The 144,179-nt window shown below is 34.6% G+C and overlaps 1 long non-coding RNA gene across 1 annotated transcript; it reads left to right on the plus strand.

The window, feature by feature from the left end:
* The first annotated feature begins 3,395 nt into the window (after window positions 1–3,395).
* On the plus strand, window positions 3,396–109,934 carry LOC147579036 (uncharacterized). The gene is made up of 3 exons (XR_015253122.1): window positions 3,396–3,712; window positions 53,150–53,223; window positions 109,680–109,934. It is a non-coding gene; the product is annotated as an uncharacterized LOC147579036 (long non-coding RNA).
* Window positions 109,935–144,179: the final 34,245 nt, after the last annotated feature.

Genomic DNA, 144,179 nt, shown 5'->3' on the forward strand with positions numbered 1-144,179 from the left:
CAGATCATTCTGTGGGTCAGGTTAACATGTAAATGAGGTTTCAAGGCTGGATCTGGTGGACAAGACAGAGCAGGGTCACATTTGTTTCTGGACAATTTTTGAACAATTATGTTTTTTATTTATACAAAGAAGTTGACACAAACATGCCATGAAGTACCTACAGAGATATGAAGATTGGGAATGATAGAAACACAGATACTATAATTCTCATAAGTCCAGAAAAAAAGGTCATTTTGAGTCAATAAATGCATGGAATGGGACCCAGAAATGATAAGTCAGTAGTGAGGGTTGAAACAAAAGGACTGGTTTGGTATAAGCAGATAATGGCTGTTCTTTCCTAAATTAGATAGGATTCAGTCAGGGGAAAAAAAAAGTTTTAACTATATCTGTCCTGTATTCCCTAGGGCTTTATGGGTCCTACTGTCTGTTGGGATTACTTAAGGGAGCCATGACCAATTCTAAAGAATTACACAGAATAAAAAGTAAGAACAGTCCATATATTTGAAATAAGAGCTTCCTTCCTTTCTTCCAACCAGAAAAATTAACCATTTCAAAAAATTTAAATGATTAGCATGATTTTCTGAATGATTTTTATTTAGTCTTTATAAAAATAGCACAATCAACTTTTTCTTAAAGATAAATGAGCACAGTATAAACTCATATAATTTTAGAGCATAGAGTAACTTTAGAAAAGGTAAGTTTAACCCTCTCATTTTACAGATATGAAAATGTTTTCTAATTAGGAAAGACGTTTTCCCTGGACAGCTAGTGTCAGAGACGATTCTGGAACCCATGACTTTTGTTCTTTTTCCATAACATAATTTCATCACTATTAATTATTATCTAATGCAGGGGTTGGCAAACCATGGCTTGTAGGCCAAATCTGGCTTGCTGCCTGATTTGGTAAAGTTTATTGGAACACACAGTGTTTACATATTGTCTGTGGGTGTTTCCATGTGACAACAGCAGACTCAAGTAGTTACGCAGAGACCATATGGCTCTGGGAACCTAAAATATTTACCGTCTGGCTAGTTAAAGAGAAAATTTGCCAACCTCTGATCTCAACTATCAGTCCTTTTGTGAGAACCTTGCACCCTTTCCTCATTCCTCTCCCACTTGATTTTCTCTGCAACTCTCCAGCAGCATCCACACTCTCCTATGGGGCATGCACAGGGGAAGGAAACAAGAGCCTTTATATTCCAGCAAGATCGCCCACTGCTATCTGTTAGTATTCACATTTTATACCCAAACTAAATTCTCCTAAAGGAGATGGTTTTCAATGCCTTGTTAAGGAGCCACTAAGAAAAATAATATACATTCTAAGTTGGACAATGGGTAGACATTGTAGACATCATCGCTACTGGCCCGAGTATACATAAGCAGTGGCAAGAATAATTGATACTTTGAGGTCTGCTGCAGCAACTGGCTTCAAAGATTTTGTCTGCAAACAAAGGCATACGTAGTTAAGATTAGATAATTTTGTACTGATGTCTTTTCAAATTATTTTTGTGCTGACAGCTTACAACCACAATTCTCTTTTTGATGAGAATTTAGCCTGAGAGTCCTTTCCTGAAGATCCCTTCATCATCTGAGTTGATAATGGTGAGCACATTGACTAAGAAACCAAAATAATGCTATCACCGACCCCCTCCACAACCCCACACATAGAAAAATAACGCTAGAATGGGTACTCTGAAAGGACAGAGTAATGCTCATAGTGAACGTTCATTTGGAGAAGAAAGGAGACTAAAATGAAATATGATGTTCAGATAGCAAGAGATATGGTAATGAAGAAGGTTAAGTTAGCTTCTCAGATTGTAGCGATTAAAGATAAGGATGTGGATGGCAAGACCAAGAAAAATAATATGGAAAAGACTAACCAGAATTCTATGATAGGAAGAACTGAGAAAGATCATATTCATCTGAACCTCAAACCCTGTTGACAGTAGACAGAAAATGGTGAATTCATCTATAGCCTCACAAGAGTGGGGAAAGAAAAAGCACCCGATTCTCAGTACTATTCTGCATGGCTCACCTGTTATTGAGGATATTGCTGGCAATTCATGCTGCACTCCCTTTGAAGTTACTGAGAATGAAGATAGAAGAATGATATTAACGTGAATGTGTATCTACAAGTAAATTATTCCTGAGAGCCTCAACTTTGAGTACAACAGACTCACAGGTGTTTCCTCTGAATATTTTTTAACAAGTGCTTTTAATAAGTAGAGCAGGACTAAGAAAGCCATTCACAGGAATATGGTCAAGAAATGCCATGAAATGCTTTCAGCTGACAAAGGTCAGTGATAACAATTCATTTTATCACATATATCCAAATCGCTGGGACTAGGGATCTAGGCAAATTCCACCAATAGAGTTACTGCTCAGAGTTAGTAATAGGATTGGTCAGAAAAGCATCATATAAAAGAGGCCCAAATGATTCTGATTGATCAGAGAGGTCTCAGAATCATTGAGCATAGAGTTTAGTTCAATGAAGAATTCCAGGTTTTAGAGCGCTCAATAACCTACAACTTAATTAATATGTCCAAGAAACTGTTTTTTTTAATATTCTATTACGTGTTAAAATTAACACTGAAGTCACTTGTAAGTAACCTCTTATCTAGACCCTATATCCAATGTTCTGAAGCCTGCGTTGGGACCCAGCGTCTCTCTGCATTAAGCTTCCCTTTTCTATTCAGACACTGGGACCCGCACATCTTGATTGCTTCATACTTTTTGAAAGCATTTTTTTTCTTTTACTAAAAGCTACAGATATTTTCCTTGTTCTTCTTTATTTATTTCCTAAAATGATTTAGTAGAAGTTCCTACCCTGTGTTCATGATCCTCACACAAGCTCACAACGAGCATTCTGCAAGGTTACTGTCTCCTGGCTTAATCTTTCTACTTAGTCTTAATATTAGCACAATTACTATATTTTTAAATTTAGATAGGTGAATTTACATCTAGCCACTTTTGAGTAACTTATCAGTCTACATACATATAACTTGAAACAAAGAAAGGAGGGTAAAATGAAAGGAGACACAAGAAGACACAATATAAGAGTTAATCTTTTCTGAATGTTTGAAATAGGACTGCACATATGCTTTAAACACAACCCTATTATACTGCCAATGAAAAGTGAATCTTATATCTGATTAATACGCAATATAAAACCAAGAGCTTTAACTCTTAAAAAAGTATTATAATAGAATTTAGTATTTAATCCCATTCCTTTTAGGTATGCAGTATAATGGTTTTCTATTGACTAAATTTAAGTTGTGAGCACTTCTCCTGGAACTTAGGTCTTAGTGGCTATTGCAACATGCATTGTAGTGAACCTCTTGCTCCATAAGGTGGCATCAACCCACCAGAGTGAGCAGGGAACCACAGATCATATTTCAGGTGACCTTGGACCTTCAGCTTTCATTTTTCCTAAAGTTGTTTTATGCAAAGGAGAAATTCAAAGGGATTTTAAAAGGTTCCTTCAGATCTATTATCTACTGACTTACAAAAAGAAAATCTCAAATGAATCCAAATCTGTGTTCTTCTAAAGAGCCTAAAGTTCAAGTGTGCAGTTGAAGCTTATCTGAATCTCCCGTCTTCCCTGGCCTGCATACTTGGGCTTGAAGTCCTGTTGGGAACTCTGTGCTTCTGGGATTTCTGACATTTCAACTTTTGGATTATAGTCGAACGTACAGTCACACGTACCATGCAGGTAATGATTTTCATAGTTTTCTTATGCAACAAGGAAAGGTGGGAAATGGAGAAACATGTAAGATATTTAATATGTGATTTTTTTTGGCTTTTTACAAACTCAACTAAGTTTTGTTTAAAAATAAATGGTGCTCCTTGAATTGCTTTTGTAGGAATATAAAAAAAACTCAAAAATACATAATTAAAATAATCAAATAAAAATGAAATTGAGCTTCACTATCCTCATGTGATAAAGGAGATGGATTAAACTAATTTATTAATAATAAATTAAAGGGAGAAAGAAAATAAATAAAGGGAGAAAGAAAAAATACAGTCGGTTCAACAATCACTTCTTAGTGAATGTTAATATTGTAATTTATGAATGCATGTTAACTAGTTCACATAACAGAAAAACAAGTGATTTTATTCCATATATCATTAAAATACCACGCACTATGTTCTGCCAATATAAATGCATTTACATCCCCACTTATTTCAAAAGGCCATTTTCGAGAACATTGTTACAATTAAATATGAGGAAACCTGTTTACCTCTCAACTCCTAGTACCAGCTATCTCTGAAGAGGTTCTTGTAATATGAGAAATAATGACCTGATATTGCAATAAAGGCAAGCCTTAAGCAGTTTTCTCAACTCTGCTTTTTACCCATTTGGTGACATTATATAAGTCATTTAATCTCCCTACGTGTAGATTCAGAATTTACTCCCCATTCTTACTTTACAGCAATGTTAGGAGGATTAATTGGATAATGAATCTAAAGGCTCTAGGCTCAGCAAAGAAAGATGCAAGAGCAATGTATTATTTGCCAGTGAAAGAAGACAATGAGAAAGCACTTTCCCTACTAATCAAAATTATTCCTACCGAGAGAGTGAATGTTAGCAAGTAAATTAAGACTATTTTTGATAGAGTTTCTAGTTTCAGATATCCGAGGGCAGAAAGCAAGGAGTGCAAACATAGCTCTCAGACAATTGAAATATATTTCTTCTATTAAGAAAATGGGGCCACTTCAAAGGCATAATGGAAAAGATTTCATAAAGTCATCAAAGCACAAACTGTGAGATAGCTGGATTAGACCTAAAGACATATGTTCATTAAGAAAAAAAAAATAGTAATTGAAATGAAGGTGTTTTCTCGCATTTTTTTTCTCCATTTACTCAGAATAAAGACCACACCATGGTAAATGATTTAAGAAATAAAGTAATAAAAATCTATCTTGTATGATAGTGGCACAAAACAGAATGTCCGGAATTCATGATGAACGTTAAAACCTGTGAGTGTCTATAAGTATGAAGGCAATGAGGAGTTGTTTAAATAGAACTGGATTGGGAATAAGATTACCTGAGGCTGCCCTTTTTGATGCCGTTTCCTTAGGGTATTTTGCCCTTAAATTAAAGTTTTGCACAAGAGGTCTGCATCATATCTAAGTAGTTTTCTAACTGAAAGATGAAACAGTTACAATTTTCATCTGAGTTTAAATCTCAATAAGAGTTATTTCCCTGACCAATAAAAAAATGAAAGCAACCGATTTTGGTCCAGGTGTGGAATCTCCCACTGTGCTACGTTTCCTTAAATTGGGAATGATGAGGATAAATGAGCCCACCACTAACTACATCAGAGTAGTACTCCGTTCAGACTTGGTTTGAATTTAGCCATCTTCAAGTGGAAAACACATTTGAAGCAGGATTTCTGAATTTGTTCTGTGGAATCATAAACTCTCATTTTAGCAATTTTGGTAGTTTGTGAAAATGATTAGTGCATATAAAGCAGAGTTCTTAGTACCCGATACTATCTAACATTGTCTTCAAATAGATCACCTGGTTTATGAATTTGAAGTGTTAGCAATCATTTGTCAACCTTCTTCCACCAGTATGATCGATGGCATTGTGGTTAACCTGTGTTCCTGTTTTGTTATTGGATTGTAGCAATTATCTTGGTCTTTTAATTATACATCCCAGTCAAATGATCTCATTTCTTCTGAGGAAACTCAAAGCCGTTCTAAGACAAGTAATTAATTTAGTTTTAGAACATACTAGATATACTTCCAGAGAACTGATGATCCATGGTCATCAAGACAAAAACAAATATGAACATTCACATTTCAAACACTCTAATAAATCATGCTATTTATCAACTGATAAATTCTATTTGAATAATAATCAAATTAGCTCATAATCCAACCATGTATCATATATGCAGTTCATTATAACTGCATGCTTTAAAAATTGATGGTAAATTGTAAGTTGTCTTAGTGCACATGCAATTTCTTATTACATTAAGATTTGCTCAGGAGCTAAATCTAATTTTAAACTTTTCATAAAGTAACCAATGAAAGAGAAAGGTTTTGAACTAATTTCATGATATCACATACGTTTTGGGGGGATTGTGGTAATATTTTCCTTATTTTTTCCCAAGTTTAATGTGGGGATATTTGCGGAAATAATGAAAAAAATTTTCATCATAAATGCTGCTTTTAAATTACAGATGATATTTTTAGGTCTTTACTGCCCTCATTGCAAATTTACTTATTTTTTCATATGGAAATTATTGTTCTTAACAAGGTTGGAAGCCAATGATTTCTTTCGAGACTGAGTTTTGTTACTTTGAAAAATCCACCACAAGGTGGCAAGCCAAGAGAAGTTTTTAAACTATACTCTGGGACTGTAATTTGTGGGGTGAGAATTCCAAGTCAGTTCATTTGAAGAGTCACCACACACCTGACATGTCAGTTGCCAAACCAGTACGTAAAAGTTGATGTACGCTCCAATCAAAAATCATAATTATCCATAAAGGAAAGGCAGCAGGCTATGAAGCCAAAGGCTCTGGCATTGAGCCAGATATCTTAGATCTACCTTGGATCTAACAGCTTTAAGCTTGGCAATCACGTTAACTCTTTGTGTCAAGGCATTTTATTTCTTTGTGCCAACCTAGCAGTGGTGTTGTATATAGTAATGAAAAATAGCTGGCTGTTGCATTTCAGCTCAGGTTACCTCCACGAGTCTAGGGGAATAAGCAGTGCTAAAAGGAGGTTTCACTTTCAAGCAATTCAATTCAATTTACCTCACCTAAATTCTACTCACGGAGATCAACCAGATGATCATTGTGCTGGACACACCGAGGTGTACACAGGTAAACAAACAAACAAACAAATCTTTGGCCTCAAGGACACAAGGGAAGGAAATTTTCAGAAATTTCATCACTAATAAAATTGAAAATGTACACATATAAATACACATAAATATCCAAATCTGTTGCTAGCTAATAAGTACCTATAACATGTATATATCTTACACTTAATACAGAGACAGTATTTTGTTTGGTAATAATTTATTAGGAACTCCATACAATTTGTCATGCTCTGTACCATATTTATCATGGCTTTATCAGGCACCAAAAACAAGGCAGTACGTGTTTCTTACTTTTACAGAGGTAAGTTTCTTCAATACTAAAACCAACCTGACAGTTTTTGCTTAGAAAGTAAATTAATCCAGAACTAAACTTTAAACTCTGGTCCTCAGGATACTGAAGGACAATGTTTGTTTGTTTGTTTGTTTGTTTTTGAAAACAAAGACCATGTCTTCTCTTCACTTTTTAGGACTTCTTTTAGCTCCCAGTGTCCTGCAAATAGTGGGACCTGCTCAGTGTCGCTTTGTAGATTTATGTACTCTAGAGGCATTCAGTAATGTGGATCTATACCTGGGCAACTAGAACACAGCTTTATGAGTTATGTTGGTAGTATTATAGTGGTTTCCATTACTGATTTAATAAGTGTCATTGCATCTTCTCAAGGAATAATTTAAAAATATAAACTTGAAATTCCAATTTGTAAATGAAATGAAAGGCTGGAAGCAACAAATGTCAAATTTTTACATCAGGTTGCCAGCTAAGAACTTTGCTGAATAATTACTTGTTTTATATATGCTAGAAAAACTGCAGTAAATGTATGTTAGACATTTAATCAAACAGTATTTCTTATATCTGACAAATTTATTTTTTTAAAGTTTATTTATTTATTTTGAGAGGTGAGAGGGGCGGAGAGAGAGAGAGAGAGAGAGAGAGAGAGAATCTCTAGCAGGCTCTGTGCTGCCAGCTCAGAGCCTGATGTGGGGCTCGATCCCACAAACTGCAAGATCATGACCTGAGCTGAGATCAAGAGTCAGGTGCTTAATGAACTGAGCCATCCAGGTGCCCCTCTGATAAATTCATTTTTATGCATAATCAAGTTGTCCTTTTGTCATCTTTTTCTCTTTCATTTATAATTGATCAAAATGGACCCCAATTAGCATTATTTTGAAATTAATACTAATGCAGACCTTCTTAGCTGTGGTCTGGTGAAGTTATCTTCGGAAATTCACGACCCCCAGCAATTTTGCCACAAAAGAGACATTCAGCAATGTCCGGAGACATTTTTATTGTCATTGTAGGGGAACGAATTGCTCCTGGCATTTAGTAAATAGAGGTTGGAATGCTACTTAAAATCGTACAATGCACCAGACAGCCCCTCACAACAAAGATTGTCCATAGTGCTGAAGTTGAGAGAACCTGTTATTTTAAACCTTATATTCAAAGTTGGAGATCAGGAGATTATATATGTATGTATGTACATATGTATATGTATATATATATGTATATATATATATATATATATATATATACACACTTGCATTTTTTAAATGAAAGAAGTCTATGGATTTCATTTATTATGAGTCCCTGATATCAAAAACTACAGTGAGAAGTTACACATGATTTTACTACCCAATTTATATTGTTTGATTTAAAAATTGGCATTTATTGAGTATCTTTGTTTAGCAATGAATAAGTTACAATGCTTCTACTAATGAGTGAATGAGCAATTAAGAAAATATAATAAAAATGGAATAAAGCAATATAATTATGATAGGGGAAACTATGCAAGAAGAGAGGGGGCATAGAGAACTCTATGTTTTCAGCTCATTTTTTCTGTATATTAAAAACTCCTCTAAAAAAAGTCTATTATTATTTTTTAATGCAGTGTGATGTATGCAATGCTAGCAATGGGACAAGCAAGGACAAAACAGGGGTGAAACCTTGGCATGTGAGCAGGCACAATATGGAGAGGCACTTCCAGAAAAGAATTTTCACAGATATGTTCCACAATATGAATTATTCATTTGAAACTGAACATTTTTGGGGGACTTTTCACTGGTATAATTAACAGATACTTTAAGTCTGGGGCTTCCTGGCACTTGCATACCCTGCCTTCCTTTCCAATTTCTGCAGTTAGATTGGTCTTATGTTCCTTTTCCTATGCAATTTGTGGTTCCTATACTGCCTTACCTCCATATATCTTTTTCTTGGATAACTACTATCTCACTCTTTTTTTTTTCTATCTTTGTTATTCTAGCAAGACTTCCTATTCCTTCTTCTCTTGATTCTTCCACTTGCCAACTCCATTTATAATGTTGGTTTCGAATATTGTAATTCCAGGAGTGGATAAAAAAGAATTTCAAAGGACTCAGAAAAATCTACATTCTTCTCTCAGTTCAACAAATTTTAGAAAAGTCTTCTTGGAATCATTCTTTGAATGGTCTTGTTACTCTGGATACCCAAGGCAGGCCCAAGGCAAGAAATTTAAATCTGCTGGCATTACCTTGTAATCATTGCTCTTGTAGACTTGCATATCTTCTTTTTATTATTGTTGACGTATTTAGGATTGGCTTTTTGTATTAATGAAGTACAAACATTTATAATTTGAGGTTTAGGCTTTCAGGAAAAAAAGCAGGCAAAGCAAGCCTTTGACTTGTGTTTATTCTCATCAATTCACCCTTTTATTGCAGAAAAAAAAGCAGTCCTACTTATATTCCTACTTTACTCCATGGATTTTAACACAAGTTTGGGGAGAAGACCCAGATACAGATGCAAGCCATCCTTGCCTCGCATTGCCTCTTTCAGATACTGTTGGAAAAATATAATTAAAAATAAAAACTCCCAACCCAGAAAACCTCTCCACAAAGGTAAAAGAGAAAAAAAAGTCTTATTATTGAATAGGAATTATAGCAGAATGCACTGCACAGCACAGGCATTCACTAAAGAAACAGCAAGTAGAGAAAGAAATATCACCTCTTATTTAGCCAAGCAAATACTTCCCATTACTTACATATTCTTAAAATAATCAATCAATAGACAAACTAGTCTTCAAGTAAGGGACCTGACATTGCCCTTTGTCATCTGTAGTTCCTCATAAATCCATGTGTTAATTAGGGCAGACACCTGTGTTGGCTCATGGCCTGTATTTAAAAAATCTTGTATCTTTATGATCAAAGAGGTAAGCTGGAGACTTGGAGTCAGGTGCCAGCTGAAGGTAGGCCTCCATGCCCTCAGAAAATTGGGAATTGGAGTGCTGCCTTCTTTGATTACATTTCAAAGAGATGTTTCCAGGGTCCTCAGGAAGTATTCCTGGGTTGCAAAACTGGTAAAAGGCTTATTTAGCCTTTAAAAAAATATCTATACATATCAAAAGCGTAGTAAAAGGATTCACAATTACATGTTTTCTATAGTAAATGCATTAGGAAAAAGGTGTGTCCTAATTCTATACCTGAAACCAATTTTACCATGTATATTAACTTGAATTTAAATAAAAACTTGAGGGGTGCCTGGGTGGCTCAGTCGGTTAAGCATCCGACTTCGGCTCAGGTCATGATCTCACGGTCCAGGAGTTCGAGCCCCGCATCAGGCTCTGTGCTGACAGCTCAGAGCCTGGAGCCTGTTTCAGATTCTGTGTCTCCCTCTCTCTCTGCCCCTCTCCTGTTCATGCTCTGTCTCTCTCTGTCGCAAAAATAAATAATAAAAAAATGTTAAAAAAATTTTAAATAAAAACTTGAAATCAAAAAAAGAAAAAAAAGAAAAAGGTATGTGTGTGTTGGTCGGGGGGGGGGGTCTCTTTTCCTTTTGGCACCAGGGAAAATTGAGCTTTTTCTATTTTCATTTGTACAGCCTACAGTTCACCTGTGATTTAAAAGTGTGCAATATTCTTTTGAGGGATTATTAACAGCTGATTCAAATGTTATTCAAATACATAAATTTGCACATGCACATTTATAATTATTTATAATTAACAATCATATCCAAATTTAACAAGTCTTATGCCTATTTATAAAAAATTATATTAGTTTTGTTATGTTTCTTAACTTCATATAGTCTAAGAAATCATTACATAAGTGTTTATAACAAAGTTTTATATTAAACTCTCTGGAAAGAAAAAAATACTATATTGTATTTCTGAAACTGAAAAATTAAAAAAAGGGTCAAAATAGATTTAAGAGAAAACTAGATCTTGCTTCTACACATACATTGCTTTAATTGTATTTTTTCCCTGTATTGGCATTGTCTGAAATACTGACGTTAGAATGAGGATCTCAGTATCAACTCCTAGTCTTCTGGATCTTAATGTAATTTTTAACAGGGTTCCTACTCATACTTAAAAGTCCAAACAAACAAACAAACAAACAAACTACAAAATCGTGCCTGTTTCCTACATAATGTATTTAATCCTATATACAAATGAAAATCTGCCTACTGTCTTCCAATATTGAGAGTCCCAAAGTATCATTAGTTGCTGTTTCAATCTCTGGGTGATGCTCTTTCTTTTTGAGTTCAGCCATCTCACTTTGATATCCCATAAACTATAAATTACATTTTACCATTAACTACCAACTCTTTATATAAAATAGAAGGGGTAAGTTAGGGAAGAGGACAGTTAATATTAAGCACACACTTGTGCACGCGCACACTCACAGGAAAGAGTACAAGAAAAAAATGATAAGTATACAATATCCTCTGTTTTGAATTAGTAAGAAGGCCATGGGTTTTATTTATCATTTCCTTCTACAATACCCCTTCCATGTTCCCTTTATTCTCAGTCAGCATCTCATCTGGATGCTGTTCTTTTCTTGGTGAAATGATTCAAACTTTCATTGCTGGAGATTCTAACCCTTTGGTGATCCTGATCTTGTACACATTCCTTTTCTGTAGTGTTTCATTAAATTTACCACTAGACTAAACAATACTATGAAGTATTCCAGAGGATTTGCTGGGACCCAGGGATACAGGGAACCATCTCTTTGCCTCCGTTGTTAAGCATCAAACCTATTTCCCCTTACCAATTGGGATTATTTGCCACAATCCTTATGCTGCTAGTAGAGTAGCAATAAGAAGTCTTAAGTGAGGGCGCCTGAGTGACTCAGTCAGTTAAGCATCCAACTTCGACTCAGGTCATGATCTCAGGTTATGATTTCCCAGTTTGTGAGTCTGAGCCCCATGTTGGTCTCTGTGCTGACAGCACAAAGCTTGCTTGGAATTCTCTCTCTCTCTCTCTCTCTGCCCCACTCCCTCCCCAACTTCTCAAAAATAAATAAACATTAAAAACAGTCTTAAATGATCAGATGGCAATGCAAATTCTTATTTAGTGGAATAAGGACTAGGAGCATTCTTTTCTAAGAAATAAAGACCTCCAAATCAGTAGAACCCCAAAGCATGGGACTAGGAAGCTAGATTATTTTCAAATAGGTCTCTTGTTTTGTAGATCAGCATATCCTGGTTACCAGAGAAAGAACACTATATGTTGATCACTGTTAAAAAGCTATATCATGTGGGGTGCCTGGACGGCTTGGTCAGTTAAGTGTCTGACTCGGTTTCTGCTCAGGTCACGATCTCACACTTAATGTGTTCTAGCCCTGCGTTGGGCTCTCCACTGCCTGCTTGGGATTCTTTCTCTCCCTCTCTCTCTGCTTCTCCCTGCTTATGTTCTCCCTCTCTCTCTCTCCCTCTCTCTCTCTCTCAACTAAATAAATTAAACTTACCCCCCAAAAAGATATATCATGTACTATAGGGCAACATCCTAATGTCCTAAGGTATCATCTACTATCTAGTACTGTAAGTTTTCAATAAGCCATTCTAAAATTGCTCCTAGGCTAAAGGGTACATGTTAAGAGCAGTAAATCCCATGGGTGTCAGCATATTGCCTCGTTTATTTTTCTATGAAGTTCATTTTTTTGAGAAGATATGTGTAAAAAATAGGATGGTAAATAAAGCTTTTGGTAACTTCAAGAAATTCTCATTCTGACAGAAGCATTATGTTCAGGAAGACAAATTCCAATCACTCTTTCAAATCACTGCCCACTCCTTAGTAGAATGAGATTATTTTAATCAACCAACCATTAGGTAACAGCTAGTCTTCCCACGTTATGATGGCACATGAGTCTCAGGATTAACCTTCAGGATAGGCACTTTGGGTACACAACAGTGACTATATCCAGGTTACCCTTGGAAAAGTAAAGTTTATTGTTTTGAGGCATTTGATAATACCTTTCCCTACAAAACATGGCTTCTTTTTCTATGATTCTTTCCCTCAATCCTAATATGTGCCATGTCCAACCTCCTTTTGACTTCAGATTTTCTCAAGTTGAATTTTACCTCAAACTGATAATGGAACGCGGCTGCACACTGCTCAGCTTGTGATTAGGAAAATCAATAAATACCTGATTCATGATGAGCAGCTAAGGTTTTGTAGTGACTGGTGTCCCACTGAGAAATGTCTCTTACCAGGACCCAGTCACAACCTGAGGGATGTTTTTGAAAAGAGTTCATTTTAATTTTTTTTAAAACTTTTATTTATTTTTGAGGGAGAGACAGAGTGTGAGCGATGGAGGGGCAGAGAGAGAAGGAGACACAGAATTCAAAGCAGGCTCTAGGCTCTGAGCTGTTAGCACAGAGCCAGATGCATGGCTCAAACCCACGAACTGCGATCAACCTGAGTCAAAGTTGGATGCTTAACCTACTGAGTCACCCAGGTGCTCCAAGGAAATTTCATTTTAATGATGGATATGGAGTTATTCAATTTCTAGGGGCCTGCTCTGTGATTCTCTTATTGTGTTATTATAGGCAAAAGAACAGTAAAACTTTGGATTGCAAGTAACTTGGTCTGTGAGTGTTCCGCAAGAGAAGCAAACATTTTTAATACATTTTAACTTGATAAACAAGCGAGGTCTTGCAATACTACTAATATTGCACTGAATGTCACATGATCACAACTGAGCTAATGGTTCTTGAAATTTGCTTGGATAGACGAGTGCTTTGGATTACAAACATGTTTCCGGAACGAACTATGCTCACAAATCAAAATTTTACTGAACCTCGATAGTAAAGGGAGAGTCAGAATTCTTTTCATTATAAAAACTAATGGTGGATGTGCCTGGGTGGCTCAATCGGTTAAGCGTCCAACTCTGGACTTTGGCTCAGGTCATGATCCCAGGGTCATGGAATAGAACCCCGTGTCAGGCTCTATACCTGAGTATGGAGCCTGATTAAGATTGTTTCTTTCTGGCCCTCTCTCCCACTTGAAAGAAAAGAAAGAAAGAAAGAAAGAAAGAAAGAAAGAAAGAAAGAAAGAAAGAAAGAAAGAAAGAAAGAAAGAAAGAAAGAAAGAAAGAAAGAAAGAAAGAAAGAAAGAAAGAAAAAAAGAAAGAAAGAAAGAAAGAAAAGAAAAAGAAATATTAATACTGAAAATACTTATTCAAGGACAAATGCCCATGAGGGCATATACCCTATGGAGACTTCCTCTGTGTTCAATACCCTCCCAACATCCCATTTTCAAACACTACCAAAGTATCTATCATGTCAGAATGTAATAATTTCCTCTTTACTTCCTTGTATGCAACACTATGCTTGGAGGGCAAAAATTATATCTTTTTCTTCTTAAATCATCAGTGTCCAGCTTAGTGGTTGACAGCATGTGATAAATAAATGAATTAATGAGTCACTTCTCACTCTATACCCCTGACGAAACTTTAGAAAAAAAAAAGAAGGTTAAAAAAGAATTGAGGTGGTCTTTGTAATCCTGGACAATTTTCTCCTGGAATTTATATGTGTAATTTAGTCTTGGGTAGACAGTAAAAATTCCTTGATACATTTTACAAAAAAATTGTTAACATACCTCCCATGATTTTCCATTTTCCCATATTTAAATCATCTGAAAAATACCATAATACCCAAACCACCAGATTTGTATCAACTTAGAGAATCCCAGGATGCAGTCACTTGTCAAATTCTCTGGATGTTTGGGGATTTGGGTATCAATTCTGACAACCAACTTTGTAAAGCTTTGAAATTACTTTTTTCTTTCTAAGATCTGAAAAAAATAAATATGAACTCATGAGATTATGAACTATTGTAATTGTCAAGAGAATGAATGCTATTTATTTATTTATTTATTTATTTATTTATTTATTTTTGCTGGTGATAAGAGGTACTTCAGCTAAAACTTTTCATCTCAGATCCAAATATAGCAGTCAAGAAATTAATATAAATCACATGATCCTGGTGTTAGAAAGAAAGGCCCAGTGAATATGATAAATGGGTATTTTGAAAGCTTTATGTTTACATTTCTAGTGAACTCCCTGCATCATAATGTGCGGTCTATTTAAAATACTCCTTTCAACTATAGAAACGAATATTCTCCTTTGCTGCTTTAAAAACAGTTTTCTAAAAATGTCTCAATAAAGTTTCAATGGGTCATAAAACTTCAATCTCAACCAGCATGACATGTGAGGCCATAATATTAGGATTCTATGTGATAAATGTTCAGGTGTTATCATGGTACAATTTCAAGTAGAGGACTGTATTTGAACCATACGGGAGAAACCTATATTTCTGGACATCATTTTCTACAAGCAAATGTGAACTAAAGCATTTTTTTCACATTAAAACATTTTAAATATTTGGGTGATGTGGGGGAGATTACATGAATATATTTTCACAGAAACTTGTAAACATAAATTTAGACATGTGTTTAAGCATGTTACCCTTATTTACTTGCCAAACTATTAGGGTTTCTGAACACTTGATAGCTTCCCTTTACACTGATAAAAAATAAATGTGCCTATTCCTATGAAATTTCAGCACACATATTAATTGTGTATATACAAATTGTGTATAAACTTTTAAAAAGTTTATTATATAAAGTAGAACTGGAACATCTATAATGTGGTTTTAGGTCTACTGTAACTTTTGGTATAAATTTAAATTTTAAAATCCAGTCAAATCTAATGATTCCGATGTTCCATTCCTGCAGTGATGTACAGGAATTTCTCATTACACACAACTTCTCTGTATGTTTGAATAATTGATCCCAACTTTTCACTCTTCTTTCTCATATCCTTTGCCATGGGACTTTGTATTCCTTTCAGGAAATGGGGCAGAGTATATGTTCCTCCTGCTTGTCTTTAGGACCAGACATGCATTTTCTATTGGCCAATATTAGGAAACAGACGTGACAAGTGTCAATTCCCTTAAGAGACCATGTGTATTTGCACTTGCTCCCCTGCATCCCTGTCACCACCATAAGGGGAGTTCTCCCTGATAGCGACTATTTCCTCAAGCTTGACCCTAGAATAATTAGATAGAAGAGACATGACACTATATCTCAGTGAGGAGAGAAGCCATGCTCAGAGAAATACATTGCTTGAAGCAAAGCTGTCCCCAGTTGAATGCAACTGAGATCAGCTTGCATCCACCAGTGAACTAATTAAATGCTTATTGTTGTATGCCACTGAAAGTGTGTGGCAATACTATATGCAATATTACTCCTCTATGTACAAGTGATTATGTTTCATGATCTGAAATTATATGTATCCATCTATTCCACACTGGAACTATAACGTTTGATTTGTATCTCATCAATTGAATCAGAAAATAGAACTTGTGGTAGCCGGTAAAACTGACACTGTTTCCTTTCTTCAAGCTGTACTGATGTTAAGACAATCTGGGTTTTAATAAAAAGGAAGTCTTTTGCCTATGCAACATCAAAGGAGCTTTGCACACAGCTCCTAGATGAGGGATGACTTTATAGTTGAAGGTGTGAAGTAATGGTAAATAAGTCATCTATTACTTGAAAGAGAAATTATGGTACCACCACAAGATAAATGTTTATATTTTAATTCAGGGCAACATTCTCTGTAAAATGTAATGTAAAACAGAATTCAGAATGACTAAAAAGTTCAAGTGATTTGTTTGTGTATGTGTGTGTACTGTTGTGGGGTAGGGAAGAAGATGAAAAATTGGGAAATAGCTTCTTTTGAATCTGAGCTTGCCCTTGAAATTCTATTCCTCTAGTACCACTCCAGTGTCAAAATCTGTATTAGGGTTCTCTGGAGAAATAAAACTAATAAAGTATATAAATAGATATATTGAAAGAGATTATGAGGGATTGGCTCACATGATTATGAAGGCTAAGAAGTACCACTATGTGCCTTCTGTAACCTGGAGGCTCAGGAAAGCCAGTGGTACAATTCTTGTCCAACCCTGAAAGGCCTGAGAACCAGGGAAGCCAATGCCTGAGGACAGGAGAAAACAGATGCCCAATTCAAGCAGAGAAAGCACATTTTCCCTTTCTGTGCTTTTTTGTTCTCTCCCCTGTCCTAGCTTTATCAAGATATAATTGACATATAAAATTGTATAACTTTAAGGCATATAATGTGAGAAAATTCAACATCTACTCTCTTAGCAAGCTTCATTAGTTTCCTTTGGTAGTGTCCTTCATTAATCACGATTCTTGTGGCTCTGTATTGGTGTGTATGCATTTGGGGAAGTAGGCACCTCTTCTAGTCTTTACAGATTGGATTTAGCAGCAAGAGTCATTTAGCCACCAGCAGAAAGCGCTTACATTGCACACGGCCATTGACAACATTCTCTAATCAAATGGAAACATAGGCATAAAATAATGGAAAAAATCATATTTAGCAATCAAGATTTTCAGTAGCAATTCAATTGAAAAAAGTCACATTTTGTACACTGAAAACAAGTATGAAGGTGACTAGGTTAGCAAATAACCCAAAAGATAAGAAGAAAGCTATTGCCAGGATATTCATGGGATTGTCATGTTTATTTTTCTCTTTCTAAGAAAGAATTAAATTTATGCGGTGGGGAATTTTGTCTCTAGAAAAGAACAATACTCTAAAATCATCACACTGATTTCAGAAAAATAGTCTTGGGACATATTTACTTAGACATATGTGCATTCTTCAGTAAATGATTTCAATTGTTTTATAGGAAAAACAATATCTACTTTATATATGCTAAGGCATGTAAATCTAAGACATGTAGTAAGCATTCAGTAAATAGTAATTGAATAAAACTATTAGTATTAATTATGACAAATATAAAGGATATTAGTATGTGCGATGTTGAGTATGTGTTTCCAAACTGTGCTAGACTTGTGAAATGGTAATATAATGTGTGTATAAGGATTAATTGTTTTAAGCTCTAAAATAACATTTTTCATGCAATTAGAAATTACATGGTTTCAACAGTTTTAGCTACAGGAGTGAAGAGACTGTCTTTCAAAGAGCATTTATTAGCAATAAAGGAAAAAGCTTGTAAGATTACATGAACAGCAAATTCTAGTATCAAAAGAATATCAACGTAATGGATGAATTTCTTTATTTTTGTACTTTGTATTTAAAATAGGGCTCCTTTTCACTTTCCTTTCTAACTCGCACATGATTTCTGAAGAAGGGACCAGTAATCTTTTAGTCACAAGATAGAAACTGAGCTGGATACCCAGGGGTCTGGTGAAATAGAGAAAATTAGCTAGCTTCAAACTGACTGTTTTCTGATAGATTTCTGGATGGGAGAGGGTGTTGGGAATTGTGATACCATTTAGATAGGAGAAAATATGTTTACTGACTTGAAAATATTTTTTCAAAAAATGTAAGTATGTTTTCTGCCCAGAGTTGGTCAAAATTTAACCTTAAGTGTACAAAACTATTGTGTTTGGGGGATTGTATTAAAGATAGAATAAAATAGCTATTAGATGCAGTTGTATTCTTAGAAATTATGGGTTAGGATTTATATCATTTTTGTTTTGATACATTTTAAATAAAGATCTAGTTAAGTTAGGAACTTTAATCATTAAACTGGAAGAGAAAATTGAAAACTAAAAATTAAGTCTAATCAGATATATTCCAGAATAAAAGGAGTTATTTACTGGTGATGCTAATTTGAATGAAGAAAATGTTTTTCATAACTAAAATAATTATTGAAATTGAAATTTTCAAAATAATAATATTTGCACTTAAATAGTATAAGGAAATTTAAACAAGATGGTTACAATTAAGAGATTTATTTTTATCTAATCATCTTTTTCTATGAAAAAGTGTGATTTTGCTAAAGGCAATTAAATATTTATTGGAAAGATATTGTTGGGTATCTGATATGCTAAAATTTAAGTTGGATGTGTTTTCTTTATTCAATCAGTAAAGAGGGGAATATAATATCTGTATCTCTGATGTTCTTATCTAATGACTTTTTTTTTTTTTTTTTTAGCTTGACTTTAGCTATCATTTGTGATCTGACTTTCAGTTCTGATGTGTAGTCTGAAGGATATACGGACTTGAAGAAAATAAGTTTTAACTGTTTGGGTAAATAAGATCCAACTTCAATTATCTTAATTGTTTCTTTTAAAATTTTAAATTATCTATCTACAAAATTAAGTTCAGAGATAGGACATTGATTAATGGAAATTTTATTAGAAATTTGCTAAACATGCTAGACCCCTATTACTGGCTTTAACTAGGCTGCTTTATCATCTCACAAAAACAAGAACTCTGTTCTGAGGCTGTCATGACTGAGGGCATGCTTTTTGTACTACAGAACTACTGGGAAAAACCCTTTTTAGTACAGGGGTAGGACCACAGGCTGAAATAGCCACAGCTAAATCCAGATTTGAAAAGGGGATTTTGAATGAGGCATGTTTAGAAGATGCTAGGATAAATGGAAATGAGAAAGAGGATAAATAGTGGGATTTCAATGAAGCAGTGGAACATTTTGGCTTATGTGGAAAGAGAAGTTGCTGGTACAGAATTTTCAATATCCTAAAACAATTATCCCTGGTTTCCTTTTAAAAAATGATCCATACTAAATATATGGGGGCTTCAAGATATGATTATGTTGGGAGCTTTATACGTGTTCCACAACAGCATTCCTTCACATAAAAAAAAAAAAAAAAAAAAAAAAAAGATGTGTTTTCACTTGCTTTGTTAATTTTATTTTTCCTTTCTAGCCATCTATGTTTTTACATCTGTATAATGCTGTAGGCAGGATCACCAACCTTGAATACAATGCAGTCAATTTTTAAAATATATGTGCCAGGGTAAAAAGAAAAAAAAGAATATAAAATCACCATTCTATTCCAGTGCTTTTGAAATATTGTATACTTAATTTTTAGATAATTGTGAATCATTTTAGTCTTCTCTGAAGCCTACACTAGGCTGGTAAAAAACATACAAGTTGGGAATTTTGTAGGTTTCTGATATAAAAAATATCAGACTTATGAGAGAAAAGAAGTATTTTTATATATGAAACCAAAATACTGAATCTCTTTCATGTGGCAGTTACCTCATTAATAAAAGTTACTAACTGAGTGAATGAATAAAGAATGAGGAATTGTTAAAGGAGAAAAACCAGAGGAATTGAAGGTGAATGACTCAAATATAAAACAACACAATGGATGACCATAAAACTCCTAGAAGAAAGCATAGGTGTAAGCTCCTTGACATTGGCCTTGGCAATGATTTTTTGGGATTGATATCAAAAGCAAAGGTAACAGGGGCACCTGGGTGGCTCAGTCCATTGAGCTTCAGACTCTTGATGTCAGCTCAGGTCATGTTCTCACCATTCATGAGATCAAGCCCCTGTCCCCCACTTGGGATTCTCTCTCCCTCTGTCTTTGCCCATCCTCTGCTCTCTCTCTCTCTCTCTCTCTTTCTCTCAATAAATAAACATTTTTAAAAAAGCAAAAATGAAAAAGTGGGAAACATAAAACTAAAAAGCTTCTATATGGAAAAGGAAACCATAAACAAAATGAAAAGGCAACCTATGGAATGGGAGAAAATATTTACACAATGTAGATCTGATAAGGGGTTAATATCCAAAATATATAAGAATTCATAAAACCCAATAACAAACAAAAAAAACCCTACAAAAATCTGATTTAAAAATGGGCAGAAGATATAAATAGATACTTTCCAAATAAGATATTCAGATGGCTAATAGGTACAAGAAAAGCTTCTCAATATCACTAATTATCAGAGAAATGTAAATCAAAACCACAATGAGATATCACCTCCCACCTGTTTTAATGACTTTTATCAAAAAGACGAAAAATAGCAAGTGTTGGAGAGGATGTAGGAAAAAGGGAACCCTCGTGCACGGCTGGTGGGAATATGAATTGGTGCAGCTACTATGGAAAACAATATGAAGGTTTTTCAAAAAATTAAAAATATAACTACCATATGATCCAGCAATTCCACTTCTGGTTATGTATACAAAGAAGTCAAAAATACTACTTTGAAAAAACATATGCACCTCATATTCTTTGCAGCAGTATTTACAATAGTCAAGGCATAGAAACAAGCTAAGCGTCCACTGAATGAATGGACAAGGAAAATGTGGTATACACACAATGGAAAATTATTCTGCCATAAAAACAGAATGAAATCTTGTCACTTGCTATAATCTAGATAGACCTGAGGGCATTATGTTAAATGAAATAAGTCAGACAAAGACACAAACTGTATGATGTCACTTATATAGAGAGTTAAAAAAAAAAGCCAAGGTCGCAGTTACAGAGAACAGATTGGTGGTTGCCAGAAGCAGGGTAGTGAGGGTGCGCATGGGGGGCAAAATGGGTGACAGGAGTCAAAAGGTACAAACTTCAAGTTATAAAATAAATAAGTAATAGGGATGCAAGGTACAGCATGGCGATTATAGTTAATAATACTGTATTGCATATTTGAAAGTTGTTGAGAGTAAATCATAAAAGTTCTTACAACATGAAAAAAATTCTGTAACTATGTATGATGATGGATATTAACTAGGCATGCTGTGGTGATCCTTTCATAATATATACAAGTTTTGAATCATTACATATTATGCCTGAAATTAATATAATGTTGTATGTCAATTATACCTCAATTAAAAAAAAATAGGACAACGATTCAAAACAAACACAGTGAATTTTTTTTATTTTACCCCCCAGTTTTAGAAGAGGTGAATCCAATTTTCAGCTAAGGGCAAAATACTAAGTTATGAAATTGTTAAGCTGTATATTTACTAAAATAATTCTTTTTTAAAAGTTTGCTTATGTTGAGAGAGAGAGAAAGAAAGAGAACCCCAAGCGGGGTACACACTGTCAGTGCAGAGCCTGACAAAGGGCTTGACCCACAAACTGTGAGAGCATGACCTGAGCTGAAATCAAGAGTTGGATGCTTAACTGACTGAGATGCCCAGGCATCCCTTTACTAAAGTAATTCTAAATATATGACTTGGTTCTAACTTTATGTATGGTACAAGATGTTGAATAATGGTATTATTAAATTATAATTTTACCCTCAAAATCTAACTAGATGGTTTAGGTTTTTTACTTTTTTTGGTGAATTTTCTATCATGACTAAAACATCAGGTAAAATACTGTCTGAACATGTTAGATATTGCTGTCTTCATTTTACATTGAGATTGAACCAAGTAACTTGTCTAAAATAAAGCTCAGGTGAGTTTTAGGGCAAAAATTATGGATTACAGGACTCCAAAATTGGTGTTCCTCCTACTCTACAAAGGTTTCAGTTAGGGAGGAGAGCTACACTTCAAATATGCACAGAACATTTATCTTATTAATGAACATGAGAATGGGGGGTATAGAAGTGAAATGGTTGGGTATTGTATTTGAGTGTGATAAGGGAGAGTCCTCTTGGATGATGTGATAATGTAAAGAGATCTAAGGTAAGCAAAGCTTCCCTGAATATGAAGAGAGTAAGAAGTGGAGCATTACAGGCTGAGAGAAGAAATATACGTGTCCTAAGGTGGAAGCTTGCATGGTATGCTTAAATACATCCAAGGAGCTCAATGTGGCTGGAGCTCAATTATCAAGTATCACTGCCTGTTTAAAAACCAAGTGGCAGTAGTTCAGGGCAAGGTTGGGACTGGGAAAATATTGCAAGATATCAACATATAAATAATATTCAAAGACAGTGGACAGGAGTAGATTACTAACAAAGTAAGGTAATTGACAAATGAGAACATCCAAAAACTGCACTTTGGAGTGTTCCAAACTTTAAAAGTACACAATAAGAATAGGATCTGGAAAAAGAGCCTGAATGGGAGTAAATGTAAAAAGTCACAAAGAAAAAAAAATGCAGGAAGTGGGTTGTCCTCGAGGCTAAGAGGGAAAAATTTCAAAAAGGAGTGTGATAAGCTCTGTGAAATGCTGGTGTTCTAAGATGTTGAAAAATTACTGACCATTGAGTTTGGCAATACAGATCTCATGGTGATAGAATGAAATTTGAATAGATTAGTGGAGAGGGAAATCTGTTTAGAGTGGATTTAGAAGAAAAATGAGACAGTAGTAATACAGAGCAAAGGAAAGTCATTTTAGTTGATTTGAAGAAAAGGAGAGCAGGAGAAAATGTCATAGTTGCAGGAGAAATGTATCACCATGTATATTGGTACATAGTTATATATACTTAAATCCATAAGAGAAAAATTCTGATGAAATAAAAGGGGAAGATTCAGAAATATTCTAAGCAAAATCCTTAGGCAGGTTGAGAGGGCTGATAATCAATGCATATGCATAGTTCTTTTAATTTGCTTTCTCCTTAAACCAGAGCATGAGACAAAAACTTGGCTCTGTATAGTTTATTTAGATGTCTCCTGTAAGCAGGAGTAAGTCAATAAACAGAACAGAGTGGGGAAAAAGGAAAAGCATTATGTCTGCATTACTGCAGACATGATCTCCAAAAAGGTATCACAGAATATAGAATCCATGTAGAATTTTCTGTTTACTTTTGTCCACTGATTCCCAAATCCCACTCTCTGAGGGTTGGATCCCCAGGGGCATTCATGATGATGTTGGTAATAATATTTTTATGCACAAGGTTGGACACAACCTAGGGACTCATAACTGACGGATTAATTTAATCACTGATTTAAAATGAATTTTCCTTCCAAATGTCCTATACAATTACCATGAAATTGGCAACTCCATCCAGTTGCTGAAAACATTGATCAGGGTAGAAGAAGAAGCATTTTTGTTTGGATGGAGGAGCCCACAGGGACTCTATATGTTTACTAAGAGAAACTTTTACCTCGAGAACCTCTGTTGAAAATGACTTGGCAATGAGCTAGCCTGTCTCTAGGTATACTTTACAGGAAAGATAAAATGTATATATTTCTATATCTAATAGGAATCATTTCAAACTGTTAGTATAAGAAGGGTATTTATGGACCTCTGTGGGACTCTTTAATTATGCCTATTATCTTTGGTAGATGCACACAGATATTGACTCATTCTGAATTAGTTAGCACCATTAGTCATAGAATCTCACAATATGTCTGTGGATTTGCTTTTGTCCTCACTTTTACTGAAGTACGAGAAGGTTAAGTGACTTGCCAATGAACATCAAACATGTTGGTAAAGAAGACAAGAATAGATCCTTAAGATCCTGACTCCAAGTTATTTATGTCACTGTATTTATTGACTTTACCTTCTGCTTAGTCATTTGTTGGGCACATTTACGATAAATATAATGAAAAGTGACACTCCAATGCTTTAAATAGAGGCTGTACTTTATACCCATGACAGGATGGAAACAGAGTAAGTCTGTGAGGCATATGCAGTGGATTTTTGATTGAAGTCTCATAATAACCAATTAAGTCGTTCATGTAATTTTGTAGTGTCTCAGTTTCCACAGCTCTATATTGATGCAGTAGCTTGTTAAGTCCCTTTTAGTCTCACATTTTATTTTTCCAGGAAATGATAATTGAAGATTTGGTCATTTTAACTTCCTCTGTATGGTGAGTGACTTTACCACGTAGGGTTTCTTAGTTCCCCTGATCCATTATCAGGAATCCTTAAGTACAATTCTTAGAGATTTTGTTATCAGAAGGCTCCACTGAGAAATCCATAGTTAGCCATGTCTCTTTTCTTTAGAATGTTAGCCAATTTTGCTTCCTTAATGTAGAATAAAAATAGTAATTTCCCATTACTCCTGAAAAAAAAAAAAGAAAAGAAAAAAACATGCCTACTAGTTGACATATGCCTACCTAAACATCACATGCTCTCTGAGAATTAAATCACATGAAAGATCCTGTTTTGTTCCCTAACATATTTATCTCTAGTGACTGGAATAGTGTCTAGCACAGAGTAACTCAATAAAGACTTGTTTTATAAGTGAATGTATTAGATTTAAAAAGCTAGAAATCTGCTTCATACAGTCGTAGAAGTACTATTGGCATAATGCCCATGATAAAAGTACAAAAAAATAAAGTTATTAGATAACAACATTTCTTTTTTTTTTTTTTAATTTTTTTTTCAACGTTTATTTATTTATTTATTTATTTTTGGGACAGAGAGAGACAGAGCATGAACGGGGGAGGGGCAGAGAGAGAGACACAGAATCGGAAACAGGCTCCAGGCTCTGAGCCATCAGCCCAGAGCCCGACGCGGGGCTCGAACTCACGGACCGCGAGATCGCGACCTGGCTGAAGTCGGACGCTCAACCGACTGCGCCACCCAGGCGCCCCGAGATAACAACATTTCATATCATCCCTCTTTCATGTCAATTCTCAATCCTCAGAAGTTATCTCCTTCGATTTTTTCTTCTTTAGTTCCTATGGATGTTACAACAATTCTTTTTTCTTTTTTTTAATTTTTGTAATCTTTATTTATTTTTGAGAGAGAGACTGGGTATGAGCAGGAGAGGGGCAGAGAGAGAGGGAGACACAGAATCCGAAGCAGGCTCCAGGCCCTGAGCTGTCAGCACAGAGCCCGACGCGGGGCGCGAAACCACCAACCATGAGATCATGACCTGAGCCAAAGTTGGACACTCAACCCACCGAGTCACCCAGGCTCCCCTGTTACAACAATTCTAATTAAAATGTATTCACTTCTATTTTTGACGTCAGTTTCTATGCTTTGAAAGATTGGAAAATTGGTTCACCTACACTAGTTTGTACACCTGTATACTTTTCAAAGTTTTGTTTTTTATGATACCAAAATTTTAATTTTTTTTCTGATGCTTATTTCCATTTATTCTTAAATCTTCATTTCTTGTTACTCCAAATTTAAAGTTTTTTTCCTTATCTTTGTTTCATAACATGAGGAAATTACTGCCCTTTGCCACTTCCTGTTCTGTACACTCAGAATTTTCTTTGCTATGTCACTCATTATACAATATAAGGGTATGCTGGTTTTTGGTTGTGACTCAGCTCCACTTCCACCTTCTGAATGTTTCTTTTTATTGCAATGAGATTCTCATTATTTTCTGCAAATGGAGGCAATTAATGGGAGGGGGAAGGGATAAGATCTACTTTTCTGCTTTTGTTGGTCTACAAGGTACATCACGTTTCAAACTTTTCCTTTTAATCCACCTGTGTTCTTATAGTTAAAGCATATTTTCTAGTAGACAGCATGTGTTTGACTCTTGTTTTTTATGAAGTCTATTTTTGTCCTGTATTATATCATCTATTTTTATTTAATATAGTTGACATAATTGATATGTAATCTACCTACCACTTTCCTATTTATTTAATTTTTGTCCCACATATACTTGTTCCTCTTTTATTTGGATTAATTAATACTTTTTGGAATTTCATTCAGAATGTGTCACTTAATTTTTATATATTTGGGGACTTCCCCATATCTTTTAGGTTCATTTTTTTCAAATTTATTCTTACAAAGAACATATTTTGAACAATTTGAGTTTTTCTTTTTAACTGTTTGAAAACAGCAAATTCAATTGTTAATGGATGAGATGTCCTGTAAATATCAATCAGATCTATTTTCTTTTTATTATGCTTTAAGTCTTGTATAGCTTTATCAATTTTCTGTTTACTTGATCAATCAAAAATCAAGAGGAGTGTTGAAAACTCAAACTATGACTGCCCCGTCTATTTTCCTTCTAATATACCAAGTAACATATGCATTAGACCACTGATACTGGTAGTGGTCACAGGGGCCCTGTTCATTTTTATCCAGTCTTTTTTTCACTGTGCTTCATTGTGGATATTTTCTATTTCTACATCTTCATGTCTAGTGAGCTTCCATTTTTTGTTATGTAATCTTCTGCCAAGTCCATTCAGTGAATTTTCACATGAAATGTTGTAATTTCCATGTTTAGAAAGTCCATTTAGGTCTCTTTATACCTTTTGATTTTTACTCTGCTTGTTCATATTTTCTTCAAATACTTGTACGTAGCAATAGATATTTTAATGTCTTTGGGTGTCAGTTCTATTATCCTTCTCCTTTCTAGGTCTGTTTTTATTGACAGTTTTTTCCTTGTCACATTTTTCTGCTTCTCGTTATAGCTAGCATTCTTTTAAATTATATGCTGAAGATTGTGACTCTGAGTCTGGACTTTTCTTTCTTTAAAGAATTTTGGGCTTTAAATTTGTAAGCAATTAAATTACTAGTGACTCCACTTGCTACTTTTGAGACTTGCTTTTAATATTTATTTGGTGGCTCTTGGGTACCCTTTAATATGTAAACAATTTAGTCCTACTACTAAGGTGTGGTCTTTCTGTTTTCTCTAACTGAATATATCTAGTGGTCAATAAGGACTCTCATGTTGATTAGAATTTGAGTACTTACTTGTGTGGACTCTGGTTCAGTTCCACAGCTCTCTGGTTGATCAACCTTATGGAGTTTCACCCCATGCATGTACATGTAAATAGTTGTGATAACTAGTTTTATATGTCAACAGGTTAAGCTATTGTTATCTAAGCAGGCACCAATTTAAATTTTTCTCTGAAAGAATTTTGTAGATGTAGGTAATATCTACAAGCAGTTGACTTTAAGTAAAAGAAAGTGTAACTGATAATGTGGGTGGGCCTCATCCATTTAATTACAGGCCTTAACAGCAAAAACTAAAGTCTTCTGGAAAAGAAGAAACTCTGCCTGAAGACTATAGCATAAATTTCTGCCATAGTTTCCAGCCCACAGCTTACACTATGGTTTTCAGACTTGCCAACCCCAAGAATCACATGAGCTAATTTCTTAAAATATCTATCATCTATCTATCTATCTATCTATCTATCTATCTATCATCTATCTATCTATCTATCTATCTATCTATCTATCTATCTAATCTATCTTCATTATCTATCATCATCATCTATCTATCCATCCATCCATCTATCATCATCTATTTCCTATTGGTTCTCCTTCTTTGGATACTCATGACTGATAGAGTAATAAAGACTCAAAGGAATGAGGCATGGGAATTTCTGGAACTTTTTTCCTATACATCTCTCTCTTTTCTGGAGTTCAGCACTGAAATTTATGGCTGCCTCAGCATCCATGAAATCCAACTTCTGGCTTTTCAATTAAACAACATAGCATGGTGTGCTGAGACACTCTCTGTTCCTCAGTGCATTCAGACAGAATTCTGGGGCAATCATAAAGTTCACTTCATTTATTTCTCTTCTTTCAGTGATCATGGTCCTGCTCCACCAATTTTCCAGTGACTGAAAGAAGATTTTTCACACATTTTGTCCATTTTTCAGGTTGTTTACAATAAGGAGGTTAAATCCAGTCCATGGTGGCCAGAGCTTCTCTCTTGATCTTCAATATTAGTAAGGCAAGAACTCAATTAATTAGGAATCTCCATTTAAAAATTATATTGGAAGAAATTTATATTCATAAGGAAATATATATTCATTGTTCTGTTTTCAGTAAACTAGAAATATAAAAGTTTCAGATATAGGCACTCTTCTTAGACCTTTGCAATTGCAATTTGTTATCACACGAAGTGGTCTTCCATTTTGATCTTAGCAAGTGTATAATCAATCTTTTCCTTGTTTGAATACTGTCTTCATAGGGAGTCTGAATAAATCATGGGTCCACTGAAAGGTCACAATTGGTTATTTGTTTAATATGTTACTTTATATTTGTCCAGAACCATGATCTTTGGGCATTCTTGACACATGAAATAGACCTCTTTGCACTATGACTATGACTGGTCAGCTACCTCTTTTACAGATTTCTTTTATTGCTTGAGGGAATCAGATTGCCATACAAATGAAAAAAAAATCCCTCTCTGAGCCTAACAGTGTAATTCCCATTCCTTCCTCTTCTTACCACTTTTCTGGGTTAATGAGTTTATTCATAACTTTTCCTCCTGTGTTCACATACTGCTGCTCCGTTTCTTCCTTTATTGATTCATTTCAGGTCTAGTATAACTGGAAAATTACTCCTTTCACAGCATTAAATTTTTGAATTATTTTTTCCATTTCAGCAAGAATATGATGGATATAAGACTTAGTTTCCTTTCTTATGTAATAATGATTGAGTTGCATATAATGGACAAATAGAAAATGTTTTATATAAAATGGCCTAATGGAAGCACTTTTCCTTGTTTAAAAAACATAGTATCTTCCATTTTTATGTCTATTTGAAGCTATTTCTCAACTCTCAATTTAGCTTTCCCTGGTGGGAGTCATCATTACTTGCCCTTGGCAAGCAGAAAGATTGCAACAAAGTCATTTAGTTTTTCCCATTTCCTTTATCCTATATTTTTAAGTCGCCCCTATAATGAGATGGTTGTAAAGCTATTTCGTTTGCATTCTCCAGTGCTATTTTTTCCCCATTTTCTGAAGTGTTATCCTATGTACCTTGTACTCCTTTTGAATCTGAGGTTAAAACTTTGTGTGTGTGTGTGTGTGTGTGTGTGTGTGTGTGTGTGTTAGCCATATGTACTCTCTGTCAGTCATGACTAGAATAGTTATATTTTGACTAATATTTATGAATCTTGAATAATGTGTATATGACCCTAATCTCTATGACATTAACAACTTTGATTATGTTAATTATGTTAATATTCCTAAAATGTAAATAAATTAATCCATGGGATTGGATGTCATTACTGTCTAATATACTGTTTACTTTTAGTTTTGTGGTTATCTTATTTGAGAAAATAAATTAGCTGAGAAAACTCAAAGAACATTACTCAGAAAATGTTTACTTCATTTTGTTCCCTCAGCACCAAGGTCAGTGAAAGATAGTGACTATTCAGTAGGTAGTATTTTCAATCAATGAGATCATTTAAAGCATTTTAATAGTATGCTGGAAATTGTTGTAATTTTAGCATATCATCATATTAAGTAATAAATATTTTATAGTTAGAATTGTGCCATCCCCATATTTTTTGTCCTTTATAACAAAATATTTCACTTGGCTGACATTCTTTTTAACACAAAATCTGGGACTATTTCTCTCTGAAACGCATCAACATTAAATCTAGGACTTTTATATATATTGCCTAAAATAAATACCTCACTCTTACAGGTGAGTTCATTTTAAATAAGTGAGTTTCATTTTGGATGTTTTTGGTTTAAATCTTGCAGTCACTGTATCATTTCAATAATATTTCAAATTATTTGGTGAATAAATAATTTATTTTGATATTATTTACATGTCATTATCTGAAGATACTGTTTAAACAGGCAAAATTCCATTTTTCTTCTTATTGCTGCATTTATAAGCATTTTTATTCTGTGTTAAAAGAAAAACTTTCCTATAACCAGTTCTTTGCTTGTCTCCCAAAGATAAAGAAAGCAAAGGTAGATAACGAAATAAAATCTGAAGATAAAATATCTAAAAGAATGTTACATTAGTCAAAGTTTAAGTTAAATTTGCATATCATATTCCCCAACTTTTAAATATACAGATATAAGGAAACTCCATTAGCTGTTGACATGCTATGATTTTTCCATACCTGTTGTCTCATTTCTTACTTCCCTAGTTTCCTATAAATCATACGTACTAAATATCAAGAGCAAATGCAGGTACTTATGGGCCTTTGGTATTGATTGTTTCATGACTGCTTTACAGTTAGATACCTAAGGTCATTACCTCCTTTTGCACACTCTTTTTTCCACACTTTCTGATCTACTTCTCTCTGATGTTATTTCCATAGTTACATATATTGATCTTATTCCTAAGAGCTTGACAACGAAGTGCCACAGTGTCTACATTTTCTAATGATGCTACTTATAGGGAAAAGTGTGCCTTCTTATAAATATCACATGTCTTTATTTAGAGGCAGGGTACTGTTGTTACTAAATTTGTTTTTCACTTGTTAAGTCATTTGGGATGGAAACATGACAAGCACAATAAAAGAACTGGTTTACCCTGATTCTGCTACTATTTCTGTGAATATAAACAAGCCTTTAAACATTCCTGGTCTCTTTCATTGATAAAATAAATTGGTAGACTAGATTTCTTCTAAGATTTTCAGTTTTCAATTTCTAAGAATCTTGTTTTCTGTTTCATAAATCTAACTAAGTAGAAACTGTATGTAAGCAATTTTGGTCAGATGGAAAAGGATTCAATTAAGTTAGACAGATGATCACTAACAGAGGGATAAAATGGAGCTCAATGTTGTAAACTAACTATAGAGCACGACTCTTCCATAATGGGTGGTTGTTATTATTCAATCCACCTGTGATTACACTTCATTTATATCCCAAGTTTGTTCATCATTTATGCTACATGATAGACATTGTCCAGCATGCTGGTCTTCTAGTTCTTTGGGACACTTTATTCAGATAGATTAGTCTTCCATTTCATCAACTTCTCCTATTGCTGTAGTCACACCACAGTTCTTAGAACTCTGAATCATGACAAACATTACTCTTCCCCCAACACCATCTCCAATATTTTGATTTTCCCTCTCAGTTATTACTACGCCAACTGTTCTCTTTATATTTTCTTTTCTACCATATTATCTCATCAGGACTTTTCCCCTCCCATCTATATGGCTTTCTCTAGTGAAATCCAAACCCAGGAAGAATGTAATGTTGGCCTTCTGAATGCCTGTACTCAAATTGCTGAGCCTCAATGGATAAGCATCAGAATATCAGACAGAAAGATGAAATTAATCATTTAAAATCAGCAGCATCAATGACCCTTTTCACCACTTGTACAATCAATTAAGTTACTTAAGGCATTTTTTCAGCTTGTGAAACTTCCCATTTCTCTCATCACTTGCTGTCCTCAGCAACTCAAACTTTCTCTTCAGAGAGAAAAGAGGAACTATCAGTAATGAACTATTTCAAATTCCTACTACAAATCTACAAACCAGTAGAAATACCACCCCTGCCTTTTCTATTCTTTCCTCCTTATCACAATATTGGAGAATTGTCACTTTTCCACTGTAAAACCCATTTGTAAAGTGTCCTTTAGGTGATTTCATTCTTCTTCCTTTTACACCTAGAATCCTCAACTTTTCAACCGCACTATCTATACCCATGGACATTTATGCATATTAAAAAATTTCCACTCCTATGGAAGTGCTGAGTACCCTGGGGAAGCCATCCCTGGCTGCCCAGGTATCCTCGAGGTTGACCTTGGTCACTGATGGGAGAGCTTCTTTATCAGAAAATCTACTTTCCCATTCAGGGACATAGTTTTGGAGGCTTCAGAATACTTGGAATCTCCCCCGGCCTTCAGAAGAATGTTCATTTGTGATCTGGCTCATGAAACCATGAGGAAGCAGCTTGGGGGCCATCCCAGCAAAGTCAATGCTGGCTCCCTGTCTTGAATGGCTATCACCCCAGCCAAGCTTTTGAATGCCCTGAATTCCTCAGAGTCCCTCCGTGCCTCACCCCATCATAGACTAGGCAAGCTGAAGCAAGCAGAAGCAGTTAGGTTCTTTTAAATCAAAACAGCAAAATTCCAGGGCACCTGGATGGCACAATCGATTAAGCCTCTGACTTTAGCTCAGGTCATGATCTCACAGTTTATGAGTTTGAGACCCGCATCAGGATCTCTGCTGTCAGCACAGAGCCTGCTTCAGATCCTCTGTCCTCCTAACTCTCTGCCCCTCCCCCCCTCATTTTCTCTCTCTCTCTCTCTCTCTCTCTCTCTTTCTATTTCTCTCTGTCTCTCTGTCTCTCTCTCTCTCAAAATAAATAGTGGCACCTGAGTGGCTCAGTTGGTTGAGTATCTGACTTTGGCTCAGGTCATGATCTCACAGCTTGTGAATTCAAGCCCCGCGTCAGGCTCTGTGCTGACAGCTCAGAGCCTGGAGCCTGCTTTGGATTCTGTGTCCCTCTCTCACTCTGCCCCTCCCTCGTTCATGTTCTCTCTCAGGAATAAATAAAAAAAACATTAAAAAAATTAAAAAAAATATATTTGTTTCCATTTCAGCATCTCTCATTTGCACACTTACAGTAAGGCTGAAACAACCCTGGCAGATGGTACCAATGACATCTAGATCACTCAAATCAGTGACCACTTTCTGCACAAGTGAAACTCATTAAAACAGTATCTTCTCTTCAATTTTCATCCTATTTTCTCTAAGTATTTTTCCTCCTTTTTCAATTCCTTCCAATGATCTCTACAATTTTTAAATATTGGATTTCCTCATGCCTTCTTCCTCAACTCTACTTTCAACTTCTTTTCTCCATAAGTATTGCCATGGCTTGCCAGAAACTGAAAATAGATATTTCTAATACTCTTTTTTGAGCTTCAAATGTGTCTGTCTATGTATGTATGTATGTATGTATGTATGTATGTATGTATGTGTTTATCTATCTATCTATCTATCTATCTATCTATCTATCTATCTATCATCTATCACACAATTTAAACTCAAAAAGGAAAATGTCTATTAAGCTGGGACAACTTTCCTTTCCCTCAAGCTCCCAGATGCGTGAAGTTCTTCAAAAATTGTAATCTTAATCTCCCTTTAACCTATCAATCACTCTTTGCCATAAAGAGAAGAAATTATCTGATGGATTTTTGGAAAAAGAGCAGAACATGGTTAGCTCAGTTTTTTCTTTCTTACATTGAGCCTATTCCTCCAGTATGCTGTCTTTGTATTTATTGTTTCGATACACTCAATCGTTTCAACAAGAAAGACAGAATTTGATGTTGTCTTCTTTTTCTTCACACCTTTCATCCCCAGCTAACTCTACTTCTCCAAACCATTTCTATTTCTGCCTTCCCATCTCTCTCTTTTGTCTACTATAATGGCATTCTGATTCACATTCTTCCATCACTTCTTGCATCCCATATAGCTCCAATTAATATTCTTAAAGGTGTAGTAATTTATGTCACCACATCACTTTAAAAATCTTTCAATATGTATAGCTTTCTATAGAAAAAAAGTCCAAACTTCTTAATCTGGCTCAAAATTGATGTATGATTGGGTCCCCTGTACTTATTGCCTACCCACAAGCTTGTTCTTGGAGAATTAGTAATAGGATCCTTCTATGAATTCTTCAACGTTATGCATTTTTACCAACTGTGGATTTTTATGTATCCTGTTCCTTCTCTTTGGAACAGTATCCATCTTGTCTATTTGTACCTATTCACCTAGATAATGTCCACTATTCTTTCAGATTTCATTGCTCAGGTTAACAGCCAATTCCTATGAAAGTTCTTTATTGATCACCAAAACAGGTTAGGTAAAACTGCTATATGCTCTACTGCATTCTGTGTTTTTGATAGTACATAATGGAAATTATAACTCTAAATTACTTATTTGTTATAACTTGTGCAATGGTTGTCTTTCTAAATAGACCATAAGTCCATTAGGGTAGGGATTATCTTTTTCTGTTTTTCAGGGCCATATTCCAAGTCATACTCTCCAAGTCATTAGGTATTTGCCTCACAAATAAGTTGCCAACAAAGAAGTACAAATTTCTCAAAAAGCCATGGCATAAGAAAGATGAGGGAGGAGAGTATGGCAATAAGATGGCTACTCTGCATTTGGTAGACAGTAAAACAGTAATTATGAATATCAAGGAGCCTTGATATCATCATGTTATTTTCTTTTTAGACTACTGAAATTATGAAATTGAATGTAACAAATAATATACTGTCCTACTACATAATAAAACCACAATCTGAAGTCCCATCTTTGACTCAACAGGATAACTATTACGTATGTAATATAAAGGTAAGTATTTGTAGTTGGGTCTGAAAATTATCTGAAATCTAAAGACGAACAAAATACAAATTAATATACTCATTTTGTGTTTATTTTTGAAGCATTTATAATCTCAGTGTAAATATCAATTTCTGCCTTAGTTTGTATTGTTAATATATAAAAACATTGGTATATACCATTGTTGTGAAATGCAAGAGTGGAAATGCCTTTTACTTTGTTAATTCACTCAGGCAAAATATCTCAAAACAGATTAAAGTGGAACATTATGGCTATTTTCTCCACCTCATTTTAGATTTATTTATCTTTCCTTATATGTTCCTAATGTTTTCTTACCTTATGAATAACCATTTCTACTACTACTATTGCTACTGTTACTAATATTACATACCATTATTGAGCACTTATATCTCAGTGCATTTTTAAAGAAACTTTAGGAAGTAAGTCGTGGGGTACTATTATCAATACCTTTTATATATGAGGGAAGTGAAAAAGAGGAGAGAGTATGTGATTTGACCAAAATCCTGCAGCCAGGAGAGGCAGTACTTGTTTACAAACAATAATATGGTTTACAAACAGTAATATGCTCTTTAGCACCGTTTTGTAATTCTCATACCACTATAATTCTAACTATACTATCATCTGTTCCAGTCCCACTACCAGAGTCAGTCCTCATAAAGCTATCACAATGACTGTACTTTGTGCAAAAGCAAAAACACTTGACTTGGATTCTAACAGGTCTAAGGGCAAAGTATATATCCGTCCTCCCCTCTATGTCTTCGGGAGACCAGTGGTGTTCTCTGATGCTTACTTTGCCCATCTGAGAAAATGAAACAATATCAGATCTACCTAGCTCATATCTTTACATTAAAGGAAGAATGAGATAATGAATATATAATATAAAATTAATATAAAATCCCCATACAAATTTAAGTAATATTAAGGTATCTCATTTCCACTAGCATTTGCTGTTAAAAGTGCAGAGTAAGATCTGAGCTATCTGCTAGAGGCATAATTTGTAACCTTATGACTGCTAATTACCCCCTCAACCTCAATTTCATCACGTGTAAAATGGAAATAAAAATTACTAACTTTATAATTTAAAGTATTTTAGGTTTTTGTAAGATGGCATATGAATGGTGGGAGGCATGTGTTAATTCCTTAATAAATGTGAGTTCTCTAATGACTTTTCTCATTGCCTTAGGTAGAATTCAGTGACCCAAGACATGAATTTTGGCTTCCTTTTTCTGTTTGTTTAGTTTTTCCAATTATTTTCTATCCCTTAGTCCCTGAATCCTGGATACTTTTGGCCAAATTACAGTGTTCTCTTTTCCAATTTTGCCATAACTAAACTGGAGTGATCTTTTTAAATGGCCTTACTACTTTGGTCTTTCTGATTACATAGCCCTGCTTCATCAGTTGTCTTTTGGGTTATGATTCAACCCTGAATCTTTTTGCCCACTTGCTAGGGGCTGTGCATTGCTCTTTTGTTTGAGTACATATGCCAATTTTAAACACATGTGTTTTTTTGTTTTTTTTTTTTTTTTTTTTTTTTTTTTTAGGACAAGAAGTTTATCTTATTTTTAACTTGTGCATAGTGCTGATGGAGAGCAATTATGCCATTACTCCCCCCTTACATGGTTTAAATATTTAAAGTACTCCCAAATCTCATTTGCCAAAACTACTACTGATCTGGCTTATTTACTAATTTAGGTCTTTCAAATATGGCAAGAATTGGGATTCTTCTTTTTCCATTTATTCTTAAATCATTGCAACATTAGTTCCAGGAGAAGCAAACTTGGATGAAGATGTAACACTTCCTGGGAAAGAACAGCATGTTCCTCTTTGCACGCCCTTTTCACTCTGGGATAGCTTTATGATATTGATGTTGCAGAGCTTTCCAGTACTTTACTGATGAAAACATTTTCTTTTTAGAGGAATACAATTTGTCATGTACCCAATTAATTATTTTGTTGTACTTGCCATAACATTTTTTTGTCCTCTTTGTTGACCAAGACTTGAAGTTTCTCATATTCCTTTGTACACTTTGTTAGGATGGCATAGGGTTTTAGGCAAGGGCAATTTGTGACTCTTTGCATGTTCCTGTTTGTCTCTCCAATGGGGGCGGGGGCAGCAATTTGCCCTGTGATTTGAATCCTCTGATGGAACTAATAAGGCTTGTTGATTTTCACCTTGTTAAGCATTTTTTCTTGTTGTGAGGATGGGCATAATGACTTCCAAGCTCCAAGCATTCCAGAAAGACTTTGTTCCATTTTCTTGGTAACTATAATTCTATGGCCTGGATATACCACATTTTGTTTAGCCATTCACCTGTTGAAGGACATCTGGGCTGTTTCTACTTTGGGGTTATTACAAAGGAACATGCTGTAAACATTTGTGCACAGGTTTTTGTATGATTATAAATTTTCATTTCTCTTGGGTAAATGTCCAAGGAATGGGATTAAGGTATTCACATATTTAATATAAACAAAGACAACAACAACAAAAAAGCTGTAAATGTTTTTAAGAACAGCTGTGCCATTATACATCTTCATCAGCCGTGTATGAATGATCCAGTTTCTCCCCATCCTCACTAGTATTTGGTGTTTTCACTAATTTTCTTTTTAGCCATTGTGCAAGATGCTTCATGGTAGCATAGTGTGGTTCTGATTTGCATTTTTCCTAATGGCTAATGATATAACATCTTTTAATCTGTTTATTTTCCATCTGCATAACTTCATCAATGAAATGTTTCTTCATGTTTTTAGCCCATTTTGTCATTGTATTGTTTGTTTTTATATATATTTTTTATAAAGTATAAGAGAGTTCTTTATATGTTGTGGATATTTGTTCTTTGTTGAATATGTGTTTGCAAGTGTCCCAGTTTGAACCTGGTCTTTTCATCCTCTTGACAGAGTCTTTGCAGAGCAAAAACTTTTAATTTTAAGGAAGTCTAATTCATCAATTTTCCTCCAATGGAATGTGTTTTTGGTGTCAGGTCTCCAAACTCTTTGCCTAGGCATACATCCCCCAAATTTTCTATTTTTAAGTTCTCAATTTTTATATACTGATATGTATCTATTCCTCTGCTTCACTACAGTGACTTGATTACTTAAGCTATATAGTAAGACTTGGTATCAGGTAGAGTCATTCCTTCTACTTTATTCTTCTTTTGTAAAGATTGCTTATAATCTTTTTTTAAGTTATAAAAGTAATATATGAAGGCACACTTGTAAAATGTTTCAAATGACAGCAGATTTTAGTGTTTCTCAAGAGTATATTTTGGTAATTTTGGGGAAAACTCTTCCTTTTCAATCACAGAGGAGGGTATTGGTTTCTCAAATGTACATCCTTCCAGATGGGCTTAAGACTAATGCTTTTAGCTATACATATGGCTCAAAGGTCTAATGCTTTACATCTTTTAGCAAAATATGGCCTTGGGTGGAATTCTTCTCATAGTGTAGTGGTAGCTATAGATAGCATCATGTTGCTTTGCTTTCATCACAGCAATTCAAGATGTCTGGAAGCCTAATCTTTTGTGTGGTATGATAGGGAGAAGCTTAGAGCAATTCTGAAAGAGCAGCCTTGTGTGCAGTGTTATTCCCAGATAGTTAGAGAGAGGATTAGCCTTATCCCCACATGTTTAGTTTCCCTGGTGTCAGAAAGGCTCATCTTAAGCTGATGTTGTCCACACAAATTTGGAGATAAAGTGATTAAGCAGAAATGTCCATGAGCTATTACGTCCACAACGACATCAAATTATTCTACTCAGGAAATTCCTGGTGCTAGGAAATACGGTGTCTGTCTTGAGCTGATTTCAAGCTGGAAGTGTGCCTTACTGCCTAAGGGGGATTAAAATGACCCTCTACTTATCCATATTAGGAACTCTTTGGCAAGAAGATTGTTTCATCAAGGGGTATTGCATCCTAGAGTAGGCAGCATTTTATATAGTGGACGTTGGAGGAAAGCGGCACCTTCTATGACAGTAATTTGGGAAGATTTTATGGACAAATATGGTTTCAATAAAAATCCAAATATATATTCTCTGCTGCATCATTTGGCTTTACCAACAGCATATGCAAAGACAGGATGATATTTATTAGAGCAGAAAGTGATATAAAGGTAACATCAAGAGACTTAAATCTTAATTATTTCTGCTAAGTAGCTTGTAGACAGGAAGATGCTTGAGGAAGTATGTTTGATCCACATTACTCAAAATGGATTAGTGGAAAAGATACCACTAGAATATAATTCACTTTATCATTTTGTCACCCCAAATCCTGCTTTCTGTGCCTCTTGGACTTGAATGCCTGTTTCCTTCCTCCAGATTTGGGAAGTTCTCCATGATAATTTTTTCAAATGAGCCTACTGCCCCTTGTCCCTGCTCTTGTTCTTCTGGAACTCCTATGATACGGATATTATTGTACTTTATGGAATCACTGAGATCCCTATGTCTATACTCATCATATAGTTTTATTTCCCTCTTCTTTTTCACCTTCATTATTTTCCATAATTTTATCTTCTATATCACCTATACATTCCCCTGCTTCTTCCATCCTCATTGTGATTATATTCAGTAGCTTTTGCATCTCAGTTATAGCATTTTTTTTTTTTATTTCAGCCTGACTAATTTTCAGGTATTTTATCTCTGCAGTAAGGGTGTTTTCTATGCTTTTTTTTCAAGCCAAGCTAGAATTCTTATGACTGTTCTAAATTCTTGTTCAGATATATTGCTTTTATCTGTTCTAAGCAAATCCCTGGATGTGGTTTCTTGATCTTTCTTTTGGGGAGAATTCCTTCATCTTGTAATTTTTACTAGGTTTCTGTCTTTTGTGTATAATGAAAGCTTGTAATGTTTCCTGCTCCTGAGAGTAATGTTATATTAAGAAGGGATCATAGATTGTCCAAGGTCTGGCATTCAGGAAGTGCTTCTGGTGTGTGCTGTACACATTGTGCTGTTGTGGTTTGGCTACTCTTTTCCACAGGTCAGTCCTCTGCAGTTCTTCCTTGCTTTCAGGAGGACCTTTCAGGACCTTTAACTAAGTGTGCTTTGATTTGTTAGAATAAGCTTGATTAAAAAAAATAAAAATAAAAGCTTGATCCAAAAAAAGAGAAAAGGAACAAAAAAAAAAAAACTAAAAAGCTATAAACCTTACTCTAAAAGGAGAGAGAGAGGAGAGAGAGAGAGAGGGAGAAAGAGAGAGAGAGAGAGAGAGAGAGAGAGAGAGAGAGAGAATTAAACAAAGCCTGGTCCTATTTCCACTAGAACTGAAGCTAACACTTCAGAGCACTCAATGATCAACAGACTTGGTGCATTCCAGGTAACTGTGTTGGTCCTTTGGCGGAGAGGCCCACTGTTTGCTATTCAGCTAGGCTCACAGTCAGACCTGCTCTAGTAAAGATGCCCCTAGAGGGTGCAGGGCAGGGGCAGGCGGGGTTTGGTGTATGTGGCTCCAGCCTCTGAGAGGGGTGGGGAGGGGGGGGAGGATTCTTTGTTGCTCACTGAAGTACCACTGTGTTGGGCAGGAGGCTGGGGTGGGAATGGCTCATCCAGCTCTCTTATCTCTGGACAGGGAAGCTTGCCACAGTTCCTCTTCAGGAAAGCCTCAAAGCCAAGCAAACAGATTTCTCTCCTATGTCTCAGACTTTGTTCAGATCCTGCCTTCAACCTGTCTGTGCCCAGACTATCCACACACTAAGTGCCACAGCTCTCCTGTGTTTGATCTCTGGCATGCAGCTGGGATTCAAACCTCCAAATCTTAAAGGACCAGGCAAGGCACAGAGCTGCTCCCTCCTCCAGAGGAGAGCCTCACAGCCCTGTGCCTGGCACCTTTCTATCACATAAAAGCAGTTCAAAAGGCTGCAGGTGCATGGAGTTTATGGGGAAGCACAGAGAAAAGCTGCAACCAGGTTATCTGCCCTCTCTGTGAACCACTCTGCCCTGCTGTTGAACAGCTGCTCAAAGGTGACTGCTGGGTCTTGTATCCTTAGAGAGGCCATATACCTTCTTCCAAATGCACTTCAGGAAGGGGAACAGTTACTCTCAGTGAGACCCAAGGAATCCCCACACCACTCCCCTGTCCACTCCCGGGCTCCCCCTCCTCCCCAGGAGCATTGCCACCTGCCTGTATTGACTCCAGAAAATGGTGTGGACTTCCAAAAACTCAGAATTTCAGCTCACTGTTTGCAAAAACTTGCAGTAGTCAGTTCCTCCTGATTCCCCAGCCAATGGTTTTGGGGGAGAGTTTTCTTGCAGAATCCAAGGTGCTGCTCTCTCTTCCCCTCTCTCCTTCTATGAAAGGGCTCCCTACCCTCAGGGGCACCTTGGCTTTCCTCTCCCCCAGTTCATGTCTCTGCACTTCATACCTTCCATGTTCCCTACCTTAAATTATATAGATTGTCCTCTTAATCCTCAGTTCAATTTCCTAGGTGTTCAAAATGATTTGATATTTATCTAGGTGTATTCGAGGAAGGGGCCAACCCAGGGTCCCCCTACTACTCTGCCATCTTAGCTCCTCTGAATTCCAGTTTATCAATTATTTCTTTCATGCATCATGTCTTTAGTGCTGTATCTAATAAGGTATCACCATATCCAAGGTCTTCCAAGTTTTCTCCTATCTTATCTTCTAGTTTCATAGTTTTGCATTTTATATTTAGATCTATTATTTATTTTGAGTTAATTTCTGTGAAGAGTATAAAGTCTATGTCCATATCTTGGTAAAAAAAAAAAAAAAGTTGGGGCACCTGGGTAGCTCAGTCGGTTAAGCATCTGACTTCGGCTCAGGTCATAATCTCCCAGTTTGAGAGTTTGAGCCCAGTGTCGGGCTCTGTGCTGACAGCTCAGAGCCTGGAGCCTGCTTCAGATTCTGTGTCTCCCTCTCTCTCTGCCCCTCCCCCACCCATGCGCTCATTCTCTCTCTCTCTCTCTCTCAATAATAAATAAACGTTAAAATTTTTTTTAAAAAAGTCTGTGTCCAGGGGTGCCTGGGTGGCGCAGTCGGTTAAGCGTCCGACTTCAGCCAGGTCACGATCTCGCGGTCCGTGAGTTCGAGCCCTGCTTCGGGCTCTGGGCTGATGGCTCAGAGCCTGGAACCTGTTTCCGATTCTGTGTCTCCCTCTCTCTCTGCCCCTCCCCCATTCATGCTCTGTCTCTCTCTGTCCCAAAAATAAATAAACGTTGAAAAAAAATTTAAAAAAAAGTCTGCGTCCAGATTAATTTTTTGCATGTGGATATTCAGTTGTTCCAGCACCATTTTTTAAAGAAACTGTTTTTCCTCCATTACATTGCCTTTGCTTCTTTGTCAAAGATCAGTGAATTGATTATATTTATGGGCGTCAATATTTCTTGGATCTTTATTCTGTTCCACTACTCTGTTTTTCCATTCTTTCACCAATACTACTGTGTCTTGATTACTGTAGCTTTATAGTCTTACACATTTTTTGGAATTGATTTGCTAATATTTTGTTGAGGATTTTAGCATCTATGTTCGTAAGAGATATTGGTCTATAGTTTTCTTATAATGTCTGTTTAGTTTTGGTATTAGGGTACTGCTGACCTCATAGAATGAGATAGGAAGTGCCCTCTGCTTATATCCTGTGAAAGAGACTGTAGAGAATTGGTATAATTTCCTCCTTAAATGTTTGGTAGAATTCACCATCGAACACATCTGAGCCTGATGCTTTCTGTTAGAAATAATTGATTCAATTTCTTTAGTAGATATAAGTTTATCTCAGACTATTTCTTCTCCTGTGAGTTCTGGAAGGTTATGTCTTTCAAGAAATTGGTCCATTTCATTTAGGTTATCAAATATGTAGGCATAGAGTTATTTATAGTATTTCTTTTTACACTGTTAATTTCTATGGCATCTGTAGTGATGCCCTCTCTTTCATTTTTTATATTGGTAATTTATGTCCATTCTCTTTTTTTCTTACTTAGCTTGACTAGAGGTTTATAAATTGTATTGATCTTTCAAAGATCAAGCTTTTGGTTTTATTGATTTTCTGTATTGATTTTCTGTTTTTAATTCCATTGGTTTCTGTTAATTCCTATTATATCTTTTTTAAATGTTTCATTGAATTTAATTTGCTGTTCCATTTCTAGTTTCCTAAAGTAGCTAAATTTTCTTTAATGTTTTTATTTATTTTTGAGACAGAGAGAGACAGAGCATGAGCAGGGGAGAGGCAGAGAGAGAGGGAGACACAGAATCTGGAGCAGGCTCCAGGCTCTGAGCCGTCAGCACAGAGCCCAATGCGGCGCTCGAACTCACAGAGTGTGAGATCATGACCTGAGCTGAAGTCGGACACTTAACTGACTGAGCCACCCAGGTGCCCCTTCCTAAAGTAATCAGAGCAAACCAATTCATTGTGCCTGACATATTTTTTGGACTAAGATGAGGTAAGCATTAAAAGGGCAAGAAATTATTACAAAAGTAAAGGACAAGAGAGATGGCATACATATATGTCCATGTGTGTGTGTGTGTGTGTGTGTGTGTGTGTGTGTGTGTGTGTATACACACACACACACATATTTAGTGAATATTGAAAAAACAAATTTCCATTTTGAAAACCTAACTATTATCACTTCTTGGCCTTTTGGCTAAGATCCAGTGAAAACCAAACTATTTTCTGTTCTCCTTTGAAATGAGAATACTGGAAATTCATGGAAACATTTTCAAAAAAGAAAAGAGCAGTGGGGATTTCTGGTTGCTTTCTTCAGTCCAGTCATCCTTGCTTGAAATTCCATCAAACCATACACTCTATTCTCTACTTCTGGTTCTCTTCTAATAGATACATGTGGGAATTTTCAAATCTGTTCACCAAGTGCCACTTTCATCATTTTATACTTTAGTATTTAGCACTATGCTTAAAAATAATGCCTACATTGGATCTCACAGCCATTTAATTCACTACTCAGAAGAGTAGTGTATGAAATTCACTTGATCTAGCAGGATGATGATGATGATGATGAATAGTTTTGTTTTACTTTTCAAATTATATAGGGTTAGCTTGATTATTTATATACTCTACATATCTTTAAAAATATCAATCATGCTTGCTCATTATACTGACTTTCCCCACATATTTGGTCATTTCTGTGAGTATACTTGCATTATTTACTCCAGTTCTGGTGTTTGAAAGAACCAATCTCCACAAAGTACACTCTCATAGGCTTTAATTTAAAAACAAAAGATGTAGTAAAGTGAGTTAAAGAGAATAGCAGGTAGGTATAAGAGATCAAAGAGAAATTCCACAATGAGTCCCTTTCTTATACATGCTGCATGGACAATGCTGAGTCTCTGGCTTGAACTGCAAAGTCTTAGTTCAGGGAGTGTTTCTCAAAAAGCTCTCAAAATCCCTTTAAATAATCAAACCACACTTGTCAAACAGGTTGGGCTTGTTGCAAACCAGCTGTCAAGAAACTGATCTTGTGGGCCACCAGGAAAGTTTCAGGCTTAAACATCACATCATAAATATCACTGCTCTCATCTTTCCACAAGTCAAAATCTAGACATCCAGGAGTCCCAATATATGAAGACTGAATTTTTTTCAGTCCAGCTGTTAATCAGCTGTAGTTACACATCACTAATATTTTATTTTGAAAGGCTTTATCCAGTGTATGCCTGCCATATAATTTTATGATAGACTGTCTCTAGATCGTGTGGAGGAAATGTGGAATGGACTACTGGACAGTGGGTTTCAGAGCTAGTGTTCTGGATATAAGACTTCCAATTTGTTTTCTATTCCTTGACATTCAGAGCACTGTTCAGCATCTTGTATCTACTAATCCACCTATATTATCTTGTTTGGAAGTAGACACCTCTGTGGTCAATATTTGTCTCAAGACGCAGGGATGCAGGCTAGAGATGAGAGTAGTAGAGGTTGAGATGAAGTTTATCTACCTGGCAGATACTACTATGGTAACTTTATTGCTATGTTGTTCCTTTTGCTCCTGATGTACAGCACATCAAGGTTCATCAACTTTATAACTTGAAGTTTTCCAACTTTGCATGAGCTCTTTGATGAAGAGATTTTACAATATATTTTTGTTCTCCAGATTTGTATGTGTCCACATCAAGAATTCCTTAGAATTTCGGTCCACCTAGAGTAACATTTTTGTTTGCCATTCTTTTTCTTACTTTTTTTTTTTTTTTACACAAATGTATATTTGGATTTCAAGAAGAAAAAAATGAAGGGAGTAAAAACAATAATTCAGGAATTTGCAATTGAAATTTTTCTGGAATTGTCTTTTTTTATTGGAGTATATTTGACATACAATGTTATATTAGGTTTAGGTGTGCAACAACATTTCTCTATACTCACCGTAAGTGCAGTTACCATCTGTCACCATATAGCATGATTACAATATTATTCATTATGTTCCATACGCTGCACTTTTCATTCCTATGACTTACTTATTTTATAATTGTAAATTTGTACCTCTTAATCCCCTTCACCTATTTTGTCTTTCCCTCTGATAATAACCAGTTTATTCTCTGTATTTAGTTTTGTTTCTGTTTGCTGTTTGTTTCTTTTTAGATTCCACATATAAGTGAAATCATACAGTATTGTCTTTCTGTGTTTTCCTTATTTCACTTAGCATAATACTGTCTAGGTCCATCATGTTTTGTGACTGGCAAGATCTCATTATTTTTTTTTTACGGCTGAGTAATATTCCATTGTATATATACTACATCTTCTTTATCCATTCATGGATACTTAAGTTGCTTCTGTATCTTGGCTATTGTAAATAATGCTGCAGTAAGCAAGGGTGCATATATCTTTTTGAATTCATGTTCTAATTTTCTTTGGATAAATACCCAGTAGTGGAATTATGGATTCATATGGTATTTCTATTTTTAAAATTTTTCTCTACCTCTTTTCCATCACTTGTTATTTCTTGTCTTTTTGATACTGACCATTCTGACAGGTGTGAGGTGTAATATATCCTTGTCGTTTTGATTTGCATTTCCCTCATGATTAGTGATGTTGAACAATTTTTTCATGTGTCTGTTGGCCATCTGTATGTGTTCTTTGAAATACATATTTTGGAAAAAAAGTCTATTCAGGGTTTTCTGCCCCTGTTAAAATCGAATTATTTATTCTTTTCATGTTGAATTGTGTATTGTAGAAGTTCTTCATATATTTTGGATATTATCCCCTTACAGATATACCATTTGCACATATCTTCTCCCATTCAGTAGTTGCCTTTTCATTTTGTTGATCATTTCCTTTGCTGTGCAAAGACTTTTTATTTTAGTGTAGTTCTTGCTTTGGAATTTTATATTTCTTATTATCTTTACTGTGAATACTTTTTCTACTTATCTTTTTAACCTAGCTATAGCCTTGTAATTATTTGCATCCAAGGAAACATTCCCTCACTCATCACTCTATGTTAGCTTATCCTTGTATATTATTATACAGAACTTGAATTTGGCATTCAGGGAGTTAGTTTTATTATTATTATTCCTCTATGGGATTTGTAGACGAATCTGTAATTCAATGTATTTTATCTGTTTTGGTAAATTCTCAAGTTATTACCTCAAATATAGCTTCTGTACCTCTTTCATTTTGGAGAGATTCCAGTGGCACATATCATTTCACAGTTTTTCCAGTTGCCTCTTTCATTCTTTTTCTCTATTTTTCATCCCTTTTCCAATCTTCACTTCAATCTTAATATTTCATACTTGCTTAAATTCCTGATTATCAATCTGTTTTTTCACTCTGTCCAGTATGCCACTGAGCTCACCTGTTACATTCTTATTTTCAGCTATTGTATTAAATTAATACATTTTATTTTATAATAGTTTCAGATTTACAAAGAAACTGCAAAAAAAGCAGCTCTGAGAATTTGCATATATTCCATACTTAGTTTCTCCTTTTATTACCATCTAACTTAGTACACAGTACTTTTGCTAAAATTAATAAACCAGTATTGATAAATTAAAGTCTATAATTTAATCAAATTTATTTAGTTTTTATCTAATATCCTTTTTCTCTTCCAAGATCCCAATCATGACAGAACTTCACATTTAGTTGTCATATCTCCTTAGGCTATTCTTAACTGACAGCTTCTCAGACTTCCCTTGTTACTGATGATCTTGACAGTTTTGGGAAGTACTCATCAGATGTTTTCCAAATATCTTTTAATTGAGATATATCTGAGGATTTTCTTATGATTAGACTAAAGTTATGTGTTCTTAGGAATAAGACACAGAGTTAAAATGCCATTCTTATCACATTGTACCAAAGATACATACTCTCAATATGACTTAGCATTGTTGATGTTAACATTGATCATCTGGCTACAGTAGAGTTTGTCAGGTTCCTCTACTGTAAACTTACTCTTTTTTCCTCCTTTTCCACACTATATTCTTTGAAAGTAAATGGAGAGTTATGCATTACATCAGTGAGGGTATTTACATGAGTTATTTGGAATTCTTCTACATGACATATTTTTTCTGTTCTTCCCATTGATTTGTATATTCATTTGTTTATGCATTCTAGTATTAACTCATGGATATTTATTTCATACATAGAGTCAAAACTCGGTAGTACATTATTTTGTTACTCAAAATGTCCTAGCAGTGGTTATCGTGAGCTCTTTCATTTGGTTCATGTATCTTAATGATTTACCCCATCACTGTATGTGTTTTTTTAAATGTTTCCTTACATTCTAGTATTCCATAATGCTCTGGACTCATCTTGTGTATATCCCGTATGAGTCCTACAAATGGCCATTTCTTTGAGTGTCCTTGTTCCTTTTACCGGATAATTGTTGTGTTAATCTTCAGTTCAATTTCCTATGTGTTCAAAATGACTTGGTGCCAATCATGCTGCATTTCAGGGACAACACAAGCTCATGGAGTCTATGCTGCTCCGCCATCTTAACTCCAAACTCCTCCCATTGCTTATTTAAACCTTTAAAGTCAACAGTAAGAATTCTAGCTACCAACATATGCAACAATTTACTTAATTGTTCAATTCCAGTGTTCACGCATCCTGATTTCAGAATTGTTAACCACACCACTGTGAAAAGTACTTTATCAACAATAGTATGGTGTTTATGCACCGTTTCTTTTGCTGTTATTCTTAAAATTCCACTCAAATTCAGATTTAGTCAGGACCTTATTTCCCCATCCCTTGAGAAAGTTTCTTTCATGAATATATAGTGCACTTACATTCTTTATCACTTCCTGGATTTCATCTCCTGAGTCTTAAACATTGTTGGATAAATTTTCATACCTTAAGTTAACTGTTTTTGTTGTAAGCTTCTATGAGTTTTGACAAATGCTTAATTTGTAATTAACATTACATTATCATATACAATAGTTTGACCTTCCTAAAAAGGTCTCCTGTGTTTCGGCTACTCAACATCACCCTCCCTGAACCCTTGCTTTGTTTTCTGTCTTTTATTTTTATTTTTTTTTTAAATTTTTTTTTTCAACGTTTATTTATTTTTGGGACAGAGAGAGACAGAGCATGAACGGGGGAGGGGCAGAGAGAGAGGGAGACACAGAATCGGAAACAGGCTCCAGGCTCTGAGCCATCAGCCCAGAGCCTGACGCGGGGCTCGAACTCACGGACCGCAAGATCGTGACCTGGCTGAAGTCGGACGCTTAACCGACTGCGCCACCCAGGCGCCCCCTGTTTTCTGTCTTTATATAACTTTGTCTTTTCCAGAATGTCATATAATTGCAATCATATAGTATGCAGTTATTTCTGACTGGCTTATTTCAATTAGCAATAGGCATTTAAGATTCATCTGTGTCTTTTTGTGGTTTGACATAGCTCATCTTTTTTTGTCCCCAAGTACTCTCCATCATATGGATATATCGCAGCTTATTTATCCACTCACCTATTGGAATATTTTGGTTGCTTCTAGTTTTGGGCAACTATGAATGAAGCTACTATAAACATTCACATAAGGATAATTTGTGTGGACATTTATTCTCAAATCCATTTCATTAGTACATGATTGCAGGATCTTATGGTAAAATCATGTTTAGTTTTGTAATAAGCTGACAAAGCGTCTTACAAAGTGGCTTTACCATTTTGAATTACCACCAGCAATGAATGAAAGCTTCTGTTTGTCTGTACCCTTGCCAGCACGTTGGTACTGTCAGGGAATTCTGATTGTTTTGTTTTTGTTTTTTTTGTTTTTGCTTTGCCATTCTAATAGGTATGTAGTGCTGTCTTGTGTGAACTTAAAATATTTTAATAATAAATGATGCTGAGCATCTTTTCACCTACTTAAGCCACCTGTATATCTTCTCTGGTGAAATATCTGTTCAGATATTGTGCCTTTCCTTAATTGAGCACTTTGTTTTCTTATTGTTGTTTAAAAAGTTCTTTGTATATTTCAAACACAAGAATGTCTTCATTAGATATGTGTTCTGCAAAGATTTTTTCCCAAGTCTGTGGCTTATCTTTTCATTCTCTTAACAGTCTTTTCTGCAGAGCAGATGTTTTGAATCTCAGTAAAGTTCAATTTACCTGTTTTTTCTTTCATGAACTGTGCTATCAGTGTTGTATTCAAAACCTCATCATAAACCCACATCATGCACATTTTCTGTTTTCTACAAAAGTTTTATGGTTTCTATTTCCCATTTAGTCCTATTATCAATTTTGAGTTAATTCTGTGAAAGGTATAAAGGTGATGTTTAAGTTCATTTTTTGTATAGGGGCATCTAATTGCTCTGGCACCATTTGTTGTAAACATTGCAATTTCTCCATTGAGTTGTCTTTGCTCCTTTTTCAAAGATAAGTTGACTATACTTGTTTATATGTATTTCTGGACTCTTTCTGTTCTTTTGATCTAGGTATGCATTCTCACCCCAATAACACACTCTTTTCATTATTGTAATCTAACAGTAAGTCTCGATGTTAGGTAGTATCAGTGTTCTAACTTTCCTCTTCTTTACTGTTGCATTGTATATTCTAGGTTTTTTGTCTTTTTATATGAGTTTTAAAGTCAGTTTGTTAATGTTCACAAAATAACCTGTTGGAATTTTGATTGGGATTTGCACTGAATCTATAGATCAAGGTGGGAAGAATTCATACATGAACAATATTGAGTTTTCTAATCTGTAAACACAGAGTTTCTATTTATTTGGATCTTTGATTTCTTTCATCAATGTAATACAGTTTTGCACACCTAATCCTTCACATTTTGTCAGATTATATACCTTAGTCTTTCTTCCTCCCTTCCTTCTATTCTTCCTTCCCTTCCTTCTTTCTGTTTCTGTTGTACATGGTATCCCTTTTTTACATTTCAAATTCCAATTGTTAATTGTTGGTATATAAGGAAATGATTGACTTTTATATGTTAACTTTGTGTTCTACAACCTTGCTATAATTGCTCATTAGTTATAGGACTTTGTCATTGTTATTAGGATTCTCTACATATACAATCATGTTATCTATGAATAGGGACAGTTTTATTCCTTCTCTTTCAACTTATATATCTGTACCTACTGTTCTTGCATTGTTGTGACTTTCAGTATAATGATGAATAAGATTGGTGAGAGAGAGCATCCTTGCCTTGTTCCTGACTTAAGGGGGAAGACATCTACTTTCTCACTATTAAGTATGATGTTTACTAAAGTTTTTTCATAGATGTTTTCATTCAAGTTGACAAAGTTTCTCTCTGTGCTTAGTTTTCTGAAAGTTTTTATCATCAATAAAGGTTTGATTTTGTCAAATACTTTTCCCCATCCATTGATATCATCATATAATTTTTCCTTAGACTTTTGATATAGTTGATGGCATTTATTGGTTTTCAAATGTTGAACCAGATTTGAATAACTGGAATAAACCCACTTGAACATGGAATCAGGGAATATAATTCTTTTTCTACATTGTTGAATTCAATTTGTTAATATTTTTGTTTTAAGATTGTTGCTACATCTTTATGAAAGATATTGGTCTGTAATTTTATTTTCCTATAAGATCTTTATGTGGTTTTGATGTTAAGGTAATTCTGGACTCATAATAATTTAGGAAGTGCTCTGTCTGCTTCTATTTTTTGGATGAAATTGTGGAGCACTGTGGCCATTTCTTTCTTACATGTCTGTCACAATTTACTAGTTGACTCATCTGGGCCTAGTAAGTTTTACTTGAAGTTTATTACTCAAATTCTTAAATATATGAACATTCTTTCCTATGATCTCATTATCCTTATATGAGATTTGAAAGTTTGTTTCTTTTAAGGAATCAATTTCATCTAAATTATCATATGGTGGGCATATGGTGGACATGTGGCTAGTGATAATGTTCTCTTATTATTATTTAATACCCATGGTTTCGTAAGTAATGAACCCTTCTTCAATTCTGACATTTGCAATTTGTATTTTCTTTCCTGTTAGAAAGTTAGACTGGTAGAGTTTTATTAATTTGTTGATCTTTTCAAAGAACCAGGATTTGTTTCATTGATTTTTCTCTATTGTTTTTCTTCAACTGATTAACTTGTGCTATATATATTTTTGAAGTTTTATTTATTTAAGTAATCTCTACACTTAATGTGGGGCTGAAACTCACAACCTTGAGATCAACAGTCACATGCTTTTCTGACTGAGCCAACCAGGCAGCTCTCGTACTGTAGTTTTATTTCTTTTCTTTTGTTTCTTTTAGGCTAAAATTGTTCCTCTTTATATAGTTTCCTTAAGATATTGATTTCAGGATTTTTTTTTCCTCTAATAGATGCATTTCAAGTTTACATTTCCCTCAAGTACTGTTTTTGCTGCATCCCCAAATTTTTGATAATTTGTATTTTCTTCCATCGAATTCACTACACACACACACACACACACACACACACACACACACACACGCACACACAGACACACACACACTTTACCATGGGATTTCTTTGATTCTAATGTTATTTAATGTTTGTTATTTTATTTCCACAATTTATGACTTTCCAGCTATCTTTTGTTGTCTGGTTTAATTGCATGCTGATCTAAGAACATATTTTGTATGATTTCTATTCTAAATTTAGTGAGATATGTTTCCTGGTTATAATGCAGTTTGTCTGGGAGAATATTCCATGTGAACTTGAGAAGAATGTTAATTCTGCTGTTGTGCGATAGAGTAGTCTAAAAATGTCAATAACTCAGTTGATGGATAGTGCTGTTAAGGTCATGCATATTCTTACTGAGTTTTATTCTTGCTTGATCAATCAATTACTAAAGAAGGGAGTTAAATGTTCAACTGTATTATAGACTTGCTTACTTCTCAGTTATATCAGTTTTTACCTCATATATTTTGATGCTCAGTTGTGAAGTACATACATGTTTAGTATTATTATGTCTTACTGGAGAATTTTCATTTTACTAGTATGTAATGCCCTTCTATATCCCTGATAATTTTCCTGGCTTAGAAGTCTGTTTTGTTTGAAATTATTATAACTACTCACCTTTCTTGTGACTGTTAGAATGGGTGTCTTTCTACACCCTTTTACTTTTAATCTATTTGTCTTTATACATAAAATAAGCTTCTTAAAGACAACATATGTTGGGGTCTTTTTTTTAATCAACTCTGACAGTCTCACTTTGATTTGGTGCATTTAGACCATTCATATTTAATCATTATTGATACAGCTGGATTGAGATCTACAATGTTTGTAATTGTCAATTCTTTGCATTCATTCTTTGAATATTTTCGTCTCTCTTTTTCTGCAGTCTATAGTTTTAACTGAGCATTTTATGATTCCATTTCCTTTCCTCTCTTAGTATCACAATTGTACTTCTGTTTTAAACATTTAAAAACATTTTTATGTTTATTTATTTTTGAGAAATAGAGAGACAGAGTGCGAGTGAGGGAGGGACCGAGAGAGAGGGAGACACAGAATCTGAAGCAGGCTCCAGGCTCTGAGCTATCAGCACAGAGCAGACATGGGGCTCGAACTTGTGAACTGCGAGATCATAATCAGAGCCATAGTCTGATGCTTATCCAACTGAGCAACCCAGGCACCCCTCTCTTAAAATTTATAATGGTTGCCCTAGAGTTTGCAATATACATTTACAACTAGTCCAAATACACCTTCAAATAACACTGCACTGCTTCATGCATAGTATAGTTACCTTTATAGCAGAGTATTCCCAATCTTATAAAATGTCTTTCTTTTTACTTACCTCTGTGCTGTAACAACTCAACACATCCTTTCTACTATTACTTTGAACAGTTATCTTTTATATTAAATAAGAGTAATAGCAATAAAATATTTTATTTAACCTTCATTTATTCCTAAAGGTGCTCCTTCTTTCCTTAAGTGGATCCACATTCTGGCCTATATCATTTTTCTTCTTCCTTTAAAATGTTTAAGATTTCTTGCATGGCAGGTGTTGATGACAATGAATTCATCAGTTATTGCTCATCTGAAAAGGTCTTTGTTCACTTTGGAAGTAAAGTTTGGTGGGTATTTAATTCTAGTTTGATGTTTATTTTTTCCTTTCAACATTTTAGGTATCCACTATCTTCTTACGTGAATGATTTCTCACAAGAAGTCTACTGTAATTCTTATTCTACTTCCCCTATAGGTAAGATGAATACTTCCTTTGACTTCTTTCAAGATTTTGTCTTAATCTGTGTTTGTACATGACATGACTAGATATATATATATTTTTTTGTTTTATGTTGTTTGAATATTTTCTTAACATTTGCTATTAACTTGGAAAGCTTTCAGTCATTATTGTTTCAAATATTTCTTCTGCTCTATTTTCTCATTGTTCTTCTTCAGGTATTCCAGTTACATTGAATTGTATCTTTTGTAATTATTCCACAGTTCTTGAAGGCCCTGTAGCTGTTGTTTGTTGCTGTTTCTTCTTTGTCATTGTATTTCATTTGGGAAGTTTCTACTGATCAATATTCAAGCTCAATCATTTCTTCCCCCCAGCATGTCCAGTCCATTAATGGGTCCATTTACTGCATTCTTTAATTAAAATGTTTTTGATTTCTAGCATTTCCATAGTTCCACTTACATCACCTATCTCTTTTTTGCCTGTTGCCTACTTTCCCACTAGAGCCCTTAACATCTTAATCACAATTCCCTGCCTAAATTCCCAAATCTGTGGCATCATCTCAGTCTGGTTCTGAGGTTTGCTTTGTGTCTTCAATCTTTTTTTTTTTTTTTTTTTTTTTTTTCATTTTTTAAGTCTTGTCATTTTTTTGTTGAAAGCTGGACATGTTTTTCAGGTGATAAAATTGAAGTAAATAGGCCTTGTTGTGAGATTTTGCTAATGTGGCTAGGAGTTGGTCTGTGTTTAATATTTTCATAGCTGTTATTAATCAGCGGCTTCAGATTACTTTTGTGTCTTTGTTTCTGTATCCCCTTTGACTTTTGGTTTCTTTAGGTACTCCCCCTAGGAGAAAGTCTAAATTTTGTGAGTCTTTCAGCAGTAATCTGCTAATCTGCAGTTACTATAATGAAGCCCTACTGGTGTGGTAGAAAGTTGTGGAAAGGGGGAAGTATTCTATAATCTTTTGATTAAATCTCTGTATTTTCCTGAGCTTGTGACTCTGGGTTGTGACCTTAATAAGTGTTTCTCTAGTGGTATAGCTTTTTTATCTCCCTTAGATGAGATAGGAAAGTTAGAGGAGACTAGAGCCCGAGTAAATCACTTCCCCTGGCTAGAACAAGAGTCTGGTAAAAAAAAATTTTTTTCCTTTGGAGAATACGCAGTACTTATAAAGAAAATTCTTGGTGTGTTTGACAATAATTACCCTTCCCCTTAAGAGGCACAACAGGATCTTTCGAAAATATTCACCTTGAAAACATAGTGGACTTGAAAAACATGGGACTCTTTCTAAGACTACAGTCACCAGGGCTTTCTTTTTGTCATGCTAGTCTACACTGAGTTTCCAGGGATTCATCCAAACCACCACATAAGTATTCCTACACATTTATGGTTCCTGTGGCTCCTGCTGTAAGCAAGCAGCTCTTGACTGTGACTTTCTTGATTTGCCTGTCTCTCTGAATTTCAGGGTAGCAATTTGCCCTGTAATCTCAGTTATCTGATGGATTCAATAAAAGCCATTGATTTTCTTTTTGTTCTGCTTTTTCTCGTTTTAAGGATGAGAATGGCAACTTTAAAGCTCTTCTATACATGTGACAGTTGAAACCAGAGGGTTGAGCCATTAGGTTTTTAACATCAAGAATGTTAAGTTGACTGCTTTTAAGAATTTGAGGTTTATACTAATATTCTCCATTTTTTTCTATTCTTTATTTTTAATTTTTGTAATGTTTATTTTTGAGAGAGAGAGAAAGAGAGAGTGAGAGCAGGGAAAGGGCAGAGAAAGAGGGAGACACAGAATCTGAAACAGGGTCCAGTCTCCGAGCTGTCAGCACACAGCTCATCACTGGGCTTGAACCCACAAACCACAAAATCATGACCTGAGCTGAAGTCGGACACTTAACTGACTGAGCCACCCAGGCACCCTCATTTTTTTTTCTATTCTTAACAACATATTAATCATATTCAGTGTAAAGTTACTATCTGATAATTGTGGTATCTAAATAATTTATTTTTGTCTTGGTTTTTGGTCATTGTTTTTGTGAAAGCATACCACTTAATTTTTAATTCTATGCTAGATACTGTATATGAAAAATCAGAGAAGCTCTGAATGATGTTTTCTTCCTCGAAGGGGGTTAAACATTCTTCTGGAGGGCAAATAGAAGATAAGGTGATTTGCTTGCTCCCCTGGCAAATTCATTTTAGGCTGTTGTTTTCTTTCTTTTTCTTTTTTCTTTTTTTCTTTCAGGCAGAACATGTTCAACTTTGGCTTTACTTCTAGATCATAGCCCTTACCCCTAGGCTGTGCTCCTGTGAGGTCTTAACTATAACGTAGCAATGTTTGCCAGTATCCTTCATCTTGGCAGGTCTTGAACTCCCACCTCTGTTTCCAGTATTGCACTGCTGATGAAATCTCTGAGCAGTTCTTTACCTTCTCAGCTGTTAATTTCTGTACAAATTGTTGCGGTATTTCTCTGAGCATGTCCATCTCAGAGGCTTACAAATATCTGAAGGGAATCTGCACACAGATACTTGGGTTCACTTTTTGTGGTTCTCCCTTCTCTGAGATTTTGTCCTACAAGCCCAAATACTGAAATTTACAGAATCTTATCTCTGAGTTATCATAAATGTCAAGTATATTAACTGGAGTCTTAAATACTCCCATTAGTTTTCATTATCCTAAACTATATATATCAGTATACATTTCTATTTGAAAATATATTCAATCAAACTGAATAATATTTGGGGGTCTTAAAAAAGCCTCATATGCAAGATACTGAAAGTATAAATCAGTCTACACAATAGTAATCAAGAGAAATGCTTGCTAATTTTAGTTTTTAACATTTTTAAAACATTTAAAAATGAAATAATGGGTATGTTATCACTTAAAAATAAATCTAATATAAATAAATCCAATTATCTTGTATACTAATATTATATATTAATCTAATTAATATATAATTATATTAATTATGACATACTTACATCCCTTATTTTAGGAATTCGGCTTGTAAACTGAGAAACTTATTATAAAAATGTTACATAGTAGCTATGAAATATAGATTATAAATAGAAAAATTTTAAAAGCTATTTTTGCTTTACCATTTTTCATGGAGATTATATCATTAAGTGTAGTGAAATGGCACACTTTATGAAGGAATACTTATAGTGCAACATTACTGATAATTGTGTAGTTACATATTAAATGCATTTTCTTCCATTTAATTCCCTCAAGGAAAAAAAAAGCAGATCACATGAATCTATCTGTTTTATATTTGGTTAATATTACATATTAAGCTTTATTTAGAACCCAAATTAGATTGTTATAGTAGTAAGACAGATTTATTTTAAAATGAATACACTTATTATAAGGGTTATGTAATTTATTGTAAAGATATGTGTAGAGAGGGACAGAGAGAAGGAGAGAGAGAGAGGGAAGGAGAAAGAATGAATTGAGAAAACGTGACTTAGCCACAATGACATGGTTAAAAAAATTCTGTTTTGCTTAAAATAAATTCTTAGATTATATTTTCTCATGGAAAAAGTAAATTAAATCTCTTAGAATTCAGTGCTTGGCCCTTATTTAACCTTTTCCTTAATTTCAAGATTTTATCTGCAAAGGGTGTAATATTGTTTATATACCTTATGTCAGCATGAAAGTTTAACCAAATGACTCATTTAAAGCAAAGGAGTCTAGTAATCACACAGAAAAATGGTCTTATCTTATTATCTTATCTTATCTCACAATCCTGAGATCAAGACCTGAGCTGAGATTAAGAGTTGGATGCTTAAATGACTGAGCCACCCAGGCGCCCCCAGATACTTTAAATAAATGTCAGTCTAAATTTCTCATTTTACAGTTCTAAAATGATTAGCTATTCCAAAAACTGCTATAATTTATTATTGCATATTTTCACACACACACACACACACACGTACACACACATGCACAGACTTGAATTATTGCTTTTGTTTGGGGTAACTGGGACATTTTCTGAAACAAAGACTAGTATTTTTGCCATAATTAGACTTTGTGCACAGAAGTATTAGATTTTTTTTTTTTTTTTGCAATTTTTCAGGCATTTTTTTTTCTTCCCAAATGGTTAACTGGAGGTAACTGAAGAAAAAAAGAAGTGTCCTTTGTCAGTGTTAGGTGGATTACTACTTTATGGGAATGAAGTTATAATTAGGGCAACATGAAACCTGCAAAAGAACAATGGTAAAAAAACTAAAGAACATTCTTTAGGAGTTCAAAGTGTAGACTAAAATGGCTAGATATTAACATTCTCTGCTGTGTTGTCAGAAAATATTCCTTATTCACTTTGACAATAACAAACTTAAAAAGAAGCTGAATTAAGGGTTTATCAGAGGTATTACCTCTCTTTTTTCATATAATTATTATTTTCCAAGTCTATTTTAATTACTAGATTTCAAACAATGAAATTTAGGAATAGAAAACTGACCTGAGGATGAGGGATTTTCACATAGACCTAAACTCACACACACATACACACAAAAAAACCCATTTTTAGTCACTGACCAGAATCAATCATATTATAATTATCATATTTGGTTTTTGTGATTTTTGCCTTGTTTTGTTTAAAAATATAAAATGTTCTATATGGTTAACTCTATTTAATATTTCCATTGAATATAATCTTAGGTACTATTATGACTCCTTACAGGCAATAGATATTACGAATTTAGCATATATGTTTTCAATCTAATTTTGTTACTTTTTTAATATGATAGATTAGGTTTGCATGTTACATTTGTGTAAATGTTATCAGAGTATATCATTCTTCAATTTATTATGTTATTAAACAATATGTGTTTGGGGTCTACATGTATTGAGAGAGAGAATGAGAGAAGGAAAGAAAGAGATAGACAGATGGATAGATAGAGGTATATCTAATCTATTCTTTTCTATGATCATATAGTTTCTACTCTTAGATGTATAACCTATATATATTATACTGTGTCCTATGGATACTGCTTTAACAGAATACAGATGGAATTTATTTAATTTTTTTTAATTTTCGTTGGTGAGTGTATTCAGTTCATATGATTACTTATACCTTTTTTTGAAATTTCCTTGTTCTCTGAGTTTTGTTTACAACATATTTCCTTCTGTTCATTTTCTTATTCTAAGTATTTTTTAGTTTCTCTCTGTAAGTTAAGAGCTTATTTATTCTATGCTTTCTCATTAGAGTCCTAGGATGAAATATTTGATGTATATTTTAAACTTGTGTATATGCATCTGTTTAAAATTAAATTAATTTATATTTTAGCCTCTTTCTGGACACTTCAGGGGTTTTACTGTTGCCTGAATTTCCTAAAAACTGCCTTCTACATTTTTATTAATCTCTTTTAGCCCTGTCAATTTCTAAATGCATTAAAAATGTTATTATTATGTGTAATCCTCTGGCTAAAATTATTTACCTACCTTTTTGCTCACTATTACACTCTGAATCCCAATTCTTTCCCTTAGTTACTTTTGTTTTTCCTGCCAAGGTCTTTATTTTTCCTGCATACTTAGAGTTTAGCTTGGTGGTGAATACTTGATTGGCAGTATTTTTAATATGTACTTTGAAGATATTGGTTTTTTTTTTCCCTGTATTTTATGCTAAGAAATCTGCTTAAATTTGATTAGTGTAACTGTGGACACACTTAGATTTCTAATCTTATAGCTTTTAAATTCTCTTCTTAAATTTTGAGATTACAGTTTCATAAAAATATACTTAATATTTATTTTTAAATCTTTTTATTATCTCTTTAGTTCTGGGAAATTATCAGCTATCATTTCATGAAATATCTCCTCTTCCACATTCTTCCATTCCATTATTCTGCTATTCTTCTATTCACTATTCTGTGAATACGAATAGATTTATATTGGATTTTCTAAATCTATCGTGTTACATACCTCTGAAACTTTATCAAATCAATTTACTTATTTAGACTCATTCTATTATAATTTGAATTGTTTTGCAACTTTTCATTCATTTGGTTCTCTTCAAATCTGCTTTACTTGTTTCAAAATCTTTATCTTTTTCTGGATTCCATCTCTTATTTTATTTGTTTGAACATTTGGAACACACTACATACTCAATTTAAGTTTCTTTACAATTTTTCCATTGTCTTTAGTGCCTTGGCTTATAATTTTCCTACTGTGGACCTGTCAACAGTCTCCCTTTCTTTGACCTCATTGTGTATCTTATATTCTAATTTCTTTTCTTAAAAAAAAATTTTTAACATTTATTTATTTTTGAGACAGAGAGAGACAGACCATGAGACAGGCCAATGGATTGAAAAGGGATGAAGAAAAGAGAGAGAAATGTTATGTAATTTAAAAAAATGGGAAATGAAACTAAATAAATGAGAATTGAGATAAAGTAAGTACAGGAAAAAAAAACGAGCGAAATGTGAGCTGGGCTTCTGGAAAAGTGATTTATTCATTGAAATTTTTTATTTGATTTATAATCTGAGGATTTAGTCCAACATGAAGATATCCTTGGCAAATTCATAAAGTACATTTTACTATTTTGGGACAAATAAATCATTATTTTGCAATGCAACAGTGTATTTAGCATTGACAATCTTTGATGTACTAAACTTTTATAGATGTAGAGCTCTTGACAAATAGTATTTCCTTTATCTTTTATAATGATTTTAAATCCATAGTTTTAAGTTGCAAGTAACATAGGTATATTAAATAAAGCAATCCTTATATAAAAGCAGGAAACAAATCCCAAAAAGTTAAGATATCTCAACAACCTGATATAGCTATGGGCTGCATTATGTTTTTGTTTTTTTGAATCTGATAAAAATTATTAGTCATAATCTTTTATTTCCTTTGACAAAATAATATAGAACAATTTTCTCAATTCTCTCCCTGAAGACAATTTAACAAAAAGGAATGAAATATGTGATAGAAAGAGTCTAAAGAAAAGCATCTTAAAATATCCAAGAGTTATCAAGATAGTGAAAAAACTGAGCCAAAATTTAAGACCGTATATACAAGACCACCGAGAAGTAGGCCCAGAACTCAAAATGCTTTCTATAAGGCATTAAGATTTCTGATTTTTTTTTTACATACCATGTAAAACAAATAGTCAAAAATAAAAGCAAATAAAGAAAGGACTAAGATAGCAAATCAGGAGAGAATTAGAAATAGATCTACAACGACTTCAGTTTTAGATTTATTAGCTACAAAGTAAACACACACATATACACACACACATTTTATCAGTCTTGGAGATTAAAAAAAGACTTGAAGATTTAACAGGAAATGAGAAACTATAAAATGTGACATGGTAGATTTGTATAAGAGCCAAATAGAAATCCTTGAAGAAAAAAAAAAAAAGTATCTATACATTAACCAATGGTAGCAGCAAAAAGAAGATATTGCTAAGTAGTTTTCAAAAGCAGATTTTCGATCTAAGAGCAGGTTAGAAATACCTGGAGAACTAGCCAACTGGAAAATAGATCTGAAAAAGCACTTAAAATACAGTATTGAGAGATAAGAAGACTCAAATTAGAGAGTAGGGGATAAGAAAACAGTAAATACAGTGAGACATTCTAAAATCCATATCACTGGAGTCTCAGAGGAAGTGGATAGAAGGAATAGTTCAAAAGCAATATTTGAAGATAATAGTTGAGCGTTTTTCAGAACTAATAAAGTCAAAAGTCCAGAGTGTCAAGAAGTCCAGTACATTATTAGCATGAAAAATAAGATAAATACACTTGGAAAACTGTTTGGTATCTTCTCAAACTGAACATAAGCATATTCTATGGCCTAGTGATCTTGTTTCCAGTTTATACCATAAACATAAATGCATATGTACATAAAAATATGTGTAAAAAGACTCATAGCAGCTTTATTTATATTATCCCTAAGTTAGAAGCAACCCAAATGTCTATCACAGAATAGGATATGTATTGTGTATTTTTCAGTGAATGCAAAGTAGAAAATTACACAGCAATGAAAAGGAACAAAAGATTTTATCTTTCATATATAATGTTCTGTAAGAGAGGACAATCCTAAGGGGTTCTACACTGCATGATTCCATTTCTACAAATTTAGAAAAAACAGGGGAAAGTAAAAACTGTTACAAGTCAGAATAATAATTATGTTTTTGGAGGGGGTTTGAGAGAGAGTATAAGAGAAGTTTCTAATGGGTGTTAAGTTTTGATCTGGGTTGTGATTAAATAGATAAACTGTACAAAATTTTATAGAGCTATATACTAAAGATTTGTGATTTTTATTACAAGTATGCCATATTACATAAAATAAAATCTTGTTATTAAAATTGGTAAAGCTATTGAAAAGAGGAAAAAGATAATACATAACATTTTCACGAAGAATGTGGATAGGGAAAGCTTTCTTAAGTAAGAAACATAGAGGGGTATCTCAATGGCTCTGTTGGTTGAGCGTCCAACTGGTTTCGGCTCCGGTCATGATCCTAGGGTACTGGGATTGAGCCCCATGTCAGGCTCTGTGCTGAGCATGGAGCCTACTTAATTTCTCTCTCGTGCACGCTCATGCTGTCTCTCTAAAAAAATACAATAAAATAGAAAAATAGAAAACTTATGATACAGAAAGAAATTGACAAATTAATCTATGTCTAAGTCAGGAGCTTCTTTTTATCTGAAGTGATTCATGAGTAATCCATATCTAGAATATAGAAAACTTCTCCTTAATGAGGAAAAAAAACTCCTGCAAACTCATGTCTTTAAAAACATTTTAATGTTTTTATTTATTTTTGAGAGACAGAGAGACAGCATGAGCTGGGGAGGAGTACGAAGCAGGCTCCAGGCTCTGATCTGTTAGAACAGAATCCTAAGTGGGGTCTGAACTCAGAAATGAGATCATGACCTGAGCCAAAGTCAGCCAAACCGACTGAGCCACCCAGGCTCCCCTGAAAACTCATTTTAAAAATTGGCGAAATTCATGAATAAGGACTTCAGGGAAAAAAATATAAATGGCAACAACAGCATCATATGGAAAGCTGGGCAACATCTTTAATAATCGTAGAGAAAATCTGGCAACTCCATGTGTTGGAAAACTTGTGGCATAATGGCAATTTTCATACACTACTGTTTTTTGTATACATTTTGATACCATTTTGAAAACCTGTTTTGAATTATCTGCTGCACCTAAAGATGTGCACATCCAATGAACAAACAATTTCACTTTTGGAAGAAATGGCAAGAAGAAGCACACCAGGACTCATGCATAGAAATCCTGACAGCAGCATTGTTCCTAATTGTCCTACACTAGAAGTGACTGGTCATCTCTATGAGACTAGATAAACTAATTGTGTTATATTTATAAAATGTAACATTATCTAGCAAAGAAGCTAAACTAACTAAGCTAAATCCAACACCATTAGTGAATCTTAGAAAAAATTGAGCAAAATAAACACACTAAATAATATGTTCACTATGATTTTATTGCTGTAAAGTACATAAATAGGACAAACTCTGTTCCATTGTGATGCACACGTAGGAGGTAAAACTAGAAAGAAAATCATGGAGTTGATTACCATAAAAGTCAAGATAATATTAACCTCAAATGGGGAGAGAGGAAATGTAATTGTCCAGAGACACATGGATTTGACAGGAATGTTCTCTATATTAACCTAAATTCTGGTTACATTTATGGTCACTTTATAATTATTCATTCATTCATACTGTATATTTATGTTGTCTTGGCATATATGACATGTTTATATTTTACAATGAAATACAAAGACCATTGATGCATATATATAAGTTGAGTGCAAATAATATCTGATGAACATTAGCACTAATTAATAAACTAAATTCAATGGGCAAAAAGCTCAGTTCTGTGTCATTATAACAACTGTCTCAACTTGACTAAAGCAGTAAATCTGATTGTTGTTAAGCCAGAAACTTTCCCATTCTAAAATCATTTGACATAAGCACAAGCTGATTCAATTTTTTTTTGGTAAGGTTTCAAAGGACAGACATAAAGAGCCAGAAATCCTTTTAATGTAATTAGGTAAAGATTGCAATTCTTGTGGTAAATATAAATGCATACATCATATTTGAAAAAAAAAAGCTAGACACATAGAGAAGAATTAATTCAGAGGGAAAATACTTATTTCAGTCCCAAGTTTTCCCTAAATTATTTCTTTGAAACTATGTTTCTAATTTTTTTAAAATTACTCAAATGCAATCACTAGGGTTACATTAGAAAAACATTCATCATTTGCAATATCAAGTGTATCTTCAGTATATACTCTACCCTGAATATGTCCACTATGAACACATAGTGTTGACACTGTCAGTCTTCTGAAGGAGTTTGGGGGAAAACCTGAGGGTCAGTCATTCAACCACAGTTTGATAACCACCATAGTATAGTAATAGCTATCTTTAATATCTTCAATCTCCTCTCATATTTATATTCCTTGAGCAATAAAGAAGGTTCAAAATGGGGAAATATGAGGGAAATTTTTAGAATGATGGGAATGTTCTAAAACTGAATTATGGTGATGATTCCACAATTGTAAATTTACTAAAATTCACTGAATTGAAAACATACTTGGTGAATGTTACAGAATGTAGATTATGCCTTAATGAACCTATAAAAATGGTGGAATATAATCTCATCTTTCCTTTGTAAAATCTTCATGTAGTGTTCTTGCTTTGCGATTTTACATTTATTATAACTTGGGACTTATTTGAAACTTTGATTTTAGAAGAGGTGGAACACTGTAAGAAACCCAGGCTCTTGCTTGACCTTGAATTCATGGATTTAATTCCAAATACCTCTCTAGCTACTGTATAAGACTGTGTTTATTAAGAATAAAAAAAAAAAAAAGCGGAGGGACACCTGGGTGGCTCAGTCAGTCAAGTCTCTGACTTCGGCTCAGGTCATGATCTCACGGTTCATGAGTTCAAGCCCCACTTTGTGCTCTGTGCTGACAGCTCAGAGCCTGGAGCCTGCTTCGGATTCATCTCCCTCTCTCTCTGCCCCTTCCCTGCTCACGTTCTGCCTCGCTCCCTCTGAAAAAAAAAAAAAAAAAAAAAGATTGTGTTTGCTTCCTCTTCTGTAAAAAGGAGAAAATTATAGCACCTAACCTAATGACTTACTCTAAGTATTAACTAAGTTAATGTGTCTAGATGTGCTTAGAGTAGTGTCATTTCTTGGTTAGCACTATGTAAGCGTTAGCTATTTCCATATGCTGAATTAAAGAGTCAGTTAAATGTTGAAATTGAAGATACAAAAGCAAATAATTTATAGAGAAAGATATGAGAGAAGGGAAATAAAAGGGAATGTGTTAATCTTCTTACAGTTAATAAATCTTATCCTTGAGGTAAGACATCAATAAGCAACAACTAAAATTAATTCAGGTTTATTTGTAAGTGATGCATTGATGAATGATAATGTTAGTAATTAGCAAGATGAAGGAAATTCAATTATTTTGGCTATTTCTGTTACTGTTCTACAATAGGTAAAATCATTTGAAAAAAACAAAAATACCACCTGAAGTAATAAGGGTTGGAGAGTTGAGATTATTAATGACTTGCCATGGCAGTTGATGAGAAGTGAAGAGAGATGCTAAATAGGAATACATAACAGGAAAACCAAATGGTAACTGGAATCCAGCTGAAGTTGTAGACTATAATTTGTTTTCAAAAATTTTTAAGATTTTATTTTTATTTTTTGAAAAAAATTTTTTCAACGTTTTTTATTTATTTTTGGGACAGAGAGAGACAGAGCATGAACGGGGGAGGCGCAGAGAGAGAGGGAGACACAGAATTGGAAACAGGCTCCAGGCTCTGAGCCATCAGCCCAGAGCCCAACGCGGGGCTCGAACCCACGGACCGCGAGATCGTGACCTGGCTGAAGTCGGACGCTTAACCGACTGTGCCACCCAGGCGCCCCAAGATTTTATTTTTAAGTAAGATCTACACCCAATGTGAGGCTTGAACTTATAACCTCAATATCAAGAGTCATATGTTCTGCCAGCCAGGTGCCCCTAATTATTTTTCAGTGTTAATGGAAGTATATTCCTTTGACAATCTCAATAGGCAATATGACATATTTTACTAAAATTGATCCTCTTACTAATTATTAAAACCAGTTTTAACAGTGTACAACAGCCATTATGATTAACTGTCATCTATTCCTTGTGAAATAATTATTCTAAGTCATTCATGATAATTTCCTCAACTTTGCCAGTGTTTAACTTAGAGATAGCCGAGTTCAATGTTAGGCAATGAAATGCAACCGAATGTTCGCTTTGGACTTTTAAGGAAGTGAATTCAGCCTTTGACAGCGGATGTGAAAAAAGATGCTTATTATTCCAGTTTCTGTTAGCAGACATTTCATGTTTATGAGACACTCATCCTCAGGATGAATCTAGTTTGTGGTAGTAGAAATAACCTTGGGCTTTCATAAAATCCTATAAAAACCAAATCAAATATTACAGAAGATTGGCCTAAATCTAGACTGCTTATTATGTAAGTTCATATATTTTCTCATTTCTAAATACAATTTAAGTTGTGGTTTCCATTACAGTGAAATAATTCAACCCCATACAAAATAGGTATCTGGAAATATTCTTCAGACATTCATTATAAAGAAAAAAATAAATAAAGAAGAAAAATATTTTATTTAATTAAGATAGGATTAAGATTATAATTACATATGTAGTTGAATTTACATTTAATCATCATTATGTAATCACTTTATCTGCAAAGTATGGGTTCCTCCCTAGGAATATCCTAAAGTAGCTACAAGAATGATTGGAATTCAAAGCATCTGAGCAAAATTTAATTGTGCAAGTTCACGTTTGACTAAAAGTAGTTTTTAGTGTGCATATAGATCATAAAAATGATGTCATTGAAACAATCTTATAAATAAAAGAATAAAAATTTCAGAAAATATATCCAATAATGTGGTAAGAAACTAGTATTTGCTTCTGTCCTATTTCTGGCATTGCTATCTAATAGAAATTCACCAAATAAAGTGTTTGATGTGACTGTATTCGTTTGAATCATTGCAATGACTCTGAATTATAAATGGCTTACAAATTACAGGAGAAGGTTTACATTCTCCTAACTGCATTTTACTTTTTTTTCTCTTGACTTATAGGCAATCTTCTTAGCATACCTCATTACATTATTCTCAGGGTACATTAATCTCACCACTTTTAAAAATAAACACATGCCAGACCTTTCACATTGATTGTACCTGAAGCAACTCTTCTGAAATTGTCCCTTTAAACACCTTTTATTCTTGGGTATAATTAGAAGAAAGAAAAAGTGAACATAAAGCTAAATTCAGTTCTTATATTTTAATACAACAACATCCAAGTACTCTAACAGAAATGTTCTATAATTTCTTCTTAAATAAATGATAAGAAGTATACTAGAACATGTCATTTGTGAGCCTAATCTTTCATACACTCTAAATATGTGCATGGGCTAGAAACACATTGAGTTCAGAACTCATCATAGTGTTATTCCCTCAGAGAATGGAAAGGTGAAGTCTCACTCAGCACAGTTTTACCAAGCCAAAAAAAAAAAAAAAAAAAAATCAGCATTAAATGCAATTTCTTCAAAATCATATGAGGCTCTTTCATTCTAGGAAATCACTCAGGCTTGACAGCAAGAAAACACTTTTAAATTGGAAAAGCCTTTAGTTTTCAAACTTTTCCTCTGGTTCTTATTTCCCTTTTACATTCTGAGGTCAGTAATGTTCCACTCAAGTACACTCCTCAGAGGTTTTGCGCACCGTATTTCCCACTTGAGTGCCATCTAGAAGGAAATGTTAATCTATCTCTACTTTAAAAAAAAATTATCGCTCTCTGATTGATGTAAATTATTAGATGGAACTACAGGCAATTCTCAACATTCGGCCGTTTTACTTCACAAAATCAGTATTTTCGGATGGGTCAAACTAACATCAAAATGTTGAGAATTTTTTTTCATCTCAGAAAAAGGTGATCTAATACAGTCAACAATAGAAGTTCATTTTCTTCTTAATTTGTAATGTTTCTGAGATTTTAACTTCCCTAGCTTTAGCCTTCTCTGCTATGTAGTATGGATAGTCATTACTTTGCCCTAATATTATTTTCCTCTTTGCTAATCTCAGGGACTATTTTAAATCTCAGTTTGGTTATGAAAATAGTATTATTGGAATAAGTAGTTTTAATAAGGGGATTTAAGCTTATATATTTCTGGCAGAAACTGGGGAAGTAAAAAGAGGTCAATTTAGAGCCAAAGGAGTGGAAAAAGAGTTATCAATGATGTTGGCTGAAGCATAGGCTGAAGAGGATGGGAAAGAAGCCACAGACCATAGGGACTTTTGACAAGCTTTCTTCTGTTTTCCCCAGAACTGCAAGTCAGAAAGGTGCTAAGACATTATGTCTGAGTACCTAAGTGACTATCACTCCACTTCTACTTTCCTAATTTCACTCAATTTCCTTTTAATGAGAAACACTGACTTGTGTTAATATAGGGAAGGAGATTCCACTGAAAGCATGTCTTAGTCTTAGAAAGCAGTCATGGTAATTCCAAGAGACTAATTCTAAGGTGACTAATGACAATTTACCACAGACACAGAAGCCTCAGATTCATGTAAGCATAAGCGACCACTCAGAGATTTTCATCTCCAGGGGACTAATGCTTTTCCTAGAAAACTTAATAAAGTAAATTTATCACTGAGATACACCATACCCAATCTCTCTCTCTCTTTTCCTCTCTCTCTCTCTCTCTCTCTCTCTCACACACACACACACACACACACACACACACACAGGACTCAAAGATCTTGCCAATAAACTAAGTGGAAATGCTTTCCTTAGATCTTTAGAACATATTGACCCCTTTTGGCCCACAGCCATAATTAGTAAAGTAATTGATAGGAATTAAAGTGTATGGCAGGCTTAATGACAGAACATCTCTCTTTGCACTCTGAAAGAAAGTTGGTCTACCTTATCAGTCTTTATATGAATAATAAGACATCTGTTCATTTCTGAGGCACTCTATTCCTTTTTCTTTCTTAGAATTTATTTAAATTCAAGTGAGTTAACATATAGTGTACTACTGTTCAGAAGCAGAATTTAGTGATTCATCACGTAAGTATAACACTCAGTGCTCACCACAGCAAGTGCCCTCCTTAATATCCGTCACCTATTTAGCCCAGCCCCCCCCCCCCCCCCCTTCTAGCAACCCACAGTTTGTTCTCTAGAGTTAAGACTCTATGGTTTGTGAGGCCCAATATTCTTATTAGAGGATTAGTTATGTATCCATGCATTAAAGCCACACCCCATTAGGTCTCCAAGTCACCTAGTAATTAATAATGTAATCAAATACAAATGACTATGGAATTACAAAAAAAAAAAAAAAAAAAAAAAAAATTCCCATGTAAGAGTTCTTTCCAAAGAGACAAGATCTTGTTTACAAAATATTGGGTTATAATTATTACACCAAATAGTTCTTATCATTTGGAGAAAACTGGTTATTTGGGAAATGCATGAGAAATACGTGAAAATAAGGTGTTCCTTATTGTGACTTTAAATATTTTAAAGTAATTTAATACATTATTTCTTTAGAATTTTATTTAAAAATAAAAGTTTGTCACCAATTTTTACATACCGAATTATCATTTTCCTAGAGGATATCTTTTTCTCTCTTTCTTTCTTTTTATTTCACAACCTTCAGAAATAAATGTATCTGACTGTAATCTAAGTTAAAGTGAAAGGACATCTTGTGAACCTTGTAAATGTATTGTCATTTAAAAAACAGGAAGCCACAAGACAGTGGAGACCTAACAGTGTCCATGAATGTAGTACTCATCTTAAGATTACTGCAATATTACATAAAGAACATGAGAAGGTGGGATTCCAAAGAAGAGCAATTATCACTGGACTGGGGGGCCTGAGAATGATATTCAGACAGACAACAGAGATAGGGAAGATAGGAACATCGTGTCAGAGGTAAAGGAAAGATCTTAGAGCTTAGAAAATTGGCAAAATAAAATACAACGTTCTAGCTACTGAAGAATGAAATGAATTGATGGTTTTGAGGAAGAGAGTCAAAGGAAAAGATGAAAGCTTACTTCTGCAATTGTACCCCAAAGACATTTTCATGTTTTTCCTGGCAACCTTTGTTTGCTAACTATGGGAAAAGCAGAAAGACAATAATACTTTGTCTATTTTTTTTCTCATGTGAGACAACTTGTTGGCTTCCTTGAAATGTAAATTAATAAAATTTATTACTTAATTACTAGTTTTGATTTTATAACTTTAACCAGAGATCAGTGTCCTTACAATATGGAATTTCATAAGTTCCTAATATGAGAATATACAATTTTTCATTTTTGTGAAGAGTCTTCTTTAAAATGTCTCAAGGCGTTTAATTGAAATGTTGGTGATTTCTATTAGTATTGAAATACAGAATTAGGTAGCTTACACTGTATTTAATTGAAGTTAGAAATATCTGTACTTGAATATTTTCATTTTATTTTATTTTATTTTATTTTATTTTTTTCAACATTTATTTATTTTTTGGGACAGAGAGAGACAGAGCATGAACGGGGGAGGGGCAGAGAGAGAGGGAGACACAGAATCGGAAACAGGCTCCAGGCTCTGAGCCATCAGCCCAGAGCCCGACGCGGGGCTCGAACTCACGGACCGCGAGATCGTGACCTGGCTGAAGTCGGACGCTCAACCGACTGCGCCACCCAGGCGCCCCGAATATTTTCATTTTAGAATAGATTTAGATTTACAGAAAAGTTGCAGAGACAGTAACAAGTTACTGTATTTTCCACAAAAGCTTCTTTTATTATACATTCATATGTTATATTTGTCAAAATTAACAAACTGATGTTGATACATTATTTAACTGAAGTCTAGACTTTATATGTACTTTATTTCTATAGTGTTGACCTAATCTCCTTTTTCTTTTCAAGAATCCCATCTAAAATACTATATGATGTTGAGTTGTCATGCCCACTTAGGCCCTTGCCTGTCACAGTTTCTTTGATGTTGTTTTTGATGACCTTGATAGTTTTAAAGATTACTGAACAGGTATTTTGTAGAATTCCTTCATTTGGATTTGTCTGATGTTTTTCTCATGGTAAGACTTGGGTAATATATACTTAAATATTATTGATCAAGAAATTGTAATTTATTTCATTTTTTTAATGTTTATTTTAATTTTTGAGTGAGAGAGAGAGAGAGGGAGAGAAAGAGAGTCAGGGAGGGGCAGAGAGGGAGACACAGAATCTGAAGCAGGCTCCAGGCTCCAAAGCTGACTGTCAGCCCAGAGCCCAATGCAGGGTTTGAACCCATGAGCTGTGAGATCATGACCTGAGCCAAAGTCAGACGCTCAACAGACTGAGCCACCCAGACACCCCTAGATTAAGACAATTTTACAATTATCACTCAAAAATTATAATCTAGGAAACAAATGCACATATGTAGAGAAAGGAATGGAAATATATATATTTATATATTATAATACATATCTCATATCAATATATAGAGTCCAAAGGGCAGATTTTCAACCTTTTTGAAACTTCAATACATATACATATACTTTACATTGTGCCTCAGTAAACATACACACGTACAAAACTAAAAAAAAATCATATAGTCTATTTTAAAAAATTGTAATCCAGTAAATTTATTTTACAATCCATTACTATAGCATGATTTGCAGTTTTAATAGACTGAGGAAACCAAATACAACCTTGTCTCTCTTCTCTTTCCTTCATAGCTTTGGAGAGCACATGACTGAATAAAGACAGAAGGAATAAAAGGAGAAAAAAATATTGGAGAGATGATATAATATCCAATAATATAAAGTTCCCTAAAGAATTTCTTTACATATGTTGGAAACACAAAAGACTAAGTGAGAAGAAAATAAATACATGTTTTGGTGATTTTCATAATGGCCATTACAGTTAAATTAGGTGAATCAAGAATAAAGAAGTTAATTGCATGGATAAAGGTTGTACAGTAAGTCAGCAGTAAAGAGGGATATAAAAACCAGGCATCTGTCCCCTGCAGTCACTATGACACACTTCCTACAAATAGTTGATTTAACAGTAAATTGCATTGTCTTTAATACTTATTACATAGGTCCGCGTTTTCACTATAAAAAAAGAATTCACAGCTATGTACAAATGATTTTGGTTCTCAATTTCATTTCTCTATTGTATATGAAAAAATTGCAAGAATCATGTAAAAATGCCCTATGTTTCAAGTGACTTGCACTATAGCAGTCCCCACGGCACATTCCCACACTTGAGCTAAAAGGTAATATTACAGGGATCATTTCCAAATGGAGATAAAAATAAGAGAAGACTCTTCCATCCTGAGTCCCATTAGGAAGTGAGGCTCAGAAGCATGTTTTCTTAACACTTCTGTTTGCATAAAGAGGTGGACACACACCTAGGGAACATTTTCAGAATGGGCAAAGGTGGCAGGGGTGTATCAAGTGAATGGAGTATGGTCTAGGCATGTAAGGAGTTCTAATACAGGCACTTGGGGAATCTTATGAATTCAGTTCTTGTTTAGGAGTCAAAAAACTAGCTCATTAGTAACATTTTTGAATGCCAGAAGAGAGATGTGGGTTCGGTTCCCAGTGTCAGTAGCTACTTCTTCAGGCTATTTGGCACACATTATGCAGCAGGAGTTGTCTGGAAAAAAAAAAAAAGCTGGAGGCCAGGAAGTATGACATGTTGCTCATCGACAATTCTGCTAGCCAAGAAATGATCTGCATGTTGATGGGCCCTCTGATTAGCTATTCGTGATGAGATACACTGTTAACAGTGCATGTATATGCATAAAGCAAGAGGGGTAAAGTTAAATGTAGGAAATAGATGGGCACAAATGCCCTTTGTACTTGGCCATTTCAAGGTAAAACTAAGGGTGATTTATCTTGTGTAAGTGCAGGTAAGAAATAATTACAGCTATTCAAGCCACTAAATTATCTATTCTTTATTCATATAAATAAAATAAAGTCCTAATAAAAAAACAAACTGGTATATTGACTTCCTCTTGGCTAATTTTTAAAAGTGTTCTTTAGATTAGTTACTATATTATAAATTTTCAGTGTCAGTAGCTTTATATGTGACTTAGTATTCCTTCTAATGCTGATGACTTCAAATTTTTAAAAACATTTTGATGGTGTTTTTCCATATTAAAACAAGCTTGCTAGAACACAGTACTAGAATCTTTAAACGAGCCTTTATTATATTTATAAACAACATAACCGCAAAGAGAGAAAATGGAACAAAAGAATAAAGAGAAATTTTCAATAAGGCATGACAGCATTCTGACCCATGACTAAAAGTGTGCTGAAGTCAGTTGTTTATGATCTTTATTTAATTAATCCTTAAAGGAGACCTAAAGTTAACTGCAAAACTTTGAGTAAATACGTCTTTGTGCTTTTTTTTCATGAAGTAAAGTGCATACTTTTCATAGCATTTTTAAAGCAATGTTAAGTGGATCCATGGCCAAATGTTGCCAAAATTCCCTTCTCCCTCCAAAAATATCAAGTTCATAGGAGTTTTGCCAAACATTTTTTTTTTTAATTTATTTTGAGAGACAGAGAGAGAGAGAGAGAGAGAGAGAGAGAGCAAGCGAGCATAAGTAAGGTAGGGGCAGAGAGAGAGAGAGAGAGAGAGAGAGAGAGAGAGAAAGAATCCCAAGCAGGTTTCACACTGTTAATGCAGAGCCTGAGGAGGGGCTCAAACTCACAAATCATGAGATCACGACCTGAGCTGAAGTCAGATGCTTAACAGACTGCTTAACACCCAGGTGCCCCAAGTTTTGCCAAGTTTTTTAAAAACTAGATCCTCTATACCTTATGCAAATTGTTTCAGAAAATGAAAGTGAAGGAAATATATCTGACTTATTTAGGGTGCCATTTTAAACATGAGCTTATAAGTAAATAAAGGGAGTGTAAAAAAAGATAATTACAGACTAGTATTTCTTCAGATTCAATATCTAAAACAAAACATTTCTGCCTACATTTCAATAGTATAAAATTAATGTAAGACTAGCTTCTGTAATAGATAAAACTCCAAATCGCTGTTGTTTAATACATGGAGTTTTATTTATTTTTACTCAGATAAAGGTAGTGGTAGGGATAGATGGTGAGGTACTCTGCATAAGCAGTCATTAAAGAACCCAGATTCTGCCATCTTCAACAGGTAGCTTCTTCTAAAGTCCTGGTGGGTATGACTGACTTCCAGCCAACAGATGGTGAAAAAGAGAGATTATAATTCAGGGGGAAGAGAAGGGAGAAATTATTCAATGAATGATGTTGCAAAAATTGTTTATCAATATCAAAAAATGAAGTTAAATCCTTACATAATACCTAAAGCAAAATCAATTACTATGAGAATATTGGATTACTTTATTTATTAAAAAATTTTTTTTTACATTTATTTTTTTGAGAGACATAGAAAGACAGAGCACAAGTTGGGTAGGGGCAGAGAGAAGGAGACACAGAATCCGAAGCAGGCTCCAGGCTCCAAGCTGTCAGCACAGAGCCCGATGCAGGGCGTGAACTCACGAACTGAGATCATGACCTGAGCCGAAGTCGGACGTTCAACCAACTGAGCCACCCAGACGGCCCTGGATTACTTTTAAATTAGATCCCAGTTGCTTAAGACCCAGGTCGGGAAACTGAATACAAACCAATGCCACTGTATTCTACTGGTCAAGCGATCACAGACACCAGGTTCAAAAGGAAGGAACATAGACCACTCACCCTGATGAGAAAAATGCCTAAGAATTTTGGTCCATATTTGAAAACTGCTACAAGTGTTTCCTGATTTGGGGGCCTACATTTTACTGTTTACAAGGAGGAACGGTGCTTAAATGAGAGGAGACAGAAGAAAGCAACAAATGAGTAAAGACAAGGGTGCAATATATAAAACATGCATATCTCATAATAATGACTATCTTTATCAAAATGTTTTTTTTTTAAATTTTTTTTTCAACGTTTATTTATTTTTTTTGGGACAGAGAGAGACAGAGCATGAACGGGGGAGGGGCAGAGAGAGAGGGAGACACAGAATCGGAAACAGGCTCCAGGCTCTGAGCCATCAGCCCAGAGCCTGACACGGGACTCGAACTCACGGACCGCAAGATCGTGACCTGGCTGAAGTCGGACGCCTAACCGACTGCGCCACCCAGGCGCCCCTATCAAAATGTTTTTTAAAACTGTTTCCATATTTTACCTTTGAGAAAAATCTGAAATATTAGTCATATATAAAACACAGTTATTAGCAAAACAGTCTAATGTACTTTGATAGAATAATTTCTCACTTCTAATTGCTATTTGTTGTTTTAAATAAGTAACTTTGGCAAAATTTCCACCAGGATGCATCCATAACAATATTTTTACCATTATAAATTAAATAAACAGATAACAAATTATTTTACATTTCAAACATAAAGTATATATTTTTTTAAATTTTCTCTTTTTTTTGAACGTTTATTTATTTTTTGGGACAGAGAGAGACAGAGCATGAACAGGGGAGGGGCAGAGAGAGAGGGAGACACAGAATCAGAAACAGGCTCCAGGCTCTGAGCCATCAGCCCAGAGCCTGACGCGGGGCTCGAACTCACGGACCGCGAGATCGTGACCTGGCTGAAGTCGGACGCTTAGCCGACTGCGCCACCCAGGCGCCCCTCAAACATAAAGTATATTAAACAGAGGAGAATGTACATTTTGTTACCCTGGGCAACATATACCCTTTGCTTGATTATTTATTTAAGTTTGACAGCTACTTCAAATCAGAAATTTGAGGATACACATAGAAGACAAAATATAGAGGAAAGCTATTTCCTTGTTTACCATTCTATGCATGCTAGAATAAGCATTAAAAAATTTAAAAAAATAATTAAAAAAAAAAAAAGAACCAAACAAGAGAGCAGGCCTCCCTTTGGTAAAACCTTCTGAGCTGAAGAGATTGTCAATTTCATGCTTTATCATAATGTACTATAAAAATCCAAGGAATATGTACACTGTAGCTTGCATATAAAAAATAAACAATATGTTCTATTTTCTAATAGAAAAGGGCATCAAAAGACATTTCATTAATGACAATATTAAAAGAGACTTAGGCACTATTTTCCCCCCTCTGAGAGGTCATCTGAATTTTGTCTGTGTTACATAGGTACTATTTTCATTTGGTTTTATCATCTATTCTATAACTTATATAATCATTTATTAGATTTATAAGTTATTTGTTGAAAGTTTATGTGAGCTACACAAATGATCTCCCAATCATTTTGCTATATGTTGGAATAGTTTGTGTAATGGTGGCATTTTTTTTGTTTAAATTTTGGTGAAATTTTCCAGTGATGCCATCTGGTCATAAAGTGAACATTGTGGAGACTGTTTTAATTATTGATTAAGATACTTTAATAATATAAATGTTTTGAAATGTTGAAGTTCTATGAATTTGCCCATTTCACTTCAATCTTCAGATTTATTGAAATAAAGTTGGTGTAATACCCTCTTAGTTACTTGTTTAATGCTTATAAAGAGGAATGCCTAAATGCAGCATTCATTTATGATACTGAATATCTGTGCTTTATATCTCTTTTTATTTCTTAATCAACCTCAACAGATGTTTACCACCATTCATCAGAGAACCACCTTCTGACAATTTTTACACTCTCAATCTTAAATTTCTCAGTCACAAAGCAGAGAAGAGGGGTCAAGATAAGTGTCTCTTTCAAGACTCAAAGACTCTAAAAAGTATGTTAAATTTGGGGTAGGTTTATGTTAATCGAGTTCCATATTTTGTAGTTAGATGAAATTTCTTCAAGAGCTTTGTCCTCAATTGTTTTCTGCACATCTATTTTATTGCACATTATTGTAGGAGATTTTCACCATTTTGTTGGTTTCATTTTTCCAGAGCTGCATGAATCTGCCTTCTGTTTTCCAAATGCCTTTTTAAAACAAAGCTTAAGCATTTTTTTTTTCTCACACGAGTAATACGGGTTGAGTGGCAGAATATGGTATCCAGAGAACATGTGACAAAAGATAGGTACAGGTAAGTAGTTGATATTGGGGACTTTACAAGAGGGGTATCAGTATATCACCGAAAGTCAGGACAGTGGAGCATGTCAAGGAACAATTTAGAAGCTGTCACTACTTAGAGATCCAGATAAATAAGCGAAAACAAAAACAAACAAACAAACAAAACAGCAGGAAATGGCAGGGTGACAAATATTAGGTGACTAATTGCAGTCTCCAGAAGGTGGGACTATAGGAATTGACAAGGGAGAAAAGCAGGGTTCAGACTTGAGGGACTGGAGAAGTTCTAAGACAGGCAATTTAAGGCGGAACATTGGCACAGGAAACCAGGTACAATTACCTGTTAAAGACCCATTTCCAGAAACAAAGCAGAAGCATAATTTCTTGGTTTGGCTTGTATGGTCAAAGCCAGACTGGTAGCAATGACAACTTGTTGCTGACCATCTGGCAGTGAATTAAATCCTTGCTGGCAAGGGAGAGTTATGGGTTTAGAAGCAAGGGCAGGGTTGAGCTTAATGCCAGAAAGTCTGGCAAAAGGGAGGTAGCCAGATCCTGATGCTGTGGACATTTGGCCCCTTTCATATGCATTTCTTTTATTTGTTTTTAATTATGTTTTAAATTAGGGACATTGGAAATTTCTCGTAATAGATCTTCTATTATTAAGAAGAACATATTATATGTAAAATACTCTTTGTTCCTTACCAAGCATTATTAACAGTAAATTAAACCTAAGACAATTTTTTTTAAGAAATGTTAATGTTTGTTCATTTTTGAGAGGGAGAGGCACAGAGCATGAACAGAGGAGGGGCAGAGAGAGAAGGAGACACAGAATCCGAAGTAAGGTCCCGGCTGTGAGCTGTCAGCACAGAGCCCAACGGGGGCTTGAACTCATAAGCTGTGAGATCATTACCTGAGCCAAAGTGGGACACTCAACCATCTCAGCCACCCAGGTTCCCCAAACTTAAGACAATTTTGATTTCTCAAAGCTTACAATGTCTACTTCACAGGAAGTTAACTCTTTTTTTTAAAAAAAATTTTTTTTTTCAACGTTTATTTATTTTTGGGACAGAGAGAGACAGAGCATGAACGGGCGAGGGGCAGAGAGAGAGGGAGACACAGAATCGGAAACAGGCTCCAGGCTCCGAGCCATCGGCCCAGAGCCTGACGCGGGGCTCGAACTCACGGACCGCGAGATCGTGACCTGGCTGAAGTCGGACGCTTAACCGACTGCGCCACCCAGGCGCCCCAAGAAGTTAACTCTTAAAATGTTTATCCCAGCCATTTCAAATTGAGGGTCACATTTTCCAAATCAAGAAATACAATCTTTAAACTTGAAATATTGCCATTACTCAAACGTCATATTTAAAATGCTCATTTTAAAGGGGAAAAAACCTGTCAAAAATTGTTCAATAATACTTTCAAGAAATATATTTTTTCACTCTTTTACAGAGACTTTATTATTAAATCAGTCTGCCAAAGCATATTTTTACCTATTTTATTGTCTATTCACAAATTGGTACCGATATTGATGTCAACCCTTTCTTATACAACACTACTTTTTGGAAAATTTTGGTAGATTATTTTATAAATACTAACTTTAAAGCCTGCACTGTCTTTTTTACAATCTAGAATGCAAAGCAGAGTGTTGGATAGGGTGGGGTAGTGACTAGAATATCATTTTTATTTCTATTCCTCAAAGCTCCTATTCCAAATAAGATGCTGTTCGTCTCTTTCAGTTTTTGCACGAGCCTGTTGATTTTGCAATCTGAAAGCTCTTGATCTTTAATGATCTGTAACACATCTGTATGCATAATACTGTCTTCCAAACTCCTCAACAATACAAAAACATTAGGCACGTATCATGGAGCTCTTTTAATACATTTTCCATGCAACAGTGCTTTTCCAAAATGCAACCCATTTTTGCATAAAAAATAAGATTTTACTGTGTGAGAATAATCAGGTAGTTATGCTGAACTAATGAGCTTTTTCTCTTTCTGACAGTCTTCAGACACAGTAATTGGGGAATTTAGCCATTCCTTAGATGCAGGAATGATGAGTTTTCTACCTTTGGTCCTCATGAAAGATTTCCTTACAGTAAAATATGCTGGCCAGGCAAGCTCATTAACAAGCAACACTCCAATTCATTGATTGCATTATATGAAATAATAGGTTGTCTGCCTATTCATTCATATAAAATCATTCGTTAAGACTGAGCCACTCTGCATGTAATGTAAATGGATTGTGCCTACTTGCCACTGTTATTTTTATTACATAATGAATCTGAAAAGATACATTATTTTTCTTCTTTTTATAGGAAGCAAAATTTAAAAATTAAAAAAAAAAAAGATCACAGGGAAGTGATAATGTACTAGGCTGGGACAACTTGGTTTTATTTCCTTAGAGGAAATATGTTTACTATAATTTGGAACCTGGTTTTAAGAATCCTATTGTCATAATTTTTAGACATTCCATCTCTCTGTTTATCTCATGTCCTGTGTTCCAGAATTTCTTCTTGATGCTTCATAATCATACAAATCCCTTTTCTGCATTCTGAAAGGAATATTCAATTCAAAAAGGGAGAGGAAGGGTTTGTAAAATTCATTTAAACTAATAGCATATTTATTTAGCACCAAAGGGCAACATTCTTATTATGAAAATATGTTTTATTTTTTCCCCCAATACGACAAACAAGCTAGTGAGAAGGTGGCAAATCTTCCACCTTTGGCTATTTTTCTCTGAAGCTCTGGCTTATTTCTTACACTACTGTGGAAACAGCCATCGGTTTCCCATTTCTTTCCCTCTGTCAATTTTACTCCTTTCCATAGTTCTCTATATTCATGATCAAAGAAATGAAAGCTTGAGGGTTTCCTGTGTGTACCCAACATCAGAAATGCAAGTAAATGACTAATTTTTAAGGAGACTCTAAGCCTTACCATCCAAACTATGTTTATGAGATTTAAAACTAATTATTTTTAAGTAATTCTGATTCTTATAGAGGTATACTTGGACAATAAAACAAAAACAAAAAACAAACAAAACACAAAAACGAAAACAACCACAGCAAAAAACAAAACAAAACAAAACAAAAAAACAAAACAAAAAAAAACAACCCAGCTGTGCCTTGTTTTTTTTTTCTCTTCATTGTCTGGCTTGTTTGGAGCTCCCAGAAAATAAGATTAAATTGATAAAAAGCTTGAGAGGAAGCATAATTAAAGGAAAAAATTAACAAATGAAAACAATGATGTGCCTGTTTAGCAACAGCCAACAAAACAACTGCAATAACAAGAAAGAGGAAAGAAAGAAAGAAAGAAAGAAAGAAAGAAAGAAAGAAAGAAAGAAAGAAAGAAAGGAAGGAAGGAAGGAAGGAAGGAAGGAAGGAAGGAAGGAAGAGAAGGAGGAAGGAAGGAAGAAAGAAAGGAAGAAAGAGGTGTATCGAAAACATGTTTTCTGTAAGCTAAGTGTGCAAAACGTTGGCTTTTTAACAGCTATTGAATTCACTCTGGGACTGAAGCATTAAATCATTCTAACCCCATTTGTCAGACAATCAGGAAATCTTTACATTTTAGCTGGGTCTTTAACACAGGGACCTAGGTACTCACAAGTTGCTTTCTTATAGTATAAAGTTTAACGCACCGTACAGCACATCGTTGAAAACTGGCCAGGACTGACATGGACTTGGCAGACACTTTCTGGGGCTCCTGGTGCCAACAAGATGTCTTTGCTAGGTGAAAACAAATAAGAACCAATTCTCTTTCCAGCCTGCAGAGATAAAAGTTTCCTGGGAATTGCTGAGTATTACATTGCTGTCCTAAAACCCTTCATTTTGTGCTCTTGTTCTGAGTTGTGTTTTTGTTGTAATTGGCTCCCTGCCTATGTGCTGCTGGGTTAACCATGATGGGCAAGTGGTGTGAGGAACCACCAGTTGATTTGGCAGTAGCCCAGTGGAGTTGGGGATTACCTTTACCACAAAAGGGTGGTACACATATTTGGAAGGCAAGGTGGTATTTTATCCCCGGCCCCTCTCACCACTTCACTCCCCTGTTAAATTGGTCTCTGTTTTCTCAGCCTTCCACTTCTCACCTTTCGCTAGATACACATCCAACTGCCATTCCATAAGCTTACACTTTATCAGCTCCAACCGTGTAAAAAACAATCAATGCAACCATCTTGGGGAGAGGGGGTATTCAACAGAATCAAAGTCTTTATTGACCGTCTGGCACACATTTAGAAAATGTCTCCTTAAATCCCATAGATAAGACTATGGAATGTTTTAGCATTAGCATTCAAGACCTATGAAATAAAAGGAAAAGGGGTTAGCTGAAGGTTTCTATTCATTCACAAATATATGTCATTAACACTGTCAGAATACTCTTATTTTATTCATAAATATTTCATTGAGGAGATTTTTATTGAACCTCCACTGTATTCCAAGCACTAAGGATATAGGAGTGGACCAGAGACAAAGCCTTGTTCTCATGGAGCTTATCGATGAGTGGGAAAGGCAAAAAGGCAAAAAAAAAAAAAAAAAAAAAAAACGATGAGTGGGAAAGGCAGATATATATGTCATGCAATGATAAGTGTTAAGAAGAAATATAAATCAGGTTAAAGAGATATTCAGGGAAAAGAGTGGTGCTATTTAGACCAAGGTGGTTAAGTAATGCTCATCTGAATCAAATACAGAAGTGAGTTTGTGCAAATTGAATGGTATTTATCCATTCATTCAGCATGTATTTATTGACTGCCTAGAATAATGCAGAGCAAGTATTTTATTTAGTATTTAAGCTATGCTATGTACATTCTTCAGGCATTAGTTGTTGCCACTCTGGCATAACATAGAGATTAAGATCTTAGGTTTTGATATCACACATCCATGTTTGCAGCTCACTGTAGTATGATGTGTAATTTAATGAGAAATTAATTTCTTTAAATCTGTTCTCTCAAGGGCACCTGGGTGGCTCAGTCAGTTAAGCGTCCGACTTCGGCACAGGTCATGATGTCACAGTTTGTGAGTTTGAGCCCTGCGTCGGGCTCTGTGCTGACAGCTAGAAGCCTGGGGCCTGTCTTCGAATTCTGTGTCTCCCTCCCCCTCTCTCTCTCTGCCCCTCCCTGCTTGTGCGGTCTCTCTCTTTCTCTCAAAAATAAATAAAACATTAAAAAAATTAAAAAAAGTCTGTTCGCTCATATATAAAATAACATCTATCCCATTGACTTGTATAATTGAAACAACAAATGAGAAGCACGTAGCATAATTCTTAGAGCACAGCTTATAATTATTGAATATTAGTTATTCAAACTGTTAAAATCAATGTACACCCAAACCTGTCAAATCAAAAATATCAGTCACATAACCATGGGAGCACTGTTTTTAATGTTATTAAAGCCTTCTGCTTATTTTACTGGTAGCATTTTTAAAGTGAATAGTTACAAAGTATGATATGAAAAAAATGACAGGAGCTGTTACTTTTCTACAAATGAAAACAAGTTAATTATAAGGCCTCATTTTTTTTTTCAATATATGAAATTTATTGTCAAATTGGTTTCCATACAACACCCAGTGCTCATCCCAAAAGGTGCCCTCCTCAATACCCATCACCCACCCTCCCCTCCCTCCCACCCCCCATCAACCCTCAGTTTGTTCTCAGTTTTTAACAGTCTCTTATGCTTTGGCTCTCTTCCACTCTATCCTCTTTTTTTTTTCCTTCCCCCCCCCCCATGGGTTTCTGTTAAGTTTCTCAGGATCCACATAAGAGTGAAACCATATGGTATCTGTCGTTCTCTGTATGGCTTATTTCACTTAGCATCACACTCTCCAGTTCCATCCACGTTGCTACAAAAGGCCATATTTCATTCTTTCTCATTGCCATGTAGTATTCCATTGTGTATATAAATCATAATTTCTTTTTTTTTAATTTATTTATTTATTTTTTTTTAATTTTTTTTTTCAACGTTTTTATTTATTTTTGGGACAGAGAGAGACAGAGCATGAACGGGGGAGGGGCAGAGAGAGAGGGAGACACAGAATCGGAAACAGGCTCCAGGCTCTGAGCCATCAGCCCAGAGCCTGACGCGGGGCTCGAACTCACGGACCGCGAGATCGTGACCTGGCTGAGGTCGGACGCTTAACTGACTGCGCCACCCAGGCGCCCCCAAATCATAATTTCTTTATCCATTCATCAGTTGATGGACATTTAGGCTCTTTCCATAATTTGGCTATTGTTGAGAGTGCTGCTATAAACATTGGGGTACAAGTGCCCCTATGCATCAGTACTCCTGTATCCCTTGGGTAAATTCCTAGCAGTGCTATTGCTGGGTCATAGGGTAGGTCTATTTTTAATTTTCTGAGGAACCTCCACACTGCTTTCCAGAGCGGCTGCACCAATTTGCATTCCCACCAACAGTGCAAGAAGGTTCCCGTTTCTCCACATCCTTGCCAGCATCTATAGTCTCCTGATTTGTTCATTTTGGCCACTCTGACTGGCATGAGGTCATATCTGAGTGTGGTTTTGATTTGTATTTCCCTGATAAGGAGTGACGTTGAACATCTTTTCATGTGCCTGTTGGCCATCCGGATGTCTTCTTTAGAGAAGTGTCTTTTCATGTTTTCTGCCCATTTCTTCACTGGGTTATTTGTTTTTCGGGTGTGGAGTTTGGTGAGCTCTTTATAGATTTTGGATACTAGCCCTTTGTCCGATATGTCATTTGCAAATATCTTTTCCCATTCCGTTGGTTGCCTCTTAGTTTTGTTGGTTGTTTCCTTTGCTGTGCAGAAGCTTTTTATCTTCATAAGGTCCCAGTAGTTCATTTTTGCTTTTAATTCCCTTGCCTTTGGGGATGTGTCAAGTAAGAAATTGCTACGGCTGAGGTCACAGAGGTCTTTTCCTGCTTTCTCCTCTAGGGTTTTGATGGTTTCCTGTCTCACATTCAGGTCCTTTATCCATTTTGAGTTTATGTTTGTGAATGGTGTGAGAAAGTGGTCTAGTTTCAACCTTCTGCATGTTGCTGTCCAGTTCTCCCAGCACCATTTGTTAAAGAGACTGTCTTTTTTCCATTGGATGTTCTTTCCTGCTTTGTCAAAGATGAGTTGGCCATACGTTTGTGGGTCTAGTTCTGGGGTTTCTGTTCTATTCCATTGGTCTATGTGTCTGTTTTTGTGCCAATACCATGCTGTCTTGATGATGACAGCTTTGTAGTAGAGGCTAAAGTCTGGGATTGTGATGCCTCCTGCTTTGGTCTTCTTCTTCAAAATTACTTTGGCTATTCGGGGCCTTTTGTGGTTCCATATGACTTTTAGGATTGCTTGTTCTAGTTTCGAGAAGAATGCTGGTGCAATTTTGATTGGGATTGCATTGAATGTGTAGATAGCTTTGGGTAGTATTGACATTTTGACAACATTTATTCTTCCAATCCATGAGCATGGAATGTCTTTCCATTTCTTTATATCTTCTTCAATTACCTTCATAAGCTTTCTATAGTTTTCAGCATACAGATCTTTTACATCTTTGGTTAGATTTATTCCTAGGTATTTTATGCTTCTTGGTGCAATTGTGAATGGGATCAGTTTCTTGATTTGTCTTTCTGTTGCTTCATTGTTAGTGTATAAGAATGCAACTGATTTCTGTACATTGATTTTGTATCCTGCAACTTTGCTGAATTCATGGATCAGTTCTAGCAGACTTTTGGTGGAGTCTACCAGATTTTCCATGTATAATATCATGTCATCTGCAAAAGCGAAAGCTTGACTTCATCTTTGCCAATTGTGATGCCTTTGATTTCCTTTTGTTGTCTGATTGCTGATGCTAGAACTTCCAGCACTATGTTAAACAACAGCGGTGAGAGTGGGCATCCCTGTTGTGTTCCTGATCTCAGGGAAAAAGCTCTCAGTTTTTCCCCATTGAGGATGATGTTAGCTATGGGCTTTTCATAAATGGCTTTTATGATCTTTAAGTATGTTCCTTCTATCCCTACTTTCTCAAGGGTTTTTATTAAGAAAGGGTACTGGATTTTGTCAAAGGTAAGGCCTCATTTTCAAGATATTAGTTCATAGTAACTCAACTACTTTCAGAATTCTCTATACCTTTTTCTCTGGGTGTTCTATGTTTAAGAGCAGGGGCAGAATGTCCTAGATCATCCTGCCACAAGGAAGGAGAATAGAGTGTATATTTTTTTGCTGAAATATCTACACATTCTGCCAATCTTTGGTCATCAAGGTCTTCAGACTGAGTCCTTATCACAACCTCAGATCCTGTTGACACTTTTGACCCCATCTTAAGGTAGATAGAGCCCTCATCTGCTTTCCTTGCACTACCCAGGACACTTAACCTGCTGTTAGCCCCTGACTTCATGCTGGACAGAACATGGGTAAAAGGTTTACACTCTTCCTAGATTACAGACTCAGAAGGGAGACTGAAGTCCATACCCAGGGCTTTTCCTATACTCTCAGGGTGTGTATATTGAGTACTTCCGGACTTATGCAGGATTTGGGACTCTAGATAGGGCAGGTGTGATGATTCCTTCTCAAACAACTCTCTCTAAATCATTCCTATCCTAAAATCACTTTTAACTTAGGCCAGCGGTTCTCAAGCATGCATTAGCCATAGATTGCAGAGCTCTACCCCTGGAGTTTCTGTTTGAGAAGGTCCTGACAGAGCCTGATAACTTGAATTTCTAGTAAGTTTCCAGGTGATGTTGATACTGCTGGTCCAGGACTGTACTTGGGAAACCAGTGACCCAGATGAATCCCTACCTTCTTTAGGGCTGGAACATCATTATCATGTTGAATTTGCCATTCTTTATATTTTATAATATAAACTGTATTTCTCAGTCTTTCAAAATTGACTTTTAACATTTGAAGCTGAACTCTGGGAATTCTAGAAAAACATTTTCTCTCTCACCAAAGTACAGTTCTTACAAATCAAAAGCACTTTGTCTTTCAGGACAGTGGTTTCCTCTTTTCCCCTTACTATATTTTGTATCTATTTCAAACTAAGATTAATGAAATGAAATACCAGGAGGAAGATGAGGTTTTTTTTTTTTTTTCTAATTTCAAATGTACTTTTTGGTTTAGAAAAAAACAATACATCTGCATGTATTTAAAAAAGTATCTACTGTTTAAGTATTCTCTATTTTAGCCTTCTGATTGCTAAATATGACTGAGTCACATAACAGTCTTCCAAACTCTGGAGGTATCATACTGTTACACAATTATGTTCTGTTAAATAACGCTTATGCAGATTACAAGTACTTAGCTAAGTTAATATGAGCAACCATTTACAATCTGTTATATTTTGCTTATGGTAATTTTTAAGAGATTATGTTGGATGCACAAATAAGCTAGCTGAACCTGCTAAATGAAAGTGCATGCACTTAATCCTTTTTCTCTTACTGCATTTAAATTAGACCATAAGAACTGCTTTCTTTTTAAAGCATATCCCTGTGTTGAAATGAACACCTTGGCCACTGCATACCTAATATATGCATACAAATATATACATATGTATACACCCACATATTTCGGTAAAGTGTGATGAGACAAAACTAGATATAGCACACATGCACAAGAACTAGATAATATAATCTTAATAAAACAATGTATTATTCAAACTTTTAATTTTTCTGGCTTCAAGCCGACTAGACAATTTACTTGCTCTAAATTTTTAATCATCTTTTTTTGAGTAAATTAACTGGGTTTTAATTATAAAGTCTCTATTTCAATTATTTGTATTAGGTATGGGATTAAGTGTGTGGGATTAGGTGTGTTGTGTGTGTGTGTGTGTGTGTGTGTGTGTGTGTGTGTTTGGTTGTTTTTCAGACAGGCTCACTATTCATAAATCCATGGGGTGTGTATCCTACATGGATATGCTCCTCAACCTGTAATGGCCCTGGGTTTTAATATGGCATTTACACCTTATATGGTATATAAACATAGTTAACACACTTTAATATATGAAACTGACTATGGTAGTGGAATATGAAGCTAAAAGGGCCAATACATTTTCTGAGGAAGACATTTTGAAAGCTGTCCTTTGCTTCGCAGGTGAGGTTGCTACTTTCAAGCATGTCTTTGTGTTTGGAGCTATACCTTTGTTTATTAGTCTCTATAATATAGATCTGTAGAGACTTTTTTTTTCTCAAAATGGTATCAGTCTGTATCTGATTCCTCCCTGCCAGCTGCCTGTTCCTATTTTTGTTTATTTCAAGCAATCAACAACTCTTTTACATTTCTACAGGCTGCGTTTCTGTGGTCCAGTCTTTCTTTTGGCTGGAAAATATACTAGCTTCATTTGACAGCAGGTCTAGCAAGTATGCTTATAATACCAATTGATGCATTCTGGTCCAGGATTTTGATAATTTCAACTCCATTTTGCTAATTGAAGACAACATTAACATAGTGCTTGCCAATAAATCCTAGCCAAATACTGAATAAAGGGAGTGATAGTGTTCAAGGACTCTCTAAGCTTTGTGCATACATTATTATTCTTAGACTCTCTGTTAAACTTCATTGTTTCCCATGGGTACCATTTATGCTGGAGAGCTATTATTTTGCCTGCCCAACAAACACTGCCTTTTCATTTGGTAAAGGCACCTTGCCTTTCTTTTAGAAGATAAGTCTTTTCACAATCTTAATCCATTGATTTGAGGGAGGCTGATTCAATCTTGAAATTCAGCAATATATGTGACCCATATGTGGCCATTTATGGCACTTTAATTTCTTCGCTAAACTCAATATCTCAGCTGGAACAGTGAGACCCTTACATGTGGATTTTACTGTCAATAGAAAAAGGAAGTATATTTATTTGTTTTCAAATAGGTATCTAAAGTGATACAATATCATCTTAGTGTCACCGGTTATCACTTGGCATTATTTGTGATTGAGTATAGCTGCCTAGAATAAAGTCAACAAATATAAAAGCAAAACAGTAGTGAAGAGTTACCTTTACAGAACTCTTCTCGAATAGCACATTTGAACATCTATCAACCCATACCTAAAACTGCTTCTACTCTTAGACTTCTCTGTTATGTCAGCCAAACACTCCATTTTTTGCTTGCATCAACTTGTACTGGGTTTGGCCACCCACAACTAAACCATATCATAAAGTTCACTGATGAAAACATTAACCCTAATTCCAAACACTGGCATTGATAACAAAAACAAGAAAAACATTATAGAACCATAAAATTTAGGATAAAGCCAATGAATTACCTTATGAAAATTAGTAAATACTTTGCCTTATTAGCATTAACACCTAACATTTCATTTGTAGGACTACTAAGAAACCATTAGATGTGATATGCATGTGCACGCAAATATGAGCTTATTTTTCCCCATTTTCTTTTCATTTTTGGTTGTCTCCTTCATTTGATATCTAAGTATCATGAGGTTACTTTGGTTTTATAATATTTAGTGATACTTCCTCTTGTATTAAGCCAGCCTCTTTAACAGGGATGGGGTATATAAAGATAAGACACTGTAGTGGAGGCTGATGATGAGCTATGGAGGGAAGAGAATACAATGACAGCTCTGAGTCCTGTAGATCAGGAGGGAGTTGCTGTCAGGTGTAGGATTTATCCAGCAACTCCTTGGTTTTCAGGATGGTTATCATTTCATTGTATTACATTAAGCCTTTATACAATCCATAATTAAAAAAAATAGTGTTTGTTTATTTTGAGAGAGGAAGAGAGAGAGGGAGAGAGAGAGAGAGAGGGAGAGAGAATGCAAGCGGGGAAGGGGCAGAGAGAGAATCCCAAGCAGGCTCCATGCGCCAGTCCAGAGCCTGATGAGGGGCTCAAACTAAATAACCTTGAGATCATGACCTGAGCCAAAATCAAGAGTTGGAGGTTTAACCAACTGAGCCACCCAGGAGCCCCAAACAATCCATAAGCTACTGCATGTCTTCTTGAATGTGTGCTTCCAGTAGAGAGTTAGAGATGTAGAGACTTTCCCAAACAACTTTATAAAGGTCTTCTATGTATGCCTGTGAAGCCCAAGAGAGGAGTTTCCTTTAATGTACAAACTCCAGATCTCAGGCTTTTGTTTCATAACTGATCGGTGTGGAAGATGAGGGATGGAAAGAGTCATGTTTACCTCCATGCCTTTGGCTTGGTTAATGAACTCCAGAATGGATACTTTTGCTGACTAGAATATTTTCCCAATATGTGGAGAAAGTTTTTAAGATCTCAGAGTCCTCCGAATGATGATAAACATAATTCTAACTCTGGCTCCTGTGCTTAGTATCTGGGAGTCCTTGGGATTTAGGTTCCTCTCATGTATGCCAGAATAATCTTAATAGACTATTTTATTGGGAAGTAGTCATTATTAAATTAGATGATGATTAGTCTGCAAAATGTGATGTATTAGTATTGGTGTAAGTGTTATAGTCCAATGTAAAAATAATAAAAAATTAGTCCATTTCTCAAGCAAATTATTTTAGTAGTAATTTCTAAGATGTGTGATTCATTAAAAAAAAAGTGTTCTCTGACTCAAACATTCTATATCATGAAATTATTTGCCTGAAGTTGCCACTTGATTTATATGTTCTATCTGACCTCCCCACTATTTTTCCTATGTGAATACATCACAAGCAAATTACTGGCCATATGTTTCTACTTGTACTCAGTGCCCAGAGTGTGCACATACATAAAATGGTTCCCACGAGGGAAGGAAAATAAAGACCCTTGAGATGAATGAATCTCCTAGAGCAAAGGAAAGATGCTCTTCTCTGGAATTCAACATAGTCATGGAATCAGAGCACACAAGAAGTGATCTATCAGTACAGCCTCAAGGTCACAATTTCCAATTCAGAGAATCACCCAAGGGAGAGTTTCAGAATTAGTAAGTGCTTCTGGGACTGCGGCAGAAAGCAGTGCAGGAAGAAATACCATTTATAAAAGTGAAGAAGCTACAGTGAATACTAAATTTTTTTTCTCCTTTCTGGGCAAATGGCAGCACAGACTACCACAGAAAATGAGAAGTGATAGTAATTATGACTTAGTGGAAGTGTTTAAAATCATTACTGTTGGTGATGATGATAATCAAACAGAGTTGTCCAGGACAAGAGGGATAAAGGGACAGTTAAACAAAAGAAAAATTCTAAAAGAACATAAAAAAAAGAGATCCAAGGCAATAGAATTTTTTCTTAAAGAAAAAGAAGGAGAAAAATTAATGAGACGTGGATGAGATAAAAGATTAAAATTTTAGTATTCAAGAGTTTGGAAGATCAAACCAGTCAACTTCAATAAAAACATATTTAGGCATTCTTGCTAAAACAAACATTTCTATTTATTTGGAACATAAATTTTGTTTATAAATAAATAACATTAAACTTACAATAATGTAATTAATGATCTATTGCCTTTATATATGGTTTCTTTTTTTTTTTTTTAATAAACTCTTAATGCCATGGTATTAGTCAGTCTGAGAGAGAATAAGAGGCTTGTTAAGACAACGAAGTAAATGGGTTAGAATTGGGGCAAGAATTTCTATTTTCTAAATGCTTAATCAAAGCTTCTCCTGTTATATTACATCCTCTCAAATAGGTTTTTACCAATTTCACCAACATTTAATATGGAGACTTAAGTAGGCCCTATTGATAAATGTAGTTCTAGCAATTTCCTAAATTCAGGGTATATTCCATGAAATCCAACTAGCAATTATGTTGGTTACTAATTATCTCCTTAGGGACAAACTGATATGGAATGTGTTCTAAGAATACTTTCTCTTTCTCTCTTTCTTTTTCTTTCTTTCTTTCTTTCTTTCTTTCTTTCTTTCTTTCTTTCTTTCTTTCTTTCTTTCAACAATTGTTTATTTATTTATTTATTTATTTATTTATTTATTTATTTAAGTTTAATTTTGAGAGAGAGAGAAAGAGACAGAGCATGAGTGGGGGAGGGGCACAGAGAGAGGGAGACACGGAATCCTAAGCAGGCTCCAGGCTCTGGCTGCCAGCAAAAAGCCTGACACGGGGCTCAAACTCACGAACTGGGAGATTGTGACCTGAGCCAAATCCCGGTACTTAACCAACTGAGCCACCCACGTGCCCCAAAGACATGTTTTTGTTTTTGTTTTTAATGTTTATTTATTTTGAGAGAGAGTGTGAGCAGGGGAGAGGGACAGAGGGAGAGAGAGAGACTCCAAAACACACCCTGTGCTGAGCCAAACATGGTGCTTGATTTCAAGATCATGACCTGAGCTGAAATCAAGAGTCAAACCCAACTAACTGAAGCACCCAGTGGCCTGTAAGAATACTTTTTTATTACTGTTACTTAGCAATGAAAAAATTTATATGATTAGAAATAGCATGGCTTAATTTATGGTAACAGTGTGTGATCTACCTGGGATATTAAAACTCTGTTTTGGGGTGCCTGGGTGGCTCAGTTGGTTAAGAGTCTGACTCTTGATTTTGGCTCAGGTCATGATCTTACAACTCACAAGATAGAGCCCCACATCGGCTCTGAGCAAATAGTGCCAAGCCTGCTTGGGATTCTCTTTGTCTCCCTCTCTCTCTTTGCCCATGCCCCACTTGTGCACACATGTACACCCTCTCTTTGTCAAAAATAAATAAACTTACGGGCACCTGGGTGGCTCAGTCAGTTGGGTGTCTGACTTCAGCTCAGGTCATGATCTCACAGTTTGTGAGTTTGGGCCCCATGTCGGGCTCTGTGCTAACAGCTCAGAGCCTGGAGCCTGCTTCAGATGATGTGTCTCCTCCTCTGTTTGCTCTGTCTCTGTCTCTCGATAAGAAAAAAATGTTAAAAAAATTAAAATAAATAAATAAATAAACTTAAAAAAATAAAATTCTGTTTCATTTAGTCAAAAGTCAGCTGTGGATCTTTGGTTTGATAAGTTTCACTGCATCTTAGGTGCAAAGCAAGAGTTGCCATGTTGCTTGGTGGTTGAGAGTTAGAAAAGTTCTAAGAGTATGATCAGGTAGGAAACTTTGAGATGGACAATTGAAATTGATCTGTGCAAGGAATTCAATATTTTAAACACAAAACTAACAGCTACTTCCATGCTAGTTAAACTTGCCAGCTTTTAGTACTCTGACCTGAAAGGGGCTAACTTTATAAATCCCCATTATACTTATAGATAGAATTTTATTGTCTGGCTAAGTGGTATTTAACTTTTCTCTACTTTCAGTTGTTCAACTTGGGAAACTTAAAATACAATTACCCTTCACCATTGTACCACTGTTCTGTTTATCAACAAATACACTAAAGTAGGGTTCTCCATAATTACTTCATACGTATCTTATTAGTTTATTTTTTTATACCGTGTATTATTCTTCAAATGCATTATTATACCAGTCTTTCCATTAAAACTCATCTCTTTCTCATTTGAATAATTTCCCCAGCTGTCCAGATCCATCTGTATTTTTGATCAAGCTGATTTATTATCCCTAGCTTCTAGCATTTTATTATTACAGATTTGGATGTGTGCTCATTTACATTTTCCACTGACTGCTTAATGAATACGTTGAATAATACCAATGCATATTTTGATCCCCAGGGACCTTCCTTGATACTTCTACCCTTCAATGAGGCATAAAATGAGTAAAGTTTTCTATGTGCTGAGCTAATTTGTATATTGTTATTGTACCATTATTTGCATGCAATAAAACCTTAAGTAATGAAACCCTCAATTAACTAGATTTTTTTTCAAGTTAACTTTAAAAAATATTTTTTTAATGTTTATTTATTTTTGAGAAAGAGAGAGAGAGAGCGAGCATGAGTGGGGGAGGGGCAGAGAGCGAGGAGACACAGAATCTGAAGCAGGCTCCAAGCTCCGAGCTGTCAGCACAGAGCCCGACCTGGGGCTCGAACTCACAAACCGTGAGATCATGACCTGAGCAGAAGTCCGGCGCTTAACTGGCAGAGCCACCCAGGAGCCGCATCAAGTTAACTTTTAGGATAAAGAAAAATAAATAAATAATGGCGAAATAGTAGCTAGCAGGTATTGAGTTTACAAAATTACCACTTTGCAGAGTCCTGGCTCAATTTTGCTTTAGTTCAGTTCCCTCTATCTTCCACAGCTAAAATGAGAAAGTTTTAAATAATTAAGACTTGGGTACAGCAATATCCTCAGGCAATTTGTTAGGAAAATATGCCACAGACCCTACAGTTAACTGAAGAGAATTGGACTTGCTGGCTTCATGTGGAGGATGCTATCTCAGATAATATCCCACCCTCCACACGCATGATCAGATAAGGTGAGCTTTCTTGCTTAAGATAAGCTGACTATCTCTGGCTCATAAATTTCAAGTTTTGAATACAAATTTGTACACTTATTTCTGCCTGTGTATCATAATATACACGGATACACAGTCCCTTTTATCCTACATTTTAACATTAATTTTTTTTTTTAAATTTTTTTTCAACGTTTTTTATTTATTTTTGGGACAGAGATAGACAGAGCATGAACGGGGGAGGGGCAGAGAGAGAGGGAGACACAGAATCGGAAACAGGCTGCAGGCTCCCAGCCATCAGCCCAGAGCCTGACGCGGGGCTCGAACTCACGGACCGCGAGATCGTGACCTGGCTGAAGTCGGACGCTAAACCGACTGCGCCACCCAGGCGCCCCTAACATTAATTTTTTAAATGTTTACTTACTTTTGAAAGAGAGAGAGAGACAGAGAGACAGAGAGACAGAGCATGAGTGGGGGAGGGGCAGAAAAAGAGGGAGACACAGAATCGGAAACAGGCTCCAGGCTCCCAGCTGTCAGCACAGAGTTCAACGTGCGGCTTGAACTCACAAACTGTTGAGATCATCACCTGAGCCAAAGTTTGAGGCTTAACCGACAGAGCCCCCCAGGCGCCCCTTATCTTATATTTTAAAAAGTTCTACCTCGGTCAACTTCATGACAGTATAGGTGTGAATAATTCTAAAGCTATCTTTTCTTGAGAATATAGGACTTAGGTAAACATCAGTCTTTAACATTGTCATGGTCAAACTCAGTATTACACTGGGGTCTTCCCTTCTCTCCTCTGGTATAGTAGTTGCTGCTTCCTATGTACCACTTTACTCTGCTAAGAAAAACATCAAGGCAGTACCCCTAATTTGCAGACTCTGATCTTGGGCGTTCACTTTACTGCCTATTCCCACACAAGCTTTACATCCTAGCTGTGATCAAGAAACTTGGTCAATCAGATTCTCAAGGAACTTTATCAAGCAGGACGTGTTTGGAATGATCCTAGAATAAGTCCAGGGTAAGATATATATATATATATATATATATATATATATATATATATATATATATATATATATATAAAACCTAATATAAAACATCAAGTGTGATTTTCATTGTAATAAGCATAAACATGAGATGGTAGTGATGATGATTTTCTGAATGGAGAAAACAGCATGAAAAAATAAAAGGAAACTAATATATATTGGCCAACTTATATGGAATTAAAAGTTAGAGTAAGAAGGGGAGGTGTTAAAAAGATACCTAAAATTTCAATTATAACATACCAGCTCTACTATAGATTATCTTGGTTGAATCATATAACAAAATCAATTTCCTGCTGCATCATTTTAAAAATGGCAATATGGGGCACCTGGGTGGCTCCGTTGGTTGAGCATCCAACTTTGGCTCAGGTCATAACCTCACGGTTCGTGGGTTCAAGCCCCATATCAGGCTCTGTGATGACAGCTTGGAGCCTGGAGCCTGATTCAGATTCTGTGTCTTTCTTTCTCTGCCCCTCCTCTGCTCTCTCTCTCTCTCTCTCTTTCAAAAATAAATAAACGTTAAAAAATTTTTAAAAATGGCAATAGAAATCTTGATTGTTCCTAGGGTTTAAATGCTAAAGTAGATATAATGCCCCTATCAGAGTGGCTTGTTCATAATAGATTAGTGCCCATAAATTTTAGCTACATACTCCTTTCTGTTTCAGGGCAGTACTTAGTGGCTATTTCCCCAAATATTTAAATAAATTGAAGCATGATATGAGGAAAGCATGATGAGGGGACAAAGTGACATAGATTCCAAAGAAATAGAAACACAATGGTTAAGTCCAAAATCACCAGAGAGAAAATCTATAGTATGCTAATTAATTGCATCAGTGAACCTTGCATTAGTGTAGTAGAAATATGGTAACAGATATCCAACAAAACCATTTTTGCCACTAATAGCTATAATACTAGCCAATATAGGTTGCTATAGGGTTACCTCACTTTAATTTATTTGAGAAGCAGCTATTTATTTATTTATTTATTTATTTATTTATAATGTAAGTTCTTTGAAATATTGATATATCTTAAAATTGTCATAGGCCAAGCAGTAGAAGATTGCCTGGAATTGGGGAATCCTGACTGTTATTTCTGGTGCCATGACTGGACAACCATTGCCCCTCCATTTTCAAATCAACAGGGTATTTCAGAACCTCTTATTAAGAAAATATGATTTCTCATTGTTACCTAAAAAATATTCTGTGCATTCTTCTGGAAAGTTCAATAGAGAAACAAAATCAAGTCTGCAGACCTTAAATAAGTGGTATGGAAAAATATCTTGGAGATAAAAGTTAAGAACTTTTTAGAGGAATCTAAAAGTGTATCACTGATACTTCTGATGTCACAGGGGATGTTATTCTGAGGCAAAATACAGAGACTGACAATTCTGAGGTTCAAAAGAGCCAGACTCTGAAAGGAAATTTTTTGGGAATATCCTATTCAAGTTATTTACTCCAAATTTTTCTCTTGTATTTACTTTTTAATGTATACACAAGTGATGTATGAAATAAAAGTCTAAATTAAGCCAAAAAGATATTTTCCATAAGGACAAAATTTAAAAAAATTTAATCGGCCATGTTCTTTTATAGTTCTTTCTTAATGGTAATTAATGTAATAGTATATCATACAATTGATTATGTCTTAGATTTAATAAAATACAGTAGCTGCTCAGATACTATAAAGTACTGACCTAAAATGTATCATCAAATGAGCATATTTATGGAAATATCAGAGTGTTTCCTCACTAGTTTAGGTATAGCAGCCAATAGAATCACCACCCTGAATGCAAGAGAGCAACAAGTTTTACATTTTTGACCATGATAGCATAGGAAAGTAAACAGAGAACACATTAAAAAAAATAAAAGGTGATGTAAAGGGACTCATCTCTTTCAATTGGGATTTAGATTATCATAGAAGAGTAATTGTGGGATTATACAGATTCATTTGCTTGTATGCTTGTGATATTTGATGGCCAAATCCCATGTAGTGTTCTGCTCGGTGGAAAGCAAGCCTGGTTTAGCTTTACTTGTACAAATAAAAATGTACAAGGGTACTCTTTTTGTAGTCTGGGGAAATGCAAAGTAACCTCAAAGATGAGGATATTTTTATTCTATAAAATACAATGTAGTAATCTCACTTCCAAAAACTTTTAAAGTAATACAAAATAAGCCTGCTAGGCAAAGAGAAAGCTGAAAAAAATCAGAAGAAAATGATTTATATGGCCAAGCATATAAATTAAATGAAAATACAGAGATACTTAAGTCCAAATTTTCTCAATTGCGGCCTCCATTTTGCACCTGCAGTGTGTGGGCACAATTCAAACCAGATAACATCTGGCATAGTGTAAATGCAGTAATCAACAATTGCAGAAGCATTTAAATTGTGGCTGCACTTACAGGGAAGAGAGAAAAGGCAATTAAGAAGATGTGAGTCTAAGATAGGTTTAAACTCACAATTTCCACATAACTCATTCTTCAGACGAAAGACCAGAACCAAGGCTGTACAAGATCTCAGAGGGAACATAAGGTCATGCAGCTACAAGGTTCAGTCGTGGAGGAGTGGAGGGAGGGTGGGCTTGGAGATGATCAGATGTGCTTCCACATTCTGACCTCAGCACTTCCCAGGTCAGGGAGCTGAAACAATTACTTAAACTCTGCATCACATGTCTCTCAGACGTAAAGTGAAAATAACAGAATGGCAAGAGTGTGGGGTTTATAGTGAGAATTATAGTAGAAGGTTGTAAAGTAGGAGGCATCATGAATGGTAGTTTCCTTTCTCAGCCTTCTTTCACTTATTTCTGTCCCTGTATTTGACATATAATGAGAATAATTTTTACGTATTTAACTTGACTGTGTTTCTTTCTTTTTTTTTTTTTTAATTTTTTTTTCAACGTTTAATTATTTTTGGGACAGAGAGAGACAGAGCATGAATGGGGGAGGGCCAGAGAGAGAGGGAGACACAGAATGGGAAACAGGCTCCAGGCTCTGAGCCATCAGCCCAGAGCCCGACGCGGGGCTCGAACTCACGGACCGCGAGATCGTGACCTGGCTGAAGTCGGACGCTTAACCGACTGCGCCACCCAGGCGCCCCAACTTGACTGTGTTTCAATTTGACTTATAAATTCACCTACTTCATACCCTGAAGAATCGCGAAACATTTATTTATTCTAAACCATGTATCAATAGCCTCTTATGTGCAAATTAATACACTAGGTGCTGGAATTGCAATTATGAGCATGAAGAGGAAGGACCATTGTTTCATAGAATCTACTGAGATGGACATTAATCAGATGTACATAAAAAATAAAGTGACATTATAAATGTGATAATCACCATGTAACACAGTGATTCCTTGTAACATAAAAGGGTACAGAAGTCAAGAAAGGTAAATACTTAGTGAACTGAAGGAGGAAGAGAAAATAGCTAAGCAAGTGAATAACATGCCAGCATCAACAACAACAGCAACAACAACATGAGAAAGGCTTTTTTTGGCAAAAAGGAGTACTATATATGAAAATGAGAGAATGTGTTTGGTATTCAATTGACAATGTGAATGAAATATTAAAGACATGAAAAATTTATAGAGGTCTTTATCAGGTTATGTGGAAAGAATAGTAGTAGGATTTTCTACATAGGGTTCAAGCCAGGAGTTATGCTCAAAATGTGTTTGCAATATTATAGCAATAGAAATATTCCTTAAAATGAGCAAACTGTGCCAATAAGGGACTTTTTGAGGGCAATTGCATAAATTTAATTCATAATGACATCTCTTTGAAGTCCAAGGTCTAAATTTGGGAGAGATATAAAACACAAAGCAGGGTGGGATCACTAGAATTTGGTATAACAGATGTTCACACATATACTCTTCACCCTCTTGATCATTCCTACTTTTCTCTGTTTTTAGCTCCATTGCTGCCAGAGAGCAGGAAAAAAGAAGAGTTCCATTTCTAAGCTGGATTGAACTATCATTTCTGAGAGACTGTGCACAAAGACAGTAGTACACTTTACGTGTGTGTGTGTGTGTGTGTGTGTGTGTTTGTGTATGTGTGTGTATAAAGTATGGATGTAGGAGAAATAACAGCTATTGAGAAGCAGTCCAAACTCTGAGTTACAGTATGGATATCTCACAAGGTTACAAATTGTAAGGGAAGTATAAAATGTGGTTATACCTTATGGATGAATACCATAAATTTGTATCCTTCATTTAATCACATATATTTATCCTTTCACTTATCTGTTCATTCTATTTGCCATAAAATTGTTGATAGCATATCATGCATGAGGAAGTTTGTCAGGCATGGAGATGCATTAATACACAAAGTAATCATGACCTCAGACCTCATAAAGTATATAGTTTTTCAGGGAATATAGACAATTACACACATAATTACCACAGTTAATGTAGGAGACACAGAATGCAAGGAGATCACAAAGTAGGGCGAAATAATCTAGGGCTGTGGGGAGAAAGGCAGTGAAAAAAACATCTCAGAAGAAATAATTTTAAGCCAACTAGTTATCTAGGAATGTGAAAGAGCCAAAATTTGGAGGATAGGTAGAACATTGCATGCAAAGGAATGGCATGTAGAGAGGCAGCCTGTAGGCTAGAAGAAGAAGCTCAATATGGATGGAATATAAAAGTACAAGATGGAGTGTAAAAAGGTGTGAGGATAGATAGGAAAGTAACAGCTAGAAGATGGAGATTTTCATGCAGCATATTAAGAAGTCAGAATTCTTATAAAAGCAAAAGTTTGTTTTGTAATTGAGAAATGGTTAAGCAAGGGAGTATCATGACCAGAGCTGCATTTTTGTTTGTATATTTTAAAGCTCCTTTTACAGAGATTTTATATGGATACAATTTTAGGAAAAAAAAGAAACACTGGGCATAGAGATATCAATCAGATTTGGTGGTATTGGAGAAAACAAAATAATTAGGCGATATGTTTAAGCCATTGTCTGCAAGGCATCTTCATTGACTTGGTATGGAGTTGGAAAGGATGAGTCCAGAGTTTTTGACTGTAGTAACCAGGGGCATTGTGGTAACAATTATGGAGTAAGGGAACAATTATAGAAGAGATAATTAGGAGAGGACATAATAGGCTCTGCTCAGGTCGAGTTTGATGTGTCTTCCAGACGTCAAATAGAAATTTCTAGTGAATATTTAAGTATAGGGATCTGGAATTCAGGATAAAAATCTAGTATGGAGTTAAAATGTAAGAGAAAAAAAGTCGTTTTTGAGATAGTGTTCTTCTGCAAGATGCAGTTTTAAGATGGCTTCCTAATTCTGAATCACAGAATTAGATCAATCCTGCCTATGGAAAGTGTTGTAGATTGGCTCAGTGAGCTTCTCTTCCCCTAACCTAGAGGATGGAAATGTAAAATTTCATTTTTCACATTCTTGAAGCTACGTTTCTAAAAGTGAAAATATTCCACCAAGTAGGTTCCCACATAATACTTGGAAGGCAGAACTAAAATTATAGGGCAGAAGCCATGTGGCCTCTCTGGCAAGCAAAATCAGAAAAAAACAATTCCCTTTTCCTTCTCTCTTTCCAATTTTCCTTTCTCCTTTCTGCTCCTCCTCCTCCCTTTCCTTCTCCTTTTCTTTCTCTTTGCCTTCATCTTCTTCTTGTTTAATAGCAACTATATAAGGAGCTGTGCTCTCCACCTATGCTGGATTTCCAATGGGACATTTCTGCTGTGTGGCTGGATAGGTTTCCTACTTACATTGCCCCTGGAAGTTCAGCATATAAATTTAGTGTCTAAATAACAATATCTTTAAATATATTATTATTTTCTTTCATTCTAGTTAGGAGTAGATGGTATTGTCATCCATTAGTTCCTAATTAGAACTAATTAGTTTTTGCTGGATTCATTATTGGTTACACATTTTGCAGAGCCCAGTGCAAAGTAAAAAGGTGGGACACTTTGTTCAAAAAATATTAATGTCAAGATGGCAACCGCAGAGCACTAAATCAAACAGTCTGAGTTTCTAAGCCCATAACCTTGTGCACCTGCATAGTTCACACACCCGTGAGGTCAATCCCAGCTAGAGTGTTAAAAAAACAGATGGGTTGATTTGGGCAGAAGGCTTGTTCGAGGTGTGTCTGGGTGGCTCAGTTGGTTAAGTGTCTGACCTCGACTCAGGTCATGATCTCACAGTTTGTGGGTTCAAGCCCCGCATCTGGCTCTGTGCTGACAGTGTGGGGCCTGCTTGGGATTCTCTTCCTCTCCCTCTCTCTCTGCCCCTTCTCCACTTGTGCTTTCTCTCTAAATAAATAAATAAATAAATAAATAAATAAATAAATAAAACTTAGAAAGAAAAAAAAAGAAGGTTCCTGGATGCAGGTATTTTCAGGTTCCACCGCCCTATAGCTTTACTATCTAACAGTTGTTAATTGCTGGGTCAACAAAAAAGAGCTAAGATAATCATTCATAGCTCATGACTGGAAAACCTATATGTGTTACATGCTATCCACCTTATAGGCCATTGGTCTAAACTGGCACAGGCTCCCTCCTACCTCAAAGAGTGCTGGAAAATATCACGCAGCAATTTTAAGCTCACTATGGTAAGCTTTATAGTATTTGCTACAAATCCCAATGTACATCTTCACAAGACACAGGAAGTCCTTGAAAGGACTCTTAATGCCAGACTAGAGGCTTCACTATCAAGATATCACAAGAATATGCTTTCTGCAGTCAGAAAAATACAAAAGATGAAGACAGGCAGAAAAGAGGTAAGCTAAGTAAGCCTTGCTCTCCTTCCCTAACTCAACAATCTAATCATTCATTCCTTCTTTAAAGGACTGAGCTAGGCCTTGCGTATTATTCAATGGGAAACCCATTCATTTGGAAATTAAATGCCATTGGAAATGAGAATGATTGTCAACATCTCCTTCTCCTCCCTGATCCTTATATTCACACTAGTCACGGAGGTATCAAGTACAACATGGATGATAAGGATATCATATTGTCTTAAAGCAGTAACATTTGTAGGTGAATCTGATGTCCAGCTTTCTTCAGTAAAATACCTTGTGCTCAGACCCTGAACTTTCCCAAAGAGGAAGAGAAGGGTCTACCTAATATGTATTGGTATCTTAAATACTTGTATTTCCGAATCCCCTTTCCATAAGAAGCCTTGCAAAACTGGTTTTTGTTTGTTTGTTTTCTGTAAAGAGTTGCTGGCAGGTAGAGGGCTGGAATTTATCATGTACTGTTGATTTTAATTTTGCAGCATACTGCTTATATAATCTAAACTCATTCTAACAGTAGTTAAAATAAGTTTAATAACATAAAACTTGCAATGTGTATTGCAATGTGTAACAATACCACAGAAAAGTCACTTACTATTTTTTGATGTTTTGGAACACCAAATCACTCTCTTCATTTAAGCCCCCCAAATGCTGTCTTTTATGAAAACACAAGTATTAGAATGTGACATAGCTCCACAACTGGGTGGTATCTTAGGGTGGTAGTAATAGCACTTGACATGATTTCAGGAGATTTATTGGGTTTATTTATTGGGAGATTCACGGTTTATTTGGTTCAGTCTCTAGATGCGTAACCTTTAAAAGTCACATAACGTCCCATCAAATTGTTCTAATATTTTATACAGGATCACTTCATTCATGACTTGATTTGCTTTGCGTGGTTGGCTGTGCCAGCACAGATTATAGACTTGCAAAGATTTTGTCTTTCTCTCTTTTACTCCCACTCTTAGTTACATGTAGAGCTTTCACTGCAAACTCCTTGAAAAGTTTTGAATTCCCTAATAGTGTTTTATGCTAATATGCTATCTAAATTAAAAAAAAAAAAATGTGTTGGGTGGGGGGGATGGGTGAAATGGGTGATGGGCATTCAGGAGGGCACTTCTTGGGATGAGCACTGGGCGTCATATGTGATTGATCAATCACTAAGCTCTACTCCTGAAACCACTATTACACTGTTTGTTAAGTAACTTGGATTTTAATAAAATTAAAATTGTAAAACTAAGTGTTGTGTATTAGATTACCTATCATACTTGCCATAAATTGGATTTAATTCTTATTTATCCAGGTTTCTTTTAAGAATATTAATATAAATATATTTTAATAGAGGGAGTAGGAAAGCAGGAATTCAACACAAGGAACAGATAAAGAGCGGACTGTAGGATTCAGTTGCTACTAGAAGAAGCTGGAACATTTTACTTACAAGATATCCAACCATGGAGTAATAACTTTTTGTCTCAGTATGCTATATATTTAAAAACATTATTAATTGAAACTGCTAAAATAGGCTTTACTTTAAAATTACGATAGAAAAATCCAATATAAACATATACCTGGAAATATTAGAAAAATAAAAAGTATTACTTGCTTGTCATATTATCTTACATATAGTGAATTATTCATATTACCGATTATGTCTAAAGTTTAAAAAGTTTCTGTAATTTTAATTTTGCTAATTTTACTAACAACACAGTTGGTAATTCTGTAACTGAAAGTTTTTTTTTTCCTTTAAATATTTTGTGCTTTAAGAAATGGTAAATCATTTTTTTCAATTTTCTTTTTTGTACCGAGTCACAGAAGTCAAAATAGAAGATGCTTTTACCCAGAAAGAGATCAGGTAACTGATATATCAAAAGTCATGTCAGAGCACTTACCAGTGTAAGTTAAACACTCAAAACACAAACACTAAAAATTCAGCTAGTAAGAACCATGTCCATAGTCATTCTGTTTATGTAAAATTACAACAAAGAGAATAGGAGGACTAAATCAACAGATCCAAAATACAGAATGCTGCTGAACAGTTGTTATAGTTCAAAAACACTTTTTAAAATAACAATCCTGTTTACATATAATTATCTCATCATCCAGCTCTATACAGTTTTAACAAATGAGCATAGGAGGAATAAGATCTATCAGCAAAATAATAAAATTAAAAAAAAAAAAACCCTAATGATGGAAATGCAATATCCTTATTCTATCAATACCATCAAAGAATATATAGTGTTAGCCTGAGATTCTTATAGACAGGAATCTAAGCCCCAGAAAAGATGCACCCCAAACGTAGATGTCTTTTGTTGAAAGTAGCAAAGAAGCAGTGTGCAAATGAGAGAAAATGTAGAAATATATAAAATTATCCAAATGAAGCTTACTTATTTCACACTGACTAATCCACATATGTTTACACTTGTAATAGTTGCCAGTATATGATTAAAGTCTTGATTCCTGGGGCACCAGGGTGGCTCTGTCGGTTGAGTGCCCGATTTAGGCTCAGGTCATGACTGCTCCTGGGTTGGAGCCCCGCGTGGGGCTCTGTGCTGACAGCTCAGAGCCTGGAGCCTGCTTCAGATTCTGTGTCTCCCTCTCTCTGCTCCTCCCCCCCCCCCCCACACTCTGTCTCTCAAAAATAAATAAACATAAAAAAATAAAAAGTCTTGATTCCTAGGATATACAAGAAAGTGCAGAAAGGGTTATTCTGTTCTCCCTTCCTGCTGCAGTGACAACAGACTATTTCTACATGACTCAGTTTTTGGAAGTAGTTATAATAACTTTAAAAGCTAGTAGTTTCTCTTATATTTTAATCCTAAAAATATATTCACCGACCAAGCACATTTTGTGATAAACTACCATTTAAATACATATATTTTGTAGTGTGGCAACTTCTTAGATGTATATTCTTCCAAACTGTCATTAAAACTTGGATGACTTTTTACCTTTATCAAATATTTCTTTTTATACTTTAATATTATTGCATTTTTAATGAACCATAAAGCTTAAACTCTGTCTTTTTTGAGGTTTTGTCAATTTTTTTCCCCACTAAAGTGAATTTAGTTTGACTGGATTTCTTGTGATAATATGTTTATAATGTTGGTTCTAAATAACATTTCTGCTTCCTATATTTAGGGTCAGTTTGGGGTTGATATTTTCATTCATTTGAGAAATATTGACTTGATATGCTTATCTTTAAAACAAATTTAGATGAATGGGCAGGATAGCAATATTAAGGGATTCCTTCTTCAATCAGCTGCTTGCCTTGTCTAGATAATATGTTATGTCATTTCAAACTGACCAGTGACCTGTCTAAAACTTGAGCAGCTGTTAATCATTCATAGTTACCTTCCAGGGGTGGCTACTGTCACCATTCCCCTGATAGTTCTGGAATATGTGATACTTAGTAAGGTGACAGAACTTTATTCCAAGTAGATTGCTTGCCATAAGGAATAATAGGTGGGTTCTATAACATTAACATGGAAAATGTTTGTACGAGAAAGAAGGCCTACTGTGTGTTTTCTAAGGCTCCCATTTAAAGCTCTTACCAGCTGTTGAGAGAGATTATTAACCTCATCTTACAGATGTGAAAACTGAAGTTGAGAGGTTGAGAAAATCATTGCCTATCAAAGACAAACCAATAGTCAGGCACTCTCATCTGCCTGATTCCGGGTCAAAATCAAAGGTGATGGGGAGATGTAGAGTCTTTTAAGTAAACATTGGGAAGAGAGAACAACAACAACAAAAAGTGTCATCTTCACATTTCCGGGTAATAAAAATCAAACCAATGCTTTCTCAACTTATCCTTAAGTATTTTAGTAAAAGATTTACTCATGATTCTCAAGCAATTTCAATGAAAGCCCAACTGGGGCTTTTGAAAATTTTTATCTCAGCACTAAATAACAAAAGTCCTAAAAAACAATTTTAGAATCACTTTGATATGTAATGGAATCATTATGTTTACAGGCTGATAGGGTCTGAAACTAGGTATTTTTATAGATAGCAACACTTTCACCAATAGCATAAAACTAATCATCAGGTGTTAGGTTAATCTGAAAACCCATCCAGACATCTGCCATGTAAAAAGAAAAAAGGCACAAATCAAGGGAAAATTGGGGATGAGTTAGTAACAGATTTATCTTTGAATTGTCTAATTTGGTTGAGTTACACCTTCACCATACTTTTCAGCAATATAGCTTTTTGAAGTGAATTTCTTCTTTGGCCCAGAAGAAATAAATGAGTAGATGAATAAAGGAAAAATGAGGTATGGGAAATAAATGAAAACTTTCTCATATATCTTCCATCTACCAGGAATTGCATAGTTACTTATGTAGTTAACTATTCTCCCAATCCTTAAAGCCATGGCAGGATTTACTGTTGAACACTGAGTATGAAATAATACTTGGCGTTACGCAAAGTATCATATATTGCAGGTATCAAATTACTGTCATTTAAATAAATTGTAAATCAGCCTTCTTGTTCCTCAGACAGAGATTTAGCTGCTGTAAATCACTAGGATCTTCCGGCTTTTCCACTGAACCATTATTGTCTTTTATATTCTAACAATTATCATGTGACTCCTCTTCAAAATAATAAAGAACAGGGAATCACTGTTGCAGAGAAAGTCCTTGGGGGAGTTCTCACAGGCGCAGTATTTCTACTTTTCCTTTCTAAGGCCACCTAATGATTCCTCTTGGTACAAGTCAGCAAACTTTCCTTAAACAGCTAGGTAGTGAATATTTTAGGATTTTGCCAGCCATAGGGGCTCTGTCACAACCATAAAACTTTACTATTGTAGCTGGATTGCAGCTACAAACAATAACTAAACAAATGGTGTGGCTGGAATCCAATAAAATTTTATATGCAAAAACAGAATGGAACTTACCCGTTGATTCCAGTTTGCTGACTTTTGTCACATAGAGTAGCCACATCATACCTTCCACTTGGTCAGAGTACCCCACTGGAGGTTTTTGTCACTATCTCCAAATTTGCCGGCTGACAATAATCTGCCTATGTCCTTCCTTGCCTTTTGATATAAAATTCTCTTCATACTTATATCCCAGCCATTCTTCAAATCCCATCTCAAATCTACCTCATCAGAGGCCTCCAGTAAGTATGATATTATGTGTATTAGAATATCATCAACTATCCATGCATTAGGCAATCTTTTCTCTTGGTGACATAATAGCATTCATTATTTTTGCACATAGAATCCTTTTTTTTTTTTTTTTGAAGAATTAAAGAAAAAAAACAATAGTCTGTTAAAAATGGGCAAAGATATTTTTCCAAAGAAGATATACAAATAGCCAATAGGTACATGAAAAGATGCTCACTATCACTAATCAGGGAAATGCAAATCAAAGCCACAATAAGATATCACCTCACCCCTGTTAGCATGGCTATTATCAAAAAGATAAAAACAAGTGTTGGTGGGTCTTTGGGAGAAAAGAGAACCCTTGTGCACTGTTGACAGAAATGTAAATTGGTGCAGCCATTATGGAAAACAGTATGGAGGGTCCTCAAAAACAAAACAAAAACCCAAAAAACTACCATATGACCCAGTAATTCCATTTCTGTATATATATCCAAAGAAAATGAAATCACTGTCTCAGAGAGCTATCTGCACTCATGTTCATTACAGCATTATTCACAATAGCCAAGAGGTGGAAACAACCTAAGTGCCTGTCAATAGATTAATGGATAAAGATAATATTGTATATATATAATATATATATGTTTATTATATATATTTATATATTATATATATATTTATAAATATTTTAGAAGGAAAATAATAATAAAAGAAGGAAATTCAGACCTAATAAAAGAAGGAAATTCTGCCTTTTGTGACAACATAGGTGAACTTTGAGGGAATTATGCTAAGTGAAATAAGTCAGAGAGAGAAAGGCAAATACTGTATGTTCTCACTTATCTGGGGAATCTAAAAAATGAAACTCAGGAGTAGTAAAATGAGACCGAGGGGGTGGGAGAAATGGGAAGATGTTGGTCAAAAGGATATAAACTCGTGGCCACAGGATAAATAAGATCTAAGGATCTAACGCACAGCATGGTTACTATAATTAACAGTACTATATTATATACTTGAAAGCTGTTAAGGGAGTATATCTTATCACCATACATAGACAAAAATTTTAATTATGCGAGGGGATCAGGTGTTAACTAATCTTATTGTCATAATCATTTTGCAATATATACATATCTAATAATCATATTGTATACCTTCAACTTATATATGTTACATGTTATATATAAAGAATAATATTTTCACATAAATAAAGTTTGGGGAGGTAAAAAATTAAAAGAAACCCAATCACATGGTATGATTTCTTCTTTGGGAAACGTAAAACAAGAAAGGCTAATAATTTTCCATGATCAAATGAGGAAAAGGAAAGGCAATAGTAAAGCACTGCTCTCTTAAATCCTACTTTAATGATCCTTATTAAGGCTGTAAAAATCTTACTATTACATTAGAATTCCTAAGATGATATAACTCAACATTCCATCAAGTACAAAAATTCCCTCCATCAGTTCACTAGCAATTAATATCAATTTTCAATATTTCCAATCATAGGGAAATAACTACTGACATGCTTCTACTTAAAAATAACTTAGTTATTTTTGTGAGTATATTTCTTATTAAACCAAAATGATACACTTAAATTCTTTGCTAATGTATGCGGAGTTGATGAAATGGTGATCTGGTGAGAGTCTTTGTTCTTATTAATAAAAATTGTGAGTAGAAAGTAAAATGAGAAGCTTCATTACTTCCTATGGAGATATGTCTATAGCTGAGCAGGTCTAACTGTGATTTCTCATATTCAGAAAAACCATCCTCACTGTAATATTTACTCATTTGCTTTTGCTCTACAGATTCAGTTTCATGGAATCTTATTTCATTTTTACATGGCAAATATTTATATATTTGAGAAATGTTGTCATGCATCCTCTAAGAATATTTTTTCAGATAAAACAGCACCCAAAACACCATTATTTATCCATAGGATACAACAGACACTTCTAACAACTCACATGAATGCATGTCATTCTTAAAACTTGCCACTGTGGAAAGCACATAGGCAAGTGGTCTGACCAGTACAGAATACAGTAAGCCTCTTTTCTTCCATGATTTGTAAACTGGAATTCTCATAACACAGATTGGCTGCATTACAGATACACTCTTTCGTGTAATCTGTTAGTAGTTTGCATATATTGCCTACCCTTTAGGTAGATTTCAGTAAGTTAAAATCAGAAATAGCTCAGTTATATTTCAACAAATTCCCACATAAACAATTTTATCTATTTCCTGGTCAGTTGTGCATTCAACAGATCCTTGCAATTCATACTATAAGGTGGAAGTCTAAGTTGTAGGATTTAACCCCACATGCTGTCACTGGTAATGCCACAAGGTTGGAGGTCTTTGGCTTAATTTCTTAGATCAGTGGACTGCTCTTCAATAAAGCAGAAATTATTTTATGAGTATTAACGTCCCTGGAAAAGAAAGTTCAACGACATATGTTCTTTTTGAAGGCTTAACAGTAATGTCAAAAACATGACAAGGCACTGTGCATTTAGATTTATATTTCATGTGCTTTTGCTAAGATAAGCATTCTCTGGAAGGAACTCTAAGAGTGCTTAAGGTCGAAGCTGCTCTGTGTTTATTTTTACACAGTCATTGGCTACATCTCACCATTTGTGATCTAAAGTCCTGAGAACCAGTCTCCAAGGCTGATGACCAGCAACGAAAAGACAGTTTAAATATATCAGTATTCTCTGAGCTCCATCTAGTTTATTACATATAAAGTCAGTATTTTTTTGAGTTTAATCTGTTTCATCTATTTTAGCTAGATTCCTCTTTATAAATATTATCTTAAAAATATCATTTTGAGAGAACAAAAGAGGAAAATTATGTGTGACAGGTACATGTTTAGGCAAAACCTAAACGATACAAAAAAAAAAAAAAAACAACACAAAAAACCAGAAGAACATGGGAAAAGTATCTGATTCTATCAATGCCACAAGACTTTCTCAGCAAGCTATTTCTCTGGTGATCTGAAAATGAGCATGGAGTTTTCTAAGCCTTCTAAATTAGTGTGATGTAGCCTAGAGCTGCCACATCAAGACTCTTATCTTTGGGACAAGCAGATTAAACTCATTTGCAAGTGTCAACTCTGCTTTCTATTCTCATCTTGAGTGGTTCATTAACTTGTTTTGAGTAGTAGAACCCAGGTATCAATGAGCTGGCTAAAGTCTCCCAGCATGAACTTAGCTTTCAAAATGGGTGTGACTAAAGGAGTGGCTGTCATTTTCATACACCAGAAATTCCATAATTTGGAATTCTGAAATTGGATTATACTTTAGTCATCTACCTCTTTACAACAGAGACTGCAGGCTGGCCTATCCAGCAAAAAGTGGGGAGAGGAGTGAGACCTCACAAGAAGTGGAAGGGAGTAATCATGTAAGGGACACATTCTCACTCCATGGTGGCTTAAGAAAATATCCTCAGTTTGGATTTGAGGGACAAAAGTTTATATACTATTATGTAAATATGGCTGTTTGAAGTATTATATATTTCAACGGACAATTGTTTGGAGTCCAGAAAAAAAAAGATGTTAATAATCTACATGGTATCACTGAAAACACACACACACACACACACACACACACACACACACTCACTCCAACTATAGAAAGACCTGTAAATAAAAATGTAATAAAAAATATTGAAACACAAATCTAAGACCTAAACCTTGTCTTTTTCTGTGTATATACAGTATATTAAAGATATTATAAGGTATCTATATATATGTATGTGTGTGCACACACACATGTGTAGACATACACATTTTAATGTTAACTGAAATAACCAACTATCTTTTCAGATTTAAATAAAATTTTATTGAAATCCAGTGTGTGTTGATTTTAAACAACTCTACAAATTCTTTGACATTGCTCTCTCTGCCTTGAATATTGGCTGGTCTTAATAACTCATTATGATCAATTTTATGTGTCAACTTGGGCAGGTTCCCTGTGCAAACACTAATCTAGGTATTTTGCAAATTAGATTAAAGTCCAAATGTAGTTTACTTTAAGAAAAGGAGATTATCCTAGATAAACTGGGCAAATCTGACTCAATCCTTTGAAAAGTCTAAGAGCACACAGCTGAGGATTCTTAAAGAAGTTCTGCCTGTATACAACCGCTTCAGTAATGTCCATGAGTTTAAGCTTGTTTTTGCTGATGGCCTGCCTTATCATTTCCAAACTTGCCTATCTAGTCCCTAAAATTATCTAAGGCAATTTCTTCCAAAAAATCATTCAATATGTATCTCCTACTCTTGGTTTCTCTGGTTGAACACCGACTAATACATTCACTTTGTGGTAGAAGTGGCTGTGCATGATTTTCAAGGTTATGTCCCAAAAGGTTAAAGCTTCTGTCTGACTTTCTTCCAGATACTTGCCTTAAAAACCAATGATGTGGCTTGATGAAATCCAGGTAAAAGTTGTGTTCCACCCCACAGTAATGGATGAGAGTCAGATGACTGACATCCTCTGCCAGTCATTTAAGGAAGAAAGCCTTTGAAATGACTCTAGACCTACCACTCATTGACCACAACCACATGAGAATCTAAGAACGAGAACAACACAGCCAAGCCCAGTCAACCTACAGAATTGTGAAAGATAATAATAAATGAACAGTGGTGTTTTACACTACTCTTTGGGATGGCTATATATATACATATCTATATGTATATATATACAGTATAGATAATAGGTACAGACTTTGGTGGCTTTGCATTGTGTTAAAACTCTAAATTAGAACATTCTCAAGCCTGGCTAGAGGCTTATATATTTTCTTGATCTTTTCAAAGATGTGGCCTTTGGTTTTGTTGATTTTCTGTTGATTTCCTCTTTTCAATGTCATCAAGATCATCGATTTCTGCCTTGATTGTTATTTCTTATGCTTCCTGTTGGATTAAATGATTTTCTCTAGTTTTATAAGATGGAAGCTTACATTATTAAGTTAGAAAGACTTCAGATATTCTTTATTTTTAAATATGTATGTATTTCATATTATAAATTTGCCGCTAAGCACTGTTATTACTGCACCTCAAATTTTTTGATACTGTCGTTTTTAGTTCAATATATTTTAAAATTTATCTAGAGATATCTTCTTGACCTACGTGTAATTTAGAAGTGTGTTGTTTAATCTGCAAGTGAATTTACCAGCAATTTCCACCCAGTTATTCATTTTTAGTTAAATTCCATTATAGTCTAAGAACATACTTAGCATGATTTCTATTCTCTATATTTGCGCAAGTGTACTGATCTTAGTGACTACTCCATATAAGCTTGAGAAGAATGTGTACTTTGCAGTTGTTGAATGAAGTATTCTATAAATGTCAATTAGATCCAATTGATTAATGGTGCTGCTGTTCAGTTTAACTCTATCCTTGCTGATTTTCTACCTGAAGAATCTATCAATTTCTAAAAGAGGTGTGTTGAGTTCTCCAACTATAAAGTCACAGAGCATTAATTTTTACATTAAAATTGATAGGAGCTGGGATATGTTCACTGTTTACTGTAGATGTAGGAGCCACAGGTTTACAACTGATTTAGTGTCATTATTTTCATCTCCCTTGTTTTCCTTGGGTCTAAGAACTCCTTAAAGTCAGTCTTGTCTTGTCAGTCTTGTCAGCAATTCTAGTTATAATTCACTGCTGATGTAGTGGTAAGGTGTTGAGTGTCACATTATTAATTATTAATCAGTCTTTTAGAGGGCCTGAGTCCCTGGGCTTTTACCTCCACAAATATTTCTTACCTCTTTTTTTACCACTTGGATAAAACAGGAAGGTTACAGAGGGCTGAAGTTGAGTAATTTCTTCTTACCCAGATCAAGCAATGATCTGGTTAAGGCTTTATCCTTTGGAGAAAGAATTTGCTCCAAGCAAATTTTGAAATACCTCCTTTTGCCAAACCCATGGAAGGGGGGTTTTCTCCTCACTGTGAGAAACACTCAGGATTCCTAGAGGTAAAGCCACAAAAGTTTAGGGACCCTCCTAAAACTGTATCCTCCAGAGAATTCTCACTTCTATGCTAACCCCTCCTCAGCTTCCAATAATTTGTCAAAATTGTGCCTCAGGTAAGCAAGTGTCTACTATGATTCTCTATATTTGCCCACTTGTCTTTCAAATTTTCAGTATAGTGATTTGCCTTATGACCACAATACACTGATAGGTCCGTGAAAATCTTTGATTTTCTGTTTGTTCATTTTTGTTTGCTTGTTTTTTAATCCTCGTAAGGATGAGAATGATGACTTCCAAGCTCTTTACATTTTAGAAGTAAAATTAGAAGGTCCCAAGTGCTACATCCACATGAAAGTCAGTTGGAGACAGTGGCACAGTGTTCAGTTACCATTAAAACAACCAGCATAAATTTATTATTTGTACCTTTACATAAAACTATGAAAACTTAAGTGGGATATGTACACATATTTTGATCAGAGTTCTATTATTTTTAATGAGTTACCAGATTCTAAATATTTGGTTATATAAATCTAAAAAAATGGATACTTCTTGCAATTTCTACCTAGGCTTTACACTATGAACAGGAAATGCAAACGGATTGTGAAATAGGTAATCTGACCATATTTGGAATTTTTGCAGGATGCTCCATGTATTCTTAGAGTCAGATAACAGGATGAATGCTTGCCATGAACACCATAGTGACTGACCCAGACTCTCATTTTGTGTCCCTGCTTCTATTCTTGCCAACCTAAAAAAAGAATTCTGAACCAGTAAATGACAAAGAAGACCATTGTAATGATTTTTTTGTCCTGAAAGGCCTTACCTTTCTTCCTATACTCATTGCAGTGTGGCCTAAAAAAAATCGCTGAATTGTTTTGGGCATCTGTTTGAAAGTTAGGGCTAAAAGTATAGTGTGTCTTTTCTTAACAATAACAATTAGAGTTTTCTTTCTCAACTAACCTTCCAAACACGATGGTTCACAACTGGCATGCTGTGACCTAGTTTCAGTTGGTTTTATAAGAATATTCACTATAATAATGTAGTCACCAAAACTCAGCATGCTGAGCAGCTAGAAACCAATCTCTGGGTCTTCAATAATCCCATCTATCTATTTGAGGGGTTTGTTGTTCTGCAGGTACTCAAATATGTGTAGATATTCTTAAACTCTATTATATTTTTCTTTGTTCCCCTTCTCCTTATGAAGAGAGACTTCCAAAATAAAGTCTGGTGTAAAATTCAAGTGCTTATTAGCTGAGAATATATTTTCCAAACTAGTTTCTTCTAGGGACATGGGGAAAAATCCTAAAGAAATAACAATTTATTTTCCATGTATTTTCTATCACTGATAATGTTAAAATTCTGTGGTTGTCTAAAGGGTGGATAAGTAAAAAGAATACTTCCCAGACAGTCAAGGATTGCGTATCATAAATTCAATGTAATACTGGTTTTGTTATCAGAAATATTTTACCCTAGTTTATGCTTTCTTAATTTTTTTTCAAGTTTTTAAATGTTTTATTTATTTTTAAGACAGAGAGAGACAGAGCATGAGTGGAGATGGGGCAGAGAGAGAGGGAGACACAGAATCTGAAGTAGGCTCCAGGCTCTGAGCTGTCAGCACAGAGCCCAACGCGGGGCTCGAACTCACGAACTGTGAGATCATGACCTGAGCCGAAGTTGGACGCTTAACCAACTTAGCCACCCAGGTGCCTCTCTTAATTTGTTAAAGAAGCAAATAGTGCAGACTTCTTTGGGACAAGATATTAAAATATAGGTTATTATATGCAACATTTCAATATCCTTGTTGCATTGTTTCTATATCCTGAAATTTCATCAAAGTTATCTGAAACTATATGCCTGCTTTCTCTCCCTACCCCCTGACAACACAAACACACATCCTGTTCATTTAGCTTTGTTTTTCCAATTCTCTAATTACAAAATGAGCTTCTCTATACCTAACTGGACACCAAAATGTCTATTTTTGCTGTTTTAATAATGCAGAACTTTCAACTAGAGGCTATGCTTTTTCCTGCTCTCTTAATAAATGAAAAAGTCTATTTCCTATAAACTGAGATGTTTCTCATGACTAATACAGACACCATGTAACCAAGAACTATTTTTGAACTGAATAAAGAATACTAGATGCCCACCATTCTGAGAAATGCTGTGGTGATCAATGAACTTGAAGGATTACTGAGTAAGGTGGCTGTTTTTGTTTTTGTTTTTAACAAATACACTGGAACATTTCTTTTTACAGATAGTGTTTTATTTCAGTATATCATTGAAATATTTATTCTGAAGGTGCTTACACTGATGGCAAAAGTGATGGAATGCTTCTTTTGAAATTGTCCTTGGAAACAATGTTTTGTTCATTAATGTTATGGCTTCATTCAGTGCTAGACACCATTGTGAGGTTCAGGAGAATAATTCTAGAAGATATGTAGCTTACAATTTCCTTTTCTTGGCTTTTGAGTCTTGATATGAGTCAGTTTTGACCCAGGCGGCATGGCCTCCTTTAATGTATCATATAGTTATTTTAAAGAATCTATGACATAAAACTACAGAGAGAATTAAAGTTATGAGGAATAGTCTCCTGATGAAGCAGTTAAACGTTTTTGAAGTCCAACAGAAATATATTTCTTCCTTTTTAAAAAAAAAAACTCCTTTTTAAAATTTTAAATCATCTCATACTACTCTAGATTAACTGGTTACAAGCTAGAATGCTCTAGAAAACAGAAAAAAATGCGGATGGTATTGCTTTTTTTTTTTTTTTTTTTAGCTTTAACTTAACATTCATACATATATGGAAAAATTGCTATGTAATTATTCAAGCATTCAACAAATATTCAGTGAAAGCCTATAATGCACTAGTCACAGAGACTTACGCTAGATTATCTAGACAGAACAGTAGTTCCGTAAGGGTACCCTGTTTCTTTTATGAAGTCTATTCAGTACTTCTATGACGCATAACATTTTTCTCAGTGTTGTAGATAAAGAGGGGTCAAAATAGATAGTTGCAGAAAATGTAAATATCATAGTAAGATCAGTAAGGAATAACCAGAAATATCATACAGGTGTGACCAGGTGGAAAGAGGACCCGGCACTGGTTTCAAGATAACATAGGGGTCATAGCACCATAATTGAATTAATGTCCTAGACCTGATACTACCAAGCCTACCACTGGGGAAAAGAATGATATATGTGGCATCAGAATAATTTTAATATGATACATTAAATATTATAACACTCCTGAAATGAATGGTAAAACTGAGATCATGCCCTGGACTTGACAGGTGTGGCAGAAAAGAAGGCAGATAGCAGGAGAGGAAGAGGTAGAGGCCTTTATGCCAGATCTGCCCTTGTATCTTTGACTGTCAACCAGAATAAGAACAGCCTTGGGAGGAAAGAAGTCTCTGGTACATGTTTTCTGAACTATTACTGAAAACAGCCCCTTCCTTGCTTCCTTTCCCAAATATCCATTAAGCATTTCCCATATGACAAGATATTAGCCATGTTCTGGGATATAGCAGACCATCCTCACAGAACTTAAATTCTATTGGGCAGAATTTGATTAGGACCTATTAATTTGGAATGGGAATCTTATACATTTTGGTTTGTGATTACTGACTCAGTTGCAAGTCTGAGAGTCTATAATTAACTATTCTAAAACTAAAGTTATTTATTTTTATAATTTGTACTGTAGACTGCAATCCATCAGAACAAGTTAACTCATTTTTTTTACCATGTATATAATAGGAACAAATGATTTAAATTGGTTCTGCAGGAAGTTACTTTGCTCAAGGATGAACATTTTCTCTTTTTTTGGCAAAAGTCAATTAGATAATACTGACTATAAAAATATTACTCAATAAAAACATTATTTATATAGGGTAGAGCTCTGTTGTTTTAATTTTTATGTACATTTAAAAGTATATATATATTCATTAAAACTATATTTGGGGCGCCTGGGTGGCGCAGTCGGTTAAGCGTCCGACTTCAGCCAGGTCACGATCTCGCGGTCCGTGAGTTCGAGCCCCGCGTCGGGCTCTGGGCTGATGGCTCAGAGCCTGGAGCCTGTTTCCCATTCTGTGTCTCCCTCTCTCTCTGCCCCTCCCCCATTCATGCTCTGTCTCTCTCTGTCCCAAAAATAAATAAACGTTGAAAAAAAATTTTTTTTAAAGTATATTTAATAAAAGTATATTATATTAAAGTATATATATGTATACATATGTGTGTGTATATATATATGTGTGTATATATATACACACACAAATATATATATATATATATATATATATATATATATATATATATACACACACACACATATATTTCTGATGCACCTGAGTGGCTCAGTCAGTTGAGCATCCGACTCCTGATTTTGGCTTAGGTCATGACCCCAGGGTCGTGGGATCTAGCTCCCTCCTGTCCAGCTCTGCGTAGAGTGTGCTTGAGAATCTGTCCTTTCTCTCTCTCTTTCCCTCTTCTCCTTTTCCTTACTCACACACACACTCACACACACACACACACACACACACACACACTCTCTCTCTCTCTCTCTCTCTCTCTCTCAAATAAAGTATAACATTTCTTTAAAACATTCATATGTGTATAATGCATATATGAATGTAATAAAATGTGGTGTAACTTAATACATGATAAAATGCCACTAGGTCATTATACTAAAACTGAGTTCATGAAAGCATAGCAAATTTGGTACATAAAATCCAAAAAAGATTTAGATGACTCTAGCTCAAATATTTTAAAAAGGCATTTATTTTTTAAAAATCATTGTTTTGTGAATCTAGGCAAAAATGTGTTAGTTATCTTGATATTTCCCCTCCACTCTGTGTAAAAGCAAAATTTAGGCTAATGTCTGATACAAATAGTGAGTGAACCTGGGTTTGAAATGGACTGAGTATATCTGATGCTATAAGTATCTCTAATCCTGATGGAAATATGCCGTTGATAAATTCTATAATATATGTAAGGTGAAACTTTTTTCTCAGCAGGGAAAAAATAAATATGAAATAAGGTTATGTAAGCTGGTCTAATTTTCCACTCTGCACCACATGTTGATGGCCCTCATAATTCATACCAGAGGGAAAGTACAAGCAAGGCAGAAGATGTCTGGAACCAGATAAGCCTTACTGTATTAGGAAAAGTGCCAATTAGAGAACATATTATCAACAAAAAATCATGAGTGCATTAGTGCAGAGTTGAGAAGGAAAATAATTTGGCTTAAAAGGATTAGAAATCCCCAGTTCCTAGTTACAAGTAATTCAACCACAGAGCAAAATAAACAAATTCAATAATATCTGAAGTTCATGAACAAAGATAGTCAGAAGGGGAGAAATGACAACATGATGATACATGCAAGGCTTTGTTCTTATTGCTTCTGGAAAATTTGTTTCAGAAAAGTCTCACTGGGAGGAGAAAAACAAAGCTTTTTGTTAAATCTTTGGGGCAAAACTGCTGTTTTTCAGTGATTTTTCTATGTGTTCCTTTTCGCTAATGGCACATTATTTATTAAAATTGTGACATCCCAATAATTGATACACAGTTAAAATGTTCTAAGAAATAAACTTTGCAAGAATTGCAACTCATATCTCTCGAATTTCACTGGTTTTATGTGGTTATTTATGCATTAATGTTAATACAGCTTAATTTACTTTATGTCCATGTGTTATTCATAAAGTGTGTTAAGTTTCACCAATGACAACAAATCTATTAAGACAAAAATAGAAAGTTATTTTTCCTTTCCTGATGATGTGGCCTTTCCCAATTTCCCCCATGCAAAAATAGAGAAAATAATTTATCTATATTTCAAAGAAATGTTCTGAAAGTGAATAATTTAGAAACAATTCAAGTGAAAATGCTTTAACATTATTAAGCACTATGCAAAAATCCATTAGATTGTTATTAATATAATATTTATCAATAATAATGCCTTTTTTGTACATCTAAAAATGAAATAGGGCAATTATAGGTAATTATGAGAAATGTTGGAGAAAAGGTTAAAGCAATCACATGAAAGTAAATTAAACCTGTGTCAAATTTCAGTCTCAAAAAAATATATAGATTTTGCTCAAGGGTCATAACTAGCCTTTAATACACACAAAGCAGCAAAGAGTAGGACGACATTCTCAATTAAACCCCCACCCTTCTACTCCCTCACTGTAACTTTCATTTCTCAGGACTGTGGAATGTGACTTTGACTCATATATTAATTGATGTTGCTGCCACAAACCTGCAAATACAGATGCACTCTAACATTTCTCTGCCCCTCCCCAACTCCAACAGAGGAAAAAGGAACTAGCATGCAGGTGTGAGGCAGTAGAGAAGATAAAGAACAGTTTCAAAATTCAGTGTTTTTCTGACTAGTAAGCAATAAAATTCAGAGTTAAGAATCAGATGATCCTCATAGTTGCATAGGATGTTCCCAGGTGGATTCTAAGTAGAAAAGGACAGAGAATAGACATTTGGTTTGGATAAACAAACCAAAATTTCACCATTTTAAGTTAACTGTCTATTTTGAGAGAGAGAGAGAGATAGAGGGAGAGAGAGAAAGAATCCCAAGAAGGCTCTGTGCTGTCAGTGCATAGCTGGACTTGGGGCTCCATCAATCCCATGAACGGTGAGATCATGACCTGAATCATAATCAGTAATCAGATGCTTAACCAACTGTGCCACCCAGGTGCCCCATCATTTTAAAATTATTGGATATCAAATGAGCTTCTCAAACACATTGGCCCTGAAAATAGGCAAAATATTTCATATATTGCAAGTATAAAGTGGATAGCAAGTAATCATAGTAGGGATGATGATGATGATAGACATCAAATATATCCCAAAAGTCAGTATCACAGTTATCTATAATTTGGCATTATTTATCCTCCAACATAAGTCTTTTGAATTGATAGAATATCTTTCCTTCATTTTGAAAAACTTGGAGTTTATGGGGCGCCTGGGTGGCTCAGTCAGAGCCATGACTTCGGCTCTGGTCATGATCTCATGGTTCGTGGGTTCGAACCCCGCATTGGGCTCTGTGCTGACAGCTGAGAGCCTGGAGCCTGCTTCGAATTCTATGTCTCCCTCTCTCTCTGCTCCTCCCCCGTTCATGTTCTCTCTCTCTCTCTCTCTCTCTCTCTCTCTCCTTCAAAAACAAAAACACATTGAAAAACTTGGGAGTTTATCAGAGTGAAGATCCTGATAGTAGACTTACTGAGAAAAAGTAAAACAGCACCTTCAAAACAGAGTTTAATAAATCAAGCATTTTCTTTTTTCTGTGAATTAGTGAATATTTGCATACTGCATGTTTACCAGTTTGAATATTGACTATTCACATAAATGCAGTAGAAATGAATGAACATGCACTTAATTGTGTCAATTAATTTTGTACTAAGACCAGATTATATTCAGGATGTTTAAAATAAATTTCTGCTAATAGCTTATTTTTGCTATTTGCAAATTACTCCTAACATTAAAATGTAGGAAAATTGTTATGAATATAATTGATTATTCTGACCATTACTTGCTCATTATTTCATTAATCTGATAATAATATTATCATCAATAATACTCTTGCCTCAGTGTTTTTTGTCTATAATTACTTATGAAATCTTAAAATTATAATGTGGCAACATGTAGTATTTTTCTGTTGGCCCCTGTAAAGTGAAAAAATAAAAAAAAAAAGAAAACTATTTTGGCTAAATTTTCAATTTTTTTCACATTTCTCATACACTTAATAGTTACCTACATATATGGGTGAGCTGGGTTAACACAGAAATATTTACTTCTGTAATATAATATAAATCTTTTGTGGCTGTCCTTTATTAATGCATCTTTCTAGTTCATGAAGAATGTGTTGCATTTTATGACTTTAACACTGCAAAACAATGACTTTCTCAGAGTCAGAAATTTAAATATATCATTTTTAATTTTAATATATATCATTTAAAATATATCATTTTTTAATATGTTGTAATAGCACTGGCTAAACAAAACTTAGGGTCTCTCTCACCTTGACTTAATTCAATCAGAAGTACTGAATTTAACAGAGTTTCTGCTACATTTATACTGCTCAATGAAGATGATTTTTATTCTATCTCTGTCCTAGGCTGCCTTGCTTTAACTTTTTAGACCCTTTCTTCAATTAGACATTCTCTTTACCTCATGTTAAAAATCATGCTTACATGGCAGGTTTTCTAAGTCCCTCTCTAACTGAATAATCTTATTTGGATTAATACTTTTCTATGATTTATCCTAGCTCTATGTAGTTAATGTATACTTTAAACATTCATACATTCTCTCATGGTTTGGCACAGTTCATGTTGTTTACTTACCCCATTGATGTTGCTCTATTATTCAGATGCCCTAAAGGTAAAAATACAACCCTATACTATAAATATTGCTCATTATATATTAGTTTAGTAGTTGAAATTTTCATTAAGTGTGCATTTACTTTTTAGACTAAATAAAATTGACATTTTCATTATGTTATTAGTAATGTTGATGTTAGCCAGTCATTTCAGCTAAAATTGTTTTCAGATTAAAAAAAAGAGCAATGGCATGTCATTTTAAATTGTTTACATTTGTAAAGCAGATATCTTGACATAATTATTATACTCTAATGAGGGATTAAAATCAGATAAGTACTTAAGCTCCATGGGTTAATCCACTGATACAAATTTATGTAAACCAAAGTACTCAGAATTTATGCTACTTAAAGATATTATAATGTGAAGAGCTAAAATTTCTGATAAAAAGGGGTGGGGGGAGTTTCTCTCAGTCCTGCCAATAGGCTTATCTATATTTGCTCCTCTCTCTGCTCAATGTTTTTATCTGTGATCCGTGAAAGACACTTCCCTTGCTGTCTTGAAAGTGCCATTTTTCATGAGTAATCTATTTGAGAAGCTCTTTGGTCTTCTTGTTTTGCAAGTGGAGGACAAGTGGGATATGACTGAAGGAAAGAAAGTGCAAGTAGATAGGGCCTGAATTCAACAGAGTTAAAGTCTTAGATAGCTCTAGAAAAACAGCTTCTGTTAAGTAATAAAATAATAAAAGTAAAAAAAAAAAAAACCCACCACAACAAACAACAATAAAAAAGCAGCCAGAAAAAAGCATATTGTGCAAAATGGATATTTAATTTAATTTAATTTAATTTAATTTAATTTAATTTAATTTTAGAGAGAGGGCACCTATAAGCAGGGGGAGGGGCAGAGAGTGACAGAGACACACACACACACACACACACAGAGAGAGAGAGAGAGAGAGAGAGAGAGAGAGAGAGAGAGAGAGAGAGAGAATCTTAAGCAGGTCCCATGACCCTGGGATCATGACCCAAGCTGAAATCAAGAATCTGGCTCTCAACCTACTAAGCCACCCAAGCCACCCTTGGACTTTTAATTTACCACTTTATTAAATATTTAAAAATAGCCTTATTATCAAATTATTTCATTTTCTACAACATATCTTTTGGCTACCAAATCCCATAAACTTTGTGTCAGGTGAACAGTGCCATTAGAGTACCAATTACTTTTTATGTGGTTTCAGATTTTATTTGGTATAAGTCCCTCACCAAGAATACCTGGGAGAATTAACTCAATGCTTTTATTCTCTAAGAATTAGATATGAGACAATTAAAATGGTGCCTTGATTCCTCCTCTTTCCCACATCTCTCAAAATCTTAACCGACTTTCACAGTCTAGTGTAGGTTCCACTTCCATCATGAATATTTATCTAAATATTTCAACACATATGATCTATTTCTCCAAATCCATAAGGCATTTATTTCTTGCATTATACAATTTGGTATTAATCACTACTTCATAACAGTTATGCAATGTTTTAAGATTATGTATTGATATTTCCCATCCCTAATCCCTCAAAGTATTATATGTTCTTATAGTTCAAAGACTGTGATTCACACTGCACTTTTATGTGCCTGAGTATTAGTATAACTATAAACATGACAGGCCTTATTTTTTGAGCTGTGACTTTTAGCGTCAGAAATTTGACTTCATTGCTTACTAGCTACATGACCTTGAGCAAGTCAATTTATATTTTCAAACCCTATTTTTATTATGCATAAGATACTCTAATAATTTTGAATTCATAGGGTTATAAGAATAAAATGAAATACTGCATGGAAAATAGTACTAGAACCATAAAATCAAAAAAAAGAAATCTGTTACTAGAACAAAAATTATGTCTAAATGGACAAAAGAGTGCTTATCTCTGCGGTAACTTACTTAGGAATGGGTACGAGGGAATTCTAAGGAGACAGAGTATACTTTAATAAATACCATCCATCTCAATTGTTTTCCACACCTAAATTTTAAAAAGTCATCAATTCTGTAGCCGCCAGCACCTTTCTTGTTAAAGATGTTCTGTTTGTTTCCCATAGAGACATGACAGTTTAGTCTTTCTCCATTTTTCAGGAAAAGATGTAAAACCAGGATACTACATTTAACCTGGCATACAAATGTGCTAATTTCTTACACTTTTAAGAATCTAGAGGGGCGCCTGGGTGGCGCAGTCGGTTGAGCGTCCGACTTCAGCCAGGTCACGATCTCGCGGTCCGTGAGTTCGAGCCCTGCGTCGGGCTCTGGGCTGATGGCTCAGAGCCTGGAGCCTGTTTCCGATTCTGTGTCTCCCTCTCTCTCTGCCCCTCCCCCGTTCATGCTCTGTCTCTCTCTGTCCCAAAAATAAATAAACGTTGAAAAAAAAAATTAAAAAAAAAAAAAAAAAAAAAAAAGAATCTAGACTTCATGCCCAACAACTCATAATCCAAGCTTCTCTCAGTAATGCTTTTACTATTATTACTTTAGTAAATTATCTAGTGAATTGCAGCTTATTTATTGTATTACATATTTATCATAGTTGATATGCAATAAACTGAAGATTGCTGGGAAAGATAGCTGCATACAAGGTCCAAGGCAATTCTGCTAGAGAAGAACTTGTAACATAGTGAAATTTCCTTTTATTTAATTTAGGAAAGGGAGATGGCAGCTTCTCTCTCTCCACACCTTAGATGTCTCCTTGGTAACATAATAGGCCCAAACTTTTGATTGTAAAATATAAGGTTGTGGGCTTTCTATTTCTTGGAACTTGAAACACATACCTCTAAAAGTTCACTCAGGAGTCTCTCACAAGGGGTCCAGGAGATTAATACAAGGTGCAATCATTTGTTTCTCATGGAGATAACTGAAGTTTTAGTTGTTCTTTATTCTATTTTCTTTATAAACTTATGTGGATTTTTGTCTATACTTTGCACTCTCCTGGAGTGCATATAATGACATACATACAAAATAATTCTCTTCTTCTTTTTTATTGATACAATTTTTTTGTTTCCTCTTTGGGGAGAGGGACATGGTTTTCTATTTTTCCAACAGAACTAAAAGAGGTTCAAAGTTTTTGCAGTCAAGAAAATTCTAATCAAGATTCTAATCAAGAAAGAAGGGACAAGGACAACCTGTAAGTAGGAAGAAACGGGTAGGAATAAGTTGGTTCTACACTATTTCTGGGTGTTTCCAAGCTACTGTACCTAAAAAATTATTGCTAGTTTCAAGATGAATACTTTTTGAGATGGAGAGTGTGCACTTGACCAGGCAAATCTGCACAGGTATATACAAAAAACAAACAAATCTTAATATTGATATTAAAGTTCAAGTTCAGCCAATAACCATCTTAAGCTTAGAATTAACTGCCTGAAACAGCTTCGTTGTTGCTGACAGCCTGATCTTGACACATCACAATCTGTGAGAAGCAGAGATCCTTCATGGTAACAAGAGAGAGCTTAGTAGCCTGCCCTTAAGCCGAGCCCCAGTGACTGGTCAGTAATCTGGAGAGCAAAGTCTAGTATTTCAGCTATGTGCTGAAATCTAGATCAGCTAATGTGCTCTCTGATCATCGGACATGGTGGAGGACCAGAATTGGAATACTAAATATAGGACTTTTGCCAAAATAGGAAGCCCTATTTCATATACTTTTTATCACATTCTAATCAATTAAATATAACAATTCAGTTGAAAATTTCCTATTTTTAAAGAAATTTTTTTTAATTTGTTAATTAAAATGTTAGAGAATATGTATTCTTCATGTTAATTCATAACTTAACTAAATAATGAGGTAATGAAGAATTTGCTACTATAAAACTCAATTAAATATAAATTTCCTTAAAGCTATAAAGTGAATTATCACTTAATATCTTCTTTTTTTATAGAAAGCATATCATTTAATTAATTAATTTATTTTTAATGTTTATTTATTTTGAGGGGGAGAGAGAATCCAAAGCAGGCTCTGGGCTGACAACCCAGAGCCCTATGCAGGGCTCAATGTCATTAACCATGAGATCATGACCTGAGCTGAAACCAAGAGTCAGACCCTTAACCGACTGAACCACCCACACACCCCAACCATGACATTTTAGTGTATGGAATAAGTACAGAGAAGAGAAAAATATTGTGAATTATTAAAATATAATTTAAATATTAACAAATTGCATAGTAACAGACGCACATTTATAAACAAATTTCTCTAGCAAATTATTTCCAAGGATTTTTTTTGTTCCTTATAACAGTACAAGGGGATATTGAAAATGAGTTCTGAAATGGAGTCCAGCTTGCAAAAGCAAGAATCACTAGGTGAGTTTTCATTCACTAACAGATGTATTTGAAGCTGGATTTTAAAATAAAGCCTTAAACTCACAAGCTCCGTCATGAATAAAATTAAAAGGCTTTATTGCCTTCATTAGTTTTCTTCAACCCAAATCTCAAGAATTTGCTTTCAATATCATCCATCAGAATCATCTGTGGAGGAAAGGTCACAGATCTAATTCTTCATTCAGGCACAGAGGACATTAACATCTAATACACAATGTGAGATATCATATATAATAATTAGGATGTAATTATGTTCATATATTTCCTCATAGATGTCTTTAGGCACTAGCTGTTCTTCCACTTCAAGAAATCACAGTGGACGCTGTTCCTATGGTTACCAGGAGGGGTGCATTTATGAAGATAGCTCAAGACTATTAAAACGAGTGAGAAACTAGGCTGGAATTGCTGGCCAGTCTGATGAAGTCACTCTGCCCATCACTATTTCTCAGTCATTGTGATGCTAAGATTGTGTTCTTTACTAGGAACAAAGCAAAAAATGAATCACTTTACATGAATAAGCCAACTTAATTAATTTTGGTCTACTTTAATCCATTCATTGCTGCAGCTCTAGATTCCTGACACAATTTATAAAAAAACAAATTTTTTTTTTGCTTTCAAAATGTCATTTTGAAGGAACTGTTTCCTCAAATGTTGCTGAAGTGATCACTGGAATAGTCAACTATCATTGAAAATAACAACCATGGGAAATAACCATGTTCTGTGTACAATTGTAGGTTTATTTAACTGAATATGAGCCTAATCTTTCTTGTTATTTTTGTTTTGTTCTTATAATGATTGGTCTGAAATAAAACTTCTCTATTTTGACAAGATATTTGCTGAAAGAGAAAGAGATATAAGTAAATTATAGCATCACATGCTCTAAAGGGGAAGTCAAGTAGAATTAGAGAGTGAAATGAAGGTGGTAGTAAATTATTAATCTTCTTCAGAGGAAACTATTTTTAGTGAGAAATCTTTGATCCATCCATTTGCATAACAAAGATATGATTAGGCAAGCCATCTAAATATTCTTACTAATTTTAAGAAAATTTTATTGTGCTAAAGTTTGCAGAATATAGATATTTATACCTATACATATACACTTATAAAAACTTAGCATTATATCCCTTATCTAACCAAAGGTAAAATATTTAATCGTTTTTATTTAGTTCATGACACTATTTGTTTTTAAAATCCAGGTTGCAAAAAAAAAAAAAAATTAGGTTGAAGCCCATGAAAAGTACTAAAGTTTTTCCAACTCTATAGTTTTGCATGTTTCTGATATTAAATATCTTAGAGAAAGCAGTATTCATCAATTCAGCAAGCCTGGCTCTCTGACTGCCAGAGCTGTGAAAGACAAAAAAAAAAAAAAAAAAAAAAAAAAAAAAAAAAAAAAAAAAGGCAATTTATGCAAGTTTTCTAATTAAGCAAAAGGAATCCAAAGGCATTTACTTGAACCTATCACTGAACATCCTGACATATTTTTAAACTGAATAGGATATAATTATTTGTGTATGTCAGCAAAAACCCAGTGGCATATCTGAGAGCAACATCTATTAAAGAGCAGACACCCCCGTTTTCCTGGGAAGATTCTGAAATAATTAAGTTAGTAAATCATCACCTAGTCAGGACATCAAGCTCCCACAGCTACTCTCCTTGATCTTCACCTTAATTATGTATCTGTCTTGATCCCTGACTATAAAATGTACTGACATGCATGTGCCTTTGCTCTATTCTGGAGATAGTTTACAAGCTATTCATGATTTAATGTTTTTATTCTAACTCCCTATGTTTCTTTGACATATGTATCCAAAGAGTGGTGTCTGCCACAGCCTGCAAACTCCATGGGGTAAGCGACTTACAATCAATTTTCATTGTTCAGTAGCCACCAGAGTGGCATTTGCAATCAGACAGTTCATCAATGCCTAATGTCATGATGAGGATGATTATCATAAGTCTTTATTTTGATTGAAGTATAAATATATTATATATAGAAAAGACAGAGTTAATAACATCTGTTTAAAATGTATACATACACCCTCCCACAATAAGGTAAAACATATTATTAAAGACCTTCTTTATCTCCAAAACCTATCAAGATCACAATTATGCTTTGAATAATTAATGAAAAGAGAACATAATAATGTAAATTACTACCACCAACAAAAGGAATGTAATACTATTGATTAACTATTACAGTGGTACAGTGGTATAGTTGTATTTTGAAAATATACTTTAGTTTTATTTCTTCTGTATGCTATTTTGGCTTTTCAGTATTATTAATATATATGTATATTTACATATCTGTTTGGTTTTTCATTAGAAAAAATAAAACATAATGTGTCTATTATGCAGTAACATGACAGATAAGATGAAAATTAGAACTCAATATTCTGACAGAAGTATTACATTTTCTATAGAACACCTACAATATTCAGGGAAGTGATACTATTGTAGAACCAAGAAACAACAAGTTAATGAGAAAATAATTATTACTAGAGTCCTTATTATTGGATTTCCTTAAGGAATAATCAGAGGGATGGAACATAATACCACATCAACCGAGTCTGTAGAGTGAATGGATGAGGACATTATGCAAATAAGAAATAAATGGCTTCCTAATCCTTGTACCATACTCATCCTTGAAAGAAGTGGCCTGTGTCCTTAAGGCTTGTTTTATGAAGACATCAACATTTTGAAAAATACAAAGATAGAAGATAGCAAGAAAAAAAAATAAGCCTTAAACCTTGACTAGTGATTGAATTTTTCCACCTGCTATCTATTACTATTTAATCTATCCATGGGGGAAAAATCAGCTGAGCTGTCCAGAAACATCTGGATGTTATGGCACCCAACAAGTATAATAGCCACAGCTAATGAACCTAAAGATAGGAAGAGCATTACCTGGTTGCTATTTCAGCCTTCAGCCAATGAATATAAATAGGTTTTCGTTGATCTTTTGTCCTACTAAAATGTAATCCAGTTTATTGAACTGGTGAATTACATTAACCATTTTGACATTATTTCTTTATAAATCTACCATGATGTCCTTGTTCTGTTCTTCTTCTGTCTGTATCAGAGAAACCATAATAAAATGATATGATCTGTTTAAGCTCAGTGATTCTAATGATTGAAAAATAACTTGTATAGGAATTGCTAAAAATATATATATGACCATATATATATATATATATATATATATATATATATATATATATAGTCATGCAAGAAGAAAAAAAAAGTAGGACTTCAACTTTCATGCCTATAGTTATTTCTTCATACAAAATGGTCTTTCTCAGCTTTGTCCCTGTATAATGAGAATGATGATGGCATCTACATAGAGTTCTGTAAAGATGAAATTAAGTAATGTATATAAAGTGCTCAACGCAGAGCAAGTGTTGAGAAAATATATTCATTGATATTATTGCTTCTATGGCTATTAGCATTTTATCAGAGCATCAAATGTATAGATAGGTTTTATGATGGCAAATTCATCCACAGTTAGGAGAGAAAGGCTGTATTGAGATTGGAAAGTGTGCCCAGGCTAAGTAAAGAGCTTATGAAGGTAATGTAAAAAAGCTTGTTCCTGTAGTCTGTCATTCAATGCTAGGCTTTCTCCCGAGGAGAAATATCTCCAATAAGTACCGTGACTATTCCCCTGCCTCAACTGGAAGTCATTACATTATCTATTATCATAGATTCAAAGGCCATGCTCTGTGATTTCAGTTGCATTTTTTCTCTTGGGCATAATATAATATACAACTATATCCACTATGTACTTTATTAGTGGTCAATTCTCTTACATCTTTAACTCTTGTGCTTCCATTGATTTAAAGATGGGGAAAACAGGACTAGAGGGGTTCGAAAATTGTTTTGGGCTACTTGGAAATATTCAGAATCGGTACCAGGCTTCTAACATGGGAAACAAGAAGTATTAATAAAAACACATTTTTAGGATGCAGAATTGACGATGGACACAAGACTGTAGTTTTCATTTAGGAGCATTACAACAAAACATAATATATGAGTTCTATCATTTAAACACCACTGTCATAAAAATGGTTTTACATAACCTTCACAACCAGTGAGTGATCTAGCTAAAAAAATATTTTCTCCATTTTACAGACGAAAAAATTAATTTTGAGAGGTAAAATGACATATCAGATCTCATACAAATGTAAGCAATATACTTAATGTGGAAAGCAATATCTTTTCTTTCTAAACAAAATTTCTTAGTATTGCAACTCAACATGAAAGTTCAAATATCAAGGAGGTAGTCTGATTACACAAGTTTGGAGCTCAAGAGATCTAGAAGAAGCTGTAAATGGCTGTGTCATCAACATACAAAAGTGGATGCATGAATCCACTGAGGCGTGGTTTGGATAGAAATGACATTTTGGTCTTGAAACCCTCTAACTGGGGTTTAGAAACTGGGTGGGAAAGAGAAGCCAGCAAAAGAGAATAAGGGAAGACTGGATGGCAAGAGGAAAATCTTTAGATAATGTGACTGTAAGCAAGAGAAGAGAGTGTTTAAAATATGCTGAATTCTTAAAAAAAAAAAAGTGATGAAAAAAGTGGTATTTGAGACTGTTTTCCATTTTTGGAGCAATTTCTATTAGTTAAGAGTTTGAGCTGAAAAACAGAACCAATAAATAATTTACTTTTGAAATTTGATTGTAAACAATTGTGGGAACTCATGCCATCCCTGTGTGGAGCTCTTGCAGGAAGTCAGCAGACTGACTGATACTCATGTGAAATGGGGAAATGTGGAAAAACTAAAATATCCATGAATGAATGGACTGAGAATAGAATAAAATTGATATCAGTCTTCCATCGCCTCCAAGCCTCCAGTTTCAATGGTGCAGACCCCTTTAGGAATAGCTAGTGATTTTGTCAATGAGCTAAGAGTGCAAAAGGAGGCGATGAGGCAGTAGAGTTGCTGTGGGCCAGCTGTGCCCATCCCAACCATGTAAGCCACCAGATAAAGTACAACCTGCTTGAGCTACAGCAGCACCTCATTCTAGCCTCTGTCCTTCCCAGAGCAAAAAAGAACATGATTTAACTTCCATTGTCTAAATCTTACTCACAATGTCTCTTGTAACTCATGCAAAATGGAATGAGGCATGGAAGGGAATTCAGGGAAACTACTTCCAGTTTAGATTTTGACAAAGTACAAATTCTTCTGAGGGCTGAAGAGTAAATAGGAGGTGAGTAAACATTTACAGTTCTTTCATGGGTTTTGCTGAAACAGACAATTAAGATGCAAATGTTTTTACACAGACTTTGGTTTTTGATTATTTTTATTTTACAAAATGGTTGCTGATGGAGTAAGATGATAGATAATGGAAAAGGAATCAGCAGAAAAGACAGATTAATGCTCCAGGGAGAGAGAATAAGGACAGAAGTAATAAAACTGAGAAGGTGAGATGAACACTCACTGTTAACACTCTAGGTCTAGGGTATTTCTTCTCAGCCTTTCTTTTCACTGTGTATTTCTAATGGAATTTAGTGGTTCACAGCATGGACTCTGGGATAGAGTGTCTGGCTGTAAATCTGGACCACTACTAAATAGTTGGGTGGCAAAGGGCAAGAATTTCTTTGCCTCAGATTCTTCTTTTTAAAATGGTAATACAATTAGTAGCAACTCATAGGCTCACTGGGGGATAAAATAATAATGGTATCCACTCATAGGTCATTGTAAATATTCAGTTAAGTTAATATTTGGAAATCATGGAGGATATTATGGGTAATTAATAAGTGCTCTGTTATTATTTAAATGCCTTTAGGCACTTAAATTATTTAAGTGCCTAAAGAATATAAGTAAAAAAATATTTTTGGTTAACATTCTAATGTTATGATTCTATTATTTAAATTTTTTACAAATATTATTTTAGTATCCCATAATATCCTAGCATATACAGCGTATTAAAATGTATATAACTTTTTATTTTTCCATGACAGACATTCAGGACAACCAATTGTACTTTCAGAAAGCTTCTAATTTCAACAAATACTGTCTTTTCTTTGCTGTACATAACTTTGCGGCAAACATCTTTGAGCATAAAGATATATCAATTCAGATTATTTCTGTAGAATAAACTACTAGAAATAGATTTAATGAGTCAGTAATTCTCAGCATTCTTCATGTTCTTCTTTTGAGTAATAAAGAAAAATAAATCTAAAACTGAAGTTTTAACTTTCTTCTTTTAAAACATTATCTTAAGAATTAATAAAATTTAAGAAAGTTCATTAAATTACTAAATGGTAGAGTATTAAAAGTTTATTAAAATTAAGTATTTTAGCAATATATGTCCATCATTTATCTCAAAATCCATGGTAAACTCTATTAAAACTAGAGAACTATAACTTTTCTTCAGCTGCATCTCTGTTGAACACTGAGTATTCCATAGAAAAATACGCCTTCTTGTAGACATTTAAATTATAGTAACTACAATAGTTTTTTTTTTATATTCTCTTACTATTTGCTCTTCTTTTGTACCTGATGTTTACAATTATAGATTTTTATCATGAAACTTAAAAATGCACTACAGTGAGATAATATACATTGCTCCTGCACTTCACAGATTGTCAATTACCATTTTGATAGTATCATTCGTTACATTTCACAATTAAAACATATGGATGATTCCTCTGTATAGCAATTGTATTTGCTATGTTAATAACTAGTGGCAAAATTTCTAAGATAATATTCCCACCCATCTCTAGAAATCTAAGAGTCTTCTTTACATTACCAATTTGACCAAAGTTGATCTCCTCCAATGTGGTTCACCTACTGTTAGTATATTTGTTAACAACCATAACTATGTCTTTATTTCAAGTGTTAATCATGATTTTATAATGTACAGTTATGACAAATGTCCTTAAACATGTTCTGCCCACGATTTGCAAACATTCCCTTACAGGTTGAAAAGATTATATTGTGAATAAGGTAGAATATATGCTTATACAAAGGATGAGAGAATTTTGTCCTATGTAAGAATACTCACTAATAATGCCATAATCACTTTTATTAGGAGCTACCTCCTTTTCTTTGCAATCGTTTGTGTTTGGAGTGCAAAGATAACCTGTTCCTGAGAGACAGAGTCTAAATAAAACACATCCCATTTTTCTTTCTACAATCAATCTGGTGTTAATATCCATAAGAAACTGGAAAAGTGCATTTTCTAAATAGTGCACTCTCATGGTTTCCTTAACACTGCACTTTCCTTATACCTCTCTACCAATAAGCAAACATTTTTGATATTTGTTTTTATGGTTTATAGATTCTGTGTAATCTTCAGAAAAGCCTATTCCGGCTGAAGTCATGGAAGAAAAATTGTATTTCTCTCAGCACTTTTTAAAAATATACTTCTAAATTTTTTTTCACTTTTACATTTTTAAATGGGATCCTTATGAGATTAATTTTGTAGTAGAGTATGCAATAGGAATCAAGATGAACTAAAATAGCTAGTCAATTTCCCTACCGTCATCTTTTTACTAATCCATGTTTTCACCATTGATTTTGATAGATTAGATCAACTACTGTTTGGAGACTTATTTCTGGATTTGCTATTATATGCCATTGATCTACCAGGTGACTCATGAACCCATAATTTATTTTATTAATGAGAGCTTTATTATTTGATATCCATCTGAAATATTTCCTTTGCCACTATCCTAATTCTCCTTTTTTACATAAATTTCCAGTCATTCTTGGATATTTCCCTTTTTATTATCAACTTTAGAAACAGTTTCCCTAGTTAAAAAAATAAAGCTATATTATTTGGAATATTAATTTAGGAAAATGGCATCTAAAAATATTTAATCCTCATATCCAAGAACATATTATGCATTTCCATCTATTCTAAGAGTTATTTCAAAGATTTTTTTGTATTCTTCATATTCTGAAAAAGTTCATTATTGGGCATTTCATATATTTGCATTGTCAATTATTAATTTTAATTAATGTATTTCCTACTTATCACTAGAGTGCATTTCTACATGTTTGTCTAACTAGTTTAAAATCAAACATATTACTGACTTTACTTATTACCTATTAATTTTTCACATCTATTTCCACACTTTATTTTCTAAACATATAATTATACTTTATGGAAGAAAGATAGTGTGCCTTGTCTTTTCCAGCTGTATACCACTTAATTCTTTATCTTTTATCATTTCATAGGTTAGTGTGGAGACAAACTTTTTGGGGTATCTAGTATCCCATACTCCATTCTCATCACTCTCCCCTCCCTTAATATTTATACAGTCTCTGCTCCTTAGAAAATGCTTGAGCAGTCAATAAGGGAATGAACAAAAATCACTGGCATCTGATCTATAATTGTTGCTAGCACAACTGTATCATTATGGTCTATCTTTCTGGGACCACAGGGGTCCTTGAAAATGCACTGAACAATTGGAGGAATAAATTGGTAAAATACAATTACATTGTTATATTAAGAGTCATAGGGAGGAAGACAGTTTGTTAATATATGTTATTCTGCACTTGTCTGTATTGTGTCAAAGGGAACAAAAAGATAGTTGGTGAGAAAAACTCTTCTGAGGAAAAGCACAACAACATTAGATTTATTTCTTCCAAGTGCTTAGAATGTGGCATTGAGCTAACTCGTTTATTCGTTCATATAATTGTTCAACTACATGCAGACGTTGCTCTAGGCACTAGAGATACGATAAAAAAAAATAAAGTTCATGTGCTTATAGAACTTTCATTATAGTGTAAGGAAAGAGAATAAAAAATGTTGTTGGGATTAGATAATGCATAAACGATATTTAAAGTCATGGGACTAAATGACAAACTTGGGATTTAATGTACATATGAAAGCCCCAAGGATGGATCCCTGAGATATACCAATATTGGAAGACTGGTGAAATTAAGAACAGTAAGAATATTGGTCTAAAAATAGACAGTAATGTAGCAAAAAAATCAAAAGATATGTATTCTGAACTTCATGTAAAGAGTGTGTTTTAAGATAGATAGTGTTCAACTGCCCATAGGTTGAAGAGAATGGCGATCTGGAATTGATCACTGGATTTGGTAATTTGTAAATCACTGTTCACCTTACATGGTTTGTTTTTTCAGAGTGAAGGGGACTATATCAAGATTGGAATAAGTTCAAGTTAGACTGTGAAAAGGAAGTAGAGAGTGGACTGGTACAGTTTTTCAATGTTGTTTTGAAACCACATATAGAGTCTTGGGAGTTTTGCCAATTGTGTGTGTGTGTTATTTTTCTGCCAGGTAGGAAATGTTTATCATGTTTGATCTGGTGTAGAGAGAATATTTATAATTCATAAAAGAGAGGACCACTAAAAAGCAAAATTTTAATACTCCATAGATAATGAGAACAAGTGCAGAGGTAGAAGACTTGGCCATTGAGAAATATACGGGTAATTCATTCATAGCAATGGGAGAAAAGATGCTGTACATAGTCACCAACTAAGGATGTTTGGTGGAAGTAATGGTGCACTAATATGGGAATTCCCTTCTAATTTCTTCAAATGAGTAAATAATAAGATCATAAGCAGAGAGTAAGGGGAACAGAGAAAATTAGATGTTGATTAACTGAGAGCCAATAAAAAAGGTATAAAATAGTTGTTCTTTTTTTTTTTTTTTAGAATGATATGTGAGTTAAAAGGCAACATTGTCAGGAAGCATTAAGGTCTCACTTAAGTTTAACTGCTATGAAATTAAAATAAGTGTCAGAGTAGTCAAGTGCCTTGCTGCAGTAGGTGAGATTCAATTGAGGCAGAGCAGGGAAGGGAGTGGAGACAGTGTGCAAAGGGAATAGTATATTTATTAGCTATAAACTTTAATTGGTTCTAATGATATAATTGGATCTAATGTAGATGATAAAATGTGAAAGAAGGATGTGGGAGATGTTGATGCAGAATGAAAAAGACAGCAGTTGTACACATAATTCTACTATCTTATTTTAATGGAAAAACAAAACATAAAAATTATTTGCAAAAGTTTTAGTAAATGTGGGAGATGGGAAACAATAGCCACCCTCTGTACATGTGGTACGGAGAAAGAAACTACAGTGACTAGAACAAAAACAAATATCAGAAATACTTCCCAGTCTAAAATATTACTGAACTAAGTAGACTGAAAAGCCTTCATAACATTTTAGGGAAATCCAATGTAAAGCTATTAAAAAAAAAGAAAAGCAAATAAAAAAGAAAAGAAAGAAAAAACCTATGAAGGAAAACAATGTTAAAAGATGTTTTGGCTGAAAAAAATTCTATCTATAAAAAAAGAAAAATTAGATTTGCCTCAGATTTCCCACTGCAATGTCAAAACCAGAGGACAATTCTCCTGGAAAATTTAATCAGAGACTCTAAAATAGCAATCTATAGTCTGATATCCAATATAGCATCTACTGCAATCAATGTCTAACAACCCCATACCTCTCACTTTAAGATATTAAAGTAAATAAAGAGGTATTCATTAAATAACTTGTTTCATCAAGGGAATGGATCTTGTGGTACATGAAAACTCCGCCTTTAGATATTATGAAGCTTATTTCTCCATATAGGTTTCATTTGTGATTTCAGAAGAAGAAAATAGATGTGAGGAGCACTCTTTTACCTCCCTTTGAAGTTCATGTTATAATTCATTATGGCATCTCTTCCTTAGGATGTCTTCTAGTTTTAAATGATTTTCAATTTAACCATATAGACTATCATGAGAATCTTTGAAAGGAAGGTGGCAATGATTTCACCATAGCTACTGGACTTAGACTGAATACATAACACTGCCGTAATAAATGCATAAATGCAGGATAATAACATTTTTGGTAAATTTGATAATTATGTGTATAAGTTAATCTTTGGATTCTATGCTACTTACATTGAAATTTTCACACAAAATTAATAAGCACAATTCTTATTTTATTTTCACCTGTATATACATTTAAAGAATCACAGATAAAAGAGTTAAAAAAGAATCAGTAAGAAATGAAGAATACATGGGCACCTGGGTGGCTCAGTTGATTAAGTGTCTGACTTTGGCTCAGGTCATGATCTCATAGTCTGTGGGTTGGAGTCCCCCATTAGGCTCTGTGTTGACAGCTCAGAGCCTGAAGTCAGCTTCTGATTCTTTGTTTCCCTCTCTCTGCCCCTCCTCTGCTCGCACTGTCTCTGTCTCTGTCTCTCTCTCAAAAATACATAAACATTAAAGAAAAAGAAAAAAAATGAGGAATACAATAGATGAGATTGGAAAAAGGCCTGATGCAATGAATAGCAGACTGCAAGAAGCAGATGAATGAAATAATGATACATAAGACAACATAATAAAAAAATATAATGGAGCTAAACAAAGACAGAAAGAAGAATTATAGAACATGAGAATAGACTTAGGGAAATCAGTGACTCCATCAAACAATAACATTTGCATTATATGAGTGCTAGAAGAGAGAGAAAAGAGAGCAGAAAATTTATTTCGAGCAATAATAGCAGAAAACTTCTTTATTCTGGGGAAGAAAACAGACATTCAGCTCCAGGAGGCACAGAAAACTCCCATTTAAAAAAAAATCATTCAAAAAAACAAGAACAAAAACAAAACAAAAACAAAAACACAGGCCAACACCAAGATATATTGTAATTGAACTTGCAAAAGCACCAGTGATAAAGAAAATATCTTAAAAGCAGCAAGACAAAAGCAGTCCTTAACTTACAAGGGAAAACCCATAATGCTAGCTGGAGATTTCTCAAAAGAAATATGGCAAGCCAGAAGGGAGAAGTTTGATGTATTTAAAGTGCTGAATGGGAAAAATCTGCAGCCAAGAATAATGCTCTATTCAGCAAGGCTATCATTCAGAATAGAAAGAGCCAAAAACTAAAGGAGCTCTTGACCACTAAACCAGCACTGCAAGAAATATGAAAGAGGACACTTTAAGTGCAAGGGAAAGACCAAAAGTGACAAAGACAAGAAAGGATCAGAGAAAATCTCCAGAATTAATGATAACACACATAATAAAATGGCAATAAATATGTATCTATCAATAATTACTTTGAATATAAATGGACTAAATGCTCCAATCAAAAGACATAGAGTGTCAGAATGAATTAAAAAAAAAAAAAAAAGGACCAAAAGTGAGGGGATGGAAAACATTCATCACAAAAATAGATGTCAAAAGAAAGTTGAAGTGGCAGTACTTATGTCAGACAAACTATAATGTAAAACAAAGACTGTAAAGAGACAAAGAAGGGCATTATATAGTCATAAAGGGGACAATCCAGCAAAAATGTTGTAAATATTTATGCACCCAACATGAAAGCACCTAAATATATAAAATAATTAATAATAAACATAAAGGAACCAATTGATATTAGCACAATAATAGTAGGGGACTTGAACACCCACTTACATCAATGGATAGATCATCTAAACAGAAAATAAACACAGAAACAATGGCTTTGAATGACACACTGGACTAGATGGACTTAATAGATATATTCTGAACATTCCATCCTAAAACAGCAGAATACACATTCTTTTCAAGTGGACATGGAACAGTCTCCAGAATAGATCACAAATGAGGTCCCAAACCAAACAGGCTTCAACAATACAAAGATTTAAATCATATTATATACTTTTTGTGACCACAACACTATGAACCTTGAAATCAACCACACAAAAAAATTTAGAAAGGCCATAAATACATGTAGGTTAGGAATGGTACTAAACAATGACTGGATCAGCCAGGAAACCAAAGAAGAAATAAAAAAAAAAAAACAACCATAAAAACATATAAAAATGAAAACACAATGGTCCAAAACCTTTGGGATATAGCAAAAGCAGTCCTAAGAAGGAAGAGTATAGCAACACATGCCTACATCAAGAAAAAAAATCTCAAATGAACTACCTAAACTTATACCTAAAGGAACCAGGAGAGGAGAGGAGAGGAGAGGAGAGGAGAGGAGAGGAGAGGAGAGGAGAGAATAGAATAACCCAGAAATGAACCTACAACTATATGGTCAATTAATGTTTGACAAAGCAGGAAAGAATCTCTGATGGGAAAAAGACAGTCTCTTCAACAAATGGTGTTGGCAAAGCTGGACAGCAACATGCAAGAGAATGAAACTGTATCCCTTTTTCAACCATATACAAAAATAAATTCAAAATGGATTAAACACATAAATGTGAGACTTGAAACCATAAAAAATAATAGTGGAGACCACAGGCAGCATCCTGTTTCACAGTGGGTATAGCAAAGAAAGCAAAAATCATCTATTGGGACATCATCAAAATAAAAAGCTTCTGCACAGCAAAGGAAACAATCAACAAAACTAAAAGGCAACCTATGGAATGGGAGAAGATTATTTGCAAATGACATATCTGATAAAGGGTTAGTATCAAAAAAATAAAGAAATTATAAAAGTCATCACTCAAAAATGAATAATCCAATTAAAAATGATCAGAAGATATGAAGGCATTTTTCCAAAGATGGCATCAAGATGGCCAATAGACACATGAAAAGATGCTCAACATCATCAAATCAATCATCAAATCATCAAATGCAAATAAAAACTACAATGAGATATTACCTCACATTTGTCAGAATGGCTAAAATCAACAATACAAGAAACAACATGTGCTGGCAAGGATGTGGAGAAGGGGAACACTCTTGAACTGTTGGTGCAGCCACTCTGGAAAACAATATGGAGTTTTCTCAAAAAGGTAAAAATGGAACCACCCTACGATCCAGCAATTGCACTACTAGGTATTTACCCAAAGAATTAAAAAGTACTAATTCAAAGGGATACCTGTACCCTGATGTTTACAGTACCATTATCTACAATAGACAAATTATGAAAACAGCCCAAGTTTCCATCTACTGATGAATGGATAAAGAAAAGTGGAATATTACTTACCATAAAAAAATGAAATCTTGCCATTGCCAATGACATGGAAGGAGCTAGAGAGTATTACGCTAAGCGAAATAAGTCAGAGAAAAAAATAGCATATGATTTCACTCATATGTGTACTTTAAGAAAAAAAAAACAAGTTAACCATTGGAAAATAAAGGAGGTAAACCAAGAAACATGCTCAACTATAGAGAACACACCAATGGTTACCAGAGAGGATATGGGTGGAGAGATGGCTAAAACACATGATGGGAATTAAGGAGTGCCCTTCTGGGATAAACACCAGGTGATGTATGGAAGTACTGAATCACTATATTATATCCCTTAAACTAATATTACACTGTATGTTAACTAACTGGAATTTAAATAAAAACTTAGAAACATAAGAACAAAATGACTAGAATGACTTTGTCCTGATTTTGATCCCAGCTGATTTCAAGTCTGTTTTGAATTCTGCCTAGTTCATAATTAGTACCCTGGTGACATTGCGACTCAACTGCCTTTAAATATCTCTTATTCTGGCTTGTTTCCATGACACCTTTCTAATTTGTCTTCAATTGCCTTTCCTCACTTTTTTGTATGAAGATTAGAACCATAATTCTCCCATTTCTAGAAGCTATTGGTTTTCATTAGTAAAGATACTTGACATTTAATTGAATTCAGAAATTCCCACTTAAGTAAAAGTACTTTATCGTAATCTTTAAAATATTTTTGTAGAATCTATAGTATTATTTATATTTTATACATAGATTGATTTAAGAATGTTTTGTTAAAAATGTTTTGTTAGGAGTTACATGACAAATTTATTAGAAACTTATGTCAATTAACTTAATTTTGAACATTTTAGAAACACACCATCTACTGAATAGTACAGCCATTGTTTACTTAAAGTGTTCTCTGTAATTAGTGATTTGCTAAATAATATATTACACATTACAACAACCAAAAAAAGAATAAAAACAGTAATATAAATACTATGTGTGAGTGTTTGTGTTTCCCTATCAATTTACATATTGGAATCCTCATAGTATGATTGTTCTAGGAGGTGGGGCCTTTGGGAGGCAATTAGCTCAGGAGGGTGGGGCCCTCTAAAGGGATTCTAAGAGCTCCTTAGCCCTTTCCAGCATGTGAGGATACAGGGACAAGTCTGTGACTGGGAAGAGGGCTCTTACTTGACCATGCTGGCACCCTGATCTTGGATTTCCAGCCTCCAGAACTATGATAAATAAATGTTTATTGTTTACAAGCTACCCAGACCATGGTATTTTGTTATAACAACCTGAACAGACTAAAACAAGTTAACAATTTTGATCCTTGATTTATTCAAGGTATTATACCTGGTGCTGTAGGTATTATTCACTTACTATCTCCTAGAATATAGATGAGATATAGCCTAATAGTATCTCTCAAGATAGGGAAACTTAGTCTTACAATGTATATGTGTCTTGTCCAAGGTCAAGGTGTTGAGGTTGGAATTTAAAATTAAGAAATCTGAAGTTAAGATTCAATTCATAACTATTAAGGCAAAAAAGTTGTTATACACAAAGTAACAATCTAGAAAAAATACTGGTCAATATTGTCATGGAATTTCTTTTCTTTTCTTTTTTTTTTTTTTTTTTTTTGAAACTTGCCAGACCTCTCTAGATGACATTTGTGCAACATGAAAATTTCAAAGGAAGATCTACATCTAAAATGCATGACTATTCCTATCAGCAGTTTGCAAGAACCATATTAGTAAATCATCTGGGAAAGATGGCGTATTAATGGCTATCTATCATGAGTCACTTTCATCTTTAACATCAATGAGAGATATGAACTTTAATTTACAATGGTGGCTATGTGGACTACCACTAGGTAATGGGGAAAAAAAAGACAAATGAAAGAAGGAAAGAAATCCTAGAAATAGAGCAAACGTACAATATATATTGACGTATGGCTGTACATAGGGTCTGTATCTTTTAAAATCTCTTCTTCAGACTATATGTTTTTCCCCTGTATCTCACTTGACATCCTTTATGGATATATATTTTTTAAGGACTTACAACAATGCTGACTAATATGACATAAAATTATTCACTTTGACTTTGAATGGAAATTTTGAAATATTGATTTTCAAGTTCTGCTAACTAATGCTTTTATAAACACCAAATAGCTCAGCTTCTTTTAATTTTCTTGGATGGCAACCATGATTTTGGAGACTTTTGGAAATTTCAATTCCATTTTTGCTTTCTTGTAGAATAGAAAAATAATTTACCAAAATGTGATGAGTTTACAAAATTCCACCTAAAACCAAAATAAATGAAAAGCAAACAAACAAAAACAGCTGTATGTTTTGACAGCTGTCTTTGCCAATTGCCACCTTTGCCAGTGACTTGAGAATAGGAAACTAAAGAACACGTTAAAAATGTATAGGGAATACATCTGGTATACTTGAAATCAAATAATTAGCCAGCACTTGTTATTCTAACCTCTATTTAATGCCATTTTTTATAGAAGATGAGGGATTTACGCAATAGGTGTAAATGTAACAATAATGATAACACTAAAAAGGATTCAATAAATTATCTTTTGAGAACTGTTTGTGTAATTGTTGAAGGGTTATTAGAAGATTGTTTTTTCCCTTCATATTTTATAACTTACTTACACCTGAAGATTCATGGAGGGAGAAAATGAATCATTCAGAACACTTAAAAAGCAACGTGGAGTTTAGTGAAATAGCACAGCATGGAATTAGCTATGTAAACTGTCAAAATCAAGAACAATCATTTCATATTTTTATATATAAAATGAAAATCAAACAAATTCAATATAAATTATCTCTCCATGTGTATTTTACGTGTGTTTGTGTGTGTATAAAATACACGTAAGTTGAACCTGAACCACAAAATCTGAAACTTCAGAATGAGAGAACATTTGTGACCATTTAATCACCATCCTAATTGAAGCCTCAAACATGGACTCTTTCTTTCTCCCCATTTCACAGAAGATTAAAACGAAGATTCATAGGATCTAAGTATTTGCCCAAAGTCATCTTATACCTAGTAAGTGGCAGAGATCTTGTTCTCCAGTATCCAAGCTTAGTGTTCCTTCCCCAAACAGGAAGTAAATAACTAGCAGAAAATGCTGAAGGGAGTTGACAGGATAATAATAAAATACAAAGTATATAAATAGTTAACTTAGCATTATTGTGCTATTTAACTTTGTAGTTTGGTTTCACAACACTATGTAGAAATAATTTATGTATTTCTTTAAATGAGCAATAATTTGAGTTCTGAATAATTCTGGATTGAAATAAAGGTGGATAAACTTTACCTCTAATTTAGCATAGAACAATTTACTTATTTTATTTCTCTTTTCCTTCTTATGTTATTAGTCTCCTTTTTTCACCTCTTCTATCCCTCTTCCCCCTCCCCCACACAAAGTTTTTATGCAAATAAAACATGGTATATTTATCTTTATGTCTTATTTAAATGTGGACAAATATTTGTAGATATAAGTTAAAAGCCTGTAAAAATGTCCTAGACCTTTGTAACATAACTTTAATAATAAGAACACAGGCATAGAAAAAGTGTTTAACTAGGTATTTGAAGCTATTTTAAAAACAGAAATAAAAATGTATAGCTTCATGTGCTCTAAAAAAGAGTTTGTCCTTTTAAGTCAGCTTGATAAGGGTATAATTTATATACAATAAAATGAACAGATATAAAGTGTCCAGTTCAATGAATTTTCACAAATACATATTCCCATGGAGCTAGCACCTCAATGATCCTATTATCCCAAAACATTCTATCATATTCCTTAGTAGTCAATCTTCCCATTCCCTCACCCACCCAGAAAATTACTGATCTGCTTTCTGTTGCCATTGAGTGTTTTGCATATTCGAGGATTTCCTATAAATCTTTTGCATTTATTTAGTCTTTTGCATCTGATTTCTTCTGTTCAACATGTTTTTGAGATTATTCATATTGTGTATTTCTTATATTAATGAGTAGTATTCTAATGTATGAATACTTTTATGAAGAAAGTTATTAAATTCTTTTACATATAGGTATTTTTAGACAAGTGTTTTCAATTACTTCAGGTAAATACCTAGTAAAGAAATTGCTGGGCCATATGGTAAGTGTATATTTGACTTTTTAAGAAGTTGCTAAAGAGTCTTCCAAAGTGTTTGCCCATTTAAATTCTCCTTGGCAGTAAAAGACCTTTCCAGTTGTTCCATGTCCTATTCCACATATGGTTTTGTCAACCTTTTAAACTTAGCTATCTTAGTGGGTGAGGAGTGGTATCTCATTGTGATTTTATTTTCCTTTCCTGAAGATTAATGATGGTGAGTATCTCTTCATGTCCTTACTGACCATTTGAATATCTTTTTGGTGAAGTGCCCAATTTTTTTGTCCATTTTTAAAATTGGATTTTTGTCCTAAGAGACTTTTATATTCTAGTTAAAAGACTTCTGTCACATATACTTAAAGCGAATCATTTTTCACAATTTGTGGCTTGCCTTTTCATTTTCTTAGCAGTGTCTCTAAAAGAACATAATTTTTTATTTATGAAATCTCATTTGTTAGTTATCTATTGTTATATAACAGACTTCTCCCGATTTAGCAGCTTAAATCAACCACACTTAACCATCTTACATAGTTGCAAGGATCAGTAATCTAAGAGTAGATAGACAGATGGTTCTGGCTCAGGATCTCTCATGAGATTACAGTAAAGCTGTTGGGTTTGACTGCATCTGGAGAATGTATTCTCAACCTAACTCTCATGGCTACTGTCTCCAATTCCTCCTACATGGGTTCTTTCACAGGGCTGCTTATGGCAAGGCAGCTCCATTTCCTGAAGGGAGGAAGCAGGACAGAGAGAGAACAAGAGCAGGAAATGAAGAGAGCAAGAAACTATGAGATGGAGATGGAAACTATAATATCTGATATAACTTAATCCCAGAAAATGGCATTTGATCACCTCTCTCTATTGGTCCAATATACCAACCTGAGTACAATGTGAAAGGTATTACATAGGGTGTGACTACCAGGAAGTACCAGAGATGACCAGAACCCTCTTGGAGACTGGCTACCACGTATCTATTAATATTATTATATTTTCTTTAATGGCATTGCTTCTTAGTAGTGAATGTTATCTAATTTAACATCATATGAATTATCTGCTTTGTTTCTGTACATAAATTTTAGGTTTTTAGCATTTCTCTTCAGGACAAATACTCATTTTGAGCTAAGTGTTCTGTATGGTGTGATACAAGGGTTTATTCCTTAGGGATTTTTAGTGATTCTAGCAAAATATAATTTCCCCATATTGTACCAGGATTCTCGCATAGAGAGTCGTGACACAGAGGCTTTTCTTTCCAGGAAGCAACTTTATTTGTGCTGACACTGCTCAGCTGGGTTTGTACCAAAGAACTGAGCCCTGAATGCCACGTGGAATATATTTTCTACTTCTTTGTCTCCCATATATGGTAACACACAAACATGTAGTCTGACTAAGTGGTCTCATGTTACAAGGTCATGAGAGACGTTGTCACATATGTGTATAGCCAGGTTGTCTTGAGTTTTTTTTTTTTTTTTTTTCCTTTCCGTACGGAGGGGACCCTACCACAATGTTAATTACACTAGCACAAGTTTGAAAAATTATTTGACAAGATTTCTATTTTCAGTAAAACTAAATAAGCACCCACTATTTCATGTCTTCCCACAGATAACTACAGTCTTTGGAGAAAATGAAAATGACCTGTAGGCACTGGTGCGTACATCAGAATAGAAAGATTCTGAAAGGAGAGTCAAAACATGGAAGGTATCAGATGAATTTCCTTTTTAACAGCTTTTAGCAGGAAGGTAGATTGAACTCACTTCCAAGCTGTGTGGTTGAAACCTAAAGAATTTAAGGGAATATAAGACAATGTATAACCTATGTTTAAGAGGAGTAGTGGAAGGTAGAAAGAGAAAATGAATAGAAAATATATTTCAGTATATGAAAATATAAAAGCCAAAAGTTTTTCCAAAAATACAGATATAAATGTATTGGTTCAAGAAGTTCAGTGAACTATGAACAAGATGCACTGAAGAAAACCACATTATGCACAAAATAATCAATATAAGGAAACGATCTTAAAAGCAGCCAGACAAAAATGACAGATTGCATACAGAGGAACAATCACTTGAATGGCTGCTGACCTCTCATCAGAAAATATGAAGGCCAAGAACATTTTAAAATACTGAGAGAAAAATAACCAACTACTTTATATTTTGTGAAAACACTCTTTAAGAATAAAAGCAAAATAAAGACATTTTCAGACAAAATAAAGATAACAGAAGTGGTCATTAGCACACTTGCACCACAAGAGATATTGAAGGAGGTTCTCAAGACTG

Source organism: Puma concolor, chromosome B4 (assembly GCF_028749965.1).
Source record: "Puma concolor isolate L17-30 chromosome B4, mPumCon1.1.hap2, whole genome shotgun sequence".
Classification (NCBI taxonomy): Eukaryota; Metazoa; Chordata; class Mammalia; order Carnivora; family Felidae; genus Puma; species Puma concolor.